Here is a 144,179-nt window from a genome sequence, read left to right as displayed (position 1 = left end):
CCCAAGTGTTTGTAGGATTTGAACTGCTTTTAGTACGCACGTGTTTGTGACATGTTTGTTTTGATTTCCCTCTTATGAGCCAGTCGTCTACATAGGGGTAGACTTGGATTCCCTCTTTTCTCAGGTGTGCTGCTACTGCGGCCAGACACTTTGTGAACACACACAGAGCTGATTTTATTCCGAACGGAAGTACTTTGAATTGGTAGTGTGTTCCGTTGTGCAGGAATCTATTGTAGCCATGTAATCTCCTCCTTGAATCTGTGGGATTATTTCTTGGAGCATGTACATTTTGAAGCGTTGTGTCCGTATGAACTTGTATATGAACCTCAAGTCCATGATTCGTCTTAGAGTTAGATCTTGTTTGGGTATTAGGAAATATGGTGAATAGTTTGCTGTGAACCACTCGTTTCTTGGTACTTTTTCTATTGCCTGCTTTAGGCATAGTTCTTTGAATTCTTTGTTTAACAATTTTTGTTCAGGCTGCAATCATTTTCTTGGTCTTGGTGGGTTTGCTTGTGGGACATGAGTGAGTTCTATGCAATACCCATTCTCTATCAAATGTAATATCCAATTATCTGTTATCCTTTCCTCATCTCTTTGGAAGAAGGATATTCTCTCCCCCACAGGTCTTTTGTGTGGGTCCTTGTTTTAGAGTGAGTCAGTTTGTTCCATTTCCTCTTCCTCTAGAGGATTGGCTTCTCCCTCTTCTATTGCCTCTTTCTCAGGAGTGCTATTTTTGCCAAACTTGGTATCTAGTTTGCTGACCCATTTGTTGACTTGGGTTTTGCACATGAGTTTGCTGAGACATTTGTTGTCCTTGTGCAAATGTGCTTCTACCTTTGGGCTTTCTGGTATTAAATCCCCCGCTTTTAAAGGAACCTCACTGTTGCAGGGCACCCATTGCCCTTGCTGTTTCATTATCTTTATTTATTTGTTGAAGGGATTCATCCACTGCTTTTCCAAATAGTGCTTCTCCATTGAATGGCCTATTAATGATAGAGGTTTGCACTTCCTGCTTGAACCCTGATATCCTGAGCCAGGCATGTCTTCAGTATGGTTCCTGAGCGCAGCTGCCTACAAGCAGTGTCTGCTGCATCCAAAGCTGATTTTAGACAGGTGTTAGCCACGTTTTTCCCTCCAGTACAATAGCTTTTGCTCTCTTTTTGTCTTCAGGAAGTTTTCAATATTTCTTCTAGCTCATCCCACTGTTGGTGGCCATATCTGTTTAGCAGCCCATTTGTGTTAGCAATACACCATTGTGTTGCTGCCTCTTTCTCCTTTCTTCTCCCCACCATGTCCATCCCTTTACTTTCTTTTTCAGGTGGTGGTCCTGTGTTGGACTGCATTGGCTCTCCTCCTGGGTGTGGTGACAATAATATAGTCAGGTACTGTACTTCCCTGAATATATTTTGGGTCCTTTGAGGAGGATTTGTATTTTTTCTCTTCTCTGTGGGTTACCCCCTTGTTTGAAGCTGGTTCTTTGAATGCTTCATTACCTTGGTCCAGGATACTGGGTAGCATAGGCAGGTATTGTGTTCCCCTTGTAGCTGGTGCCAGTGTTTCGAGCAAGAAATATGCATCCCCTTTTTCTTCCTCTAAGGGTAAATTGATTTGCTGCCCGTTTGACAATGTCATTGTAGAAAGCTATGTCATCTGGTGGTGAAGCTTTCGAAGGGTATCTGCAAATCTCTTCTTCCGGGCTCTCGGTGTCGAGGTCAGTCCATGTGTCTTCGAAAATTTGCTTCCAGACCCAATGGCGGAAAAAATAATCTGAAAATAGCTACTGTAGGAGAGTAGGATCTGCTTCACATGGGTACCCCCACTTTTTGCTGGTGTTTCACTGTTTTTCGACCTTAGTCTGGCTGTCGCCCTGCTAATAAGGACCACAGCCTAGCTGCTTCCTCTCTAAAATGGTTTCCATGTACAGTAGGTACATATGTAATTGGATTCTGGAGTGCCTTATAAGCCCCTAGTATATGGTATACTATGTACCTAGGGCATAGGTACCTCAGAGGCCTACCAGGGGCTGAAGCATGTATTATGCCACCCCTGGGAAGCACTCCAAAATGGCACCACAGGTCTGCTACTGCAGCCTGGGTAAGGGTGTGCTTGAACCCCTTACCGTGGTATAGGCTACCTATATCCACATATATATATATATACAGACACATCTAAACCTATAAGTCACTCCTATGGCATGCCTTAACAATTCTGAAGGCAGAGTGCTTAGTTTTGTGTGAGAGGGTGCCCACACATGAGCTGAGCCCCTCTGCAGCTTTCGGAAATCCTTCCTTATTGCTGTTCTGTGATACAGCTATACCATATACTCTTAAGTGCATTATAACCTCGCGGTTAAGGGCTAGCTTTGGAATTACTGCATCAAAACATGTTGTGTTTGGTGTCAAACGCTTTGGAATACTAGCCCCCCGCCAATTCTGATGGTGGGGGTAGCATTCCACCCTTCTAGAGGGAGAGATGTTCACACTGGTCAAACAAGGTAGGACTTTCCTGAGCCCTGGCATCACAAAATGGATGCCTCTGCCACAGACACGGGTGTGGCCTCCTGCTGCTGACCAAAACTCCGGCAGGGGAGACCTGGACAATAGGTTTCCTGTTGAAGGGAGGTGTAACCACCTCCCCAGACAGGCTGATGTGTATTGGGGCTGGGCGGGCGCACTCTCTGGTGCTTTGAAGTCCTGCACTGGGGGCACACCTGGTGTCCCTGTGCATAGTCCAGTTCAAACCGCTTGCAGGGGCTACCTTCCCCTGCTCTGGCGCGAAACTGGACAAAGGAAATGGGTGTAACCACCCCTCTTTCCAAGCCCACCCATAGGTGGGGCCTTAGAGTTAGTCCATCCCCTAAACTTACTAGAAGTATAGGAATCCAGTCCCTAGGACTTTAGATTACCCTGGACGAAACTCTGCAACATATATTCTGGAACTTCGACTTTCTATCACGACTAGAAGACAGAAGAAATCTCCATTGGGGTCAAGGAGTAACTCCCCTGCTTGGCAGGCACCAAAGAAGCAACTGACCGGTCTGCATCACTGAAGCTCCCGCCGGACGCCGAAGTCTTTGCATCACCAGAGGTGGATTTCCAGACTTCCGAGGCTACCCTGAGTCCACAGCAAAGCTGAGGCCCGTGGCTATCGTGGGTAACGTGGAACCGTGACCCCTGGACACCGTGATCTTTTGCAGCAACAGCATCTTCCTGGTCCTCCTCGAAGTTGTGCTTTGGGCTCTGAGTAGCCCCAGCCTTGAGCACCTCCTGCACTGAAGATTGCTGGCCTCCACTTCACGAGTGACCCGTGGGCCAGTTTCAAGTGCGACCGCTCGAGGCTCCTTCGCGATCACTAGCCTGTTGGCTAGCAGGTCCCCAAGAAGGCAACTCCTTTTCTGCTTGGGCTTTCCTAGTTGCTCCAGATGTGCCCTGACTTACCCTTGCTGGGTGAGTCCCTCACATTGCTGGTCTGCACCGCAGTCCTTTCTCTGAATTCCTGTGACTTGCCGTTGCCAAGGCTTGTTGGGACCATTCTGGTCGCCGGCACCGCAGCATTCGACAGACTTCGTGGGACAGCTCGAATCCGGCTCGTGGACTTAGTCGACGCCTCCTGGACCTCGTGGCTGAAGAGTCAAGACACCCATCAACTGTCCCCTCTGCTTTCAGGTTCCTTCCATCCCAGATCCAGGCTTGGATCTCTTCGGACACTTCTCTTCATGGCAGCAGCAGTTCTTTGCAGGCTTCCATTGAAATCTAGGATGCGACCCGAAACCAAAAGACATCTATGCACCCGGCTTCCCTGGGTGAGTTAACTCGAGTACTCTGGTGCTCCCGTGGGTGCTAGCCTTAGAACTTCTTATGTCCAAAAGGGTTTAGTCCTAACTCGATTAGAAGTGTCCCTAATCTTTAAATTTCCAACCGCGACATTGCCCATAGAAGATCACGGGAACCCGCGGTTGTGTTTACACACTGCATACAGTCCCAGTGGTTCCCCTGTGTCACTACCGTGGGAGGTTCCTTGGGGTCCCAGCGATTCTACAGGCTATAGGCCTAGTGTCTATCCCAGTCGTGGTTCTTAGACCACATTTTTTGGTATATGGTTTGGTACGCCCCTAGGGCCCAAACGTGTATTTGTGCTATTACTGATGATTGCTATCTTGTAACTTAAGTACTTCGAACTCCAGTCTCATAAAGAGACTAGAGGGGTGCGTGTTAACCTAAATACATAGATTTTAAATATATACCTGGTGTGGTTGTCTTTTCATTTGATCATTCACGAGATTATAGGCTGGTAAAACAAGCTGCTTTACATTCCTTGAAGACTTAGCCTGAAGGCTGCTCTCCATAGCAACCACTAGGATAGCTTTCAATAACGGTTGTCTTTAACCTATCACCATAAGGGGTTGTTTGGACTGATACAAGGTGCCCACTAGAACTAGTGGACAGCATATATCAGGCCACCTTCTCACAGCTACCACCCATGTTGACCTCTTTCTTTCCTGCTAGCCAGCAGATAAGTCATATATTTTTCTCTCTTCATTGAGTTGACTGTGGTGTTAAAATGCTTTGTTGGCCCTGACTGTCGATTTCTGATGTTGTGCGCTTTGTTCAGTAGCTGCGCTCTGTGTCAGACAGTTGTAATTGAGCCTAATTGCTCCCTTCACGCTCCAGCGAGCTTTCCCTTCACGCTCCAGTGACCCTTCTATTGCAGCGCTCGGCATTTACCTAACTCCTGGGAGTTGTTTTTTTTTTCCTCACGTCTGTTTACTGTACTGTCACACTTTAGTGGTTCTTTGTCAGGGCTGCGGGAGCATTAGGGAAAGCTCTGCTCGCAGCCCTCAGTGACAGGCATCGGCGCAGTGCATTCCTGACTGGCAGGGGGGCGCGCTTTGAACTCGCTGGTACAGAGACGCTCCTTGCGTTAGGAGCGGCGATTTCAAAGCGCGCACTACTGCAGTTCTGGTCTCTGCACGATTATTCATTGCCTGTCAGGTCTGGGAACCCTGACACCTGCCTACGTGGGTTGAACTTTTTTTTTTTCTGCATTTGCAGCCACAGCTTGACACGTTCACTTGGAAGGTCAGATTTATGCCTTGAGGCAGTTGTTTTAAGCAGCAATCGCTTTTAGCTGTGGTGGGGGCGGGCCCAGACCTTTTTGACACCCACAGATTATTAGGGTGAGTCACCCCCGGGCAGTTCTTTCGTCTGCCTGTCGCTTGCGGCACAAATGTAAAGTGCTTCGCACTATATATATTTATTTCCTCTGCCATTACTACACAGGCTCGCCTGTCCACGTGTGAGCGTGCAATCTGCCATCCATATAGCTGCCGTCCCTGGTCATCACCTTTAGTAAGGGACATGGATTATTCCGAGGAGGAATCCCTCCAAGTTCTCCCTTTGGACGACGAGTTTTGCGACGCTGTGGACGCGTCCAGCCACCAGGCAGTGGAGGCAGCAATGGGTCCTTTTGAACGCCGAATTATGAAGTATGCCTATGCCATCCAGGCAGAGAGACCCCAACGCGCCGAAAAGCATAAGAGCACCTCGGCTCCAGATCTGGGAGCTTTCGAACGCCTTAAAAGAGCTTTCCTAGCCAGACCCCCCCCACCTCCGGCTGAAGACATCACACCGGATTCCCTGGAAATCCCAGAGTTTGGTCATGAGGAGGACAACGACTCGTCTGGAGACTCATGATGATGCAGGCCCATCCACTTCCTGGGGCTCTGGCGCACCCCCTTCTGAGCCATCCCAATATGATGAAGAACCCTCTGAAATGCTGGTCCATGAGGACCTCGTGCATTCACGATCAGCCTGGGCACCTTCCCCGAAGGTCTCAGCGTTTGTAGCTGGGCGTCTGCGCAAACCCCTGGAGAAGGAGGTTAGAGCCTGCCTTAGGGCAGAGTGTCCCCGTCCAGCCCTTCCGGGTAAGGTTGCGATCACACCTGAGGTTGACCCCAAGATGGCAACCTTCTTGCAGAAGTATGTACGGGACCCTAAGAAGGGCATTGATCGATCATGGAAGAATTGTCAGGATAAGCTCCTGGACCTCACCGGGCCGCTCACTATGATTCTGGAGCTGGCGGAGAAGGCGAAGACGTCAGTTTCTCCCCTATCCCCTGAGCGCATTTCTAACTGCGCACAGAGGGCCATAGTTTTCCTGGGAAATGCGAATTGCGCACTTTCTACTGAAAGGCGGCGCTCCTTCCTATTAAAGGTTGATCCCAAATTAGGGGACCTGGCCTCTTCTGAGGCAGGCGCAGTGGCCCAAGGTGGTCTCTTCGGAGAACCCTTCATAAAGGAGCTCACCAAATTCGTTTCAAACTTTACTTCATTGGACAAGGTGCAGACTTCCATTAAGCGAGTATTCCATCCTCGTGTTTTTGTCAGTGCCGGCCGTGGCAGGGGGCGATCGGCCGGCAAGTTTTACGCCCAAGGCTCCCAATGAGGAGGCAAGAAAACCACGAACCCTGGCAGGCAGGAATTTTTCCAGTCCCGCCGCGGATACAGAGGCCGAGGAGGCAAAGGTCGAGGCCAACCTCTGCCTGCGACAGGTGAGCCTTTTACCTTTACGTCATCTCAAGGTGGGGGGCAGATTGTCTCTTTTCTAACACAATTGGAGGGATATTACATCAGACGCCTGGGTGTTACAAACAGTCAAAGGTTTCCAAATAGAGTTCTACGGTACTCCCGTCCAGGATACTCGACCCAGGTCGCTGTTTTTCGCACAGGAAAAGGCCACACTCGTAGACAAAGAGGTGGCCGATCTTTTGCGGAAAGGAGCCATAGTCCCTTCCACCCTGCACCCGAGAGGGTTTCTCAGCAACATCTTTGTCATAGACAAGACGGACGGCGGTCAGCGTCCAGTCATAAACCTCAAAGAATTCAATCAGTGGTTGGTTTACCGCCACTTCAAGATGGAGGGCATCCATCTCCTGCGCGATCTCCTCCAACCCAACGATTGGATGGCGCGTCTAGATTTAAAGGATGCGTACCTCACGGTACCAGTCTTCCCTCCTCACAGGAGATTCCTTCAGGTTCTTTGGAAGGGAGTGGTCTACGAGTTCGCGACCCTCCCGTTCGGCCTTTCATCGGCCCGTGGTGTTTTACGAAGGTTCTAAAGCCAGTTGTAGAGACGCTTCGAGCGAAGGGGCTGCGGCTCATCGTCTATCTGGACGATATTCTGCTTTTGGAACAATGTCCCTTGCGTTTGGTCTCCCGGCTCAAGGAGACAGTGGATCTTTTGCACAACCTAGGGTTCGTCATCAACAAAAAGAAGTCTCTTCTGACCCCTTCCAGACAGGTGACCTTCCTGGGTTTCACCATCAACTCGATAGCCCGAACCTTAAGTCTTCCTCCGAGAAAGATTGTCAAGATTCGCAGAGACCTCAGACGCACTCTAGCCCAGGACTTTACTTCAATCCAGCAGGTAGCACGCCTGGTGGGTCTCCTGTCCTCGTCGATACAGGCGATCTTCCCTGGTCCGCTCCATTACAGAGCGCTTCAGCGTCTCAAGGCCTCCCATCTCCACAGGGGACTTCAATATGCAGATCAGGTTCCTCTTACGGAGGAAGTTCGCATGGAGATGAGGTGGTGGCTCGACCATATGGAAGCCTGGAACGGCCGAGCCATTTTTGGATGCGATCCGGATCTGGTGATCGAGTCGGACGCCAGCAAATCAGGCTGGGGGGCCTGTTGCAGGGACTCCTCTACAGGAGGAAAGTGGTCTACCGCAGAAGGTCAACTACACATCAATTGTCTGGAGTTGATGGCAGGTTCCTTTGCAATCCGGTGCTGGACCAAGGACAGGGTTTCTTGCAACGTCCTTCTGAAGATGGACAACATCTCGGCGGTGCATTATATCTGTCACGATTCCCTGGCCGGTTATAACGCTAGCTGTAAGAGCGTATTTCCGGCCAGGAACCACATTCTGCAGAATCCTTAGCGGGGCGTGGTGTGCGTAACGTAGGGGCGGAGCTGAAAACAGGAACAAAGCGGCTGGAGCCCCGGGCGGCGTTGCCGATTATTCCTACCCGTAACCTGTTCCCGCGCAGATAGAATCCTCCGGCTTCTCCTCTAACGCGGTAAGAGGGTTCTGGAGTGCAGACTCCCAGAACCACCAGATCTTTGCTTCAGTCCGGTGACGGACCTCACCGGTCACGCTATCTCCTCTGTTGGCGGTAACGCGCTCCCTTAAGCCGTTACATGCAAAGGAGAGTTGACGCCCGTAGCGGGCAACATTCTCCCTGTTGGAAAACGGCCAGACGTGGTCAGTAATGCAGGCAGGGTATAGTGCCCGCGATTAACGCATATTCCGGATATACGCCCTTGACCAGTGAGCGCGTGTGTGTGTGCTGTGCTATTCGTACTTTTGGGAAAGATATGCATTCACATTTGCGCAAGTAGTCAGTATGCTTGGAAGTGTGCGGTGCCTAACGAACCGAGGAAAAGGCGTGCATTGAGAGCGACGTCTTTATCAGTGAGAGGGGGAGTGTGATTTGACTTTTGAGCAATGGAAAAGACACACAGCCAGATCTATGGATTGAACCAAGAGTAAAGGGGCGATTGTTTCTATACTTTCTCCTGTGTTCAGTTGAAAAGAAGGTGTGTGTGCTGGATAAACACGTATCGATTTTGACTTGGGGCTTGGAACTCAGAGCTCCCTTAGAGATAAAGCGCCCGGTGTGGCCTTATAAACAAAATGAGAGTTCCCAGATATAAGTTGTACAGTAGTGCGCTTTGTTGTGCAGTAGTTTTGTTTTCGTTCTCTTTGCATTTACTCAGGAACCAACACCTAAGCAGCCCGGAGGAAGAAGTGTAGTGGTGACACCCGATTCCCGATCCGAATCACTCCTGGCTTGCCTCCTTCAATACCCCATTGGTTTCTCACGGAATATGCTCAGAGCCAACCTTCTTTTTCTTTTCAGGTAGGATAGGAGAAATAGAGGGGTTAGGTGTAGGGGGAAAAAAGAGTGGGAAGTAGAAGACAGATACCGCAGTCAAGTATTTATATTGTGGCTCATTTTTTCCACCCTCAATTTTATGTTGGACTTAGGTCTCTGGGCGCCTTTTCATTGCCAATCAGTGTTAAGGTGCAGGTGCTCCCTTCTCCCAAGATGGCTGCCACAGGCCCCTGCTCCTGCAGAGTGGTCTTACTAGTAGCACCCTAGCTGGCTGGAACCCCACAACAATGTTGCAACACCAGCCTGCCTTTTTTGTCCCATAGGTAGAATGGGGAAGCTCCTGGAATGTGCTGGAACCTCTAGAAGGGAGGTGTGGTTTTTACTTTTGCCGCCTTGGATAGAGGTCACCTGACCTAGGGCTACTTAACAGAGGGAGGGAACATTTTCTAGTCAGTTGGCCAGTTGGGGTAAAGCAGACCTGGAGAATCCACGCATGAGTTTTAGGCGGTAGGGCCTAGCCAGGGACTTATGCCTCTGAAAGTGACAGGACTTAGGTACTTTAAGTGAGTGAGGGATTCTGTACAGCCCACTGATCTAGCCCAGCGGTAGGAGAACCCAGGGGCCATCTGCCAAACTTGACTAAGAGGGAACTAGTCACCAACTCAATCCCTACCCCCAAGAAACAGAACCCCTAAGGGTGCCAGAGACATCTGAGCCATTAAGATTGCTGGAACTTCATGCTGAAGCTGAGTGCTGAAACTAAACGCTGGAACTTCATGCTGAAACTGAATGCTGAAACTAAACGCGGGAACTTCATGCTGAAACTGAAGGCTGAAACCTAATGCTGAAGCTCCCTATTGAAACCTAAGCTGAAAGTGACTGCTGGGGGATCAACCAGGTACTAGCGCTGTGACCCCTGCGCTCCCCGACCTTGCCTGGGATCCCCCCCCCCCCGAGTCAGTCCCACATCGGGCGCTGAGCGCTGAGCCCGCCGTCGCCCCTGCTTAATTTGTCACCCCCCCCCCTGGTGCGGGGACCAGAAGCCTGCCCCCATCGATCCGGTGCCAGCAGAGAAGCCCGGGGCCCCGTCGCTGCCGTCGCAGCATCTGCAGGAGTCGTGAGAGGCCGTGAAGCTGCCCCCCTGCACCCACGTGACGAGGGCGGACTGCGCGTCGCCGTCCCCGCCGCTGAGCGCCCTGACTGCGGGACCCGAGGAGGTGAAGAACCCCCGAGCGACTGCCCGACCCCACGGACGCCGAGATCAAGGTAACCCCTGGGGGCTGGGAGGTAGCGTGGCCGTGCGGAGGCCTGGGACTCACCCCCCTGCTCCCCTGAAGGCTGGTGGAGGACCCGGTGCGCCCCCTGTCGATCGGGAGCGGCACCGCACTCTGAGACTCTGGTTCCCCTCCGTGGGATTCCCCCCTTTGCATCGGAGACTCTGTTTCCCCTCCGTGGGATTGCCCCCTTGCTATGAGACTGCCGCGCATAAGGGGACCGCTGGCTTAATGCCTGTTGATTACGAGTAGCGCTGTATTCTCAAGTTCTGCTCTGAAGTGCTTAATGCTTGATTATTACGAGTAGCGCTGTGTTCTTAAGTTCTGCTCTGAAGTGCTTAATGCTTGATTATTACGAGTAGCGCTGTGTTCTCAAGTTCTGCTCTGAAGTGCTTAATGCTTGATTATTACGAGTAGCGCTGTGTTCTTAAGTTCTGCTCTGAAGTGCTTAATGCTTGATTATTACGAGTAGCACTGTGTTCTCAAGTTCTGCTCCGAGGTGCTTAATACCTGTTTATTCCGTGTAGAGCTGTGATCTCCAGTTTTGCTCTGAAGCGCCAGCGGTGTCATGAGTAGCGGTGAGCCTGCAAGTTGTGCCCTGAAACGCTATTAGTGTCCCAGGTGTGGCGCTACGTTTCCCAGTCCTATGTCGAAGCGCTGATACTTACTAGATACCGCACGAGGTGCCCAAGGCGGATTGAAATGCTAGTGGTGGGAGGGGCGCAGCGCGCTGGTTAACCGCTGTGTTTACCGCTCCCCCCAGGCTCGCCAGGGATTGCCAATGGAACTATGATGAAATGCTGGTGAATCTGACGCTAATGTATTCAGGTACTGCCTATGGCACCATAATGAAATGCTGGTGAATCTGACGCTAATGTATCCAGGTACTGCCTATGGCACCATAATGAAATGCAAGTGAATCTGACGCTAAGGTATTCAGGTAATGCCCATTGCCATCTAATGAACTGCATTTGCATCTAACTGCTTAGATAAACGTGATTGATTTTCATTGAACCTACTGTGTGGTGTCCATTATTGTGTGCGTTTCCTGCTTCAGGGGATGTGTGTGTTGTATGTTCGCTTTACACTTAAGCCTTCGGGTGCCCACCCGCTCGAGTCACGTTACCCCCTTAGGGCCTGGTGACCCCAGGTCTTACACTTTCCTTCCCCCGCTCAATTGCCCCAAGAGTCTGTGTATTTCTACATGCGCCAGACTTGGGTCGATTCAGAGGTGGGCCCCCATATAGCATCGACACAGCCCTGAGGACTCGGATTTGGAAGGCGCAACAGAATAATCGGCCCATGAATTAGTCTCCTCCTGGTTGTGTTGACAGTCAGGATGGCCACTCTAGAAGACGTAGTGGCCGCCTTAGCTCTGGTCCAAGCGGAATTGGTCACCTCGCGGCAAGAAACCGCGACGCTGCATGCCCGAATAGACAGGTTACAAAGAAACCTCTTTGATATAGGTAGTACTCCACACCCACCATCAATGGTAGTAGAAATGCCGGCACAAATCCCATTAGCTCCCCCTGAGAGGTTCTACGGGGATATAAAAAAGGTCCAAGTATTTCTCACACAGGTGCTCCTGCATTTCTCCTGCAAACCTAAAATGTTTATCACCAATCAAGCTCGGGTGGCGTTTCTAATTTCGTATGTGGGTGGCGAGGCAGCTCAGTGGGCGGTCCCCATAGTAAGAAGAGACGACCCGAAGCTGTATGATTGGGACGAATTCCGCGAGTGTTTTCAAAAAACTTTTGACAGAAGAGCAGAAACGTTTTCGGCGGATAGAGATTTGTTGGAACTACGACAGGGGTCCTCCGAGCTGATTAGTTATTTGAAAAACTTTCGACGACTGGTCGCGGAAACTGACTGGCCAGAAGCTAAGCAGTCTGCGGTATTTTATCAAGGTCTCTCTGACGATCTAAAAGATGTGTTAGCCCAAATAGACCCCCAACCTTAGACATGTTCTGCACTCATAGACCTCACCCTCAGGTTGGATCATTGGTTACGAGAACGACGAGGAGACCATAAGAAAAAAGACCGCCACAATCCCAACGGCGATCGTGTCTTCCCCTTGGAGAAGACGGTTACAACGTCAGAACCAATGGAAATAGGGACCGTAAGGGCTTCATTGACCATCAGTGAGAGAGACTATCGCAGGAAGCAAGGTCTATGTCTCTACTGCGGGAAGAAGGGCCATTTCCTGAGAGAGTGTCCCGTTAAACCCAAGACCAGTAGAGCCCGACAAGGACAGGTGGTAGCCCTTTCCACTGACAAGGAGGAGGGAAACTTCAAAGCTTGAGTGCGCACAAAGGGAGGGTCTCAAGCGGTCGGTCCATCCCTTCTGTGGACACCCTAGTCTTTACCAAAACGGACCATTTCTTCATCCTGATGACTTTGGAAATAAACCACACAAGCACTCCTGCAATGGCCATGATCGACTCAGGAGCCACGGGCTGCTTCATGGACAAAGGAGAGGCTCAATGATTAGGAATTCACTTGGTACACAAAGCAAAACCAGAAACGGTGTATGCCGTAGATGGCAAAGAACTAGACTCTGGCCCCATCACCCATAACACACCAGATTGCGAATTAGTATACGAAGGACAACACAGAGAAACCGTGTCGTTCGGAGTAATACAAGCACCACACTATGGGATCATTTTAGGTCTACCATGGCTACAACAACATGATCCGAATATCCAATGGACCACCAAGACGTTGAAATTCGACTCAGAATATTGTCAAGCCCATTGTATCCCGAAAAGTCCTCAGCCTGCTCAAATCCTATCTACTATCCATCACGTCGCAACATCTGCAGAACAGGAGGTAGAGCTGCCAACCTGCTACGCAGATTATGTAGACGTGTTCAGCGATACCAAGGCAGAGGAGTTACCTCCCCACAGAGAGTACGATTGCCAGATAGACCTGATACACGGTCGTTCCCTGCGGAAGGGTTTATGCTCTTATGGTACCCGAAACTACATATCTTCGAACCTATTTAGACAAACACCTAGCGCTGGGCTTCATCAGACCATACCGTTCACCTGCAGCATCCCCTTTGTTTTTTATTCCAAAGGCTAACGGAGATTTACGCTGTTGCATCGATTACAGGGCATTAAATGAGATTACGGTGAAAAATCAGTATCCGCTCCCCCTGATACCGGTGCTCCTAGAACAAGTACGGACGGCTGGCATATACACCAAATTGGATCTCCGTAGGGCGTACCATTTGGTTCGGATAAAGAAAGGGGATGAATGGAAAACATCGTTTAAGACCCGGTATGGGCTTTACGAATACCTAGTAATGCCCTTCTGATTATCCAACCCCCCCCCCCCGCTGCGTTCCAGTTCTTTCTCAACGAAGTCTTGCGGGAGTATCTGGACCGTTTTGTCGTGTTTTATATCGACGACATCCTGATATATTCCAACACTAAAGAAGAACACGCGGGTCACATTTGCATGGTGTTACAAGCCCTTCGAGCACATTCCTTGTATTGCAAAATCACAAAATGTGAGTTCCATGTAACCACTGTGGAGTTCCTAGGGGTCATACTCAGCCCCTTGGGCCAACTCATGGCGGAAAGAAAGGTGAAAGCCATTACGGATTGGCCCCGTCCTCGCACAGTGAAAGAAATCCAGAGCCTCTTAGGGTTTGCCAATTTCTACCGCCGATTTATTCATCGGTTTTCTGACTTGGTAACCCCCCTGACCCGGCTGACCAGAAAACAGGGGCCCTTTGTGTGGACCGAGGACACCCAGGAGGCGTTTGACAGACTCGAAACCGCATTCACTACAGCTCCGGTCCTCAGGTATGCCAACCCATCTTTGCCGTGTATAGTGGAAGCCGACGCCTCGGAAGTGGCTGTGGGCGCGGTACTCTCGCAAAGACACGAAGAGATAGGTTATCTACATCCTATCGCCTTCATGTCACAGAAATTCAATTCCGCGAAGTGAAATTGCACCATAGCAGAAAAAGAACTGTTGGCTATCAAGGATGCGTTTCTCGAATGGAGACATTGGCTGATGGGGGCGATTCATCAAGTTACGGTGCACACGGATCACCGAAACCTACAATTTATGCGGGCGGCTCGACATCTAACCGCCCGTCAACTCCGGTGGATGCTCTTCTTTGCTGAGTATCAGTTTGTGGTAACTTTTCGACCGGGGATCCAGAACAAAAAAGCGGATGCCTTGACAAGGCAAAACAGCACATTTCCAGATACATGTCCTAGCGAGAAATCCATAATCGAACCCAGGCGGGTGGTGTGTACTGTACACACTGATGAATTTTTGCAAGAGGTACGGCGAGGCGTAAGTTCCATTAAGTGGAAAACCTGGCTCAAGGGCCATCCGGAAGGGCGAATGAGGCAAGGGCTTCCCATAAAAACCCGACAAGTACTGCTTCCTACTCAAGGGTTACGCAAAACCGCATTCACATGGTGTCATGATCTTCCCTGGGTAGGACATCAAGGAGGCACAAAAACCCTGGAGAAGATTCTGCGTCAGTTCTGGTGGCCGTCGGTGCGCCCCAACGTGCTAGCTTGGGTACGAGAATGTCCCAAATGTGCACAGATGAAGGCAGACCATCGGAGAACGCAAGGACAGCTGCAAATCATGCCCACACCCACAATCCCGTGGGAAAGAATTTCGGTGGATTTTGTGGTGGGATTGCCAGTAGATCATGGCCACACGGCCATAATAGTAGTGATTGATTTCCTGACCAAGATGGGTCACTTCATCGCCTGCAGACAAGCGCCTACCGCCAGCCAATTGGCCAAACTGTTGTTGATTAACATAGTAAGGCTACACGGCCTGCCCAAGGACATCGTGTTGGACCGAGGAGCCAAATTTACCGCAGGTTTCTGGAAGACATGGTGTGCGGAATTAAGAGTATCCTCTTCCCTGTCCACCAGCTTTCATCCACAGACGGACGGCCAAACGGAACGTCTGAACCAAACACTTAAACAATACCTCAGATGTTATGTTGCGGAAAACACCGACGAATGGGTCAATTGGCTATGGATTGCAGAAATAGCATACAATAGCACCATACATTCCTCCACGAAACACTCTCCATTCTACAGCACCTACGGGTTTCACCCCCGGTTCTCTCCCTTGATCCTTCCTAGCAGCCAGGTCTGCTTTCCCGACATGCATGCTAAACTGTTACACATGCGTAAGACGCTCATAGCACACGAGAAAACCTGATTAAAGCAAAAGAGAGGTATAAGACACAAGCGGATAAACACAGAAGGGCTAATCAAATGTACAGGAGTGGGGAGTGGGTGTGGCCAGCCACAAAACACATAAGGTTTAAAAAACACAGCATATTTCATCCCAAGTACATAGGCCTGTATCAGGTCATAAAACACATAAACCCTGTGGCAGTAAAACTCAAGCTCCCATCGCATATGCGCTTGCATCCCGTGTTTCACTTATCCCTCCTGAAACCTGTGCAGGGCAAGATACAGAAGAGACCAGGTCCAGTGCTAGTGAAGGGGGAACCAGAATATGTAGTGCAAGGTATACGGGACGCTAAGAGGGTGCGAGGCAAGCTATGGTACTTAATCGCATGTAAAGGGTATTGCCCGGAAGAGAACTCCTGGGAACCCAAGGACGCAGTTCATGTACCCAAGTTGATAACCCGGTTTCATAGGCTCCATCCGAGGGCCCCACGTGGCAGCTAGCGTCCTTGGAAAGGGGAATGTCCTGTCACGATTCCCTGGCCGATTATAACGCTAGCTGTAAGAGCGTATTTCCGGCCAGGAACCACATTCCCCAGAATCCTTAGCGGGGCGTGGCGTGCGTAACGCAGGGGCGGAGCCGAAAACAGGAACAAAGCGGCTGGAGCCCCGGGCGGCGTTGCCGATTATTCCTACCCGTAACCTGTTCCCGCGCAGATAGAATCCTCCGGCTTCTCCTCTAACGCGGTGAGAGGGTTCTGGAGTGCAGACTCCCAGAACTACCAGATCTTTGCTTCAGTCCGGTGACGGACCTCTCCGGTCACGCTATCTCCTCTGTTGGCGGTAACGCGCTCCCTTAAGCCATTACATGCAGAGGAGAGTTGACGCCCGTAGCGGCGCTTGGGCAACATTCTCCCTGTTGGAAAACGGCCAGATGTGGTCAGTAATGCAGGGAGGGTATAGTGCCCGTGATTAACGCACATTCCGGATATACGCCCTTAACCAGTGAGCGCGTGTGTGTGTGCAGTGCTATTCGTACTTTTGGGAAAGATATGCATTCACATTTGCGCAAGTAGTCAATATGCTTGGAAGTGTGCGGTGCCTAACGAACCAAGGAAAAGGCGTGCATTGAGAGCGACGTCTTTATCAGTGAGAGGGGGAGTGTGATTTGACTTTTGAGCAATGGAAAAGACACACAGCCAGATCTATGGATGGAACCAAGAGTAAAGGGGCGATTGTTTCTATACTTTCTCCTGTGTTCAGTTGAAAAGAAGGTGTGTGCGCTGGATAAACACGCATCGATTTTGACTTGGGGCTTGGAACTCAGAGCTCCCTTAGAGACAAAGCGCCCAGTGTGGCCTTATAAACAAAACAAGAGTTCCCAGATATAAGTTGTACAGTAGTGCGCTTTGTTGTGCAGTAGTTTTGTTTTCGTTCTCTTTGCATTTACTCACGAACCAACACCTAAGCAGCCCGGAGGAAGAAGTGTAGTGGTGACACCCGATTCCCGATCCGAATCACTCCTGGCTTGCCTCCTTCAATACCCCATTGGTTTCTCACGGAATATGCTCAGAGCCAACCTTCTTTTTCTTTTCAGGTAGGATAGGAGAAATAGAGGGGTTAGGTGTAGGGGGAAAAAAGAGTGGGAAGTAGAAGACAGATACCGCAGTCAAGTATTTATATTGTGTCTTTGTTTCTCCACACAGGTCTCCCTCCCCGCAGTCCCCATCTTTTCCTTCCCCCGCTCAATTGCCCCAAGAGTCTGTGTATTTCTACATGCGCCAGACTTGGGTCGATTCAGAGGTGGGCCCCCATAGAGCATCGACACAGCCCTGAGGACTCAGATTTGGAAGGCGCGACAATATCAACCACATCGGGGGTACGAAGTCCAAAGCCTTGGCGGATCTAGCCAAGGACTTATGGACCTTTTGTCTTTCCCACAACATCTCGCTGACGGCGGAATACCTCCCGGGAAGTCCAACGTAGTGGCGGACAGGTGCTCCAGGAGTTGGACGGACATGAGCATGTGGCAGCTTCAACCGCGGATCTTCCAGCGGCTGAACGACACGTGGGGCCCGTACTCACCGGACCTTTTCGCGTCCAGGTTGGACCATCAGCTTCCGAAGTTTTACAGTTGGAAGCCGGATCCGTTAGCGGCAGCAACGGATGCGTTCCTTCAGGACTGGTCCGGGGACACCGGTTATGCCTTTACCCCCTTCGCGATGATCATGAGGCTTACGACTCATTTGCGCAGACAGCAGGCGAGGGTGGTCCTGATTACTCCTTACTGGAGGTCACAAGTATGGTTTCCAGTTCTTCTGGAACTTTCTTGGGATTCTCCAATCCTACCCCGAGATCCCTTTCTCCTGAGGGATCCTCAGGGCCTCCCTCATCCTCTCCTCCAACTAGGGAGAATGCCTCTAGTGGCATGGCGGATTTCCAGCATCGCTGGAGAGTCGGAGGACTATCGCAAGAGGCTCAGCGATTGCTGGGAGCAGCGTGGGCGGACAACACCAACAAGAGATATAAGTCGGCCTGGTCTCGATGGGGCGGTTGGTGTGTTCGGAATGATCACAATCCCATGGAGTGTGAAGTGGTAGCGATCCTGAATTTTTGGGCGTCTCTAGCAGCGCAGGGTTTAGCCTACCGGAAGATCAATACTTACCGCTCAGCGATTTCAGTGGGCCACCTGCCAGTACAGGGCCACCCTGTTAGGGAGCACCCACTGGTTTGCAAACTTTTGCAGGGCATTCGATTAACGCTTCCCCCGGAACCTAGATATTCATCTCTTTGGGATGTTAACAGGGTTCTCCATTTGTTTAAATCTTGGCTGGCTAACAGGTATTTGTCCCGTAAGGAACTTTCGGCGAAGCTGGCGATGCTATTGTGCCTTGTTTCATGCCGCAGGGTGTCTGACGCCCGGGCCTTGGATATCTCAGGTCGAGTTTACACCCCACAGGGAGTCACTTTCCATATTGCACACAGGACTAAGTCAGACTCTAGGGTAATCTCATACCCGGCTTTTGACGGCTCTCCCAAGCTGTGTGTGGTCAGATGCCGCAAGGAATATGAGAATTGTTGATCTCTTTAAGAAAGCCCTTCAAGGCGGTTTCACCACCAACGATTGCACGCTGGGTCAGATGGGTGATGCAAGAAGCGGGCATAAATGTCTCGCAGTTCGGCGCCCATTCTGTGAGAGGTGCATGGCGTCAAAAGCTTTCTCCCTTTGAGCCAGGCTGGAAGACATTTTGAACGCGGCAGAGTGGTCATCGGACTCGATGTTCAAGAGGTTCTATTTCAAGCCAGTTGTTGATATGGCCTCGCTGGTGGTGGATAAGCTTTGACCGAGCATAATCCTCGCCTCCGGTCCTGACATAGAATGAAAAATTTCCTAGTAATCATGACGGAAAGTTTCAATTCTATTAAGGACGCGGAGGCGAGGATTGTTCCCTCCCAGGGCTCAAGCGATCTCCTGATCCCACCCTTTTTGACGGAGTTTGTTTCGTCGGGTTGGCGAGGCCTCGTTTGGTCTAAGTATATATATATTTTATCATGCATCAATTGATTTCGTTATGAAAATGCATGTTTTTCTCTGGCCATTCTCTGATCATATCTCAGTGATTGTGTTATGACCTTGACTGTTTCTGTTATGAAGAATAGAGTCATGGGCCTTCTGGTTCGTTTCTTTCAGGTCCTGAAGGTGCCAAAAACGACTGATGGAATGCGAATTGGTTCTGGCTGCAGTCTCGAAAGAGGAGTTGCAACAGGATATACACGCCCTCGAGGTTGATGGAGGATGCGGATTAGGCCGTGATGGACTGTCTGGACTGCCTAAATCACCATGTGAGTGCTAGTTTTTTGCTGAAGTATTAAAAGTTGAATACTGCTGGCTGTAGGAATAAATTAAAGTTACAGCTACCGTTTGACGTCACACAGGGGACATACCTGGCACCAAATGGTGGTCGACAGCGACCAAAACAAGAAACAAAAAAAAAATAATAAATAAAACGACAATTCCGGACTCAACCACTAGATGGCGGAATAACGCACAGCATGTGAATCCAGAAAACGATTCACGCTGCAAAACAACTGCTCATCGTATAAAAATGTACATGAAGAATAAGACCTCAGAACCACTCAACAGCAAAGTAAATTTCAATGCCAATGTGGTGGTAAACATAACAAAAATCAGGTGAAGGAAAATATAAAAGCAAATCATGATAACATGCTGAACATGGAGAACATACCTGATCCTACTACTACAATGACACATCGCTGCTACAAGAGGCCCTCAGGAGGCGAGAGATGTAGCAAGTCCAGGAAAATTACATCAAGATATTCGTTGTCACTCCTCAGTCAAACAAACACATCGGACGAGTGCCCTGGTGTTCGCGCAGGATCTTCCCATTCACAATAACAGCCCAAGTGCCCGCGTCCACTTTAGGTTTACTACAAAAATGAAACACTCCGGTCGAGATGGACACCTCAAGGGCTGTTCACAAAGGTATCTTACACCTGCGAGTACTCTACACATGCTAGGACGCTCTTAGAGTAACTGTGCTACTTTTAGCTATTCATCAATACGAGTGTAAAGTTACTCAAAAGTGTAGACCTGCGTGTCTCCATGCCATTAAACTGAGGTGGGGCAACATTTACAATTGTAACTTCCTACAGCCAAAGTGGAGCAATAGAAAGTGAAACACGACACATAGCCAAAACCCTCCCTTACAAAAGAATTGTAGCAGAGACTTAAAAATAGAACCCCATAGGAAATAGATGTAAATTACAATAATTTTAACCTATTAATTAAAAAAATACTGTAACAATTTAAAAAATAATTTTCAAATAAGTCTATACAGAACTTTTTGTAAGGCAGTGTCCTCTCTGGACAGATATGTGTAAGGCAATTCAGTGATATAACAAATAAATTCAACAATTTCATTTCTAAGTGGGATTTGTTTAAACAGATCTTAAAAAACATTTTGAACACATTAAAATTCATTAAATATTTTATTAAAATACAAGTTACAAGTGTTGTAACATTTTTTTTTACATTTAAAGCATATAAAACTAATTTACATTAATATTTAACATTGAAAGGTTTCATTTTTTAATAAACTTTTCAAATGTATTCTGCTATGTTGAGATACCTGATTCCTGGGAATTTTTTTATATAATTAAGAGATTCAACATTTTTTAAGCAAGTAAGGCTGAAAAGTCCCTTTGGCAGCACTTAAGGAAGACAAAAGGGATCCACTGCTATACAGACTCAGCTCACATTTGGGACTCCTGTGTGGTTGAGGGATAAACTCAGTTTCCCAATACAAACTGTAAACTTTAGCACATGGGGGGGATCCGAGGTCGAGTGACACCCTTATTGCAAGGTAGGCCCTCCAGTTGTTAACAGGAAGGGAAATCTCCAAGTTGAAATATCTGCAGCTTTGTTCATGGTGGTCAGTTCAGGGAGTAGCAAAAATAGAGCAGTGGGAACACAAAACCCTCTTAAAATGAGGATAAATGGATTAAAAAGGAAGCATCTTTGTCATACTGGGACATGGTGGTGGCAGGGGGCAAGAAGAATATAGACCCACACCGGATATGGGAGAAAGACCTGTGGCGGCTGGCTATGGAAGACCTCTGGAAGTATCTCAAAGTTTTCTTGATAAAACAGTAAAGTCTGCACTGCTGAAGCAAAACCATCTCTTCACTCTCCACAGGGCCTATTGGATGCCCCAGAGACTGGCTAAGTGCTCCCAAGTGGCCCCAGGTTGGAAGAGGTGCGGTATGACGGGAGCAGACAACAAGCAAATCTTCCTGAATTGTCCTTTGCTGGAATAAAGTAGGTGTCTATGTAGAGGAACTCACGGGCTGTGAAGTCAAGGTAAGACACTCTGATATCCTTTGGGGTACACTTGACATTGAATAACCTGAAAGAGCACCACAAGAACCTGTTGTAATTTACTTGCCATAAAATACATTTCTAAACCCTGAATTTCTCTGGTTCTGCCATCTGAACTAGACTGGATTAAGACAGTAAGGCGTGTGAGTCAACTAGACCTAGCGTGTAACAATAAAGAAGTTGGAAGGCATAGGTCCCCTTTTGTAACCTGACAAACTAATCCTATTAGTCCAATGATTACACCATAACTTTGCTGAGTTGAGGCCGGACCGTCTAGTGTATAATACCATTCAGCAAGACATGCAGTCGCACCTAGAGTAAGGAGTATCTGAGGCCATCGACTAGGGTAACTAGAGTTGGACAGTGACTAACTGTGGAATGAGGACAAAAAAGATAAATTATACTTTACTAAAATTGAATGTTATATTAGTGCTTAAATTAAAAACATCTTAAAATAATAAAATGTGTTCTTTTTAGATATTTTATGCCATTAAATAACATTTATTTATATTTTTAACTAGTTTACAGTATTACATTTAATATTATTTCCTAGGGGATTATATTTGAGGGCCTTAACTCTATTAATATTTAGGGAGGGTATTGCAGTTCCAGCAGATGGCTTTGTGTGATTTGGAGTACATTTAAGACTGTTTTAGGTACATTATGGCTGTAGTTACTGTAGAACTGTGTCTTGTCAATAGAAATGGGCTTATTCCTTTGTGGGTGAGTGCTTGTCCTTCCCTAAACTCCTCCCTTAGCCTTGCACCTTCATTCATAAGTATTTTCCATTTTACAGCCACTCCCCACTGTCCCTCTAACACTTACTACTAAAAGGTATACTAAAGTGTGGAAACTGGGCAGTCAAGGCAGACAACTCCAACCAGAAAAAGATGAGAGAGGCGGTACGTCCGCACGTAGGTTTGTGAATCGCATTTTGTAGTGCTTTAGTCCTATTGTTGATGAATAGGCCTGATTACCTGTGAGACTCTCTTGGATGTATCTCATATGATTGTAAAGCTCGTGACACTGTTCCCAGCAGATGGGAAGCAGGTTCCATTTGTAGCAAAAAAGAAATGATAAGAGGTTACTCGCGTGGATCTTTGCAATACGAGGCTGTGTCTCCTCAGAACAGAGGTGTTTAGGACTATTTATGGTGGGGTCAAGAAAGGTTTGCATAGGGTTGGCCCTGTCTGTAGTTGCACAAAGACTAGAGAAAGATGTGATGGGATGTTGCTGAGATAAACGACCAGTCCTTCCATCATCTTCAGATTCTCATTGTTCACCGCTATGTGGTACAGACATGAACTGATGTTGGTCCCATGGAGACCTACGACAAAGGGACTCCTGCTGCAGTTCCCTGGTGAGGCTCATTGAGGCTGCAAACAGTTCGAGGTTACCTGCATTCCCAATTATAGGGGCGTGGCCTCAAAGTTCAGGATCTACTTGACCTTGCAGGTTGATGCCATGGCTTGTTAACACAGAGGGAGCAAAATATTCTGAATGGAATGAGGCCACAAATAGTCAATAAGGTTAATTAAAGCATTTCCATCCCTAACTGTGTCCTTTTCTCAGTAGACAGTTCGGACAATCAATGGATCGATGTCTTTGTGGCCTCTTCACGTGAATGTTCTGCGATACTGAAACCTCCTCTCCAGGGTTGACACGGAGCACCTTATACTCTCCCACACTGACTCTCATGTACATGGGTTGCATTTATAACTGAAGTTTTTGTCACATTTAGGGCACTGATCATTTTCTTTCTCATTGTGGTTTCTCATATGTTCAATCGTATTGAATCTCCAGCTGACACTTCCCAGGCATTTACAGCAATAACAAGGTTTTGTCTAGTGTGAGTTCTCTTGTGTCGAGTAAGACTAGAACTAAAGCTGAAGCTTTTCTGGCATTCAGAGCACTGATAATGTTTTTGTCCAGTGTGAGTTCTCTCATGTTGAATGAGAGTACCTTTCTGACTGAAACTTTTCTGGCATTCAGAGCACTGATAAGGTTTTTCACCAGTGTGAGTTCTCTCATGTTGAGCAAGATAAGATTTCCAGACAAAGCTTTTCTGGCATTCAGAGCACTGATAAGGTTTTTGACCAGTGTGGATTTCCTTGTGTTTAATGAGATAGAGCTTCGAATTGAAGCTTTTTTGGCACTCTGAGCACTGATAAGGTTTGTACCCAGTGTGAGTTCTCTCATGTTGAGTGAGATAACTATTACTACTGAAGCTTTTCTGGCATTCAGAGCACTGATAAGGTCTTTCACCAGTGTGAGTTCTCTCATGTTGAGCAAGACTAGATTTCAAGATGAAGCTTTTCTGGCATTCTGAGCACTGATAAGGTTTTTGACCGGTGTGGATTTCCTCATGTTTAATGAGATAGAATTTAGAACTGAAGCTTTTTTGGCACTCTGAGCACTGATAAGGTTTGTACCCAGTGTGTGTCATTTTATGTTGAGTGAGATTACTATTACTACTGAAACTTTTCTGGCATTCAGTGCACTGATATGGTTTTAGCCCAGTGTGGATTCTCTCATGTATAATGAGACTGTCCTTACGACTGAAGCTTTTTTTGCACTGTGAGCACTGATAAAGTTTGTACCCAGTGTGTGCTATCTTATGCGCAGCAAGAGCACCTTTCTGACTGAAGGTTTTCTGGCATTCAGTGCACTGATAAGGTTTTAGCCTTGTGTGTGTTCTCTCATGTTGAATGAGATGGCCTTTCTGGCTGAAGGTTTTCTGGCATTCAGTGCACTGATAAGGTTTTTGCCCAGTATGTGTTCTCTGGTGTTGAATGAGATAGACCTTACAACCAAAGCTTTTTTGGCACTTTGAGCACTGATAAGGTTTGTACCCAGTGTGTGTTAGCTTATGTTTAGTGAGATTACCTTTCAGATTGAAGCTTTTCTGGCATTCAGTACACTGATAAGGTTTTAGCCCAGTGTGTGTTCTCTCATGTTGAATGAGATGGCCTTTCTGACTGAAGCTTTTCTGGCATTCAGTGCACTGATAAGGTTTTAGTCCAGTGTGGATTCCCTCATGCCGAACGAGCTTGTACTTACAAACAAAGCTTTTTTGGCACTCTGAGCACTGATAAGGCTTTTGCCCTGTGTGGTTTCTCTCATGCACTGTTAGAAGCCAGTTATGCTTGAAGGTTTCTTGACATCCAGAGCACTTATACGACCTTTGTCCAGTGTGAGTTCTCTTATGATTAGTGAGACTAAATTTTGATTGGAAGCTTTTCTGGCATTCAGAGCACTGAAGCCGTTTGTGTCCAGTATGGATTCTCTCATGTTGAATTAAACATGCTCTCTGAATGAAGCTTTTCTGGCATTCATTGCATTGATAAGGTCTTTCCCCAGTATGGCGTCTCACATGTAAAATGAGAGAAGTTTGGTAATGAAAACCTTTCTGGCATTCTGAGCACTGATAAGGTTTGTACCCAGTGTGGATTGGCACATGTTGCATGAGAGAGGATTTGGGAGTGAAGCCTTTCTGGGATTCAGGACACTGATGATGTTTTTGTCCAATGTCAGTTCTCTCGTGTTTAGCAGGGTTGGATTGAGAACTAAAGCTGTTATCACATCCATTACTCCTTTTCGAGTTATGTGAATCTTCATGTTGCATTAGCTCCTGGATACCAGCCATGGTAAGACTGAATCTGATTCCAGAGTCAGTATTCGTTTAGGTTATACTCCGCATTAACTTCTAAAATAAACTGCAGATGCTCTTCTTAATATTTGTATTTAACTAATTTTGCTTTTATCTGGAGATTATTTTCCGCCTGTAAAAGGCAGCCTGTCTAACCTGATTTATAAACTTTCACTGAGGAGCCCCTTGTATTTATTAAGATGGTTTCATTTTCTCCAAGTTGTGCCCAGGTGAGTTCTCTCCAGTTGAATTAACTCATTTTGTGACTCCAGTTTATTTGATTCAGGAGTCTTAAAAGCCCTGATAAGGTATTTTGGGTTAAGTTTAAGTATATTTGTTTGTACAAGTAATGACAGGTGATTAGGGCATGCCAGAGTGGCTTTATGAATTAGCAATACATAGCACCGCCCCCTTTTAAACTTTCTGCCAGGACATGCTTTGTTGCTCTAAGGCTAAGGCAGGTACATGATCGACTTTGGCAGTCTGAGCCACTTTAAAACTACTCTGATCAACCCAAGAGACAGAGTTGGTGGGGATAATGTTTTGATATTGGAAATAATAAACCTTTGCTGTAATGAGAAAGAGCATTTACAATTAGTTTTTTTTACGTCTTCTCTAGACAAACGTTTGCTCTTTTAAACCGTAGTTATTAGTCTTTCTGACAATTCTGTCACATCACGTGCACGAATACTGATTTTTTTAGAGAGGTTTGGGTCTCCAGGGCATTTCTCATAATCCATCAGACAGAATTTACAACACAGATTATTCTCAATGCACTGTGTGGTATCATTTGTTGCCAATGTCCTTTGTTCAACCAATCTTGAGATGTTTCTTTTACGCGAAAATATTTTTACAATTAGTAGATGCAGAGTTTCAATTCACCTCTGAGTTCCATTCATAGTTCAGAGACTCCTCAATCTCAGTAACTGGGTTTTCGTAAACATTTATCGTCATTTTTCTTTAAATATTTGAAAACTTCCACATTCAGCAGTTTCTTCCATTCCAAATTCATCACCATTCCTGGCACATAGAATATGTTTCTCCTCTAGAGCTCGAGAAGGTTTTAACTTTCCTTAAAATAATCCTTTTCATTGTGTTTCACTAAATTAAAACCTTCTTTTTTCTATTGATGCTTCAGTCACCTGTAAAAATGGAGATAGAGATTGTAAATGAACACAAATAAAAAATAATTGCGACTTTATACTTTGCAGAAAAAAGTATTAACAGAAACAAGAGAGGAAATCAGTTAAGAGTTGCATTTCTGATAGCGGTGAATCAGCTCTGGGACACTGTGTAGAAAGGGAGCTTGGAACCACTGGAACTCAAGGATGTGAGAGCAAAGAAGTGAATATTTAAAATAAGAAACACAAGTTACACACACATGGTGACAGATTCTCAGAAGCAGCCAGCACCATCAATTTACACTTTATGGGGCAACGGCTGGCATCATATTTGTAATACTTGATAATGAATTATCAGATGCCATTTACTCCCCTGCACACTTGGAGTGTTGATCGATTCCTTTTTCCAGTGATCTAGAGAAGGACATTTTATTGAACAAAGGTATTGGCCTGTTGTAATCACTGCTGCTTCAAATGCCACCATAGACTGAGACAGTGTCCAGTTAGCTCAGTGTAATTCACCATTTCAAATTTTGGGAATCATACGGACCTACTTTGTGGCCTGGAACTCACACTCCTCTGACAGGACCCGGGCACTGCAACACCTGACAAAGGAAAAACATCACAACGGTAAAGGAAACCAAAAAAGGACAAGCAAAAACAAACACAAAACAAGCAGAGGAAAGAGAAAAAAAAATGAATATCTTCCACTCTCAACACGACCCCTGAAGGGGCAGAGTAGACAGAAAAGGGCTGGATGGGAGGACGTAAAGAAGTGGAAGTCAGATCCAGAGAGAAAAGACGCAGAAAGAATATACAGAGTGAGGATAGTATCACGTGGTGTAGAGGAGGAGACAAATGCACCTACTGTAAAGGAACATCTGGGCAAAACAGGAGGCAAGTGCTCACGTCCCAGTGGATCCTGAGCTGATAAGGAACATGACCTGCACTAGGCGCCAAACATGTTCCAGGAGGAATGCAGCTCCATCGGGTACTTATCAGAAGTCTGACAGCAACAAGAACAGTGTACAGAGGAAGTCAAATATTGAGGTTGGTGAGAGATAAATAAACTGAGATATATATATATATATATATACACACACACACACACACGTTTATTGTTAGATTATTTAAAATCTTTACACAAAACAATTCTAAAAAGCGATCATATAAGAAATAAAGGAAGATGAGGTGCAATTTCAAAGAATAAGTGGCAGGGAACAAGATTAAAAATCGTTCAAGACAAAGTGTTGTTTTAAAAGTATTTTGTGTGTGAGTTTCTTAAGGAGGATGGCCACATCTAGTAAAAACATAACAAGAGCAGTCCGATGTCTAAAGGATTTTTGTCCATCAATCAAGGGATGAAGCAGTAGCCAGACTGAGGGGTTGGGGCAGAGCAGAGGAAAGGTAAGTATAAGGTATTGCAACAGGTCAATTCCATTATTGTTTTTTTCTCTCCTTTATTTTGCTGCCATTTTGAGGGCTTTTTCGACCCTTTGTAAATACTGGACAGTTCTGGTGATTGTGCCCTAGTCAGAGGCATTGAAGCAGGACAAGATAGCTGCCCTGCAAGTGCGCACCCTTGCTAGTTCCATTGCGGCCGTAGAAGTTTCTGCTGAATGCCTAGGGAGTCCTCACAAAAGCAGATGGTATGGACCAAATTTTCAGTGGCCTTTCTGCATAGCCTGCAGTTCGCTTCCTCAGTGGTCTTCAGACAAGGCGTGCTGTGTGGTAATGTTGGTAAATCGCCCATTCGATAGAGCAAATACTTCCTTTTTAGGCTGAGATTTAGTGCTTCCCCCTGGTACTGCTGAGGTTTCATGATTGTAAAGCTGTTTAAAACTAGCCATCCGTGTGACCTTTTAGCTTAAATAGCCCTGTCTTCTAGGATTTTGGAGGATTTTATAGCTGTTTTCCTAAATTGATCTTGGCCCACGGATGTTGACCATGTTCCCTCCATGCTTAGTTGTTCGACAGTGTCTTTGAGATGTTTACATGCCGGTGAGCATGGCTTCTTTGCTATTTCTTCCCATATGATGCATTGATGGAATTTGCCTCAGTTTTTTAATTTGTGGCAAAGCACGCCATTCTTAGGTACAACTGCTTTGTTGGCCCAAATTCAGGCCTGATTTGAGCTGGAGGGGTGCTGCGAGGAAGTTGAAATGCTCTTTTCTCTCCTTTATTTTGCTGCCATTTTGAGGGATTTCTCAACGCCTTGTAAATACTTGACAGTTCTGGCGAGTGTGCCCTGGTCTGAGGCATTGAAGCAGAACAGGATAGTCACCCTGCAAGTGGGCACCCTTTGCTGGTTCTATTGCGGCCGCAGTAGTTTCTGCCGAATGCCCAGGGAGTCATCATAAAAGCAGTATTGTATGGACCACATTTTCTGTGGCCTTGCAGCATAGCCTGTGTGATAAGTTGGCCTGGTATATGCTGCTCCTTGCACCAGTCCAAACAACCCTTATGATGTAGAGGTCAAAGATAACCTTAATTGAAAGCTATCCTAGTGGTAGCTATGGGTTTTATGTGTGGCGATATAGCTGTAGATGTAGCATCAGAAAACTTTGCCTACATTTGCCTGCAAGCTGTTGAAGATGGTACAATCTTAATTTGATCCGAGAGGAATAAGCAGGTTTTAGATCAACGTATGTAACTTTAATGATAATTTTTTTTATTGAATTACACACAAGCTGATCTGTACCCACTCTTCTCCAGGAGGGCCAAAGGCAGGGGCTTTCTTACTACTTATATCTCGATCTTGAAGCATTCGGATCCTCCTATCAGACTGATGAATTTCTTGGGCCAGAATAAGAGCTGCCGAGTAAAACGCAAGGCCTAGCTGAGGGCATCACACCTGCTATGCGGCTACTAGAAGCTGTACCACTGACCAGGTGCAAGAGTCTAGCCTTGCCAGAGTCAGAAGATGGACCTAGGATCATTAACACAGTGGACTAATCATAACCCAGGGACGGCCAACTTAAGCATAAAAGTGAGTTTGGTCTTTTTTCATTTACAAAGCCCATTTTAACATGCCTAAAGGCTCAAATGTGACAAAACAAACAGTGAGAATACTTTCTGGCCTTGGGCCTTCTTTACAATTTTGCCACTGCACCATCATTAAAAAAATAATACAGCACTCAATACAAGATATGATTCTATACACACACATGAGTAAGATGGGTAAGGAGGGTGGGTTTAAGAGGGGCTTGCAAATAATTCACTCAGAAAACTCCAGGGCTCAGTCAGCCGTCCCATCAGACATTGTGTGTGCAGGACTGCAATACAAACTAACACCTCAATAACATCAACGGAATGCTAGCGGGCCTCACGAAAACTGCTACTGTTCTTCTCAAAGCCAATTTAAAAGCAGCAGGAAGATGTCTTACTGGCGCAGAGAAGCCAGACATCTCAGCGCCATTCTAAACAACCTTCAGTGCAGTCGGGGCTCGCAATACTTGTGGGAGGGGGGGGGAGGGGTCGAGCGGGGTTATGCACTGGGGTTACCGCGGGGAGGAAGTTAAATTTAAAATAAATAAAACCAACCTGACCAGTCCTGCGCCGCCTCTGCTCCTGGGCCGAGGTGCAGGCATGATCCCAAACCCTAATGGAGCAGCCGCCACTGCGAGAAAACCGGAGGCACCTTGTGGAAATGTGGATTTTCCTGATCAGTTATGTCCCCTATCTTGGACCCCAACGGTTCTATGTGCATGTCACAAGTACATGTATGTTCCCTCCAGTTCCAGTTTCCAAAACGCAAACATATGTGCGTCCACCGTCAACATGTTCTCTGTCAGATCCGCCATCAATGGGCTGGATATTCGATTCCTAAGTATGAAAGGCCACCGACTTTATATGGCTAAGTTACTCCATTTTTACAGTTCAGGCAAGTAGGCCCGATTCTGTCCTCAAAGCCTTCCCTGCTCTCTGTCTCTGACAGCTTCAGCTTGAGCTCGCATCTGTATCCATGAACTTTGTCCTACTCCCTGTGCAGCTAACGGTGCCTGCCTCGGCCAGTTTTGCCTGCCTGCCAAGAAGCTGTATTTCACCTTCGAATTATCTACTTTGCTCTTCAGCCGATGCATTCCTGTCTAGTGATTTAGGTAAACATTTCCTTTAGCTCACAAGCAAAGGACTCGGCCTTTCCGTCCTCCTGCAAGTAATTCATAGCCCTGTTGCCATGGAAAGTTTTCTGCCCCTCGCATCTCATATAGACACTTAGACGCTTGTACACGCACACACAGTCAGTATAGAATAGATTCTGTCCGAGAGTCTTTTCTTGTGGATAACATAGTTCTCTAAACATAGGATGTTAGATATGATTTGGGATTAGGTTGACTTGACCCCCCAGACTTCTCGTCTCCACATGTAGAGCTAAATGTCAAGTCCCCTTCACCCCCTAGTTGCACGTCAATCACACGTCATGCTGCTGCGCGCGCATCTATGTTAAGTATTATCTTATAGATCCACCTATGCATGATAATCAGAGCCAATCATGTTTCTTTCTGCTCCTTATTACGCCTAGTTTCGATTACGTACCACTATGTCATTTCTCTTATCAATTGTTACGCCTTTTGCATTCGTTTCATTGTAATGTATGACCTATAAAAGTTACTTCTTGTCAATAAAGTATTGTACTTCACTTCCTGAACCCTCGTGGTGACGGAACCTGAAGGCCGCCACTCGAGTCGGCCATTTTGGAATAAAGCCCATTCAGAAAATCTCTTATACCACGGATTCTGCCTCTTGTTATTCTGAGCTATTCTACTTTATTTTAGATTCCGTATGAAATTCAGTCAAGGTAAAAAGAATATTTACCACATAATGGCGCCCGAACAGGGACACTTTCTCATCTCACGCGCCGGCGGTGCGTTGCAGGCCCGGTCTCCTGCCACAGCTGGACGGACCATAAACGTGTACCAGCAGGATTTCCTGTAAGCTCCCTCCGGTCAAGCGGGGGCGACTGAGGCTGCGATCAACCCAGACGAGGCGGTGAGAAGTGCGAAGTATCCCGACCAGAGCCTAGCTGAGAGAGCAAGATCCGAGGTATACAGAGGCCCACCAGGTTTTCGAAATCCCGATGTCCAGAGGGTCCGCTATCCGCAGTCATCGAGTCCCGTCCATTCTCTGAGGCCTTCCGTTTCAAGGAGCTACTCGGTGAGTACCATCGCCGGGGAGGCGTGTTGACGCGCACATAGGTTGTGCCGGTCAAGACGGATTTGGGTACACAAATCCGGTCTGCACTGTTTAGCAGTGTATATGTACTGTTTAGCAGTATATCAAGTATTCCGAAGTATTCAGTTATTGTCAAGAATTCAGCTTGGTGATTAGTTATGCAGACTGTCATCATTGTCGGTCATTTTTAAAAAAAAATGTTTAATGTTTAATGTTTAAAGTGTTCAAATGTCTTGCATATTGTGGTATGAATGATTGTTCATTGTTCACCGTTCATTATTGTGTTTTTCGTATTAAGTAAATTCAAGAGTAAGTATCAGATCAGTTGTCAAGATGCCGCTCTTCTCGAAGTTAAGACAGATTACTACCAGAAAAGGGGTGCTTGAAGAAGCAGTTCCTATTCCTCCTAGGGACACTCCAGGGCATTTTATGTATCACAAGCATGGCTTAGATGCCATATTGTTTCTTGATCTATGGGTAGATTATACCAAGGGATTGCCGGAAAGTCAAAGGTGGCCCGCAGCGGGAACCTGGGATGCAGAGTGCATCATGAAAGTGGAGGAAGAGTTATGGAAAAGAAAAGTCAGACAGTCACAGAAAGACGCTGTTGAGTTATGGCGTAAAGAATCTCATAGACGTACAGAAAAAGCACGTAGACAAGAAGAGAGGAGTAAAGAGAGTTCAAAGGAAGTTCAAGAAAATATATTAATTGAGGAAGGTATCCGAGTGAAATCAGAACAAGTAGATGGACAAAGAAACGCTCTTATGAGTGGTATGTATCCCCTCCTAGCCGAAGGACTACCTAAGGCTGTTCCAGAGATGCCAAAAGACTTGCCACCCCCATTATTTCCAATTAAGGTACATCCAAAAGGGCATCCCAGAACCGCAGAAGATGTTTTTCTTTCCTCATATCTAGATGACGCAGCTCCCGAGTATGCTAACCCCACACCACATAGACCGTCTGACGGAGGGGTTCAACGTCAGGATCAGGTATCTGTCCCCGTGCAACAGCAAGTCCCGACACGAGCTCCGGCAAGCACATCTGTTTCCGCATCTATCCCCGTAATCGATTCTACAGTGGTATCGACACCTATAGTTGCTGTATCACGTTCGACGAATCCATTCACACCCGACGCCCCTGAAGGGGCCACGGGAGGTGCAAGCAATACTTTTACGCCACCTAGAATAAATAAACTTGTTTTTCAAGAATCAGCGCATTCACGTACACCCAAATTCGTAAGTGAACGTACGCTTAAGGAACTCCTTATAGATTGTAGATATGACCCGGTGGTCGGTAAAGAGGACGAAATGGTCCTGGCATCATTACGTATCAGACGAGCCGCAGAGTATTTAGCGAGGTTACCAGGAATGACTACGCATCTAGATAACATATATCATTTTGTCCAAACAGGGCGAGACCCAGAATGTATTAACAGAGCTATGGAATTCCAGAAAGTAGAGATACAGGGGGAACTGTTACGTTTCCTCATAAACTGCGTGATCAGAAATCAAGACCGTCCGGGGGTAGACCCGAATACAATGCTTATTCTTACAAGATGGAGCCAGAATATATCAGAAGGGAGACACGATAAGAAAAACTGTATAATAGCCATGTGCCGAAAAATCCGTAGAGAAATAGAACGTATTCACGAAGAAAGATTGGAAACAGACGAGTTCGAGCAAGATGAAGTATCCGAATCAGGGAATTCCGCAAGACAGTCAGAAACCATAGCATACGTAGGCAGAGGAAGATCCTGTGATAATACTAGATGCTTTTCTGATCCCATACACTCAGAATGTCCAAATAATAGCAGAACGTATCCGACGCCTGTAATAAATTTAAAGTCTCCTGAACATTTGTTCCAAGCCGCAGATAAACTACTACGAGAACGAAGGGGTTACCACCTCCTCGATTCCATGGATGAGCAAGAATTGGCCAGATCAGCCGTTCACTGGATTGACAGTCCTGAAAAATACGGTGATGAGACCGTAGCACACACGTTTTTTAACCTTAGTGCAGATGAACAACGTTTAGCTGGAATCTATATGATTCAGCAACTCCTTATACTATATAAGAGCCAACATGCTGACCCTGGTCCTTTACCTGATATATTAACGGAACTACTCACGAACAGATGGAGAGGTTCTAGTAACAAGTTAATTAAAGAAATATTAGTGTCACGTAAACAGTATGTCCTTTTTGTAAGTCCGGATTCTTTCTCGCTGCCCCGCAGAGAAAGAACGCCGTATTATATGGATAGACAAAATCCCTTACGAGAAGTGCACCCAATAAAAGGCGAAGACAATGAGTTTCACCGTGTATTTGTATACACACCCATATCAAAAATTGAATTGTTAGAAATGAAGAAAGTAGTACCAAGTCATGACAAAGACCCAGCGGGTTTCCACCGAGAAATTAAGGACATGTTGCTGATGGGAGAGTATACCTATCCTGATATTATGACGATATTAAAGGTGCTCTTACCTGCTGGCATTTATGAAAAACTGAAAGAAAAAGAGTGGGAAGTGGGAGACCAAAAGATAGATTGGACAGCATTAGAAACGGAAGAAAAGGCCCGAGCTGCAGGTTCAGGGCTCGGGGATAAAGTCAAAGCATTACCAGGTTTACTAGTACAAGTACTGCCACGTTTATTAACTACGAAAAAGGAAGATTGGGGTGCAATCACGGCCTGTAAACAAAAGCATGATGAAGACACAAGTGACTATTATGCCCGATTTGAAAAATGTTTTGGAATAAATAGTGGTATAAAAACAAGTAGTGAGTCGTATCCACATTTATTTGTGACAAAATTAGTAGAAAATGCTTTACCTCCAGTAAAGAATAGAATATTGAAATTCGAGAGTACCTGGCAAAGTAACACTCCGTCACAAATGCTACAAATGTTACAGTATCATCACAATAGAATTAGAGATGAACAAGAACACGAACAAAGACGTATGAAAGATACAAAAATGAAAATGCTGGTGTCTCAGACAGTACCGGCTGAAGGACATAAAAAGGGTATGACACAGTCCGATTCAGCAGGACCGGTAAAAGGGACATGCAATTATTGCAAAAAGCCAGGTCATTACGTACACGATTGTCCAGTTTTAAAACATAATATCGCCATAGGTAAAACACAAGAAAGATCACGGCCACTCAGACAAGATCAGAATGAACAAGGAGCTATGCCGCATTCCCAGGCCATGCCAGCCGCACAACAGCCAATACAGTTTGTGCCAGCTGCACCACCGTTGCCTGTTACTGCCACACAAACCACAACACGACAAATGTATCAGACTGCACAGTATGAATATCCTGAGTATCAGCGTTACGCATGAACCAGCCTAGAGAGGGAAGTTGACTTACCGCTTATCGAGATTCCTGTAGATCAAGAAGGACCTTATGTACATAGTGAATTATTAGGTCAAGATAGAAAATTCTTACTCGATACAGGGGCAAGTCGAACAACTGTAAAACGTAGTGAAGTTCCAGGGGCACCCCTCTCAGGCTCTCAAAATGTTTCCCTTGGTTTTTCAGGAAAACCTATTGTTAATGAAGTATCACAGCCTCTTCCACTTACGATAGGACCTTTGACACGAACTACAGATTTATTGCTTACTAAATCATGCCCAGAAAATCTGTTAGGAATTAAAACTCTGAAAGCCCTAGGAGCCATAATATGTTGTTCTCCGGGAGGAATAAGGTTGTTTTTACGTGATTTTAAAGGTCACTATGTGTCTAGAGACATGGATCCCCGACTACAGACTTTACCAGCACATCTATGGGCACAAGGCCCTACTGATGTTGGTTGCATGAACATTACACCATACCGAGTTACACTCAAGGCAGGAGTGGTATTACCACGATTGCGACAATACAAGTTACCGCAAGATGCTGTAGTGGCTTTGCTGAAAATCATTGATGAGTTAATTGCCCAAGGAGTAGTTGTAGAAACAGACTCCAATGTATGTAATTCGCCGATAATTCCGATTCTTAAACGAACTGACCCTACTGCTCCGCCAGTATACCGATTGGTTATTGATTTGCGTGAACTAAACAAGTGCATTGTGCCACAATTTCCTGTGGTCCCCGATATATCATCATTATTGACAGCAATTGATTCCGAAGCAACATTCTTTACTGTAATTGATCTCAAGAATGCCTTTTTCAGCGTCCCAATAGATCCGGAAAGCCAATATTTGTTCGGATTCAGTTTAAATGGGCGCAGCTTTAAATTCTCACGCGCTCCCCAAGGATTCACAGAAAGCCCCAGCATCTACAGCCAAGCACTGAAACGAGAACTTGACAGTATCCACATGCCAGTCAACACTGCACTGCTTCAATATGTCGATGATCTGCTGATCACCGCGAGAAGCGAACCTGAATGTGAAAAGGCTTCTCTGACAGTTTTACATTTTCTAGCCGACAAGGGGCACAAGGTGTCTCCTTCTAAGCTGCAATTCTGTGTCCAGCGAGTTATTTATCTTGGTCACTCGCTGTCCAAGGAGGGAAGGCAGCTTACACCAGATCGCATCCAGTTAATTGCTAACATGTCAATACCCCAGACACAAAAGGAGGTGCGGGCTTTCATAGGCCTCACTTCATATTGTAGGCAGTGGATCCCTCAGTACGCATTTCTAGCAAAACCACTCATTCAGTTAACCACACAGGAGGCAGCCACATCGACTGTTCTCCCTTGGACTCAGGAACATACACAAGCTTTTGAAAGCCTAAAGGAAGCTTTATGCCAAGCACCTGTTTTAGCAACACCATGTTATAGCAAACATTTTACACTCTTTGTTACAGAACGCGAAGGTACTGCTTTGTCAGTACTCACTCAGGATCAAGCAGGATCACGCAAGCCATGTGCTTATTTTTCCAGTACATTAGATCCCGTAGCTCAGGCTTTGCCCGCGTGCCTGAAATCAGTGGCAGCAACAGCTTTAGCAATCAGACAAAGCGATGCCATAGTGTTAGGACATCCATTGACAGTACAAGTACCACATGCAGTAGAAGTTCTTGTGAACCGAACACAAACACAACACTTGACCATAGCAAGACTTACCGGTTATGAACTGACATTGTTTCAGCCACACATAGAGATCCGACGGTGTAATACATTGAATCCTGCTACACTATTACCTGTAATTGGAACAGACCCACTAGCTCATGATTGTGTTGAAATTATTGAAATAAAGACGAAACCTAGACAAGACTTGACAGACGTTCCATTGTTAGATCCAGACCTGACGTTGTATGTAGACGGATCGTGCATGAGAGCAAGTACAGGAGACTTAGTGGCCGCGTATGCAGTCACAACAGACACTGAAGTTATTGAGACAAATTGTATAGATACTTTGTCAGCCCAAGCAGCAGAACTTATTGCTCTAACACAAGCCTGTATTCAAGCCACAAATAAGAAAGTTAATGTATACACTGACTCACGTTATGCATTCGGAGTTGTACACGACTTCGGCGTGCTGTGGCGAGAGAGAGGTTATTTAACCTCCCATGGTGCCCACATTCAGCACGGAACCCTCATTCATGCCTTGTTAGACGCAATACATCTACCAACTGCCATATCGATTATGAAATGTAAAGCACACACGAAGGTTACTGATATCATTTCTCAAGGCAATGATTTAGCTGACAGAACAGCTAAACAGACTGCTCAGAATCGCACATTAGACATGACAAAGCCAATAGTTCAGACACCAACACAGTGTATGACAATTAAGGATCCCGCACTTGACGTAATTGACATACAGACACATGCTACTGCAGAAGAATTAAAGAAATGGACTGAACCAGGAGGGATCCAGACAGATCAGGGATGGATGACGAAGGAGAAATCTGTATGGTTTCTTCCTGACTCTATGGTCCAAGCCATTATAGCTACAATTCACAGCCCAGCGCATTTAGGAGAGAAAGCTATGCTAGATAGCATTCAACACATTTGGTTCAACAAACATTTACGAGCAGCAGCTAAACAAAAAGTCCGTACCTGTATGATATGTTGTCAGTTCAACCCAGGAAAAAGTGTTCCCGTAGAACAGGGTGGATTCCAGACTCCTGATCATCCTTTTGAAGTGCTCCAAATGGATTATATCCAGATGGAACGATGTCGAGGATTCAAATATGTTCTGGTAGTTGTCTGCGCTCTCTCCCGATGGACTGAGGCGTACCCAGTATCAGATTACACGGCCCCGACTACTGCCAAACAGTTAGTTCGAGAATTCTTCCCGCGGTACGGTTTACCACGTGTTGTATATTCAGATAACGGCCAGCCTTTCTCATCCGAATTAATGAAACATGTCTCACTTTTGTTGGGATATCAGTGGAAATTCCACTGTGTCCGACACCCCGAGGCAGCAGGTCTCGTGGAACGACATAATCAAATTTTGAAAATCAGATTGTCTAAAATATGTAAGGAGAAAGGTGTTGACTGGATAGTAGCATTACCAGTTGCACTATTTTACATAAGAATGGTAGCACACTCTCGAACAGGGCTATCCCCGTATGAGGTGATCTTCGGAAGGCCACCAAATATGTGGGGGACGCCTATACCACGTAAAATAACTGATGTTAATTGTAATATGCTGACAGATTACTTGGCTTCCTTGATGTCTGCACTACAATCTTGTCGTTCACAGGTAGCTGCAGCTTTTCCTGACAACACTGAGGTGAAACCCCATGACGTTGCTCCGGGGGATCTGGTGTTTGTAAGAAATTTTGATCGGAAGACCCAGTTGGAGCCCAGGTGGAAAGCACCGAAGCTAGTCCTGCTGACCACAAGAACAGCCGTGAAAGTTGAGGGCCGCAAGGGCTGGATACATTCCAGCCACATTAAGAAATTTCATGGACTATCCTCGGATATAGACACTGTGCCCTGCACTCCCTCACAGACTGATTCAAAACTTCCTTTTGTTGAACAGAATGACTCTCAGTGCTATAAATTAAAGCTTAGGCCCAAACAGTCGAGCAATTTGATTGTTTAAGTCCTCTCCAAGGTGAAGCGGTTGAATTGTCTCCGACATGTATCCCTTGGACCTGAGTAGAGAAAATACCCGAGAAATGTTGAAACGACAGGCGTATTGTAAATCACTGCGTAGCTACTGTATGAGGACATTATTAATTTTGTTTTTATTGAGTGTTTTAATAATTATTACGAGTGTGATTTTGCACATATATCATCCTATTTCTAGACATGTTTATAATGTTGCTGCTGAACATTCTTTTAGTGACCTACCGCCACATGAATTATCTTATAGACTTGCGCTGCGCAATAACACCTTCATTAGTATGTTACATCATTCCCATCAGACTAGTAATGCCACCAATTGTTGGGTGTGTGGCCGACTCCCTCCCTATCAGAATAACAAAGGAGTTCTGCCTTTCTTTCCACATCCGTTCACACACAATGGCTCCTGTGGAGCATGGTTTAGTTTACTCAATTCCATAGACCCAGACACAGCAGTTTATCAACAACATTGGATATGGGGAAATCTGAATCTAGTTTTATTCAAAGTCTGTCATCCTAATAAGGAGGGTCGCCCCAGTAGAACAGGAACTGATCTAGAAAATGAAGTGTATAAATTAGGTAATTTTACACCTAATCTTATGATTCTGAATGTCAAATCCGAAGTTGAACTAATTCTGCCCACTATGTCAGTATTTCCAGTTAAGGGTGAATTATGTGTAAGAAAAGTTGGTTCCATACATATGGGCCATAGCCAATGCGTTACTACAGTAGAATATAGTGATCAAGGTAAATCTTCATTTAGAGCTTCTCGCCATTCTTACTTTATATGTGGTCAGACGGCATATATGCGTCTGCCTCTAGATTGGGATGGTACCTGTTACATAGCATTCCTTCTGCCACCTGTTTTCCTAGCTCCCCCTGATTATTATCGGAATGTTCATTTAGTACACAATAGAGAGCGAAGAGATCTCCCAGTTGTCGATTATACTGAGACGGCATGGGACAAGTATGTAGATTTCAATAAAGGCATCTTTCCCTATATAGGTACAATATCAAATAGTAAGCTGATACGCAGACTAACCAAGACTCTTGAAGCTGTAGTAAACGAGACTATAGCCGCCCTAGGCAATCTGACAGAGGAACAATCAGTGATGAGAATTGTTGTTCTCCAGAATCGTCTTGTCCTTGACGTCATCCTGGCCGATAGGGGCGGAGCTTGCAGGGTCATCGGATCCAGCTGCTGCATATTCATACCAGAAAATTCGCCATCTGTATATAAAGCTATAACACGCCTTCATAAGATTGTGAGCCAGATACACGAGAATCCAGGCACTTGGACGTGGTCCGGGTGGTTTTGGAGTGTAATATCAGCCTGGGGATGGAGAGTTCTATCGTTCCTAGGTATTGGCCTTCTTATGCTCTTCAGTTGTTGTTTATGCCTGCAATGTGGACCAGCGATTTGTGGTCTGTGTGCCACATCATGCATTCCATATCAAAGTTCTCGTTCAGAATGCCGGAAGAAGAAGGAAGAAGAAATGATGCTCCATGAGCAAATCGATGGAATGATGAAGATTGATATCTCTTGAAGGGCAAGTAGGGGACAAGGAGGGAATGTGGAAATGTGGATTTTCCTGATCAGTTATGTCCCCTATCTTGGACCCCAACGGTTCTATGTGCATGTCACAAGTACATGTATGTTCCCTCCAGTTCCAGTTTCCAAAACGCAAACATATGTGCGTCCACCGTCAACATGTTCTCTGTCAGATCCGCCATCAATGGGCTGGATATTCGATTCCTAAGTATGAAAGGCCACCGACTTTATATGGCTAAGTTACTCCATTTTTACAGTTCAGGCAAGTAGGCCCGATTCTGTCCTCAAAGCCTTCCCTGCTCTCTGTCTCTGACAGCTTCAGCTTGAGCTCGCATCTGTATCCATGAACTTTGTCCTACTCCCTGTGCAGCTAACGGTGCCTGCCTCGGCCAGTTTTGCCTGCCTGCCAAGAAGCTGTATTTCACCTTCGAATTATCTACTTTGCTCTTCAGCCGATGCATTCCTGTCTAGTGATTTAGGTAAACATTTCCTTTAGCTCACAAGCAAAGGACTCGGCCTTTCCGTCCTCCTGCAAGTAATTCATAGCCCTGTTGCCATGGAAAGTTTTCTGCCCCTCGCATCTCATATAGACACTTAGACGCTTGTACACGCACACACAGTCAGTATAGAATAGATTCTGTCCGAGAGTCTTTTCTTGTGGATAACATAGTTCTCTAAACATAGGATGTTAGATATGATTTGGGATTAGGTTGACTTGACCCCCCAGACTTCTCGTCTCCACATGTAGAGCTAAATGTCAAGTCCCCTTCACCCCCTAGTTGCACGTCAATCACACGTCATGCTGCTGCGCGCGCATCTATGTTAAGTATTATCTTATAGATCCACCTATGCATGATAATCAGAGCCAATCATGTTTCTTTCTGCTCCTTATTACGCCTAGTTTCGATTACGTACCACTATGTCATTTCTCTTATCAATTGTTACGCCTTTTGCATTCGTTTCATTGTAATGTATGACCTATAAAAGTTACTTCTTGTCAATAAAGTATTGTACTTCACTTCCTGAACCCTCGTGGTGACGGAACCTGAAGGCCGCCACTCGAGTCGGCCATTTTGGAATAAAGCCCATTCAGAAAATCTCTTATACCACGGATTCTGCCTCTTGTTATTCTGAGCTATTCTACTTTATTTTAGATTCCGTATGAAATTCAGTCAAGGTAAAAAGAATATTTACCACAACCTAAGCACACCCACGGTCTATGTGCTGTGCAATGTGCAAGTCGAGTTATGCAAAAGCAGTCACTTCCCTCCCCTCAGGTGCCACGTGCTGAGAGAAGAGCGAGAGAAAGCCCCGGGGAGGTGGCGGTCCCCAGGGCAGCGGGGGCTCCTGCATAGCAATAATAAATTGCCCCCAGGACCTGGTCCACCCGGGGGCTTAAGGAAAACGAAGCGCTGTAGACCGCACTTCTGTTTTTTTTATTATTTCGACCGGATTTGCGCAAAGAGCGCAAATTCGGTCGAAACTTTTTAAACAATGTTTTTTTTGGGCCTGGGGGTCCCAGTGGGACCTCCTGAGCAGGCCTAGGGGGTCAGGGTGTTTCTACCCTGCCCCCTTTTTCTTGTTTTTTATCCTTTCTTTTTAACTATTTTCTTGTGACTCGGTTCAACCGAGTCACAAGATGGCTGCCAACACTTATAGTCAGATATAGTCAGATATTGATATTTTAATTTTTTTTAATTTCGCAGGAATTACTGAACGGATTAAACCTTTTTAAAAAAAAAGGTTGCTTTCTGAACCAAGAACTAACTTTTTACCAAATTTGGTGTAATTCCGTTCAGCAGTTCGGGCTATAGCCTGTTCCAAAATTCCTATGGAAATTAACATGGTGAAAACGTGTTTTGAGACCCCCCCCCTTTTTTTGCTTGGCCCCCGCTTGAAGAATCATGCAGAAACTTTCAAGACAGGAACTGACCGGACCGCCCCATTAGTTTTACAATTTTTGCGAGGTTTCGTCAACCGGAGTCAAAGATATTGGCAAAAGAAACAAGCATTTGCAATGCAATAGGTCTCGCATTTACGCGAGTTTGACCTATTGGCATTAGAAATGACAATGCCTTTTATTTATGTTTTGGTTTTTAAAACATAAATAAAAGGCATCGTAATTTTCTGCCAGTGAACGAGACAGCTGATGTGAGCTAAGGACGCGAGTCAGTGATCTCCAGCGAGGAACTGAAAGAGGCGGAGGCAGGAAGGGCAGGAGCAAAGTCAGTGATCACCATCGATGAACTAACTGATAATAAAAATTCCAGACTTAGAACCAGCATTTGAAACAATTGGTGCAAACACGGTGCAAAGTTAAAAGAGATAAAATTATAGGCCAACTGTCCAAACCTTGTGTTGGAAAACGGCGAGGATCGGGGTGTGAGTGGATGTGTTATGGAGCGGAGTGCGAATGTGGAGTGGTATTATGTGAGTTTGATTGAATTTGTTAATTTTGGAATTGTGTGACGCGTAAATGTGTGGTGTTGCGCAGATGTGTTTACTGGAATTATGTGCCATGGTGTGCAGTGGAACTATGTGCATAGTAATTATGTGGTTTTTTGTGTACTGGAATTAATTGTAGTGGGATTGTGCATTGGAAAGACTGGATGGTCTGGGGCAGGTTTATTGAAATGGCAAACCCTGCTTTGATGTGCAACTCACTGCCAGTGTACAAGGTGAAAACTATGGTGCCTGTTGGTTAAAGTAAATAAATCTCTGTTACCGCGTTGGGTACACTGGAAGAGCTGGGGCCGTGTCAGTGGCACAGGAAGTCCAGCTTAAACTGCAGCTCACTGCCATTGTAAAATACGAAAAATAAGGTGGCTTTTAAAACTAGATATGCTAGACATTTGTGTCTCCACATAGACCGCACATATGGAGGGCTGCAAAATCTTTAATCAGTCGTTGCACATAATATATCTTGTAAGGGAAATACTATATGTCTTAACACAGCTGTTTGATGCATTCATAAAACACAAACTCTTCCCAAGGCCAAGTGACACTCATGACGTGCATTGCTGACGGCAAACCAGCGGACTTTCATGTGCTAACTCTTTGAAGCTGCCTTTGCGCCTGACTAGATGTGTGTGCGTACTATCTCCAAGCCACAAATTATGAATTTTATACATTCATATCATTAGCAAATCGTGGTTCGGACAAAGTTTCTGAAAGCACAGCTGTGTGTCCTCAAGGCCTCCCTGGTTGACACAGGCACTCTTACATGCTTTCATCCTTAATGAAAGACTCAAAATTGCATTTATTCCATTTATTTATGCCCTGTTTTTAGGAACACATCCATTTCGTTTGTGTGCACAAATACATAATTTATTGTATGCGAGCACGATTTCACATCCAGAATTAAAGTGAATAGAACAGCACTGGGCAAAGCAGCTTGAAACGAAAATGTTTCTCTTCCGGGCAGACCTAGGAGAATTGAAAATAGAAAATACCCATTAAAGTGAAGCATCACTTTAACATATGGCCACTTTTTTTTCTTTTTTTTTTGCTTCTTTTATATAGCGCGAACTCGACCCGAAGGTATTGGAGCGCTGTACATGAGCACCGTATTTACAAACATATTCAGGCACGGGGAGATTAAGTGATTTGCCCAGAATCACAGGATGTGGACGCGACCTCGAGGCTCGAACCCTGTTTTCCTGCACCAAAGTCGGCAGCACAGCCGACGGACCACATCCCCCCATCCCCCCTTAGGGCGATCGACGGTGTTTAGGGCCCATTGATGGTGGAGACCTTATAGCGCCGATAAGATCTCTGCAGACCAAAGAGCCGCCAGGCTGCTTTGTTTCCGGATTGTCACTTTCATGTGCACAACACATGCTGTGGGCTTTTATCCTACGTGTCACTTCCTTTTACAACCAGGGACACCGGCTTAATTTAAGCCCCCTACAGGCATCGAGTACGGGCCTGCTTTTTTTGCAGCATGCAACAGCTTTGCGTGATACATTGTTAAACATAGTGGAAGCAGTTGGAACGAAATAGAGAGGCTGGGGGAAATAGGGGTTACAGGAGGGAGGCAGAGGGGAGAGGAGGATGGTACATTCTCAAACACAGCGCAAAATAAAAGGTGGCCAAACAAACGTTACATCCTGGATGCTCAGTATTATCTTAAACAAGTGCTTGTATTGATGTTTCACAAAGTAATAACTTTTATTTAAGTAACCTGATCCTGGAATGCAGCCCCAAGATATCCCCATAGTTGTTTATGGAAGTCAAAGCCAGCGCAGTCGCGTAGGGGTGAAGGGAGAGAGGCAGAGGGGAGAGGAGGATAGAAGGGGTGGCGGGAAAGAGAAGAGGCAGAGGGGAAAGGAGGACCAGAGATAACCTGATTTAAAAAAAGAGAGAGGCTGAGGGGAAATAGGGGTCACTGGAGAGAGGAGAGGCAGAGGGGAGAGAGGAGGATGGCAGAGAAAGTTATATTTGTAAATTTGTTGAATGTATTTGAATGTGCTGTAGAGCGTCCCGGCAGACACCGGCTTAATCTAAGCCCCCTGCAGGCTTTGTACTCCCATGTTTTCGCAACATCCAACAGATTTGCGCGATACATTGTTAAACATAGTGGAAGCAGTTGGAAAGAAAGGGAGAGGCTGGGGGAAATAGGGGTTACGGGAGAGAGGAGAGGCAGAGGGGAGAGGAGGATAGAAGGGGTGGTGTACCGGCAGACACTATTAATTTAATGGCCCTGCAGGCAATGACATTACGGCCCTGTTGGATGTTCATTGTTGTTTCAAAGTATTTTTTTTAAGATGTTGCTCAAAATTTTTTGTTGTGGAGGATGGGAGAGCAACTTTTTCACGGTGTGTGTGGAAATACAGACATATTGGAAGGTAGCGTGTTAGGAGACAATGAATGAAGATTAATCCAGGATGAAAACCAAGAAGGAGGCTAAAAAGAAAGGGAGAGGCTATGGGAAAATGGGGGTTACAGGAGAGAGGAGAGCGCAGGGTGAAGAGGAGGATAGAAGGGGTGGCGTACCGGCAGACACTATTAATTTAATGGCCCTGCAGGCAATGACATTACGGCCCTGTTGGATGTTCATTGTTGTTTCAAAGTATTTTTTTTAAGATGTTGCTCAAAATTTTTTGTTGTGGAGGATGGGAGAGGAATCTTTTCACATTGTGTGTGAAAATACAGGCATATTGGAAGGTGGCGTGTTAGGAGACAATGAATGAAGATTAATCCAGGATGAAAACCAAGAAGGAGGCTAAACAAACGTGCCTACAATGTTTATGGGAGAGAAGTTTAAACACAGTGCTAAGCGTCCCAGTAGACACCGCCCTAATTTAAGCTCCTTGCAGGTGCTAATATTACTGCCCTGATGCAAGTAAAACCCAACAGTTTCCCCCGTACGCCGCAAAAGTGCTAGAAAGCAGTTGAAAAATAAGGGGTTACGGGGAAGTGGGCAGTGTTTTATGGCGTGCACTTTTTTTTTTAGTTTGCAGACATCGGGTTAATGTAAGGCCCCTGCACTCGATGACATTATGGCCCTAGTGGATGCTTTGTGTTGTATTGAAAGCAGTAGGACACGGGTGAGGATCAAACGAAAGTAGAGAAGTGCACTGTTTTTGCAAGTGGGTGAGATGTGCTGTGTCTGCCTGCTGCAAGTAACCTGATCCTGGAATGCAGCCCCAAGATATCCCCACAGTTGTTTATGGAAGTCAAAGCCAGCGCAGTCACGTAGGGGTGAAGGGAGAGAGGCAGAGGGGAGAGGAGGATAGAAGGGGTGGCGTACCGGCAGACACTATTAATTTAATGGCCCTGCAGGCAATAACATTACGGCCCTGTTGGAGGCTCATTGTTGTTGTAAAGCATTTTTTTTTTGTTAAGATGTTGCTCAAACTTTTTTGTTGTGGAGGATGGGAGAGCAAGTTTTTCACGGTGTGTGTGGAAATACAGGCATATTGGAAGGTGGCGTGTTAGGAGACAATGAATGAAGATTAATCCAGGATGAAAACTAAGAAGGAGGCTAAAAAGAAAGGGAGAGGCTAAGGGAAAATGGGGGTTACAGGAGAGAGGATGCATGTTCTGGCATTCAGTACTGTTGCAACAGAATAAATAGTCATATGTTATATTTTAATGATACATCGCGCTTGATCGCCTCCCGGGCTGTGGGTTTTGTGAACTATGCGTTCTGATGCCAAACAGCACAGTGACAACGTGTCTTCGCTCGGACGTTCCCAGAGCAGTGTCGATAAATCCTACAAAGCGGAGCGTGGCGCGCGCGCTTGGCGGGGGCGGGGGAGCGCATTCCAGGCGGGGGAGCGGACCCTTTGAAGTAGGACGACAAACAGATTGCATGGCGGCACGATGCGCGTGATTGCCATGCAATCCGCTTTTCGGAGCACTTTTGGGAGTCCCTTACTATAGTCTCGCTTTGCGATCGCTTATGCGATAGCAAGGCGAGACCTAAAAACGCTTTCTGAACAGAAACAAGGTCCTAACTATATCTACCTATTGGTGACCGCCAGTAAGAGATATATATATATATATATAGCTTTGAACAAAAATGCCGTAACCGCTGTACTCCAAAGCAATGCCCGGGGGAGTATCAGCAAAATGGAGACGCTTCTCCGTATTTAAAGATTCCAGCAATCCCCTTCCAAAGAATGGGTGTCGACACTTGTGTTCGCATCTGTTCTTTGGAAGGGATTGTTTGAAAATGAGAAAAAAAATATATATACACATTTACTAAAAAAAAAAAAAACAGGTTTCAGGCACGTTATAGTTAGGAATTAGCATTTAAAAAACTTTAGAAATTCACTGAAAAAAACCATAGGTTTCAGGGCTGTTATAGTTAACTGGACGTTTCACTCCTACAAAACCGATGAAATTCCTCTGTTATAGTTAGTTCTGCTAACTATAACTCATGCACCCGCAATCCACTGCTGATGATGTCACATATTATGTCATTGATGACATGGTCAGTGACATCACTGATTACATCATCCAGTGAATGTGGTTTGGTTCGTTATTTAAATATGTATTATATATATAGCAATCTGCATTGAAGAATGAGTGGATATATATATAAATATCTGGATGGAGGATTTAGTAGCAGTGTGATTGCCCGTTTACTTGACTAATTTATAGTGTCTCACTAAATATATTGGATAGTGACTAAACTGTGTGAATATCTGTATCACTTTGTCAGTTGTTGTGTAAACTGCTGCACCAGTTGGTTACTAGCTACGTGAAAGTCTATATTATTTATTGATTAGTTAACTGAGTATTTGTATGGGAGAGTGAATGTGTGTGTGGTTTGGTGGGGGGGTGTGACTGCCCAAAGATGTGTGAATAGTTGATTCAGTAGGTATATGAGGTTAAGACTGCATGTTATAACAGTTGTTTGGGTGAGTGAATATCTTTATGGGTGTGGAGATGAGCAAATATATCTCGCAATGGTACAGGTACAACAAACCAGAAAAATAAAAGGCAGTGTATGCGACAGTTGTTGTATATAAATAAGTATACATAAAACTCAGTGATTGTATGAGTGACTGTATGGATAACTGTATACTTGTAATAGTGATTTTATAACACACTAAGTATGAGTTACTATCTATATCATGGGTACTCACAAACTTTCTCTTGGGGGCCAAATTTACAGTGTGGTTTGTGGCCAAGGGCCGCCCCTTGGGGGCGGGGTCATTGGGGGAGGGGCGGGGCTAGAGCACCAAAAAACCCAGTGACCATGAGGTGGAACACAGGTCCCTGCAGCGGACGCCTTCGTCCACTGAGCCACCGGACCCGGCATACACATATCTCTCTCTCTCCCCTCTCTATCTCCCTCCCTCCCTCCTCCGTCTCACTCCCTCCTCCGTCTCCCTCCCTCTCCCTCCATCTCCCTCCCTCTCCCTCACTCTCCCTCCCTCCTCCGTCTCCCTTCCTCCTCCGTCTCCCTCCCTCCTCCATCTCCCTCCCTCTCTCCTTCTATCTGTCTCTCTCCCTCTCCCTCTCTCTCCGTCTCCCCCTCTGTCTCCCTCCCTCTCTGTCTCCCTCCCTCTCCCTCTCCCACTCCCTCCCTCTCCTTCCCTCTCCGTCTCCCTCCGTCCTCCATCTCCCTCCGTCCTCTGTCTCCCTCCCTCTCTCCCTCTCTCTCCCCCTGTCATGGTTCCGCGAGCCGCCCGCCACTCGAGGAGGAAGGTTAGCGGTCTAGTTCTTGCGGGACGACAACGGAAGGCCGAAAGACTCACTTCCGGTTGGTCGCGCATAATAGCCGGGAACTCTGGCTACTGACCGCTTTGAATTCAGGTCATCGCCACGGATGGAGAGACGCCACTCCGGAGAAGACGAGTAACCGCCGACGGAAGGACGCGGCTGCGGACAACAAACGGTACAGGTACTGTCTTCAACCAAAGGCGCTTCAAGGATAGGAGAACGGCGGTCCTTGCCGTCTCAGCCCGTAACGCATTGCTTTCCACCGGCACACCAGAAAGAGTGCAGTGGAACGGGGGTTCTTACCCTCTTTATTATTTGCGCAGGAGCGCTGGTTTTTGTTCACCTAATTTTGGTTCCTACTCTGACCTAGCTGGATCGGGCATGTTATAATTTGCGCAGGAGCGCTGGTTTTTGTTCACATAATTTTGGTTCCTACTCTGACCTAGCTGGATTGGGCATGTTATAATTTGCGCAGGAGTGCTGGTTTTTGTTTCTCTTGATTTTGAACAGACAGCGGAGGCCAGTTACTCGCACGCCCTCACACCAGGTAAACCAGGGTCTCATAAGCACGACACGGAAAGGAGGAAGGAGAAGGAACGGGCAGAACGCTAATAGTGTTCCCTTCTTTCCCTCACAGCGTGTGTCCAGCGCCATCTAGACCTTGCGCCTATCTGGCTTCTACCCCGGGTACCCCCTTCTCCTAGACGGAGTTACACCTTGACTAGGGCAAGGTGGGGAACGGGGTGGTGGTTCTTGTCGCCTCTGCAGGAACATCCCACCCAGCAGACGGTAAGTCGTGGGGGGAACTCTGACAGAATTCGAAGCCCACGCAATACCTCCTGCCCGGGCGACATGGGTGACCCTGAGATCACGCTTCAAGACATCGCAGCCATCCTGACGACTATGCAAGCGGAAAACCGCAGTCTACGGCAGGACATCACCGCCTTGCAGGCGCAAGTGGCTGATCCCGGCACCGGACCTTGGGGACAGTACCCCACGTCTAGAGTGCTGCGAGAAGGCCTGTTAAGACCCGCCACGTTTCAACCCGGTGGGTCTCCCTCTGCTCCATCGCACGACACCTCCATCCAGGTGATAGCCCCGCATACCGTACAACTGGCCCTTCCTGAGCGCTTTTCTGGTGATAGCACGAAGTACAGCGTTTTCATGCACCAGTGCCAGTTGCATTTCATGGCCCGTGCTACCGCCTTCCCTGACGATGCTTCTAAGGTTGCCTTTATCCTCTCCTATATGGGAGGCGATGCATCGCTGTGGTCCATACCTTTGGTAGAGAATGATGACCCGGTGTTGTACAACTTACCTGCCTTCAGAGACACCATACGACGGATGTTCGGCCACCACACCTTTGTACAAGCTGCGGATAACGAACTCCTCGGACTAAAACAGGGGACCGCGGACTTGCTACACTATGTTACCACCTTCAACAGACTGGTAATAGACGCCCAATGGCCAGAGTCCAAGAAGGTATCGGTGTTCTATAGGGGTTTGCGGGACGACATGAAGGATCTCCTGTCCCAGATCCCGGACCCGCCAGACGACATCGGCTCGTTTATCGATTTGGTAGTGAAATTGAACTTCAGGCTACAGGAACGAAAGACAGATCGACACAGAGGCGGGGACCCCCGAGTACTGCCACAAAGGGAGAAGAACACCAACGAGGCGGTATACAACCCTGATACACCAGAACCGATGCAGATCGGAGGGATTCGGGGAGCCCTGACCAAGGAGGAACGTGAGAAGAGACGGCGACAGAACCAATGCCTGTATTGCGGCAAAAGCGGTCACTTCGTACGGGAGTGCCCTGTGAAACCCTCAAAACCAAGGCCAAAGAGACCCTTTGCACTTCCGATTTCCAGAGGAGACTGGTCGGGAAACGAAGAAACCCAGTAAACGGAGGGGGTCCGGTTACTGGGTGCGTCATCCATCAGGATACCAACCCCAGGTAACGGCGTCGGTTGCCGTCATTTCGGAATAGAAGTCACCCTACAAACACGATCAGGCCACGGATGGCAGGTGACAGCCCTTATCGATTCTGGAGCTACAGGCAATTTTATCGATAACCAGTACATGGCTAGCCTAGGGATGACAGGGGTACCAAAGAAGACGCCGGAGGCTGTGAAAGCTGTGGACGGGACGGATCTCACCTCAGGGCTCATCCGTTTCCAAACCGAACTTCGAGATGTCGTTCCAGAACAGCCACACAGAATCCATTACCTTTGATGCCATCGACGCACCGCAATTCCGCCTGATACTGGGTCTTCCATGGTTGGCGGCCCATAACCCACGGATCGACTGGGTGTCCAGGTTGGTGCACTTGGATTCGGAGGGTTGTCTGTCTCACTGTTACCTCCGGTCGTGTACTCCCGGCTCATCAGGTATACAAGCTCACGTGTTGCCCCTTACCAATACGGTCTTATCCGTACATGGAACGATACCTGAGGCGTACTTGGACCTAGCCGCGTTGTTCGACAAGAAAGGGGCAAACACCTTACCCCCGCATCGCAGCTTCGATTGCAGAATAGACTTGATTCCTGGCTCGAAGCTGCCCTGTAGTCGCATCTACTCGCTCACGGAAAAGGAAAACGAACACCTTCGTATGTATCTGGACGAGTACTTACGCAATGGGTTCATCCGCCACTCAAAATCGCCGGTGTCGCCTCCCCCCTTTTTCGTGGCAAAGAAGGAAGGAGACTTGAGAACGTGCATCGACTTTAGAGCGATGAATGCCATCACGGTAAAAAACAGGTACCCGTTGCCTCTGATCACGAACCTGCTGGAGCAAGTGAAAAACGCCAGCATTTACACCAAGCTGGACCTCCGGGGGGCGTACCATCTCGTCAGAGTCCGAAAGGGAGATGAATGGAAGACCGCATTTCGGACCAAATACGGCTTATACGAATACCAGGTCATGCCTTTCGGACTCTGCAACGCCCCGGCGGCTTTCCAGTACTTTATCGACGAGGTACTGAGGGACTTCATCGACCGGTTCTGCGTCGTCTATATCGACAACATTTTGATATTTTCCACTACCCGAGAGGAACACATCCAACACGTACGCTCCGTTTTACAACAACTACTACACCATGGGTTGTACGTCAAGTTAGAAAAGAGCGTCTTCCACACCACAGCCGTTGAGTTCCTAGGACACGTCATCACCCCAGAGGGGGTTACCATGGATACAAAGAAAACGGCAGCGATTCAACAATGGCCATCCCCTACGTCGGTGAAACAGGTACAACGGTTCCTAGGGTTAGCGAATTATTATCGGCGCTTTATCGAGGGGTTTTCGAGGATTGTCACTCCCATCACTCGTCTTCTGCGCAAAGGAGTCCGCTTTGAATGGAATCACGACGCAGAACAAGCCTTCCGAGCCTTGAAGACTCGGTTCTCTACGGCCCCCATCCTGCTACATCCGAACCCAGAACGGCCGTTCGTAGTGGAATCCGACGCCTCCCAAGACGCCCTGGGTGGGGTGCTGTCCCAAAGAGATACCAAGACGGGCTTGCTGCACCCTGTGGCGTTCTACTCAAGGAAACTCCAGCCGGCAGAGCGGAACTACACGGTTTCCGACCGTGAATTACTAGCCATAAAGGCCGCCTTCGAGGAATGGCGCCACCACCTCAAGGACGCGAGACATCCCATAACCATATTCACGGACCACAGGAACCTCCAGTTCCTCCATTCAGCGAGGGCCCTGACCGCTCGGCAGCTACGGTGGACCTTGTTCTTTAACGAGTATGAGTTTCACATCACCTACCGACCTGGTAAAAACAACGCCAAAGCGGATGCCCTGTCACGACTCACAGAATCCGAAGAAACCATGCCTGCTGACGTTCCTACCCCGATCATCCCGAACCGTTGTTTTCTGGGACTAGTCCTGTCTTCGGGTTTCTTATCCCAGCTGCGCGACGACCTACAACAGAAGGCCGCCTCGTCATGGATAGGGGAGCATAAAGGGCTCACCGCTACAGATGGGTTTCTCTACCAGGGGGACCGGTACTTCCTGCCTCTACCGAACCTCCAACAACGAGCCTTGTACATGTGCCATGACCACCCTCTGGCCATTCACCCTGGCCGTCAGAAGACGAAGGACTTGCTGTCACGACATTTCTGGTGGCCCACCCTAGACACTGATGTACACGCCTATATCGCACGGTGTGCCGTCTGCGCTCAGGGAAAAGGTTCATCTCAAACCTCGGTGGGGTTGTTGCAACCTACTCCTGTGCCTCCGTACCCTTGGCATACCATATCCATGGACTTTGTGGTGGAACTACCCAGAACAAAGACAGGATTCACCACCATCCTCACCATCGTGGACCATCTCTCCAAGATGGCCCATTTCGTCCCGTTGGAGAAACTACCCTCGGCGGCTGCCTTGGCTGGGATTGTCCTACGCAACGTGATACGTTTACATGGCATTCCGTCGGTGGTGATCACGGATAGGGGCTCCCAGTTTGTGTCCAAGTTTTGGAATGAGGTGCGTCGCATCCTGCACATGGAAGTGCGCTTATCCACGGCGTACCACCCGCAAATTGATGGCCAGGCCGAGAGGACCAACCAGACCATGGAGCAGTACCTCCAATGTTTACTCCTGTCCGTGGAGGACGATTGGTCTGAAGTCCTTTGGCTGGTGGAATTCGCCTATAATAACAGCAGACATTCCGCAATCGGCATGTCCCCGTTCTTTTGTCTCCAGGGACGGCACCCCCGAACGGCCCCTTGGGAGGACCCTTTCACCAGTCCTTTGCCCACTGTTCAGGCGTATCATGGGTTCCTTCGCGACCTGTGGCAACAAGCCAGGTTTGAGCTGGCAAAAGCTAAAGAATCATACAAACTGTTCGCGGACCGGCACAGACGAGCCGAGCCCCAGTTCAAGGAGGGTGACAGGGTATGGGTGTCCCTACAGCACGTTAATGCTCATGGTTCCAAGAAACTGTTGCCCCGGTTTGTGGGGCCCTACGTCATTGCTAAAGTAATCAACCGTGTTGCCATGAAGGTATCACTGCCACCTCACATGAAATGCCATCCGGTTTTTCACGTTTCCCTCCTGCGGGCTACTCACCCGGAGTGTGTTACCTCCGCTCCTCCTCCTCCGGTTCTTCATGGTGACCACATCGAGTACGAGGTCCGGGCCATTCTTATGTCCCGTAGAACCCGGGGCCGGCTCTTCTACCTGGTGGACTGGAGGGGTTATGGTCCGGAGGGAAGGTCGTGGGAGCCACTGTTGCATGTCCGCCACGCCTCCCGGCTGGTTCGAGCCTTCCACTTGGGTCATCCTGGCTGTCCTCGGCCTGCCACCCCGGTGTGATCCGCCGGCTGCCGGGTGGGGGTCCTGTTTGGTGGTGGGTGCTGTCATGGTTCCGCGAGCCGCCCGCCACTCGAGGAGGAAGGTTAGCGGTCTAGTTCTTGCGGGACGACAACGGAAGGCCGAAAGACTCACTTCCGGTTGGTCGCGCATAATAGCCGGGAACTCTGGCTACTGACCGCTTTGAATTCAGGTCATCGCCACGGATGGAGAGACGCCACTCTGGAGAAGACGAGTAACCGCCGACGGAAGGACGCGGCTGCGGACAACAAACGGTACAGGTACTGTCTTCAACCAAAGGCGCTTCAAGGATAGGAGAACGGCGGTCCTTGCCATCTCAGCCCGTAACGCATTGCTTTCCACCGGCACACCAGAAAGAGTGCAGTGGAACGGGGGTTCTTACCCTCTTTATTATTTGCGCAGGAGCGCTGGTTTTTGTTCACCTAATTTTGGTTCCTACTCTGACCTAGCTGGATTGGGCATGTTATAATTTGCGCAGGAGCGCTGGTTTTTGTTCACATAATTTTGGTTCCTACTCTGACCTAGCTGGATTGGGCATGTTATAATTTGCGCAGGAGTGCTGGTTTTTGTTTCTCTTGATTTTGAACAGACAGCGGAGGCCAGTTACTCGCACGCCCTCACACCAGGTAAACCAGGGTCTCATAAGCACGACACGGAAAGGAGGAAGGAGAAGGAACGGGCAGAACGCTAATAGTGTTCCCTTCTTTCCCTCACAGCGTGTGTCCAGCGCCATCTAGACCTTGCGCCTATCTGGCTTCTACCCCGGGTACCCCCTTCTCCTAGACGGAGTTACACCTTGACTAGGGCAAGGTGGGGAACGGGGTGGTGGTTCTTGTCGCCTCTGCAGGAACATCCCACCCAGCAGACGGTAAGTCGTGGGGGGAACTCTGACACCCCCTCTCTCTCTTCTCTCTCTCCCTCCCTCTCTCCCCCTCCGTGTCTCCCTCCCTCCCTGTCTCCCTCCCTCCCTGTCTCCCTCCCTCTCTATCTCCCTCTCTCTCTCCCTCCCTCTCCGTCTCCCTCCCTCTCCGTCTCCCTCCCTCTCCGTCTCCCTCCCTCTCCGTCTCCCTCCCTCTCCGTCTCCCTCCCTCTCCGTCTCCCTTCCTCTCCCTCCCTCTCCCTCCCTCTCCGTGTGCCCCTCTCTCCGTCTCCCTCCCTCTCCCCGTCTCCCTCCCTCTCCCCGTCTCCCTCCCCCTCCCTCTCCCCGTCTCCCTCCCTCTCCCCGTCTCCCTCCCTCTCCCCGTCTCCCTCCCTCTCCCCGTCTCCCTCCCTCTCCCCGTCTCCCTCCCTCTCAGTCTCCCTCCCTCTCTCCTTCTATCTGTCTCTCTCCCTCTCCCTCCCTCTCTCCTTCTATCTGTCTCTCTCCCTCTCCGTCTCTCTCTCTCTCCGTCACCCCCTCTCTGTCTCCATCTCCCTCCGTCTCCCTCCCTCTCCCTCCGTCTCCCTCCAGCTCCCTCCATTTCCCTCCATCCTCCGTCTCCCTCCCTCATCCATCTCCCTCTGTCTCCCTCCCTCTCCCTCCCTCTCCCTCCCTCCGTCTCCCTCCCTCCTCCGTCTCCCTGTCTCTCTCCCTCTCCGTCTCCCTCTCTCTCCGTCTCCCCCTCTCTGTCTCCCTCCCTCTCTGTCTCCCTCCCTCTCTGTCTCCCTCCCTCTCTGTCTCCCTCCCTCTCTGTCTCCCTCCCTCTCTGTCTCCCTCCCTCTCTGTCTCCCTCCCTCTCCGTCTCCCTCCCTCTCCCTCCCTTTCCGTCTCCCTCCCTCTCCCTCCCTCTCCGTCTCCCTCCCTCTCCGTCTCCCCCTCTCTCCGTCTCCCCCTCTCTCCGTCTCCCTCCGTCCTCCGTCTCCCTCTGTCCTCCATCTCCCTCCCTCTCCCTCCGTCCTCCGTCTCCCTCCCTCTCTCCCTCTCTCTCCCCCTCTCTCTCTTCTCTCTCTCCCTCTCTGTCTCCCTCCCTCTCTATCTCCCTCTCTATCTCCCTCTCTATCTCCCTCTCTCTCTCCCTCCCTCTCTGTCTCCCTCCCTCTCCGTCTCCCTCCCTCTCCCTCCCTTTCCGTCTCCCTCCCTCTCCCTCCCTCTCCGTCTCCCTCCCTCTCCGTCTCCCCCTCTCTCCGTCTCCCCCTCTCTCCGTCTTCCTCTCCATCTGCCTCTCTGTCTGTCTCTGCCTCTATCTGTCTGTCCCTGTCTCTGCCTATCTGTCTCTATCTGTTCCTGTCTCTGTTTGTCTCTATCTCTATCTCTATCTGTCTCTGTCTGTTTCTGTCTCTCCCTACTGCCCTCTGTCACCCTCTGTCCCCTTACCCGACTCTCACACCCAGCTGTCCTCTTGTCATTCTTTGTCACCTCTCCCCCCCCCATCCCCCAACCCCCCTCCGCTTGTGTGGCAGCTGAGGCAGCTTCCCTTCCAGGGCACACACACAGCCCCACCCGAGTACTTCACAGGTCTTTAAGAGACCATTTGCATGATAACGAGGCTTTGCTGTATTTCACCTCTTATCGCCCCAGCAGCTCCACTCGGACTATCGCTTGAATCCCCAGGCCCCCACAGAGCAGAGTCTGTGTTTGCTAACACTGTTAAAAAAAAAAAAACACCGGTACGATGTCTGCAAGGTCCGCGGGCCGCCAAGAAAGGCTTGTCGGGCCGCTGGCAGCCCGCGGGCCGTACTATGAGTACCCGTGATCTATATGAATAAATGAAGTGGTGTTTGTTAGAAGGCGATCTCAGAGGGGCCCGGAGGGGGCCCTGACAGGCCTGAGACCAACCCTCGAGGTATCGTAGCCGGGCACTGGCGGGAGACTCCTCAGGGGAGGAATCTCGTATCTAGGATCGTACACTCGGCACCACACGACAAAGAGACACAACACCGAGAGTTCTTAAGAGCAAATCTTTATCAGATCGGAGTGGTAAGATCTTTATGATCCGCAAGGCAATATATATACAAGTGGAGCACGGGCTCACAAAGTCTTGGAGGGGGGTTAGGAGGTAGCGGGACAGTCTTTGGGGGGAATGGATCAAATGCAGGAGCGTATCCGGCGCACAGCTCACAATCCTCGAGCTGGGGGATACGCTTGTCGTCGTGGGGTCCGGCGGGACCAAGGGAGTCTGTGGGCACTGCGAGATACTCAGCAGGCTCAAGCACGAGTTCGGAGGTCTTACGATCTTCAGGGAGCCGCGAGTCACTCAGCAGGGCTCAATCACAAGTTCGGAGGTCTTACGATCTTTCAGGGAGCTGCGAGTCACTCAGCAGGGCTCAGGTAGTTCCAAGGCGAATCTGCCGGACAGTCCCAGGGCACCCCTTGTTATAGGGCGACTCCTCTTTGATGTCCGGAGTCTGTGTAGGCAGGGGTCTTGTCACCTGGGGGTCACTTGTTGGGGGTTTCCTGCCATTGTCCTTTGATCCTTTCAGGGCCGGGTCGGGTGGAGCCCCAGACACCCAGCAGGCGTGGAGCCAGCCCTCAGGGAGGCCGGCAGGTCGATCGAAACCCACCGTCCCCGGGAAGCGCAGAGGTGTGATGGAAACTGCTCCTCCCTCTCTCATCCCAAGGGGGGCGCAATGTCCTCCAGCCGGAGTGGCGCCTGTAGGCTAGGGTCGCACTGGGGCCGGGCGGCCATCTTGGTGCATGCAGTGGGCACGCGGGCCCGGGGTGGCCGAAGGAGGAAGGCCTATTGACGGGGGGAGTCCGGGTCGGGTGCGTGTGTTCTGGTGGGAAGGATCGGCTAGGCCAGGGGCTCGGGCTGGTGTGAGGTGCAGGGGTCAGGTCTGACTATGTTACGAGGGCCGGGTCCAACACGCGTCCCCCCCCAGCTGAAAGCCGGAGAGAACTACCCATCTTCTTGGGGGTTCTCTTCGCTGAGGCGGAAGAACCGGGAGAGGCCATCGGCGTTGGCGTGGTCCGTACCAGGGCGATGTTCCACGGTGAAATCCATCCCCTGGAGGGAGATTGACCACCGCAGAAGCTTGGGGTTTTCTCCTCGCATCTGCATGAGCCATCGCAAGGGGCGATGGTCGGTCTGGACCCTGAAATGGGTGCCGAACAGGTAAGGGCGTAGTTTCTTGAGGGCCCAGACTACTGCGAACGCCACGCGCTCGATGGTACTCCATCTCTGTTCCAGGGGCAACAGCCTTCGGCTGAGGAAGGCCACGGGCTGGTCCAGACCCTGGTCATTTACTTGGGAGAGGACGGCCCCGATGCCATGCTCGGAGGCATCAGTTTGTACCACAAACTCTTTGGAGTAGTCGGGGGCCTGGAGGACGGGGGCCGTACACATGGCCGTTTTCAGGGCATTGAACGCCTCTTGGCAGGCAGGGGACCACTGTATCTTCTTGGGCTGCTTCTTGGACGTGAGTCCCGTGAGGGGACCGACCAGGCTGCCGTAATTCCGGATGAATCTCCGATAGTAGCCCGTGAGGCCCAGAAAGGCTCGGACCTCTGTTTGGGTGGTGGGGGGTTCCCAGGCTAGGATGGCGTCGTTTTTGGGCTGTAGAGGGGCGACCTGCCCGCTTCCGACCTGGTGCCCCAGGTAGGTTACCGAACCTTGCCCAATCTGGCATTTGCTGGCTTTCACGGTGAGGCCCGCCTGGCGTAGGGCGGTTAGCACCCTCCGGAGGTGTTGGAGGTGCTCACTCCATTCGGAACTAAAAACTGCGATATCGTCGAGATATGCAGCGCTGAATTTTTCCAGCCCGGCCAGGACTCTATTTACCAGTCGCTGGAAGGTGGCCGGGGCATTTTTCATCCCGAAGGGCATTACGCGAAAGCGATAGTGCCCATCCGGGGTGGAGAAGGCGGACCGCTCTTTGGCTCCTTCTGTGAGCGCAATTTGCCAGTAGCCGCAGGTGAGATCGAAGGTGCTGAGGAACCGTGCAGCTCCGAGCCGGTCAATGAGCTCGTCGGCTCGGGGGATGGGGTGGGCATCGGCTCGGGTGACCTCATTAAGTCCCCGGTAGTCCACGCAAAAGCAGAGTTCCGGGGCGACCCCGGCGGCGGCTGCTTTTGGGACCAGGACCACGGGGCTGGCCCAGGGGCTGTCTGAGGGTTCGATCACGCCTAGGGTCAACATTTTCGAGACTTCGGCTTGGATACAGGACCGGACCCGATCGGGGACTCGGTAGGCTCGGTGTCTCACTGGTGGGCTGTCTCCGGTATCCACGTCATGGACACACCAGTCGGTGACCTTGGGGACCAGGGAGAAAAGGTCCGGAAACTGCCCTAGGAGCTGGCGGCAATCCTCACGTTGCTGGGGAGTGAGAGACGGGGAGAGGTTCACCCCTTCTACGGAGCCGTCCCTCACCTTGGTGCATAGAAGATCCGGGAGAGGATCCGACTCTTCTTCGGACCCGTCGTCAGTGGCCAGTAGGAGGCTCAGCTCTGTCCGCACAAAGTGGGGCTTGAGGCGGTTCACGTGGAGGACCCGGAGGGGGTCCCGGGGTGACTGGACGTCTACCAAGTACGTGACCGGGCTCTTTCGCTCAACTACTTTGAAGGGCCCGGTCCATTTATCCTGGAGAGCGCAGGGTTTCACGGGGGCCATGACCCACACCAGCTGGCCCGGCTGAAACTCTACTAGTGCGGCGTTCTGGCCGTACCAGCGCTTCATCTCCTCCTGACTCGCCTCCAGATTGGCCTCTGCCAATTCCCGGAACCTCCTAGTCTGATTGCGGAGGGTCAGGACGTAACGGAACACGTCTCGGGGGGTGCCTCGGGGCGCCGCCTCCCACTCTTCTTTGACTAGGCTGAGGGGCCCCCTGACGGGGTGCCCGTAGAGTAACTCGAAGGGACTGAAACCCAAGGATTTCTGGGGAACTTCTCGGTATGTAAATCGGAGGCAGGGGAGCAGGAGGTCCCACTTACGCCGGAGGGGCTCTTCCAGGCCCGCGATCATCCCCTTCAGAGTCCGGTTAAACCTCTCTACCAGGCCGTTTCCTTGGGGGTGGTACGGGGTGGTGAACTTGTAGGAAACCCCGCACTGTTGCCATAAGGACCTCATGTATCGGGAGATAAAGTTGGTCCCGCGATCGCTCACGACCTCGCGGGGAAAACCCATGCGGGAGAAGATCCCCATCAGCGCCCGGCCCACCACGGGGGCCGTGACGGTGCGCAGGGGAATGGCCTCAGGGTAACGAGTGGCATGGTCCACCAGGACGAGGATGAACCGGTGCCCCTGGGAAGTTGGGGGGTCCAGAGGTCCCACAATGTCGATCCCGACCCGCTCAAAAGGGGTACTGACGACAGGGAAGGGCTGGAGGGGAGCCTTGCGCTTCCCTCCACTCTTCCCACTGGCCTGGCACGTGGGACAGGACTTGCAGTGGGCTTCTACATCTGCTTTCATTCTAGGCCAGTAGAAGTGAGTCACGAGGCGACTGTATGTTTTGTCCTGACCCAAGTGGCCTGCGAGGGGGACGTCGTGGGCCAAGCCCAGGAGGAGGTTTCGGAAGCGTAGTGGTACCACCAGCACCCGGCCGGACCCTAGCTCCACCGACTTCTGTTCGCTGTACAGAAGGTCATTCTCCCGATAGACCCGGTGCGTCCCCGTCTGGTCGCCTGTGGCCTGGGCCTCTGCCTGTTGCCAGGGCCCGACCAGGGAGGGACAGGTAGCCTGCTCTCGGCAGAACTCCTCTCGGGAGGGGCCCCCTTTGTGGCGCCACTGTGCTAATTCGGGCAGATCGCCTAACTCGGGGTCTGAGGTGGAGTCGGAAGGCGGCGGGTCGTTACTGGCGAGCGACTCTTCCGGTGGGGGGATGTGGGGGCCCTCGGCTGGGACCATCCCATCTTCAGGGGTCGGGGCGTCGTCGACGTCCCTCAGGGGGGTCAGTCGAGCCGCCATGGATCGAGTGGTGGCGCACACCCACTCAGGGAGGCCCATCATCCCTAGGTGGGTCTTGCGCTCAACTTGCCCCCAGGGGGAACTTTCCAGGTCGTTCCCCAGGAGACAGTCGACGGGCTGGGATGTTCTCACTGCGACCTTCAGTTTACCGACCACCCCTCCCCACTCGAAGGGCACCAGGGCTACCTTACATAGGCTTTCTGTGTTGTCGGCTGAAATGACAGGGCAAAATACGTTGGGGGGGACCTGGTCCTCGTGGACTAAATGGCTGAGGACACCAGTGATGCTGGCCCCGGTGTCGCGGAGGGCTTCTACTTGGTGGCCATTGATCGTGACGAGCTGGCCATATTTCTTTGTGTTAGAGGGCAGGAGGCTCCCAGGGACCATCTCCCTATCCCCTAAGGACACTATGGCCATAGCAGCTGGTTCCCACTCCTCGGCCTCCTCAACCTCCTCCCCCAGGGCTACATTGGCTATCTGTCTAGCGGGGGGTGCTGCCTGGTTGGTGCGTGGGGCCATGGGGCATTCAGGGTCGTTGGCGTAATGCCCGGGCTTCTGGCAACGGAAACAAGTGATGGTTACCCGGTGCCCCCGTCTCAGGGGGGGGCCGGATACAGCTGGTGGGGGTGCCAGGAAAGGCGGAGGTTGGGACCTCGGGGGACTAGTCTGGGGCTCTCTCTGCCCTCCCTGGTTTCCCCCCCCTCTCTGGCGGGGTGGTCCCTGACTGGCTCGGGGGTACTCTCCTACAGGGCCCCGGGAGACCCGGGTGTTGGTCCAGCGATCCGCCTCGACAGCCAGCTTTCTCGGGTCCGTGAGCTTGCTGTCGAGCAGATGCTGGCGTAGTTCCACAAAGCAGTTGGCAGCCAGGTGTTCCCATAACATAAGGTCAGTTAGTGTGGTGGTTACCTTGCTGCCCTTGATCCACCCATCGAAGGCACGGCTGAAGAAATTCACATATTCCACCCAGGTGGTACCCGGGATCTTCCTGCAGTCCCGGAACCGCTGGCGGTACATCTCCGGGGTGAGGCCGTACCTTGTGAGGAGGGCCGCTTTCATGTGTTCATAGGAGGTCTGCATGGAGGTGGGTAGGTCGAGCAGGGTGTCTCTCCCTTCGCTCAGGAACCGTCCCCATAGCCCAGCCCCCCAATCCTTCTGCGGGACCCGATGGGAGGTCATGGCGACCTCGTAGGCCCGAAACCACTGCTGAATGTCATCATTCTTGTAATATTCCTTGACCACATCCTTGGGGATGTGGACCTTCTGTTCCGTCGGGGCGGCCGCCTCCCGGTTCCCCGGGGGCCGCGCTTCTTTGCTTCTTGCTTTCAGTTCTATCTCCTTCAAGATGCGTTCATGTTCTAGTTGAAGTCTCCTTCCCTCGTGTTCTCGTTGGAGTTTCTTCTCCTCCAGTTCTCCTTGCACTGCAACTGTTCTACTGCTAGCTTTTTCTCGGCTAATTTCAATTCGCCCTCAATTTTGAGTTTGGCTAATTCGAGCTCGTGATGGCGACTTTTTTCTCTGTCTGCGAGTTCCTCCGGGGATAGGCCCCCGTCTGGTACGAAGCCTCGCACCTGGTTGCTGCTGCGTTCTCCTTGGGAGGGTCCTGCTTCGTCGTGGGGCTCCACCGCCCCTTCTGGGCGGGAGGCTCCAGAATCCACCCAAGCTTTCAGTCCCTTTTGCATATCTTCTTTGGTGTTGAGACCAGTGGTAGCGATTCTGAGTTCCTTACAGAATTGCTTTAGTTCTCTGTGAGTGTACTCTTCCAGCTGTTCCGCCTGGAACACGGTGCTGGCGTCGTCTTCTACGAGAACCACGGCGCTTCCTTCTGCCATCTTTGTCGGTAGTGCGTCAGCCGTTCACGGTACGATCTCTAGATTATGGGCCTGAATCCCACCGCTGCCACCAATGTTAGAAGGCGACCTCAGAGGGGCCCGGAGGGGGCCCTGACTGGCCTGAGACCAACCCTCGAGGTATCGTAGCCGGGCACTGGCGGGAGACTCCTCAGGGGAGGAATCTCGTATCTAGGATCGTACACTCGGCACCACACGACAAAGAGACACAACACCGAGAGTTCTTAAGAGCAAATCTTTATCAGATCGGAGTGGTAAGATCTTTATGATCCGCAAGGCAATATATATACAAGTGGAGCACGGGCTCACAAAGTCGTGGAGGGGGGTTAGGAGGTAGCGGGACAGTCTTTGGGGGGAATGGATCAAATGCAGGAGCGTATCCGGCGCACAGCTCACAATCCTGGAGCTGGGGGATACGCTTGTCGTCGTGGGGTCCGGCGGGACCAAGGGAGTCTGTGGGCACTGCGAGATACTCAGCAGGCTCGAGTACAAGTTCGGAGGTCTTACGTTCTTCAGGGAGCCGCGAGTCACTCAGCAGGGCTCAAGCACAAGTTCGGAGGTCTTACGATCTTCAGGGAGCCGCGAGTCGCTCAGCAGGGCTCAAGCACGAGTTCGGAGGTCTTACGATCTTCAGGGAGCCGCGAGTCACTCAGCAGGGCTCAAGCACAAGTTCGGAGGTCTTACGATCTTCAGGGAGCCGCGAGTCACTCAGCAGGGCTCAAGCACAAGTTCGGAGGTCTTACGATCTTTCAGGGAGCCGCGAGTCACTCAGCAGGGCTCAGGTAGTTCCAAGGCGAATCTGCCGGACAGTCCCAGAGCACCCCTTGTTATAGGGCGACTCCTCTTTGATGTCCGGAGTCTGTGCAGGCAGGGGTCTTGTCACCTGGGGGTCGCTTGTTGGGGGTTTCCTGCCATTGTCCTTTGATCCTTTCAGGGCCGGGTCGGGAGGAGCCCCAGACACCCAGCAGGCGTGGAGCCAGCCCTCAGGGAGGCCGGCAGGTCGATCGAAACCCACCGTCCCCGGGAAGCGCAGAGGTGTGATGGAAACTGCTCCTCCCTCTCTCATCCCAAGGGGGGCGCGATGTCCTCCAGCCGGAGTGGCGCCTGTAGGCTAGGGTCGCGCTGGGGCCGGGCGGCCATCTTTGTGCATGCAGTGGGCACGCGGGCCCGGGGTGGCCGAAGGAGGAAGGCCTATGAACGGGGGGAGTCCGGGTCGGGTGCGTGTGTTCTGGTGGGAAGGATCGGCTAGGCCAGGGGCTCGGGGCTGGTGTGAGGTGCAGGGGTCAGGTCTGACTATGTTACGAGGGCCGGGTCCAACAGTGTTTATATAAGTGTGTCGCTGACTAAATGTAAGTATGATCCATTGTTTGCATAAGTGAGTAGGATGACTGCATAAGTGAATAGGATGTGTGCTGGTGTTCAATGTCGATATAGGTGTATAAGTATATTTGATAGTGTTCTATTGATCATTGACAGCATGTATGAGTGAATCTATAGGTAAGTGATTAGATGTGTGTGTGGATCTAGGAATCACTGAGTGGGTTTTTAAAACTTGTATTGGTGTGTCAATGGATTCAAATATGGTACTCTGTATTTTACAGTGAGTGATGAAAGGTTATATTAGTGTATGAAGAGGTGTATCTGATTGTCACGTGGATGATGTTATCAGTGATGTCATTTGAGATATAATCAGTGATGTCACTGACCATGTCATGAATGATGTAATATGTGACATCATCAGCAGTGGATTGCGGGCGCGCAAGTTATAGTTTGCAGAACTAACTATAACGGAGGTATTTCAATGGTTTTGTATGAGTGAAATGTCCAGCTAACTATAACAGCCCTGAAACCTATGGTTTTTTCAGCCAATTTCTAAGTTTTTTTAAATGCTAATTCCTAACTATAACGTGCCTGAAACCTATGTTTTTTTCAGGGAATTTCAATGGTTTTTAAAATGCTAATTTGTAACTATAACGTGCCTGAAACCTATGTATTTTTCAGTTAATTTCTAAGGTGTTTTAAATGCTATTTCTAACTATTCCTACAGAGGTAGGACATGTGAAGAAAGAAGAAAAAATCCATAGAAAGAAGAAAAAGAAATGCAGAAAGAAGCAACAGAAGTCCACAAAGACGAAGAAAAATGCAGGAAGACATTCAGAACAAACAGAGAAGCAGAAAGAGGCCTTGTTGCAAAACCATCCAGTACCCTCAACTTTTTCAGATGGGTACTGGTGGTAACTGACTGACTAACCAGTCCTAGAGCCAGTGCTATGTTAAAAGACACTTAGAATACAGTTAAAACACCTACATACACTAGGGAAAACAATGCGTTGGGGTACTGACTGAATGATTAGAGTACTGCAAGGAGAGTGCCTGGGTGAATTTATAAGTGGTTGGGTTTTGTCGCAGTGAATGGATTAGTACATGGTGCTGAATGGATCAGTAGAGGAGTGCAAGGGGAGTGACAGGGTGTTTGCTGGAAGTGTATGGATACTGACTGGGGAATTGAAGGTGTGAAAGACAAGTGTGTAGGTGGTTAGAGGACTGCATGCGTAGTGGACAGGCGTTTGTAGCAGTGCATGTGTTAAATTCTGGGTCACTGCATGAGTCCTTGGGTACTGACTGAATGCTTAGAGTACTGCAAGGAAAGTACCTAGGTGAATTTATAAGTGTTTGGGTGCAGTTTGTACAATTTTTTCAGGAGGGGTCTGGTGGTAACTGACTGACTAACCAGTCCTAGAGCCAGTGCTATGCTAAAAGACACTTAGAATACAGTTAAAACACCTACATACACTAGGGAACACTATGCGTTGTGGTACCCCTGTGATTACAATGACCTCCTCTGTAAGCCCCTAGTATATAATAGGGCAGGGGGATTAAAACTACCTCTTAAAATGCACCCCAGGGCGCGTTTGCACACTGGTGAAGGGAGGGAGGGGGGCCTAATCTGACATGTGCAAACACACCCTGTGGCCGTTTTAATTTGGGGGAATAAAGTCCCCTTCAATCCTGAGGGTCCCTAGGGTCCAAGTAGCCCACTAGGTACATCCAGTAAGCGCCACAGAGCTGCGTTGCAGAGAGGTGTAAAAAGGGGCGTGGCCTCTTAATACCTGTCTGCAACGCAGCTTCCTGTTGCATACTGGAGATACCTTTTGGGCTAGTTGGCCCTCAGGGACCCTCAGTAGTAAAAGAGAATTAATTCCCCAACTTACAACTCGCCATGGGGTGTGTTTGCACAATGATGAAGGAAGCGGGCATGGCCTAAGGAGACAAGTCTGAAACACGCCCTGTGGCACGTTTAAAGTTGGAGAATTAATTCCTCATCAATCCTGAGGGTCCCTGGGGGCCAACTAGCCCACCAGGTGCATCCAGTATGCACCAGACAGCTGCGTTGCAGAGAAGTGTTCAGAGGACACGCCCCTTTTAACAACACTCAACTGTCACCATATTTTAAGGAATCACAACCTACAAAACCATTGTTGATTGAAGGCAAGGAAGAATATGAGGTTAAAAAGATTCTAGATTCAAAAATGGTTAGAGGAAAGACATTATTTGATCGATTGGAAAAGCTATGGACCAGAGGAAAGATCTTGGGGTGGGGGGGGGGAGATCTGACGTTCATGCGACTAGACTAATACGAGCCTTTCATCACCAGTATCCTCACAACCCCAAGCCAGGAGGTGTGGTCATGAATGTCAAGGCTCCGCGTCCGACTGCCTGTGCGGCAAACTGTGTGACCGTAATCTATTGTAGTCGGATTGGGGGACGCATATTGGGCTATGCGTTGTCCCGATTTGAATGCGCCCCCTGCAGTGATCGGACAGATCACTGCGGACACGCGTTAAAGACTCGGAAGTTGCCGGTCACAGCCTTTGAAGGTGCGAGGACAACCGCTCAGCAGTGAAGTGCGTTGGCAGCATTCGAAGTCGTTCTTCACTTCACCAACGGTTTGAGAGAGAAGGAGAGCTCATGAATTTTCTTAGTCAGGGTTTAATGTAGCTCCATTTCATTTGCAGAATCAGTTTTAGGCTAGCTAGCGTCTCGTGTGCGACAACGAGTTAGATAGGATATTAATATATTTATTAAATAGGAGTAGACTGTAAATATTGGAGAAACTTGTTCATAGCGAATCAGTTCCACTCACCTGTTCACCTCACGGAGGTCCGCATCAAGGAGTAGAATCCAGTCTTTATAACCGCAAGTACCTGAAAGAAAAAAGAAAGATAAAGTTTTAGTTATAAGAAATATTTGGAGACTGTCTGATAATTTCAATTTGGAGCATGGTCTCGGATACCTCTGTAGTTATAAGTTAAAGGTACAAAAAGACTCATAGAAGAGAGGCTAAGCCTCAACAAAGGTGGTATAAGTGAATGCATTCAATAAGAGTAAAATAGTGTAAAAGAATAAGCTAGAGAAGCTTATTAATTTGATGTTATTTAATTGCAGTTCGCAAAGTGTTACTCCAGAAGAAGCAACAGTGGGTGCCTAGCGTTGCAGAAGTGAACCCCAAAGTAAGGCAGTCTCTTCTCTGTCCCCTTCGGGGTTCATGCAAGAGCTTGTAACTAGAGGACTTGTGTGGAGGTCTGCAGGGGGAAAAGAGAACTCACATAATTCTGCTCCTGTGAGTGAACTGAGGACAGTGAGTGTACAAGGCCTTGACAGATGTGGACCTCAAATACTTCTCAACCCTGTTGTCACAAGGCCTGTCTGAGTGGGCATTAGAAGCTGGAAGACTGACCTTGAATCAGACGGGCCTCAGAGAGAACCATGGGATCCTATCCAATCTGATGGCTGTGTGTCTGATCACAAAGAGTAACACGCCGCTGCACATGTGCTTTGTGGATTTCAAGGCGGCATTTGACCTCGTACCACGTGACAAATGTTGGAAAAGTCATGGAGCATCCCGCAAAAGCTTTTGAGAGCAAAACTGTTATTACATATGAAGACGTGGGATAGAAACAAGGTCTGGATCGGAGTTATCTGTCCAGGGAAGTGGGTATATCACTAAATCTGAAACAGGGGTGCGTGCTTGCACCGCTGCGGTTTAACCTGTACATTTTAGATCATTCACCTTCCATTGCTGAACTGTTGTCTCATGCCTCAAGCCCATCATTTATTCAAATGACTTGCTTCTACTAAGTAACACGAGTAGAGTTAGAAAGACTGATCACCCGGCTCGCCATATATTACGACAACATGCTGGAAACTAACCTTAACAAGCATTTGCAATGTAATAGGTCTCGCATTTGTGAGAGTTAGAGCTATTGGTGCTGGTAATGACAATGACTTATACCCATGTGTTTTGGTGTGGAGTGGAGTGGATGTTTGTGGTATAGAACAGAATCATGTGGGTTGAATTATAATTGTTAGTTGTAGAATTGTGTGGTGTGGAATGGATTTGTATATTGGAAGTATGTGGCATTGTGTGCATTGAAAGTATGTGGTTAGTAATTATGGGATAACAATTGTACTGAAATTATGTGGAGTGGGATTGTGTTACATGGAGTGTAATTATGTAGAATGATATTTTGTATTGTGTAGTGGAGTTTAATTATGTGGTGTGCTCTCTAATATTGTGGCATGATGTGCAATTCTGTGGGGTGGATTGGATGCATGTGATGTGTTGTGTAATTGTGTTGTTGAGTTGATTTTTGTGGTTTGTTGTCCATTTTGGTGGTGTGGAATGGAAATGTGCAGGGTTGAATTGTGTGGAGTGGAAGTGTGTGGCGTTGACAGAAATTATGCTGATTGGAAATTATGTGACATTGTGTGGAGTGTATTAGCATGGATTGTGTTACCAAGTTTAAAAATGATGAAGCATAATTATAAAGAAAGGTGGCCGTTCATTGCACACCGATTCACAAAATTAAAACAAGTTGCTTCCACCAAAAAAGTTCAGAAATGCACAAATGCCTCTTCAATTTCAGACCTAAGCAAGGGGGAGCTGAAAACAACACATACATGTTCAACATGAGCAGGAGAAAAAGAAAAAAGTTCCAAGACCAAACACTTCAACACACCAGTGTAAACTTACTAGTAGATAATAACTGCTCTCTGGGCATTAACAAACAAGAACACGCATTGCCAAAGCTTATAGGTTTCACCTATGCAAGAACTATTGGTTTTGCCAATGTCTTTTAGCCATAATATGCAGTATGTGGCTATGCAGCATGCCTAAAAGTCAAGTTAGATGAAAAGCGATAAGACACAGCCAGCACTGGATGGAATGGACAAGCAAGGGTGGGAGTAGAGAGTGGCGGAGACACAAAGTTCTTGGAGGCATTTAGGTTTTCTGGCGATTGAACAGATGTGACAAACAAAACAGAAGGCTTAATAGGGGGAAGGAGGTCAAACAGGAGTGAAGAAACCAATTACAGAGAGATCAACCAGGTCTTCACTCCTTTGCGGAACTTAAGATAACACATTTCAGACCGCAAGGGGATGGGAAGCGAATTCCAGAGCGAGGGCGCCAAGTAGGAAAAAGAGCGCCCACCAACTCTAGCACGCTTAAAACGGGGAACAGAAAATCTGCATTGAGTGGAGGATCTGAGAGTGCGAGAGGGACAATATTGATGGACTAAGGTGGAAAGATAGTGAGGGGCTTTTCCAGCTTTAATACGATGCATAAAGCATAAAGCTTTAAATTTGGACCTAGATTCTATGCGCAGCCAGTGCAGGCTGCGCAGGGAGGAGGAAACAGAAGAGGTTCTAGGCAAATTGCAGAGTAAGCGGGCAGCCATGTTCTGGACCACTTGAAGCTTACGGGAGACCTCCTTGCAGGCACCCAGAAGTAGAACATTACCGTAGTCCAGACGCGATGTCACCAAGGCCTGGACCACTGACTTCTGGGTGTCGGGGGGAAGCATCCATGTGATCTTCCTCAGCCACCTGATGATGGTGGTACAGGTGGCTGCTACTTTAACCACATGTTGCCTCATGGATAACTGATTATCAAAGAGGACCCCGAGATTGCGTGCTGCTGTTGTTGGAGCCGGCAGTGGTCCCATTTGCTGAGGCCAATGTTGCGGGCCCCAGAGAGCGGAATCCGGACCGAACAGAAGTAGCTCCGTTTTGTCGCCGTTCAATTTCAGTTTGTTAGTAAGCATCCAATTGGCGATCTCAGCAAGCCCAGAGCAGAGAGAGGAGGAAGAAGAGTGCTGATTAGAAGAGAGAGAGAAAATAATCTGGGTGTCGTCTGCATATGAAAAAATAGAAAGTCCCGACTGTTCAGCAAGAAAAGCAAGGGGTCTAACATAAAGGTTAAAAAACAAAGGACTGAGAATAGAACCTTGGGGAACACCATAAGGGGAGTTATGAACCGTGGACACCGCAGAGGAGGAGAAGACTGAAAAAGTGCGGTCAGAAAGAAAGTTGGAAATCCAAGCAAGTACGGGGCCACCGATCCCAACAGACCTCAAGGCAGACAGAAGGATGGTATGGGAGACGGTGTCAAACGCGGCACTCAAATCCAAAAGGATGAGTGCCACCGTCTCCCCTCTGTCTACATGACGTCTGACTGTCTCGGAGACTCCTAGGAGGGTAGACTCCGTAGAAAAGCCAGCCCAAAAACCAGATTGGGAGGGATGAAGAACATTCGCTGATGCAATGTGAGTGGTTAAGAGACGGTTAACGTGCTTCTCCAATACCTTCGAGAGGCAGGGGAGCAAGGAGATGGGGCGAAAATTTGCTGGGTTGCTGGGATCCGCGTTAGCTTTCTTTAGGAGCGGGACCACCATCGCATGCTTCCAGGCATTAGTAACAGTTGCCTCCATAAGAGAAGCAATCAAAAGAGCCAAGATACAGTCAAGTGAAACATCGGCGAGGGTACAGAGGATCTGCGGGGGCATAGGATCCAAGGGAGAGCCAGACTTAATCTCTGACAGCAGTTTCTGGAAAGCGGGCATAGAAATGAGTTCCCACTTATCTAATAGAGGAAATGAAGACCGTGCAGGGTCGTCCTGAATGGGCGGTAGGTCAAGGTTCAATGTAGATGAACTGGATGAAGCAGATGGTAAAACTTCAAAACCCGCGTAGATGCTGTCAATTTTCTTCGTAAAGAAGTCCGCCAAAGAATTGCATTGACTGCTATCCAGACAGGGGGCTTTGGGAGCACAAGACATACCAGATAATTCCTGAACTGCCTTAAAAAGGGCTTTAGGACGATTCTGAGCTTTCAGTATAATGTTGTTGACGTGATTAGCCCTGGCGGTATTACATAAAGCGTGGTAGTTATGTAATGCGAGTTTGTAATTATCTTTATCAACCGAAGAATAGTTTGACCTCCAAATACGCTCCAGTCTTTTACAGCGGGACTTCTCCATTTTTAATTGTTCATTGAACCAGGGAGCAGGAGGGTGCCGAAAATGATGCTTACATTTACGTGCCGGTAAGCAGAGATCAATAGAAACTAGAAACCTGATCTCGAATTGCTTCTCCAGCTGTTAAATTTGAGCTCTCCACTTCGGTACAACACGCATCATGCTTGTCAAATGCCCCATCCCGGCACATATACACACTCCCGCCACTTCCCTTCCTGAAATACTGAGCCAAGTCATGCATCTTCTGACCAGTGACTGAAGGGGTTATGTGAGGATAAACTCTACGATCTAAGAGTGAGAAAGTTTCCATATAGTTAACATTATCCTAATCCTCCCCTAGTCTGAATTTGTGGGTGGATTTCAAGGCAAATGAAAATAAGGAACAAAGATAGCAATGGGCAGCCAAGATGCATCTTGCATCACGCCAGGAAGAAGCATCAAGAGTGTATGTAGTGCCGGCTGGAAGCTTGTGTTTTTATTTATTTTTTATTTTACGGAGTTTTATATAGCGCGAACTTGACCCTAAGGTATCGGGTATCAGAGTGCTTTACATAGCACCAGTTGCGTTACATGAGGACACATTATTTTGTTAGGCACGGCGAGATTAAGTGATTTGCCCAGAATAACAGGATGTTCAGCGTCATTGCCGAGACTCGAACCCGGTTCCCCAGATTCAAGGTTGACCGCCCTAGCCGTTGGGCGAACTCCTCTCCCCTTGTGTGGGCAGTCCATGTTGGTGCCGTCATGTGTCTCCGACAGGTACATACCTAGTCTTGACTTGGAATTCCCTATGCAGAAAAACATTAACCTCCTAAATGAGTAGCCTGCTACCATAAATGGCGAAGAATGGAATATACTGATGAGAACAACAAAGCAGCGTGGAAGCAGAGGGTATAAACAAGCAGGCCCGTGTAGGAAATAAGAAAGGACCATGGCATGGAAATACGCCACCAGGCTTAACAAGGGAGAAATGGAGTGGCTGCAATGAATCATGGGCTCCACGGAAACTAGGCCATACAGACTAGCAAACAAGATGTAAAACAAGCCCAACCCCCCTTAAAAGGAAGCCCAAAATCAAACTAACATCTAACCAAAAGAAGCCCAACTGACAATCAACATGAAAAATTGCAAAAAAGATTTTTAAAAAATACAAACAACGCAGCGGGCACGTCGCGGCAGGCACCACTAATACAACTGTGACATTAAGAGGGGTGAGAGGGAGGAATTATACATTACAGTGTAAGCAGCTATAACTCTAAAGCTGAACACAGGTAAACAGTAGCAGAGTAGGAAACAAAGTAAAAAAATAGTCCCCTAAGGAACAGATACAGAGCAACAGTGTAATGATACAGTACTTTGTCCCTGCTGCTGGGAAGAACGGAAGAGAAAAAGGAGGGTCAAAGAGGCAGGACTGACCACTAGCAAGCAAGGATTTCTAAATTACAACAGGTCTCGAATGCTCTACCTAAAAAAACTAAAGTAATGTCTTTAAACCGGCAAATTGCTAAGCAGGGAAAATGGCTGCTCAAAGGGCCCCTGTCAGAAGAAAACAACCTCATACACATATCTGGGTGTTATGCTGGACTCGAGGGCCTCCTATGCGGCACAAAAGGAAGTATTAGAGGGAAAGCAACTGCGCTCAAATTTGCCTTTTTAACCTTATTGAATAGCCTCTGAGGTCATAATCTAATTGTTCATCACAGTGATAAAGTAAAAATTGATCCCGACTTTATCGTATGGCGGCGAAATAATGCTTGGTGAAGATGCACAGCTCTTGTATAAGCTCATAATATGGACCTATAATGAGTCCTTCAGTTGCATCGGTCGGCCTCGCCTGCGCACGTCAGACTTGAGTTTCACTGGCAAAGCAATCTTTAGCTAGAGAAGGGACCTTCTAGCGGGTGAGGTGGCCCAAAGATCCATTTAGGGGTCTTTATACCCTACATGCTCTTCGCTCCTGGGTTCAGGAGAGGAACTGGTTGCACTTTGCACCCTGTCACTTTGCACCTTATCAACTTTTTACTTTAATAAACACGCGGCTATGTTATGATGGGGGGGAGAGAATCTTTGAGTGTTTTAATATGATAAGGCTTAAGCCCTCTCGACAATATCTGCTGCCATGGTCGAACGAATGCACCGAAGCCTGTGTTTTGATTAGGTTTTTGCTTTTGTAAATGATTATTTACCCAATTGAGTTAAATACTATTATGGGTCCCTGCACGTTTCATGGGCAGATAAAAGAAGACCTGGGCAGGAGGGGAGCTGGGTGCACCCAGAGCTTTGCTATGCACTTTATTTACAGTATAATACCTATATGGCCATGTTCCAGGTTTATTACATCTGCTGCTGTGACGGGGGAGGTATCCATATGATCCCTTGAATATGTGGAGGCTTAAGCGCTGTGTCTACGATGTTATACGATACTCTGAATATAAGAGCGGTGTTTATCATCTGCTGATATAGTTAGACAGATTTTCTGTAGTTTTTAGGCCTGCACTCGTATCATGTTTTTATACTTCTTTAGTAATGGTTATGCTAATTTGGTTGAATGAATGCTTTTATGGTTTCGGTTTCTATTAACTAATAACCTAAAGTTAACACAAGTCATCAGTAATCACTGTTTCTGTAACCTCCTCCCGCCATGTTCTTTTCCATAAACTCAACTTATCCAATTCAATTCAAATATCTTTATTCGGTTATAATAAACAATAACCATAAAAGCACAATAAATACAGATTGAAGCAATAAACTCCTAAGCAGCACAATGCATGTTTACATATCACATTATCATGGATTTCCGACATCTAAAAACATTTTTAAGAAACGCAATAACAGATGCGATAACAAATTCATTTTCTAAAAGTTGCAATGCTAAAAAAGCTGGTCGGCAGCATTTCAGGCCAAATGCTTTAAAACAGGTACAATCCATCTCTTTCTTAATACATCATAGTATTTACAGAAAAACATGATATGAATGGTTGATTGTGGTGAGACATCATCGCACGGACACTTACACAGATCTCTAGACCAATCATTCACCACTGGAAAACTTAGGGATCTAAATAAAATATGCAGTCTAAAACGAGTCAATAAAAGACGATCAAAGTCTTGGTCTATTAAAAATAAATATGGCTGTGTAGTTGGAGTCAGCAGAGATAAATAATGGGCATGTGCCGTATGTTTTCTCATCTCATTAACGGCTCTAATTTGGCCCAGAAAGCCCATACATCGAGCCTTAAGATCTTTCCTGGATATACTACACATCGAAGAGGGCTTGGTGTAATATTCCAGATGTCCTATTTTTGTAAGGAACGTTTTCACATACTCCAACCACCTAATAAGTTTAACACCGTCGGACTTCAAAACGTCTGCCAGTATATAGTGATTAAAACCAGTTTCATCTGACAACCAGATTCTATGCCAGAGTAGGACAGGTTGGATCTTGATAATGTCTTCTAAGTATGGGACACCTAGTTCCATATGACAAATATAATTTGAACTGCTTTGTGGTAGGGCCAAGAGAAACTTAAGAAACGTATTTTCCGCAATCTGCAGTGCATTTGTGTCTGCATAGCCCCATATGCCCGCTCCATAAGTAGCAATAGACACATATTTGGCCTTGTAAATATGCAAAAGTTCAAACGGCGGACGCTTTCCTAGTTTACGGCTGAAGTTTGATACTGCTATTATTGCCTTAACAAACAACAGGCGCCTAATTTTGACCGTCTCTGACCATGTTCCTGTCCTGTCAAATAGGATCCCTAAGTATGCAAATGTTTTAGTACTCTCTATTGGTCTGCCCTCAATGTATAGGGTATCAACCCTCTTATTTGTCCCAGCCCCACAATTCATAGTATATGTTTTAGAGCAGTTTATTGTAAGTCCCAAATTGGACAAAAAAATGGTGAATGAGTTAACAACCCTTTGAAGTCTAAGAGGAGTACGGGCCAATAAAACTGCATCATCTGCATACAAGAGTGCAGGGATGTGTCGCTTGTCCGCCTTCGGTAAGTCCCTGCACTCTTTAATTAAAACAGATTCTAAATTATTTATATACAGTGTGAAGAGAAATGGGGCAAGGACGCAGCCTTGCCGCACTCCTCTCCCAATGCTAAAGTGACTCGTGCATTCTCCACCACTCCCATATCTGACCTCAGCCTTGGCCCCAAAATAAAGCTCCCTTAAAAATGTGATTATTAAAAAATCCACGCCTAGTCCCTCTAAAATTGACCACAGCTTATCATGAATAACGCAGTCAAAAGCTGCCGTTAGGTCCACAAAAGTCATAAATAATCTGCCCTTTTCGGCCCTTGTGTACTTTTCCATTAAAATATGCAAATTTAAACCCAGTTCAACTGTACCCAAACCCTTGCGAAACCCATATTGTAGGTCACTAATAACATCTTGTTCTTCAGCCCAGGTCTGCAGTCTATCCAGTAAAACCCGCCAAATAATCTTGGCTGTAGAGTCCAACAACGAAATCGGACGATAACAAGCCGGATTCATCCTGTCTCCCTTTTTTAAAATTGGTACGATCATGGATTCGTACCATGTTGGTAAAAAGCCGCTTTTATAACACGCATTAAAAACCTGAGTTAAAGTGGACCCCATAGTGCTACGTTTGATTTGAAAAGGTCCACAGGAATGCCGTCGGGCCCTGGGGCCTCGCCACCAGGGCTTGAATTAATTGCTGCAGTAATCTCATTCAATGTAAAGTTCATTCTTAGATCTTGTACTTTACCTACTGTGTTCAATACGCTACCTTGGACCTCTAAAGTCGGGTTTTTATATAAGTTTGAATAATGTTTTATCCATTCTGGTTCTGAGATGGCAATCGCCATAACGGCCATCTCCTTGTTAACTAAAAAAGGGGCGTTCACCGCTTTCCAGAAGGCAGAAAAATCACGACTATCTGCAGCATCGCGTAAGGCCCGCCATGTATTTTGTTTTAAAATAGACTTTCTGGCTTTAAGTACGGTTTTATAATTTCATCTTGCCTCCCTAATATGTTCAATATTTTTTACTGTGGCATGTATACAGTTTTTAAGATTGGAATATGCCTTTGTGCATTCAGCATTAAACCATCCTTGATTTTTTGTAGATTTCCTGTTAGCTTCAACAAAGAGTGATTTCTTTATGTAGTTTGAGATAGCCATAAAGTTTTCCCTGATCTCTTTACAATTAAAAACAATTTTTAAAATGAATTGATTAGTGTCTACGGTGGCCCATTTAAGTGCAAAACCGTTTTGCCTAATCATGACAATATCATCAACATTATCAAAGGATGTTATTCTAGCATTTGTGCTCTGCTTAAGCACGGTCACATCTACACTTAAAGGGAAATGGTCACTTAGGGATATCTCATGTGTCTTAAAATTTTTAGTACAGGAAGAATATCTGCATGAGGACAAAATGAAATCTATGGTAGAAAAAGTACCACGAGCATTGAAGGTAGGGCTAAAATGAACCATGGGTAAGCACAAACTATTAGCAAATCCTAAATCAAACCTAAACATTATATCATTCAAAGAATCACCATATAGTGTATGCGGGAAATGAAAAAAACTCTCCCCATTTTCATACGTTAGACCACAAACGTCTTTATCAATATATTTACAAATGGGGGAATTAAAATCCCCACCCCATATCACAAAGACCTCCTTTTTTAAACAAGTAATTAGGGTATGTAAAGAACAGCTCAGTGATTTCAATGATTCTTTAATCAGAGCAGGGGTCAGATTGTTATAGAAATTCAGTATTGCCAAGCAAAAAGTTCTATCCGCATGTAATATGACTATATGGTAGTAGGGTTCAGTGGCTATAAATTCGATTTTCCCTACAATGAGTTAATTTGAGACATACGTGCACAAGCCCCCCTTAGCTCTGCCAGATGTTGTTGGAATAGCTGGGGTATGGAATGTTTTATAGCCACTTATGTGTAATGGGCCTATCGCCCAGGTTTCTTGTACGTTAGCGATATTAAAATTGTTGACAAACTCGATCCACATAATGTTAGATACCTTAGATTTTAACCTGGCGACATTCCAGAACAAGAGTTGACCCTTATCCTCTGATTCTTTTCCAATTTCATTTACATTTACCCCAACACTATCAACATGAGGTTGAGTAAAGCAGGTATATTGCGGTGGGGGGAAATTAATGCTAACGTATTAAAACCAAGCGTGTCACAGTCAAACCCATTACTTTCCTTGTCATTGAGGGCGGGCTGAGCCGCTAATATGTTAGTAGATGATGAAGCTAAATGTCCCGTGCAAAGCTCAAAGCCCATGTTACTTGGTATAACTATACTCTGAAATTCCCCCATTTGTAGTCAATCAACTAAATCGAGGTTGGAGAATGTTTCAAACCGGTTATAAACAGGGACGTTGAACTGACTCATAGGACCCGGGATAAATGATTCCCTGGGGTAAATAGAATTATTATTATTGTTTGGATAACAGAAATAACCTAGTGGTACTAAGTTTATGCCCTGGGTAGTGATTGTATGAGACCCAGCTCTATTCAGAATTAATTGCACTAATTGTGGAGATTTGAATGTCAGTATCACACAGTCCCCATTCAAGTTCTTCCGTCCTTTGCCAACCCACAATACCCTTCTAGCCATCTTAAATTCTTCATATTACCTCTCTGTAAGTCCTATCCTAGAACCTAACCAGTGTAGTGATCTATTTCTTAAGGTCTCCCATGATTCCATGCTCCCCCTCTGTAGACTCGGGACATTGGTTAGCACGACTACATAGGGGGTGGCTGCAGGGGGTAAATCCAGACAGATATTATGCCGATCACCTTCGTTCCCATTCCCAGTAATGGTGGAATTAAAATTGGGTCCTGGGGGATTAGAAGGTATATGCGGAACTAGAGAGGGAGTGTTGGAATAAGGCTCTTGATTAAGAATAGGTATTTTCTCAACTCTACGTTGTAATACTCTGCCCTTTTCTTTATTACTGGGAGATACAGGATTGATAGTTTGGCAGCTCTCGCTGTTAACAAGTTGGATTTTGTTACACTTATGCACGTCTAATAGTTCCTGTATTGGTTGCTGTATTTTGCATAGACTATTAAGTAGTGCATCTTCCGGCTTTCCAATTCTACCTGATAAATTATCTAATGTTGCTCTAATATAAATGTCCAAAGAATCCAGTTTATCATTTATCACGATCACCTCATTTTCTATACGGGTGTTCGGGGTATCTATAAATTTTCCCCTGACCTGTGGTTTTTGCAACACTTGCGATGTACACTTATTAGAAGCCTTTTTTCGTGTTTTTATAATGGGTTTCGCCGGTGGTGAGCCTATATTCCCACTTGTCTTAGAAAGGGTAACAGGATTTCTTGCTCGCTTAGGGGGTGGTTGGGACTCCTGATCATGGTCACTTCCTGTTATGTGTCCCGATATATCCACAATACAACCATTACTGTTTGACTGAGGTCTTTCAATAGGTAAATCGGGACACCCCTGTGAAGTGTTATCAGCTACCATATTTGCTCCAGAGTCTGAGTTACCCGAGCTCAGCGACTCCTCTACGGATAGGATCTGCTGTTCAATAACTCCCACAGCCCCCGTTAAATAGGTGAGTAGTGATTGACGCGAGCGCGTTTCCGTGCTAGGCTGCTTGCTACTATTATTATGAGTAGCAGTTAGTGCCTTCCTTTTACCCATTTTAACACGATTAAGCCCAATTAATACAAAACTGCGTCCATGAATATTAAGAACAACTGCAGCCCTATTAGTACATACGGGTCGCAGGAATTGTAAGTCTTAATGTCAATAACCTATAACATCTATTACCCCCTACCACAATACCTTAAAAAAATCAAATACCGTGGCCCAGTCCAGTCTATTCCAGGCTATGACGGGCCCGTCTTGGCCCGGTCTTCGCCCGGGCACGCCTGCGCACGTCCCGCGATTCAGGACCGCCGCCGTTGATTTAACGTCCCTCCAGGGACCGACCACAAAGTGCAGGGTGCTCCCAAGGCAGGGCAGGGGCTCTGGATAAAGTGCTGTGTGCAAAGGCCTCCGTTTGCGGTCTACCGCGATTCTGGACCACCGCCGTTCATTTAACGTCCCTCCAGGGACCGACCACAAAGTGCAGGGTGCTTCCAAGGCAGGGCAGGGGCTCTGGATAAAGTGCTGTGTACAAAAGCCTCCGTTTGCGGTCTCCCGCTATTCGGGACCGCCGCCGTTGATTTAACGTCCCTCCAGGGACCGACCACAAAGTGCAGGGTGCTTCCAAGGCAGGGCAGGGGCTCTGGATAAAGTGCTGTGTGCAAAGGCCTCCGTTTGCGGTCTCAACTTATCATCCAGACCATGGTTAATGGTCTTTTTAACTCGACCTTTCAATATTCTCTTATGTTCCTTCTCAATCGCTACATAATCCCACTCATTCTAAGCCCCAAACTTTGAATCTTTCTCTCAGTAAACGTACCATGCACTGGAAGTTGCATCTGCTTATCAGCAGTGGTCTTATTCCATTTTTTAGGCCACAAACATGTATGTAACCCTGAATTCAATAACATTATGTGGGCTGGTGCACTAGCTGAGGGCGCAGCCTCTCCCTCGTATTCACAGGTTTATTCAATGCGCACCCATTGCAGCTTCAACCTGACTCTAGCTAACACATGATTCTCAAACAACCAATCACAATGTGAATCAAGACAAAATAAACAAACACAAAAGGCGAGACGTATTATCAATGACCAAATCAAGTACACCTTTGGCTGCCTTACCAGGACCCAGGAAGGAAACCAAAGTTACAAATGAAAGGAATGTTGGTGTCTCCTGCTCCAATACCAGCAGAGAGCACATATTATCGACATGGTTCATGTTGAGGCACCACTACAACAGCCAATAATTGTTTAGCCTCTGTCATACCTCTGGAGATCCCCTGGATTCTGTGCATACGATAACTCACTTCGGTATAGTATGTACAGAGCCAGCCTACTCTGGTGGAGACCATCAAGTTCACACATTCAACTCTCCCTAAAGTGAAAATTTGCTCTTTCTTAGAAAAGGTTCATTTTGAGAATTTTTTGGGGTACAAGTTTTTCTTTTTTAAGAGTTTTATATAGCGCAAAATTGACCTGAGACATCGGGTATCAAAGCGCTTTACATGAGCACCAGTTTCGTTATAGATGAACACATTCTTTTTTTGATAGGCATGAGGAGAATAAATGATTTGCCCAGAATCACAGGATGTTGAGCGTCGTTGCCGAGATTCGAAACCAAAATCACCAGGTTCAAAGTCGACTGCTCTAGCCGTTAGTCCACATAGTCTGCCCTAAGTTCCCCTAGTTCTTGAGATTATATCAAAGGAGAATTACTGAAAGAAACCAGAGTGCACTGGGGGGGTTGGTCCTTTGAACAACGACCACCACAATAAATCCTAAACACAATTTGTCATTTTATTATTTTCTTTGGCTAAAACTTCATCATTTAAATTCAACTGTAATGGTGTCCTCAACGAAAGCAAAAATAGGAGGCGCTCGGCTTGTGCGCTAACCAGAGGTCAGTGTAAAGGGTTGAAGCAGCGTGAGCTCGGAGCACCGGTGATATGAAATGAACTGAAGACAGACAGGGCTTTAAAAGCGACCTCAGACCAGGAATGAAGCGGAGACTGCACCGACCTGGAGTGTGCGGAGGATTCACCCGGAGACGGCGCCAGCCGTCAAGGTTTTAGAGTGGCATGCGTGACATTTTCTTAATTCCAGGGTAATTATGAGTGACATTTCAACGACTATGAGTGACACTTTTCTCGGAAGCAAAATCAAGCAATCAATACAAAGGAAACACATAAATATCAGAATTACACCTATTTGAGCAACGAGAAACTCTAATTTAACTGCTGCAATGGCTAGCATAAAAATTGTTAAACAGCTTTCATTTATCAGACTCATGCCAACATTTCAGAAAATAGATAAAGCGGTGTGGAAGATGATCATAATTTAATTATAATCATCTGAGTGACTACCAGACTCACTCGGGCTGCGTGGGAAAGCTGCGAGCGGGAGGCACTCGTTTAGGTCACAGATAGGCAGCCTGTGGTGGGAGGTCTGTCCTACCTCGACTGTGCGCCAATAGAGCAGCCCGAGGCAGGTCCGGAGTCGGTCCCAGCCATGGGCTGCTGCGACAATAGAACCACCGGGACCTCCTCTAGGGGTATGTAGAGCGCGTCTAGAGCGAGGGCTCGGGTGTCAGGGCGCTTTATATGGCAGCAGAGCCGGCATGGGGGAGCGGCCATCTTTTAAAGGTCTCCAACGCAGACATGGAAGACGGACTCCCGTCCGGAAGCTGCGGGTGGGGCGGCCAGCTTTAAAGGGCTCCAACGCAGACATCGAAGACGGACTACCGCCCGGAGGCCTCGGGTGGAGCTTCCATCTTTAAAGGTCTCCTACGCAAACATGAACGACGGACTACCGCCGGAGGCCGCGGATGGAGCGGCCATCTTTAAAAGTGTCCTTAATGGTGGCAGCTGCTAGTTATCACAGGAAGGCTTAACTCAGCTCTCTTTATTTGCGGACAGCTATCTAATTAGAAGGACGCGAGCAGCGAATTTCACCAGATAGTGTGTTAGCTTAAAGAGACAAGTGAGAAGTAAACGGCCCGGTACGGTAAAGTCAAGTATAGCGAAAACAATAGTGGTGAAGGAGAATGAGAAATTTCCTAGTTAGCACAAAGGAAAGTTTCAATTTGATTAAGGACGCGGAGGCGGGGATTATGCATTACTTTCTTCACTTTCATTTAACAGCAAGTTCAAAGGTTATAGGAAAAAACACATATGTCCTTGAACTACAACTCCCATGAACCTCGGGAGTAACCATGGTCACCAACAGTCCAATCCCAGTCCGCAACATTAGGCCATATAACACTGTTGTTGCCGTAATCCTTCCGTTTTTCTCTGCTGCAGGAAGCTAAGCCTTCCGAAATTTAGTCGTCCTGGAGTCTGAACATAGGATATTAAGAAGATACTGAGCACTCTCTTGGGCACAATACTCAGGGCCGCAATTCAATCAAACAACCAAGGTAATCAAAATAAAATCTGTAACAAAGGAAAAACATGACAGTTGCAATGCATATATCACTTTCTCTATCCATGAAACCACAGTTAGCAATTTGAGCAACAGAAACAATCATGACAACCTAATTTTCATGGGACCAGGAGAACCTCGTAGAGAGTAAAGAATAGTACTTCCCTGATAAAACGGGACCTGGTGTATTGCACTCCCCCGTAAGCATTGTATCCCTTCCGAGAGGGTGTGAGGCGTAGGTATAACCTGCCCGGGGGGGATAATCCTTGCCACCACGTCCTTAATAGAATTTAAACTTTCCTTCGTGCTAACTAGGAAATTTCTCATTCTATGTCAGGAAGCGGAGGCGAGGATTATGCATTTTTAAAGCTTACTTACTACAACCGGCCTCTTCATGGAATGGTTTGAAGTAGAACATTTTAAAAGTTGACTCAGGCAATCAGGAGTTGCCGTTCCCCCGGAGGCCGTACCTCCAATGTCATGTCCTCATATGTCTTTAGGCATCTGACTACACACAATTTCGGAGAATCAGGGAAATCAGAATAAGTTACTGACCTTGTACTCGTCTTTGTTCTCCTGGAGATGGTAAAGGTAACCCCTTTGGGGGTAAAAATCCTAGCAGTAATGTCCAGGGCCCTTACATCCGACGCCCTCTTACAAGAGATAAGGCAGAGTAGCATTGCCAGTTTCTCTGAGATCTCCTTTCTGGACAGATACTGATTATCCTGCCAGGATAGCAACAAGCGGAGGACCAGGTTGACATCCCAAAGGCCTGCGTATCGGGGCTCGGGAGGTCGAGAAATCCTGATGCCTTTGAGGAGCTTTCACACCCAGGGGTGCTCCCCCACAGAAGCCCTGTCAACAGGAATATGGCCTGCAGAGATGGCAGATCGGAAGGAATTGATGGTACAATAGGCCAACCCTTCCTGAAACAGCTCAGCTAGGAAGTTCACTATATCGGGGACGCTGGCGCCCATGGGATCCAGGTCTTTCGCCATACACCAACGCACCCTTCGCCTCCAAGCCGATCTGTATCTCTTGGAGGTCCCTGGGGCCCATGCCTGCTGGATGAGGAATTGAGCATCCTGCGAAAGTGAGCTGTCCGTCCAACGTCGCCTAAAATCCTCCATGCCATGAGATGAAGATGGCTTTGGAGGACGAGATGATGTGGATGACCTAGGGGGTCCATCAGGATCCTGTCGTATAGAGGCAATCGGATCGGCGAGTCCCAGGACAATTCTAGGATGGAAGGGAACCACGCTTAAGATCGCCAGATCGGCGTGACCAAGAACAGGGAGGCTGTCTGTCGGCGGGCTTGCGCCGCCACCCTCTGAATAAACAGGAAGGGGGAATTGCATAGGCTTGAAACGCTGCCCAATCCTGAAGGAACGTGTCCACTGCCTCCGCCCCGGGATCCGGCCTCCAGCTGAAGTACCGGGGAACCTGGGCGTTCCATCTGGAGGCAAACAGGTCTACTTGGCAGGGAACTCACGTGTCCGTCAGAGCCTGGAAGACCACTGGGTCCAACCTCCAGTCGTTGGCATCCCGGAAGTGCCTGGAGCTCCAATCCGCCACCGAGTTCTGTGCGCCCGGTAGATACTCGGCTGTGACTGAAATCTGTCGCTGGAGGCAGTAATGCCAAAAGTCCTTGGCCAGCTCCGCCAAGGCTCTGAAGTGAGTGCCACCCAGGCGGTTGATGTATTGCACCGCCGTCATGTTGTCCATGCAGAGAAGAACACAGCAAGACGCTTTGTCCCTCGTGAAGGACCGAATAGCAAAGGAGCCCGCCAGGAGCTCCAGGCAGTTGATGTGCAGGGACAGCTCGTCCTCAGTCCATCTGCCTCCCATGGAGACCGGTCCACATCTGGCACCCCTGCCCAGCTGGCTGGCATCGGACTCTATCACTAGATCCGGTTGGGAGCCAAAGATCGCCCGACCGTTCCACGCCTCCATGTGATCGATCCACCACTGGAGTTCCGTTCTGGCTTCCTGGGTTAGAGAGACCAGCATGGAGTACGTGAGTCCCCTCTGCAGATGGGACGCCTTGAGCCTCTGGAGGGCTCTGTAGTGAAGTGGTCCTGGAAAGATGGCTTGTATCGAAGACGACAATAAACCAACAATCCTGGCCAACTGACGTAAGGATATCCTGTCCCGTCGGAGAACCTTTCATAACTCTTTCTTGATCTTGCAAATCTTCTGTTCCGGGAGGTTCAGGGTCACCGCCCTGGAGTCTATCCGGAAACCCAAAAACGTCATGCTCTGCTGTGGGGTGAGATCCAACTTCTGACTGTTGATGGTAAATCCCAGAGTTCGGAGGAGAGAGATGGTGGTCTCCAAATGAGCCACCAATTGCTCCCTTGACTGTTTCATCAAAAGAACATCGTCCAGATAAATGATCAGCCGGATGCCCAACGCACAGAGGTGTTCCACCACTGGTTTTAGGAGCTTCGTAAAGCACCAAGGTGCTGACGACAGACCAAAGGGCAGGGTCCGGAACTCGAAAACCTGATCTCTCCACTGGAATTGGAGAAACCTGCAGTGTGGGGGAAAAATGGGAACCGAGAGGTAGGCGTCTTTGAGGTCTAGCCGGGCCAGCCAGTCGCCCTGAAGAAGGAGATCCCTAAGTAGATGGATCCCTTCCATCTGGAAGTGGCGGTAAACCAGCCACTCGTTGAAAGCTCTGAGGTTGATGACTGGGCGGAAGCCTTTTTCCTTCTTTTCTACTAGGAAAATGTTGCTCGAGAAACCTCTGAGGTGGAGATTCGCCTGACAAATAGCCCCTTTGGATAAAAGATCGTACACCTCCTGATCTATAAGGGCTTCGTCCTGTGAGGAGAATACTAGTGTGCGAGGCCGGGAGGCCTGTACAGGCGTCCTGTAGAACTCTATATGGAACCCTCTTACGGTCTCCAGCACCCACGGATCTGAGGTGAGCCCCGCTCACTCGTGAAAGAACTGAGCAATTCTTCCCCCCAATCGGACAGGAGACAACAGAGTAGTGCTTACTGTTGTATCCACTGGAGTTGTTCTGTGCTCCTCCATGCCCTCGGTTGTTCTTCCCTCTACCGCCTCGAGAGGGATAGAAAGATCCTTGGCGGCCGTCATGCCACCCGTTGTTCCTTTTGGCTTGTTGTCTGTTAGGGCCTTGGGAGGATTGTCGGCCGGAGGAGCGACCCCTGCCTCGTCCGGCCCCGCCAAAAACCTTCCTGGGGAAGATCTTCTTCATCGAAGCTTGCGCTTTATCCAAAGACGAGAAGGTAGAGGCACATTTTCCTAGCTCCCTGACGAAAGGGTCTCCGAATAGGGAACCCTGAGCTATGGGGCCTGCTTCCAAATAAGAGAGCTCCCCGAGTTTGGGATCAATTTTAAGCAACAGGGATCAACGGCGTTCGGCCGAGAGGGCACAGTTGGCATTGCCAAGGAGGCACATAGCCCTCTGCACCCATCCCGCCACGTCATCCATGGGAAGGGGTTGACCAGATTCCCTGGCTCTCTCCGCCAATTCCATGATCTTGGTCAGCGGCCCAACCACGTCCAAGAGCTTGTCTTGGCAGGCTCTCCATGATCTATCTATCCCCTTTTTAGGATCCTTCATGTATTACGAGAAAAAGATACATAATTTGGGATCTATCTCCGGTGTTAATGTGACTCTATTGGGGAGGGAAGGCCTAGGGCACTCCGAGCGAAGCTTCGCCCTCACTTCTTTGTCAAGGGGTGTTCTAATCTTGTGGGCGACGTAGTCGGCCACCTTCTTGTCAGGGAACCATTCTGCGGACCTGGGCCTGAAAATACACGTCGGATCAAACATATCTGCGGGGGCCTCCCCTTCCCCCGCATCTGAGGCGGAAGATTGCAGACGCCAGAGCCTGCTGGAATCCTGAAGGTCATCCGATGAACCCTCTTTGTCATCGCCATCACCCTCCCCCATATCGGGGTCAAACTCCGTGGTGACATCGTCACCGGTAACTCCAGGAAAGTCTTCCTCCCGGTAGGGTGCGTTTCGTAGCGTTTGCGCACTCTTATGGAAAGCTTCAGTAAGGCGACTGAAGCCCTCCAGGTGCCCCGCGTCACGCTTAGGAGCCTTACGCGGGTAAGCAGAGAGCACACCGCTAGGCCCGGCTCCCCCATCCCCCAGGATCCCCGTGCCTTTGAAGACCTGGGCGGACAGTTTATTCACGCTGTCCTGGAGAGGGGCCAGTGCCTGGACAATGGCCGAAGAGAGGAACCTGTCCACCTCTGGAGGAATGCGTGATGGGGGAACCCGCTCCTCCACAGAGAATACAGAGGGTAAATAATCATGCTCCCGCTGGGATTGCATGTTCCAGGAGGGAATGGCACCAATTCTAATAAAGACGCCCCAATAAAGTTAAGGGGGGGCCGCCCCCTCGCCGGTGCCCTGAAGCGCAGCCACCCGAAGCGGTGACAGACAGGAGCCGCGATCGGCTGAATATGCAAATTAAGGGCTAAGCCCGTCAAGCTTACCGCTGCGGCAGTGTCAGGCGAGGAGGCGAGGGAATGCAAGCACGAGCAGAAGCGCTCCTATCCCTCAGCGCTGGATCATCCACAAGCAGCGCGAAGGGCGCTCTGGAGCGATGGATGCGGTGACGGCGCGAAACAGCGCCACCTATCGCACCCGCGCTGTAATCAAAGACGCGCTCGGGCCACAAGCCTACCGCGCAGACCAAAGGAGCGGGAGGACCCGCTAATAAAGCGCTCGCGAAGAGCGACAGAAAATGCAAGAAATGAACCTAGGCAATTCTCTGACAAGCAACCACAACCCGTACAGCTAACCCCAACCAATCACAATGAAGGAGAGAAGGGACTTAACTGACGGGCCAGCAGTGAAGAAAGAGGAAGGACTACGGCAATGACAGTGTTATATGGCCTAATGTTGTGGAGTAGGATTGGACTGTTGGTGACCATGGTTACTCCCGAGGTTCATGGGAGTTGTAGTTCAAGGACATATATGTTTTTTCCTATAACCTTTGAACTTGCTGTTAAATAAAAGGGAAGAAAGTAATGCATAATCCTCGCCTCCGCTTCCTGACATAGAATAGATTGCATATTGCAAGTCACTCAATAACAATGTTAACACGGTATCTCTTCATTAGTTCTGTGTTTGGCTAAATACCCATGTTTCTATTAAGCTATACAGCACATGTAAAAGACTTGGGGGCCTATTAACAAGGAACAGGGAAAATTAACGCTAAGGGCGCATAGCATTAATTTTTTTAACCCCCCGCTATCGCTGGATAATATCGCCTGGTTATCGCGTTACTAACAACGCTAACCGCCTAGGCGATAAAAAATCCAGCGATAGTGGCATCTTGGGAAGTTATCGCTGGTAATGCAGCAATAAAACTACAAGAATAGGGATATCCTTGTTGATAGCCCATGGTGGATTTAGCCATGTAATCCACCTCCCATTGGATTACATGGCTAAGTCTGAAAATTAGCAGACGTAAAAAAACAGCGTTAACCGTGGTTAGCGCTGCTTTTTTTGTCTCTAACAGGGTTAGTGTGAAGCTTGATAATAGGAGAAATGTCGCATAGCGACATTTCTCCTATTATTTTGCTCTGGAACGCCCACTTTGCATCTCATTAGAGATGCAAAGGGAAGTGTAGTGAAAAAGGGTGCTAACATGCGATTTTGCATGTTAGCACCTGTTGGACTTGGCCCTCTTTGACAGGTTCACCCCTGAACTTTTTGCCTTAAGCTCTGACATGGTGGTAGTGGTTTTAGGCCTCTGGGCACTTCAGCACTGTGGCCCAGTGCAAAGTGCGTGCACTCTCTGAGTGCGTGTGGTGAGATTGGCCTGCCCTCCCATAGGAATGCATGGAGGATATGTGTGTCCATAGTAATCCCTGATGTGAGAGGAGTGCAGGGTCAAATTTAGTATGTGCGAACTCGTGAGAATAAATGCTGCGCAATGGTGTGCGCAGATTTATGGTGACTAGTGGAGAAGTGCCACTTCTAGAAGTTGGCCTTTCTGTGTACTGTGTGTCTGCCAGCCTGATGTGGAGTGCATGTCTGGCTTGTGATTGACAGGAGCTGAGAGGGCTGGGGAATTCCAGGAGCCAGGGGGAGTCTGCCCGGTGGTGAATGGAGAGATCTGCATGTAGATGGGAGGGAGGAGTTGCACCTGTGACCTGAATAGGACTGTGCCTTCCCTCCACAATACTGGCTCCGCCCTCTTTGGTGCGTCTGAGCACCTAGCCCGTCCTGTGGAAGGGAGAGAGGAGCTGAGCAAAACAAAGTGCTCAGGAGCTCCCCTGAACCAGTTGTATCTGGTTCTCCCATTGACTGCACCTTGTAGACAAAGGGAAATAGTGTATAAAAGAAGGGGCTGTGACCCCATGAAATTGTTCACTCTTGGTGTGCTGTTCTTGCGGGGCATGCTACTGGTGGGGCCCAGGAGGGACCGCCATGGGGGCTGCCTCCCTGCTGGAGGGCCCTGTGTGCTGGCCCCTGGGCCCTGCCTTGCCCCTGGATACCTGAAGGACTTTTTGGGCCATTTGCTTTATTCTCCTTGCCCCAGGACTTTGGATTCATCTAGCGTCTGGAAGTGCTATCCTTTAATTGACCAGCTGAGGAGGAGAGTGGGCTGCTCAGCGTGATACTGTTTGACTCGTTGGGGGAAATCCCCACCGGAGGGATTCCACAGTGAGGCTACCGAGGGGTTTGCCTACTCCACTTAGTGATTTTAATTGCAGGTGCCCACCCTGCATTATGGCCACATGGCCGCGTATTTCTATTTTAATTGCGGGGTGCCCACTCCGCGACTTGAACTTTTATCTTAATTGCGCGGGTGCCCACCTCGCGACTTTGCCGTTATTAGATTGAGCGGGAGCCCACCCCGCTTGCTATTTTTTTGTGGAAAGAGGGAGCCTACCCCTCATGAAGCCCGGAGTGAAGTGGCTACCCCGTCGACCCAGCCGCGGCCGCCCGGAAGTCAGGCAAAGTCTGCCTGTGACCTGGGCGGGGCCGACGTCTGGGCCGGAAGGAGTTGCGAGCTTCCATGAACCGTGGGGAGCCCCGGAAGAGGAGTTAGCCCGGAGCCTCGTAGGCTCCATATCACAAGTCTTGGTCCCGAGACAGGGGACCGGGTGAAGTATGGCGCATGAAGAAGGCGGGGCTCCCGTGAGGAGAGAGAGCCCCGCAAGCGCCGCAGCCTGTTTCCTGCAGAGGTGGCACAAGGCACATTGCCGGTGCCTGCGCCTGCCGCATCCACAATGAGGAGCCTTCCCCCCGCCAAGAGCCGGAAAGTTGAGACGACTGGGGGGGAGGCCATACGTCTGCACCCGGTGCCAATTACGTGAGCGGGCCCACAGTTGCGGGCCGCTCCGACGGCAGGGCATCCTTTGTTTTTAGAGCCCGTGTGGCTCTAACGATGGGCAACAGTTTTCAATGGCCGAGTCCCCGAGCGGGACTCCAACGCACTCCTTGTTGGTGCTGACTGGTGCCCATTCCATGAGTGGCCCGCCTGATAGAGGGCCGCTCCAACACGTGCGCAAGCTTATTCTTAGAGAACAGATGGCTCCAACGGTGGAGACATGAATATTCACAGGGCTCGGGCGTGGCTCCAACAGGGGCAATATTGTGTTAAGAGCTCCAGCAAGGCCCAGAGGGCACAGTTGTGCCAGATCTTTCCCTCATTTACAGCTGCGCAGCAATTAGTGCCAGCTGCACCGTTTAGGCGCACAGTTCTTTTGGGGTCTTGCGAAGTCAGGAGTGAGATGCACTCCTTTGCCCCACACTTTCCCAGCTGCCCAGCAAGTAGTGGGCAGCTGCCACGTTTAGGTTTGCGCAGTGGCGCACCCTTGACTTTCGCTGCATTGGCAGCGTGCGCTGACATTCTGGACACAGGGCATTTGAGCCCCTTCGGGATGCTAGGAAATGTGATTCATGTAGAATGATTTACGCACCCTGTGTTGATACCTCTGAATGTGTTTTATGATTATGAGGTTGGTTCTATTATGGTTCATGCTAGTGATATTTATTACCTATTGTAGTTATACTTAGAAGGTCTGGGTCTAATGCGTTTAGACTTGTGAGATGATGGCCTCATGTGTTTATGATGGTGAAGCTGGCGCAGAATGTAATTTGCGCCGGATGTGACACTGTGCATAATGTAGTTTATGTTACAGGCTGATGCTAAGTACGGTGGCTACCAGTAGTTACTGGTTGTGTTCTATGATTATGATATGTTCTGCATTTACTAAGTTCACTTTGTGATGGTTCTGACAGTGGTCCAGGTGGCCCTGTCATGCGTAAATAATCCCTTGTAAATATGATCTAGTGCCTGGTGGCACCATGTATAATATGTGCTTACTATTCTAATGTGTTACGATAATACAAAGGCTATTTTTGATATAACCTGGTGTGGAGTTCCTTTTGTGGTGTGCCTGGGATGTTGTTGCTGTGTACGTGCGCAAATGCTTTACACATTGCCTCCGGGATAAGCCTGACTGCTCGTGCCAAGCTACCAAGGGGGTGAGCAGGGGTTATCTTTGGCGTGTAACTTCCTTGCCCTGACTAGAGTGGTGGTCTCTGCCTGGCTTTGGCGCACGCCATAGCCAACCAGAGATCCCATTTCTAACAGCACCCTGTTGTTGATAGGGCGATATTTTTATCTCCGCTTCTTTGGCTTTTAAAGCCAAAAAAGCGGAGATTAAGCCCTTGTTAATATGCCCCTGAAGTCTTTATCACAATACACTTTAAACAATGATTACTTCAAACCTGTGTCCATATTCTTTCCAAAGCTTACATATTTACACATAAAAGCCTTTGAGCAAGATTCATGTTTTTGGACCTATACATCCTATAGAGTTGTTGTCATCTTAGAGGTCAGTGACATGTAATCTTAACTATTAAAGGCAAGCACACTTCATCATATGTTGATTGTCAAATGAAAATTCACTGTAACATGGATTTTGTATTGTTCTAGTACAGATGTTTAAACAATGCGTGCTAGTGAATGCCATTCCGTCGCAGAATTCTATGTCAGTCCCCGGAGGCTCAGATTATGCTTCTCTTTGCTTTACTGCAAAACACAGCAGCCAATAAACAACTTTAAACTCAGCATACCCCGGATGTACAACCCCCTCCATAGTATGCACCAATCACTATCAGTCCATTAGAATATATAGTTCGAAATGAACACACCTCTTTCTTTGCTGCTGCAGCAGCGAGATAAGTACTTTTCCTTTCTCTCGATTATTGAAGTTGGATATACTTGTTTTATTCAGTGTGGTTGTCAAGGGTTAATTTACCGGAGTGTGGCGCTGTTACAGCGTTTCCGTAGACTAGCGGTGTCGCTGTGCCGATTTCCGCAACTTTTGTAAACTTGTGGTTTTTGTCACTGTTTAGTGTGGATATTTCGCAGCTTTGCGTTCCGGCGCTAATTTAGGTGTTTGAGCGCTCAGGCGCTCTGTGGGCAAGTGTTTGTGGAGCGGAAGCGGGACGCGCTTCGCGCGCTATACGGGGAACAGTCCTCTTTTCATTCCCACGCCTTGCGCATGCACGCAGAGCCGATTCCAGGGTTTGCGATCGGTTCTTCATGCATCGACGAGTAGTCTGGCTGTTCTATCCCTGGTCCGATTAGAACGCTGACCGGAGGAGTTACTGGAGCAGAGCATTGCCTTAGGGGAGAATAGGGGTGGCTCCCCACCACATGAATTGACTATTATATTTCAAATTCTGTCATTTTGTGATGGTATAGAGACAGTTGGTGTTAAGTATAGGGACAGTTTCAACAGTGCCTGTGCAGACAAGAACACCCCTGGGTTTCTCCCCCCCTAAAGCTCCTTCAGACCTCCTGTAGCAACGATGGTGTACTACGCTGAGGAGGAAGATCAGTGGGTTGAGTTCAATGAGCACGCAGAATATGATGAGCCTGAAGGGTGCCCATATGGAGGAGCAATTGGTTGAAGCCCTGGATACCCACATCCATGGCTCTGTAAATAGGGCGTTAATTAAGGCGTTACAACCTTTTACCAAGCCATTAAGGAATTATGGCAAACGTAAGTTCGGTGCTTCGCAAGGGGAGACCTCTGGTCATACCTCAGCTGAGGTCCTTGCGAGAATGGCCCGTAATGTGATGCACAACCATGGTGGTGTGAGTTCTTCCAAGGCGCGTATGGCACACGTGATGCAGACGGAGGAGTCTAATGAGTTGTCTCCTGCCGCGCCGGACACGTCTGGCTCAGATCAGGAGTCGCAGGCTTCACAGACGGCAAAGACGCGGAAACGCAAATCCCACAATGTCGAAGACAAGCCAGTCAATAAGAACCTCTTGTTTGACCATAGAAACATTATACATTCAAGATCCACTGAGTGGGTTCCCTGTGTCAAGGTGGCACACTATGTGCCGGACAACCTCCAGAGAGGTTTCGAAAAGGAAGTCAGGGCCACCCTGCGTTCCGAATGTCCCAGACCATCTCTGATGGGAAAAGTGGCATACACCCCAGAAAAAGATCCGAACATGGCCACTTTTATGAAGAAGTTTGCAAAGGATCCCAAGAAGGGACTCGACCGGGCTTGGAGGGGTTGACAGGATAAACTCCTTGATGTGACCGGACCCCTGACTAAGATATTGGATGCCGCGGTCACCGCTAAAGACTCCAACACTCCATTGGACCCCACGAAGGAGTGGACGCAACAAGCTATGTGTTTCCTAGGGAACGCGAACTGCGTCCTGTCGGCAGAACGGAGAAGTTCCTTCCTTATGCGCATTGATCCACAACTTGCAGAAATGGTGAATACGGAACCGGGCACGCTTGCTAATGGCATGCTGTTCAGGGAGAAATTCATGAAGGAGATGGGGAAATATGTGAACACATTTTACGCCCTAGATAAGGCTCAAGTGAACATCAAAAAAGGTTTTCATACTGGCCTTTTTAACAGGGCTGGGCACTTCAGGGGTCGAGCGACCGGCCGTGGATTTAATCAGACCTCTCAAGATTTCGAGCAACGTGGCAAAGGTGGTGTCCAATGTTCGAAGTTCTACCCCTCCTGTAATCGCGGTGACAGAGGGAGACAACATAGAGGTTACAGAGGACAGAATCATTCCTCCGTAGACACCTCTTACTCAGGTAAACTTATTGCAAACTTGGGACACCAAGGTGGGAGGTCGGATTGCTTTGTTCCACCATATGTGGGAGAATCTCACACAGGATCCTTGGATCCTTCTGACAGTGAGAGGGTTTCAGATAGAGTTCTATGCCTCACCCCATCAGGTTCAGATTCCTCCTCCCCTACATTTTTCCCATGCAGAGATGTCTTTCATAGACAACGAAGTTCAGTCATTGTTGGAAAAAGGGGCAATCGTGCACACGATTCCCCATCCGCTAGGGTTTGTCAGTACCATCTTTCTAGTGGCCAAAAAGGACAAAGGTTTCAGACTGGTGCTCAATCTGAGGGAATTCAATTCCTGGCTAGTGTATCGCCATTTCAAAATGGAAGGCATACATTTATTGAGGGACATCCTGTTGGAAAAGGATTGGATGGTGCTTCTGGATCTGAAAGACGCGTACCTGGCGGTGCCTATTTTTCCTCCTCACAGGAGGATCCTTCAATTCCAATGGAGAGACCAGTGGTTCGAATTTTCAGCCATGCCCTTTGGCCTTTTGCCCGCTCCTTGGTGTTTCACCAAGTTACTAAAGCCTGTGGCTCAGTACCTGAGAGAACAAGGGGTAAGTCTCATAATTTATTTGGACGATATTCTGATTATGGCTCAGAATATGGACACGGTTCTTCTTCATCTAAACTTGATGGGTTTGTCATCAACGCGCAGAAGTCCATTCTGACTCCAACGCAGTCAATGGAATTCTTGGGGTTTCAAGTAGACTCGATTGCGGCGCAGCTACTATTACCATTGAGGAAGAGAGTAGTTATCAAGAAGGAGTTGAGGAGAGCGCTTGCCTCTCCGACTATTTCCTTGAGGACGTTGGCCAGATTCGTGGGGGCTCCTGGCCGCATCAATCCAGGAGATATTCCCGGGACCCTTACATTACAGGGCGCTTCAGCGTTTGAAGATTCTACACTTACGCAAGGGTCTGAGTTATGCAGAGCAGATCTCGATCTCCAGCGAGGCACGGACCGAGATGACTTGGTGGCTGGAACACATGGATGAATGGAATGGCAAAGCCATTTTCGCAGCCAGTCCGTAGGTAGTCATAGAATCAGATACCAGCAGATGGGGCTGGGGAGCCCGCTGCGGCTCAGTGGAGACTGGGGGTCTGTGGTCCCGGGAGGAACTGGAACTCCATATCAATTGCCTGCAGCTTCTTGCGGGCTCGTTTGCGATTCGGACACTCTCCCCGCAACAAGCAAGTTGCTGTATTCTACTGCAGATGGACAATGTGCCAGCAGTACGATACATCAATCGTCTGGGGGGTACGAGGTCTCGTCTTCTGGTAGAGCTAGTCAAGGACTTTTGGCATTATTGCCTGACCCATCATATATCGGTAACGGCGGAATACATTCCGGGGTCTTGCAATGTGGTAGCGGATTGGAACTCCCGTTTTCTGAAGGATGCCAGCGATTGGAGGCTGCATCCCGGGGTATTCATGCAGTTGAACGACAAATGGGGTCCATGTTTAGTGGACCTATTGGCGTCCAGACTCAACACACAACTTCCTTGGTTCTACAGTTGGCGTCCAGACCCTCTGGCGATCAGCTCGGATGCATTTCTTCAGTCATGGACGATGGGCATTCTACATGCATTTCCACCTTTCGCGCAGCTCTGTCGACAGAAGGCAGAGGTGATACTAGTCACACCATGTTGGAAAGCGCAAACATGGTTTCCGGTGGCGCTAGCTTTGTCGTGCACACTTCCGGTTCAACTAAGGTAGTTTCCGGAGATTCTGGAGGACCCTCTGGGGTTCCCTCACCCACTGGTAATGCAGAGCTATTTATCTCTCATGGCGTGGAGACTTTCAGACGAGGATGGCAAGTGCCTGAAGTTTCACAGGAGTCTCTGTTTTTCTTATCACAATCATGGGCACCTGCTACGCACAAACGATATTAGTCAGCTTGGCGTAGATGGGTTAGTTGGTGTTCTGAACGGCAAACAGATCCCGTGGGATCAGGTGTCCATCTCATAGTTAATTTCCCTTTGGAACTCGCCAGTTCAGGAATGGCATATCGAACAGCGAACAACTTTCGTTCAGCGATTTCGGTGGGTCATCCACATGTGGATGGTAAACCGGTGGGGGAACACCCCCTGGTGTGTAAAGTGGTGAGGGGTATCTGGTTGGTTAACCCCCCGAAACCCAAGTACTCTGTTTCATGGGATGTTAACGTTGTTCTACGTTTCCTTAAAACTTGGCCGGCCAATGAAGGATTATCACGCAAACAATTATCGGCAAAACTTACGATGCTATTATGTCTGGTGTCTTGCAGACGAGTCTCGGATGTGCGAGCTTTGGATATAGCAGGTAGAGTATTTACTCCTTCAGGAGTCTCTTTCACGATTTCCAAGAGGACTAAAACACATTCTGGATGTATTTCATACCCTGCTTTTCCTCATCATACCAAGTTATGTGTGGTTCAATGTTTAAAATGTTATGAGGATTGTACTAGAGAGTTCAGGAATGAAGTTGCAGGGCAATTATTAATTTCACTTCAGAGACCTTTCCGCCCAATCACTGCAGCGACTTTAGCCAGGTGGGTTACTTGGTTATTGAGACTTGCAGGTGTTGATACTGCCATGTTTGGCGCACACTCGGTTAGAGGAGTGATGGCTTCCAAGGCCTTTTATGTGGGCTCTCGTTTACAAGATATTATGACTGCGGCAGACTGATCCTCTGACTCAACGTTTAAGACATTTTATCATAAACCGATTGTTGATGTGGCTTCGACGGTGATGGAGCAACTTTAAACTAGCATAATCTGAGCCTCCGTGGACTGACATAGAATAAACAAAATTCTAGCTGACGCAACAAGAATTTTCAATTCTATTAGGGACACGGAGGCGAGGATTATCCCACCCAGGTAACATAATGATGTTATTCTTTGTGATAGATTGTTCATTGCAGGATTTATGAAATGTTTCATGTATAATTCATGGTGATGATTTGATGTTTTCTCCCACCCGTTTGATATTGGACATATGAGGATGTTAACTAGTGAATGTCATGATGGTTATGAAACGCATATGGTTCATGAATGGCAAATTACGACTACTATTCTCTTTATAGGAGATCAAGGCAAGCAAACCTGAATGAGCAGGATGAAGTGGTTCAGAAGGAGACCAGAACAAGCAAGCATAAGGCATGGTGCCATCTACTCTGTTTTTAGAGATGGAATTCTGAGCTCAAGTTTGGATTCACGGCGATGAAGAAATCGGTGGTCCAGGTGTTCAACGGTCAAGTTTGTGGACTGTGTTAAAAGTTTGATGCAAAGAAAGAGGAAGTGATGTGTTCATTTCGAACTATATACTTTAATGGACTGATAGTGATTGGTGCATACTATGGAGGGGGTTGTACATCCGGGGTATGCTGAGTTTAAAGTTGTTTATTGGCTGCTGTGTTTTGCAGTAAAGCAAAGAGAAGCATAATCCTCACCTCCGTGTCCTTAATAGAATTGAAAATTCTTGTTGCGTCAGCTAGAATTCTTTTATTGATACCTTTCCTTATGTTATCTCTTCAACAAATCCATTGATTCTCCTTAAAGGTGAGTGTTTGGTCTACATTTATCTGGCTGATTGTTGATTTTATAACCTCCATAACCCACCAGAGCATGTCCTTCTCTGAGTGTTTAGTCTGAATATAGTGCTCCACTAAGGGGGCGTTATACACTTTACATCTGATCCATGATTGATGCTGTAGAATATGCCTTTTGACTTCGTGGTTTTGCCTGTGTAATTTAGGCCACACGGACATTGGATGCAATAAACCACATTTCTTGTGTTACAATTGGAGAAGTGTTTTGCCGTTGATCTCAAATGACTTGATAGTTTTAGTGCTGGCACACACTGAGCACATAGGAGTCAGTCATGTCATATTGTCGATGGTGTGAGTATCAGGTGCACTATATGCATGTACAAGATTGGAGCCTCTTTTGAATGAAAACAGTGGTTTATTGACCAGTTCAGCTATCCCAGTCAATAATGTCTTATTTTGTTCACATTCATTTTGTTTATGTTCTGAGAAAATTGATACCCGTGGGTTAAATAATCATTGATTAATTTCATTATAACTATTCAATTGACGTTCAGATTAATCTTATGTAAGATACCAGTCGGAGCTTTACTGCCAAATTATTATTCCAAGTGTGTTAATTTTATGAAACAAAATCCCTTGTAGGCATATTTACCTATTGGTTGCTTCCCCTGCAGTGCCAGATATCTTGACTCTGCCCTTTCTCTGGAAACTACTTTTAAGGCTAGCTTTGGGCTCATTTTGCTGTTTTATTTAGCACTTCCCTAGATCTAAAGGGATTGGAAAGATGTTCACAGCCCCGTGCACCACTGATCATGCCGATTTGTGGTGTCAGAGGTCAGGTCTTACTGCCTTCACCGGATGGTGTATGTTAGGCCTGGAGCATTGGATAATTTCTAGGCCTGATACCAGGTTTCCACAGTAGGTACATGTCTATCCCTCTAGAAGGGTGGGATCATACTCCCACACCACTTACTGGTGTGGGGCTATGATTCCAAAGCGTTTGACACCAAACACGACATGGTTTGATGCAGCCATTCCAAAGTTAGCATTAACCGCAAGGTTATAATGCACTTAAGAGTTTATGGTTTGACCGCATTCACAAACAGCCCCAGAGAATAGACTCTGAGCTGCAGAGGGGCCCTGCTCAGGCAGAGGCACCCCCTCACATGGAAACCAAGCACCCTGCCCTCAGGATTGATAGGGCCTGCCTTAGGGGTGACTGATAGGTTTAAATGTGCGTGCAGGGTGAGATATAGTGAACCTATATCTTAGTGAGGAGTGCTAACACTACCTCACCCAGGCTGCAGTAGCAGGCCTGTGGTGTCAGATTTAGTCTGCTTCCCAAGGGTGGCATAATACATGCTTCAGCCCCTGGTAGGCCTGTGAAGTACCTATGCCCTTGGTTCCTAAGGTACCATATACTAGGGGCTCATGAGGTACCACAGTATCCAATCACTAGTGCACCTAATATGCACTCCAAGTTGTTTAGAGAGAACAGAGAGGCTGGGGCCCTGATTAGCAGGGTCCCGGCCAGACTATAGCCAGAAACCAGTGTAAACATCAGAAAAAAAACGGGGGCAACATAAGGTGCAGATCCTACTCTCCTACAATTGCCAAGCAAGCATTCAACAGGGAGGTCTGCACTTACCACAACCTTTTTGAGGCCAGTTACCGCTCCCCAGGAGAAATTCATAACTGCCAAGGAATGGTCTGTCCTGACATTGCTAGCATTGGTCACTTGGTGCATTTCACCAAGTATAATCTGCCCAGGATCCACACGATCTTTTGTCACCATTGTGACACTTGCTCCTGTGTCCCTGAATGCCAAAGCTTCTACTCCATTAATTAAAGGCTCTTTTCCATTAATTAAAGGCTGCTGTCTGTATTTGCCCAAGTTACTGAGACTCACAAAGGGGAACATGTCCATGCCCCCATCACTGACAAGCACAGCCTGAGTTGGAACTCTGATTAGGCCAGAGTCCACCTCAGAACCCAGGGATAACCCTACTACACCCTTACTCTGAACATTACCACCACCAATTGTAGCTGCACTAGGGGGAACAGTTGCCTTGGGGGCAATGGTGGCTGGAGTTGAGTCTTTGGATTTGGTGCAATCACTAGTTCAGTGAGTTTTCTGCTTACAGATCTTGCACCAGGGTTTCCTTTGGCCTTTTCCTTTATTAGATTGGCACTCCTCCCCTGAAGAAGATTTTTGGGGACCTTGTGAAGACTTCTGGTCTTTACCCTTCTCCCCACCCTTGTCAGGGTTCTTTGAATCTTGCTTCTTCTGGTCACTACCTTGGTTCTGAACCTTCTGCTTCACCCTGGTTCTGGCCCATTTGTCTGCCTTCTTTCCCAATTTTTGGAGAGAGGTCAGATCAGAGTCCACCAGGTACTGATGCAACAGCTGCTTTTTACAATTATTAAGGATCCGCTCCTTCATAATTAAATTGTACAATCTTTGAAAGTCATGCACCTTGCTGCCAAGCAACCAGCCCTCCAGAGCCCTAGTAGCACAATCTAGAAAGTCCACCCAGTCTTGATTTTGTGCCTTTTGGTTATCTCTGAACTTTAACCTATATTGTTCAGTGGTTAGGCCAAACCCTTCAATCAATGCACTTTTCAGACTGGAATAATCATCAGCATCCTCCTCTCTAACAGTGAGGAGCTTATCTCTACTTTTGTCTGCAAAGGAGAGCCATACGATTGTTGCCCACTGCTCCTGGGGGACCCTTTGAACTTTACAGGCCCTTTCCAGTGCAGTTATCCATTTGTGGATGTCATCCCCACTCTGGTAGGGAGGGACAATCTTGTTTAGGTTTCTATGATCATGAGACCTCTCCCTAATAATAAGGATGTTTCTGCCACCATGGGACTCTAGTCCCATCTTTTGTCTAGCTCTATGGAGCTCTAGGGACTCCCTTTCTAGGGCTATCTGCTCTCTCTTAATTTTCAGCTGAGCTTGCTCATACTGGAGCAGTCTCTCCCTCCTCTCCTGAGAGGTTTCCCTCCTATGAGAGGAGACAGAGGTCCCTATGGAGGTGTCAGAATGGTTAGGCTCCTGAGAAGGAGATCTGAACCTTCTAGGCACACTCCCAACTCTTCCTGGTGGAGTAAGGAGAGGACCATCATGGCCATCTTCATCATCCTTAGAAGGAGTTGCATTTTCTAGGTTAGGATCATTGTCATCCTCCTGGCCAGCTCCAGAGGTCAGGTCAGGGGTGTCTGAACCTCTCGGCCCTTCCTCTTCAGCTTCCCCACCCACTCTGCCTACCCCTTCAGACCCTGTAGGTCTTCTAAGATCATCCAACAGAAGTACCTCGATGAGGCGTTGGGTGTTTGCACTTTTGCCTGTCTTCAGTATCCTAGTACTGCATAATGCTCTCAATTCCAAGAATGAGAGGTTATCATACTTGGAGGGAAGAAGCCCACTGGCTTCTGGCAGGGACCCACCGGTTCCAGGCCTTGAAGACCTTACTAGTGAGGTGTGGTGTATGCACTACCTACTCTAGTTGTTTACCTACTTAACTCTCTTGAGTTGTAGAAAGGGGGTGCTAAGCCCTTGACACACAACTCTAAGTTCAGTAGAACGTACTGTATATAAGCTTGTATTATATGTACCTCTGGTACACACACTTTACTGCCCAGTAACCAGCCCTCCAGAGCCTTAGTAGCACAATCAACTAAGTCAACCCAGTCCTGAGTCTGAGTCTTTTGGGTATCTCTGAACTTTATCCTGTATTGCTCAGTGGTTAGGCCAAACCCATCAATCAGAGCACTCTTCAAGACTTTGTAGGCAACAGCATCCTCTTCTCGTACAGTGAGGAGCTTGTCTCTACCTTTGTCCTCAAAGGAGAGCCACAAGATAGCTGCCCACTGCTCCTGAGGGACCTTCTGAACTTTACAGGCCCTTTCCAGTGCAGTTATCGATTTGTGCATGTCACCCCCACTCTGGTAGGTAGGGACAATCTTGTTTAAGTTTCTATGGTCATAAGACCTTTCCCTACCACTAGGGAATTTGCTGCCACCGTGGGACTCTACAGTAGAGAAAAATGTGGTCGAGGTAGAGAAAAAACTTATTTGCAAAACATTATATAGTAGCAAACACTGGTTTGTTCATTGTGACATAAATCCAATGTAATTACTTTTGAGACAAAACATCTAATGCGATTGTATTCAAAGCACTAGTAATTTATGGCACTGACGCTCATCACATTTACAATATAAATTCTTTACAGTGCTCTTGGCACAGGAGAAAGGAGGGTGGGAAATGGGTGTGTTTAAGTGATAGTGTGTGGGTGGACGACAAGGAAAAGGTATTAGTGACATATATACATCATTCTTGCATGATAAAGAAGTTTTCCAGCCTGTGGTAGGTCAAATGTTCCTGGAAACATACATAACTCAAATGGACTAGAATTATTTAATAATGTCGCCAGAGTTTGTTTTGTATCTGTGTGTTGTCGACGTTTCGACCCCTGGGTGTAGGAATGGAATGATTTCCTTACTGTGGGGTCTTCATCAGGACTGGACTGTGAAGAGCACCTATGAATATTTAGAAAGACCGTGTGAGGAAAAGGTACAGTAACCATGTGTTGCTACTATCTTGTCAGGTGATTAGTACCTACTTTATTAAGGTGACGGGAGACCTCTGTCACAGAAATGTTAAAGGTGGGCCTGGTGAAGCTCCTAAGGGAAGAGGGAAATAGTCAAATGACTGCTGATTTAATCAGCTGTTCAAACTGGTTAAGAGCAAAGGGTGGGTACTCACTCCACCATGAATGGAAGCACGCAGCGAAGAGTCAGCGGCTTGTTTCAAAAAGGAATAAATCACGTGATATCTGTTAAAGAAGAAACGTCTCAGTTGCAAATTGAGCAATAACCAAAGTCCCAAAAAGATGGTATAAAACATAACCTGGGCAGTGGCTGTCTGTGGATAAATAGTGCCGAACATCGTCTATCTAAACACATACATGCAAAATAACGCGCACAGTGCGGTACAGCCCAATATTCAAATGAAATGACCCGATTTGGCAGTGGGGATTAAAAAAGACCGGGCAAGGAGGTCAGAGGTGTTTCTAAACACGGGCATGGTGTGTACCCGGAATGCTGGTTTGGAAAGTTAATTCGAAGCCCAAAATGAACGTGCCTGGATAAATGAAATAACTTAGAAATATGTTGGGAATTTATCTCAAGACTGAAAAGCGTTTGCTCAATTAGAAATATAACGTGCCTGGATAATAACAATTGCCATTACGCCTATCGATCAAAAGCAGGTACGAAGTTTGCCGTGATTCTAAAACCCAAAATAAGCATGCCTAGATGGTTCAAGTAGTTGGGAACATGTTGGTAGTACGCTGGTGCATAACGTGCGCCAGATTTGACAAAACCAAATAAACGTATCTGAATACTCGGATTCACTGGGATGTCTTGAGATTATCTGGTAAAACAATGGCAAACTGGAATCCCACACGCTGCACACCAATGTGAGAAGTTGGCCTGGCATATGCTGTCCACTATTCTAGTGGGCACCTTGCACCAGTCCAAACGACCCTTATTGATGGTAGGTTTAAAGACAACCTTTGTAGAAAGCTATCCTAGTGGTAGCTGTGGAGAGCAGCCTTTAGGCTAAGTCTTGAAGGAATGTAAAGCAGCTTGTTTTACCAGTCTATAATCCTGTGAATGACCAAATGAAAGGAGAACCACACCAGGTATATATATAACATATATGTATTTATTCTAAACACATCCCTCTAGTTTCTTTATGAGGCTAGAGGCCAAAGTACATTCAGTAAACTTAATTAGCACACAGTAAATTAGCACAATATATGTTGAGCCCTAGGGGCGTACCAATCCATATACTAAGAAAGTGGTATAAGAACCACGATTGACATAGAGACAAGGCCTAGAGCCTTTAGAACCGCTGGGGCCACCAGGAACCACCCAAGGTAGTGGCACAGGGGACCCACGGGGGACACGTGCAGTGTCTGAACACAGCCTTGAATCGCCATTCACTTCTACGGGGAAAGTCGTGGTTGGAATTTTGAAGATAAAGGACACTTTGAAGAGGACTTGGAGCAAACCTCTTTAGAACTAGGAAGTTCTAGAGTCAATACCCACGGGAGCACCGGAGTACTCGAGTTACCTCACCCAGGAAAGTTGGTGCATAGGTGTCTTTTGGTGTCGGGGTTCGTCGTCGTTTTCAATGTCTATCTGCTGCAAAGTGCTGCTGGCGTCCAAGTGGAAAGTGTCCGGAGGAATCTAAGCCTGGATCAAGGATGAGAAGAACCTGAAAGCAGAGGGGACAGAGTCCGGGTCACTTGCCAGTGACCAGGAAGGCGATGAGCGGATGCCCACCTATGTCGGGTGCTTGCAGGTGAAGAAGGTGAAGCTTGACTCTTCAGCCATGAGGACCAGGTGTTGACGACAACCAGGTTCTGGATTTGAGCTGTCCCACACAGGATTTCGAGTGCTGCAGTGTCGGTTTCTGGATTGGACCCAACAAACCTTGGCAACAGCAACCCACGCAGAAAACAGAAATTGGCTTTGGTGCAGACCAGCAAGGTTTGAGGGACTCACCACTCGGTGGGGAGTCAGGGCACGTCTGGAGCAACCAGGGAAGCCCAAGGAAAAGAAGAGTTACCTTCGCCGAATGTCTTCAGGAAATGCTGAAAGGGTCGGCTGTTGAAAACTAAAACAGCGATATGATTAAGCATTCACTGAAGACATGAATTCTCTACAGTCAAAACGTGTTTCTTGTCTTATGTTGACTAATGTCCGGACTCCATTTTGTATTGCCATGTCTCCACGTGCTTTGCACGAGAAGAGTCCTACCTCTTCGCTAGTTGCTCTTGTAATCTGCCTAGTAACAGTCTATAAATAGCTCCTTTGTCCGTCTGGCGCATGCCCAGACTTGACCACATCTGTTATCAGTTAGTCCTTGTTTGACCATGTTTTCGCGGGCTCAGGAAATTGTTAACTCCGCCCATATATTGATCCTGTATCGAAAATGTCCATAAATGGTAATGAATTTTGCTCTATGTTGTATCCACCCACTTATGAGCCCCTCTGTTGTGTATAAAAGGGGACCGTGTACGCAAGTTCTTTGTCCTACTCTATGCAATACTGAAGAGTGTTGTGTAGGTTGTAGGACCACCCTTAAGGGTTAATAAACTCTGTCTTTGTATTTGCAGTTTCCGTGCCAACTTCCTTCTAGTTTTCGTACATAGGAGGGCGAGCCCTTGTATTTTGCGGGCCTAGCTGAGGCCTGTACTCATCAAAAGCCTGTCTGGGAAGTGGTTCCACCTCCCTGTGACAGGAAACCTATTGTCCAGGCCTCCCCTTCCGGAGTTTCGTCCAGCAGCAGGAGGTCAGACCCGTGTGTGTGGCATCTATTTTGTGATGCCAGGGCTCTTTTAAACTATTCCTGGGCACACCAGTGTGTACATGTCTTCTCCCTCTAGAAGGGTGGACTGGTGGGGGGGGGCAGGATTCCAAAGTGTTTAACACCAAACACAACATGTTTCCATGCAGCAATTCCAAAGTTAGCATTTACCGCGAAGTTATAAGGCACTTAAGAGTGTATGGTCTGGCTGCATCACACAGCTTCAGAGAATAGATTCCGAAAGCTGCAGAGGGGTCCTGCTCATGCATGGGCACCCTCTCACACAAAACCAAGCACTCTGACTTCAGGATTGATAAGGCCTGCCATAGGAGTGACTGATAGGTTTATATGTGTCAGTGATTAAAGGTGGATATAGGTAACCTATATCTTAGTAAGGGGTGCATGCACCACCTTACCCAGGCTGCAGTAGCAGACCTGTGGTGCCATTTTGGAAGGCTTTGCAGGGGTGGCATAATACATGCTGCAGCCCCTGGTAGGCCTCTGGGGTACCTATGCCCTTAGTACCTAAGGTACCATAGACTAGGGACTCACAAGGGTACCCCAGTAACCAATCTGGAGTGTACCTAAAGTACATGCAATCAATTTAGAGAGGAAGCAGCTAGGCTGGGATCTGGATAGCAGGGCCACAGCCAGACTAAAGTCGAGAAACAGTGAAACACCAGCAAAAAGTGGGGGTAACCATAGTAAGCAGATCCTACTCTTCTACATCTCCCACCAGGTCACCATGTCCAATCTGTTTTCTATCTCAGTGGTCATCCCCTTTTTCAGAATATTGTAAAAGAATGTGACTTGTAGTACCGTATCAGTCCATAGCTGTCCTGTCTCTTGTCCCCATTGTTCCATCATTTTATCAGGAAGACTGTTATACTCTCCCCTTGCTTCATAGTCTCTGCCATTAACCCTCCTATGCCAGGGCTGTCTTGGTACATCTCTCTCAGGGCCGTCCATATTCGGTGCCTGCATGAATTGAATGCGGCTGCATGATGCTCGGTGTTTGTCAGCGTAATTGCTGGGATGCGAGCTCAGGCGAACACCAAGTTCATCTGCTCTCCGATAAGACTGCTTAGCAGACAGGGTGTGGCTGATCTGGCCAAAATGATGGACATGGCTCCCTCCGACCATCGGCGTCCCTCCTCGCCGGTGGCACTTCGCATATAGTTACGACACTGAAGGGAGCATTACATGCCATCCTGCTTCCCTTTATCCAGTTCCTGAGCGCTGTGGGAGCTGAGAGTCCTGGCACCAGACGATGGACTGCAACATGGTAGCTCCCTAGTCCTGCTGCCTTGCGTCAACGTGGAGTGCTCCGCCCGGAGGAAGAAATGGTCCTGACCCTCCAGCGGGTGCCCTGTATTGAGCTGTGAGGAGGCCCTCAACCATCGGGGCAGGTCACCCGGAAGGCCGCATCTGTAGTGAGGGGAGGACTCTGTGCCGGAATAGGGGCCAGACCTGGTTGCTGTGTGGGGCTCTGTGGTGCCAGCCCCTCTGTTTCAGAGTGGGGAGGAGATGACCTTGGTGGTGGCACACTGTCGGGCCCCTGGAGATGTGGAGGCATATGCTGACATTGTTGGCCGAGTTGCCGGCCCTTGTCTCAGCACCACAATTGATGTGCGGCGAAGGGTTGTACTTGGCTACTGGAGTGAGGGCCTTGGGCTCCCGGTCTCTCCCTTCCGCCCCTCTGATTGCTGCCTACCGGATTGCTGGGCGGACATCCTTCGGGCCCTGGAGAGGTCCTATGATGTGAGGGGCTATCCCTGGGGCAGTTCCGGGAGGTGCTGTGCGATCTGAGGCTTATTTATCCTGCCTCCAGCGTTGCCAGCTGGGCCCGCAGTAGCAGGAACTACTGGTCCACCAGCCTTTGGGAACACAAAAATGAGACATTGCCCACTATTGTACACAAAGGGGTCCCCCTTAGCTTAGATAGTGCACACTAACTAAACCACACCGTTAGACACGCCAAGTATTTTCACTTAACATTTATCCACATCGTGTTATTTATCCCACTTGTCACATATAGTTCTTATCATCACAGTACAGCACCCGAGCCTACACCCCTTTATTAACAAACTTCACAATAGCTGGGTGAGAATAATTCCCCGTGTATCATATACATTACGTTCATTGTAAATTTTAGCATTTTCAGAACTTCCCCTGACGAAGGCAATACTGCCGAAATGCACTGGGATTGTATGACATCATGATGACTTAGGATTGTATGTCACCCACAATGAATTCTGGGAAATGAAGTTTTCAAATTTTGTGAAACGACAAGCATCAATAAAGCTTTCATTGAAACAAACCCAAGAACTTTTTCATGCAACATTGAAATACAACAGTGAAACCTCTTAGAGGACTTAATACTCAGTGCCCGGGGGACATACCCCACGTGCATGGGGATGCACCAACATTGCCCACTATGCCACAACAGGCGAGGAGTGCTGTGGTGCAACTGGGAGTGTGGTACTGTAAAAATCGGAACCGTGTAGGTGGCATGGTCCCACCATGCCAAGTTTGGTATCAGCGAACCGCAAATGTGCAACGCGGTATGTATGAGTGTTTTCGTCATGTTCCACTGATGAATTCACCGTGTATACGATATTACATATTGTATCCATGGGTTCCATTTTACAGTAGTAGCCATTTTGTGGTTGCCCTCACATAGGCTGCGCACTAAGGCCATGCCCAGGCTTAAAGGACACGTACACCTTCTGTGACTTCTCTCTGACCTGAGCAAGCCGACTCCGCTGCCCGAGGTCAATCCTGTCCGGCCGGTTCCTTTCTCGCGGCCTAATGTGATTAGCATCAGGGCTCGACCCATCATAAAACCCCTGTTCGCACACGATCCCTGACTAAGCTGTTTTCACACCTGACTCTGTTTCCTACTTTATGGCTTGTTTTACGACCAGGAGGTGCCCGTTTTATTGGGGTCTGCAGTAATCTGATGAGGGTTCTGAGCCTTGCTGGGTACAATCACTGCATGCTTAATGAACTGAAATGCGGGATTGTCAATATGGCTCTGCTATTCCTTTGAAACTAAAATATGTGAATGACCACTTGTAAAACAGGGGCGGTGTTGCCCCCAAAGCGTAATTTTGTGTATATAAGTAAAGACTGGTTTTTGGTTCGGGAGCAGTCTCCTGAGAACATACATCGTGTTGTACTTCTCGGATATCTGTGATTGGTCTGCAGCCAATAAAGACGTTCTTTGAATTCACCTAGAAGACTCTGTGTTTCTGTGGGTCTGAAACAGGAAGAATCCGAAGTCTTAGGGTGTGTTCCCCTGCACCGCTGGGTTCTAAAAACCCGGTACTTCAGTTGGCGCCCAACTCGGGGCGATTTCAGTGGTACCGGTCCAAGCCAGAGGTTCGTGAGGAGCTTCGTGTGGAAATTCTGGAGGAAGGCCGCCACTTCATCGACCACTGCATGTCGACGTGGTCCGAAAGTCTTTTCTGCGAGGTTCTCCGCGTCCCGACGGCTACTAAGGACTGCTGCCCTGATTAATCACCCTGTTTTGGACCATTGACGATTTGGTAGAGCGAAACAATTGAGAGAGTCTTCTGGTGAAGTCATCGATATCTCAGTTAAGTATAAGTGGAGCGTCTCCCAGTTTGTTTGGTATCCTTCGGGATTTTGGTATCCTTCGGGATCGCTTTGATTTGGGTCTTGCAAGTGCCAAAGCCAGAGGACTTGTGTATTCACGAGACTATCGTATTCGATAATCCTTTGAAGTTTGAAACTAGACTAGTGAGCAAAGATGCCTGGTTCTAGTATATTTGGAAATGTGTTTTGTTTTGGTTGTAAAAGGGACTCCCGATTGGAGGATTCGTGTCCGGTTCCTCCAATTGGAACTCCAACTTATGAGCTTTATGTGAAACATGGCGTGGGCCCCATTACGTATAATGAAGTATGGGTCCGATACACCAGAAAGGTTGGTGTTTTAAAATGGCCCCAAAATGGTAGTTTCGACACAGAGATCCTAGATAATTTAGAAGTTAAATTGTTCAAGAAGAAAGCCCGGCCGGCGATGTTTGATTCCTTCCGCCTATGGCGAAAGGAAACCAAACAAAAATAAATTAAATTAGCAAAGAAACATAAAAGAGAGAGAGGTATGTCGATCATGCAATCAGCTTTGCAGTTTAAGGATAATGAAGAGGACCAAATGAATGAGCAGTTGCAAAGGCAACGCAAACTAGTCATTGATAAATGTTACCCAGTTTTGCCACCCCTTCAACAAGATGAGTTAAAAGAGAAAGAGAAAGATTCCCTAATGTCCCATTTGCTAAGTTCGCCACCCCCTTACGCGCAAAATGCTACAGCGCCTCCACAGCCCGTAAATATGCAGCCTCCAGCTAATGCAGCGCAAGCTTTCCCGCAGCCGCCAGCTCCTCCTCAGCCGGCTCTTACCCTGGTAGCAGAGCCTTCCCAAGGGCCGCCGATTCTGTTACCTACCGCTTCTGCGTCCCCTGCGACTTTACTCAGCACATCAGCTGCCTCCCTTGGTGCCCTACCTGCTGCTACCCCTGTATCTGTATCTGCACCCGTTTTCCTTCCCTCTGCTCTTCCCCCGGTTCTTGCCTCGACTTCTCCTTCTGCACGACAGTGAATAGCTAGTGCAGTCACTAGTCTTATATCACCCCTCTTTGGGTCGTCTACTACGACCCCTGGTCCACAGCGTAAGCAGTTACATAGTCAAATACCTGGTTCTAGAGAGAAAGAAGAACTGGACCGCATGGCACGTAGATGGATTGTTTATCCTTCTAGATATGATGTAGAATCTGTTGTTAATGTTTTTCATCAGTGGTAAGCGCCACAACAGCGGTACGTTTTTGAGAAAATGTGTGAAATTCTATGTGAGGAATTGGAAGATAATGATTTAGACTCCAGTCCGCAAGAGTTGTGTCAAGTGCGATTTGAATTTGGAAAAGGTACGATTGTGGGTTCTGATGTTGAGAAAGCAGTTGCGACACTGCTGTCTTTCAGGATTGGGGATTGTCAGCAATCGTTGTTTAGACAGGAATTCCCTGAAGGGAAACAAGTAAAAGCGCGACAATATCCGATGCGTGAGGTTCCTCCAGTTTGGAGACCTGGTGATGCGAATGCTAATCCGCCTGTTCTGCCACATTTTCAGCGTGTTTGGGTACATGTTCCCTGGAAACGATCTGAAGTATTAGCCCTTAAACAGACATTGCCTGACCCCCGTAAGAACCCTGCAGTATATTATAAGGAGTTATCGCAGACTGCAGAATTGTGTGTCATGAACCTGGCTGACATAGATATGTTGTTCGGAAATGTTGTTCCACAGCCTTTGTGGGGATTGATTCGTAATGCAGATCATGCTGCAGAACTAGGTGACACATGGGCTAATATCATTAATGTGGACAATGGACAGGTCGGTGGTGCCAAGCCTGAGCCCGTGGTAGCAGAACTCCCTGGTAGAATAATTAATTATATGAAAACTTTAATGCCCGCAATACGTGTAAATTGGGATAAATTATCCGCGTGCAAACAGAAGAAAGATGAAACAGTGTCTGATTTCTTCACTAGGTTTGAAGAAACATTTATCGACCACAGTGGTCAGGACATGAGTACAGAAGGTGGCCAACGGTTATTTGTTGATAAATTTGTGCATAATTTGCTTCCAGAGTTGTGTAAGAAATTAAATGATTCGGAGAGTTCTTGGGCCGTTTCCTCTTCAGCACAAATACTGGCTACTGCACAGTATTACGAAAATAGGGATAAAGACGAGAAGGATAGAGCAGACAAGAAAACGAAAGAGTTGAAAACGAAGGTTCTTTTACAGCAGGCTTATCCGCCACGTGCAGGGCAGAATAATTATAGGCAAACACAGGGTATCTATCAGCAACCCCAACAGTGGAATAATCAGCAAATGTATGGGTATTATCAACCACGTGTCCCTATAGGTCCCAATCAGTGTTCATATTGCAAGGAGGAGGGTCACTTTAAAAATAATTGTCTCAGATTGTTGCAACGCACAAATAATGCTTATGGCGCAAGAGGTAGAGGTGGCCAGCAAGCCCCAAGAGGTAGAGGGTGTGGAAATGTTCCCCAGAACGCGCGACCTCTTCCACCTCAAAATACGATGAATAGTTTTGATCAGCAAGCCAATGCGACTGGCAAGACAGCGCAGTACTATAATAATGAGTACTATGCAGAAGATGATAATACGGAAGGGAATGATTACTAGGACAGCTGTAGACAGAGAGAGGGAGTTGTTTCAGTGCCAGTGGACCAGAGCGGACAGTATGTTAAGGTGACTACAGCGGGTATAACAGAGCCCTTCCTGCTGGACACTGGTGCTGCAAAGAGTTCTATTATGCGCTCCAAACTCCCTGGCGCGCCTTTGTCTGGCGAAATGAATGTTTCCGTAGGTTTTTCTGGCGCCTGGGTTAGGAACCCGATCTCAAGTCCTATGGCCCTTTCTGTTGGACCTTGTGAGCTGAAAGCACCCCTCATCCTAACGATAGGATGTAATGAAAACTTGTTAGGATTGGACCTGTTGAAGAGATTACATGCGACATTATATTGTTCCCCCTCAGGAGTACAACTTACGCTGGGTAAGGAAGTGATTTCTCCCATGTATTTGTCAAAGTATGAACTACCAGCTGAATTGTCGTCTCTTCCTGATGCCCTTTGGGCCACTGGCCCTAATGATGTGGGCCTTTTGGAAATACCGCCTTATGTTGTCACTTTAAAAGCCAATGTTAAATTGCCACGCATTCCCCAGTACACGATCTCTAAGGAAGGTGAAAAAGCGGTGTTAGCAATTATCTATGATTTAATTGAGAAGGATGTCATTGAAGAGACAAGAGGCAACGTTTGCAATAGTCCGGTTCTGCCTGTGTTGAAACGTACTGACCCTTCGCAGCCACCTGTTTACAAATTTGTGATCGATCTTAGAGAGGTCAATAAGGTAGTTGTGCCACAGTTTCCAGTCGTCCCTGATATAACCGCCTTGTTGACTATGATCCCAGCTTCCGCTGCTTGGTTCTCAGTAATTGATTTAAAGAATGCTTTCTTTAGTATCCCGATTGCAGAGGAGAGCAGGGATATTTTTGGCTTTTGTTTAGGAGGTCGAAGCTTCCGTTTTTAACGTGCTCCACAAGGATACTGTGAAAGCCCATCAATATACAGGCAGGCTTTAAAAGCACAGCTTGATGCCCTTGTTTTACCTAAAGGTGCTACCCTTATCCAGTATGTTGACGATTTACTAATCGCTGCAGATACTGAGGAGATTTGTAAAGGAGCTATATCATCATTGTTGCGTCATTTGTCTACCTTCCATCACAAAGTGTCTCTCTCAAAGCTACAATATTGTCGACAAGAGGTGACCTATTTAGGTCATCTCTTCTCGAAGGAGGGAAGGAAGCTGACCCCAGAAAGAATCCAAGCCATTGCACAATTAAGCGTGCCAAAGACAAAGAGAGAAGTGCGTGCTTTCCTGGGCATCACTTCATATTGTAGGCACTGGATCCCGAGTTTTTCTTTATTGGCAAAACCATTGCTAGCATTAACATATAAAGATATACCAAATCCTGTCCCATGGTCTGAAGAGTGTCAGAAAAGTTTTGTGGAATTACGAAAGGCATTACGTTCAGCTCCTGTGTTGGGTACCCCCGACTATAGTAAGCCTTTTACCCTGTATGTTTATGAAAGGGACGGTTGTGCATTGTCAGTACTGACACAGCCTTTTGGAGACAGACCGCGCCCATGCGCGTATTGTTCATCGACTTTGGACCCTGTAGCGAGGGCATTGCCAAGTTGTTTAAGAGCTACAGCGGCAGCAGCTGCGTCTATTCGACAGTCTGCTGGACTAGTGATGAATAACACATTGATTGTAATGGTTCCTCATGCAGTGGACACATTGTTAAATAGGACCAAGACACAGCATTTAACTAATGCTCGATTGTCAAGTTACGAGTTGACACTGCTAGCGAGTCATGTACACATAAAGAGGTGCAATACGTTGAATCCAGCCACATTACTGCCAATTTCAGCAGACACAGATGAGGTTGAACAGCATGATTGTCTGTTCAGAACAGAAGAAGAAACAAAAGGGAGAGTGGATCTTAAAGATACTCCCCTGGTTGAGTGTGATGGTACCTTGTGGGTGGATGGTTCATGCTTCAAGCTTCCGAATGGTGATACGACTGCTGCGTATGCTGTCACGACTCTGCACACGATTGTTGAAACTGCACACATACCACATAATTCAGCCCAAGCAGCAGAATTAATTGCACTCACAAGAGCATGCGTGTTGTCAAAAGGAATGAAAGTGAACATATATACTGACAGTCAGTACGCTTTTGGTGTGGCCCATATTTTTGGGCGTTTGTGGAAAGAACGTGGGTTCCTGACTTCGCATGGAGCTAAGATTCAGAATGGTCAGTTAGTGAATGAGCTCCTTGAGTCGCTGACCTTGCCATTACGAGTTGCGATTGTGAAATGCAGCGCACACAAGAAGGTTACCGATGATGTTGGGCGTGGTAATGCATTTGCTGATGAAACCGCGAAAGAAACAGCAAAAGATGTGACAACCCGAATGTATGTTGCAGGCCCTGCAAGATGGGTTGGTGATGTTGGAATGTGTGAAGACACGATAGAGAGTGTGAAGTCCCTTCAAGCTGAAGCCACAGAGAAAGAATTGAGTATGTGGAAAGAGAGTAAGGGTAAATTAGATGAAAACGGTTGTTGGATTGATTTGTCAGAACACCGGCGATGGTTGTTACCTGATGCATATGTGCTTCCAGTGGTTACGATGGCACATGGAATGGCACATATCAGTGTGAAAGGAATTTGTAAGTTGTTGGCTCCAGTATGGCAGAATGCAGGAATCCCTAAATGTGCAGAGAATGTAGTCAAAAATTGCATGGTATGTCTGAAATACAATCCTGGTAGGGGAACCCCAACTCCACCTGGTCATTTTGCGCCTCCATCATATCCTTTTGAAGTTCTGCAACTAGACTTCATCCACATGGAAAGATGCAACAATTTGAAATATGTACTGGTTGTTGTTTGTGCCTTTTCAAAATGGATAGAAGCATATCCCCTAAAAGACAATACTGCCTTATCCACAGCTAAAGCCCTAGTTAAAGAATTTTTCCCTAGGTTCGGAATGCCAAGGATGGTATGGAGTGATAACGGGAGTGAATTTGTAGGCCAAGTGATGAAGAATGTGTGTGAGGGACTAGGCATTAAGCAAAAGTTTCACGCTGCAAATCACCCCCAATCAGCTGGACTAGTAGAGTGCTACAATGGCACCTTGAAGCTTAAGTTGGCCAAAATGCAGGCGAGCTCCGGTCTTAAATGGCCTGACGCTCTGCCCTTAGCACTCCTATCAACAAGAATGACTGTACATTCACAAGTGGGACTTAGTCCATATGAGATAGTGTTTGGCCGTCCGGCCAATGTATGGGGAGTGCCAAGGCCGACAAAGTTCAGTGAAATCGAATATCCAGTACTGCTTGATTACCTGTATGAATTGACGGCTAAATTGCGTGTCTTAACCCAACAGGTCCACGATACTCTGCCCCAGGCCTCTGAAGCTCCAGGACACCCTATTAATCCTGGAACGTGGGTGCTAGTTTCAACGTGCAAAGAATGATGAGCCCCGTTGGATCGGCCCCTACCAAGTACTGCTATCGACAAGATCAGCAGTTCGAGTGAAAGGGAAAAAGAATTGGATTCACGGCATACACTGTAAAAGGATCCCTTTGCCCCTACCGTATGACCAGTGGGCCCAGGAGGGGATCGCTGACTCCGAGGCTGAGACTGTGCCTCGTTTTGTGCCTTTTAGCGATGCACGTGTAAAGGGGACAAATACAGAGCGAGAAAGTGACGACATTCTGCAGGAAGCTATATCGCCATCAATTCGATTGGATACCACAGAGCCTGAACTCTTGTTTCAAGACCAGACAGTGCCTGGCAGAAATAGGTATAATTTGAGACCAAGAACTATGGACAAATAAAAATTCTTTTTCTTTGATATCTTCAAAAGTGCAGCTCTATCACCTGAAGAACCTTTTTGACTTTTTGTTTTTCGAACCACCATCCGGGTTCAGCTGCAGGGTCGCGGTGCCAAGACTTTGGGGTACAAGCCAAAGACGTTAGGTCAACGGTTCTGGTTGGTCTAGGGCATTCCCTGAACTGACAGGTGTACTCCTTAGCAGAAGATACTCATCCGCCGCGAGCAGCACGATTAGAGGATGGAGTTTTTCAGGATGAAGAGGCCCACCGAGGAAATTAATTTCAAGAGCAGAATATGTAAAATAATGAATAGCAAATGTGTTGTAGTATTATGTCTGTTTGTGCTCTCTAGTATAATGATGTTTTCTGTAGGTTGTGTATTATTGTCTTTCCAAGTGTCATTTGCACCCACTGTACCAGCACCAACTAGTTATGAATACAACAAACTGCTGGGTGTGTGGTTTGATGCCACACACCATTAATAAGGGCATCCCATATCTAGTACTGCCGTTTAGCTATAATGGTTCGTCATGGGCATTCCAGACCATGTTTCTTTTTGCGCTTGAAACCTACTCCCAGCGACCACCGCGTTCCATTAGACCTAACTCGAATAATAAAGCCTTGATGAAAGGAGTTGCAGATATGAGTAGAGCTATCGATGCATATACATCTATTCCCAAGGATGAGTTGCGAGCTTATGTAGGTTGGAACGCGACTGGGTATAGCATCAGTTTGGGTGAAAAACAGCGCAGAAGTTCATCTCCGATTTGGGTCGTACCCCACATAGGTCGGTTCTGTCTGCAAGGTAATGGTCAGAATCCAAGAGCTCAGCTAGGGAAGAGTAACTGTACTGAGACATACACTTTTCCATCACAGTTTTCCCCTGCGTTTTTGGCTGCCAAGGGTATATACTTTGTCTGCAATGATCGAGCATATTCATGGTTGCCCCCTGATTTCTTGGGCACATGCTATGTTGCGAATTTGCTACCGCCAACATTTACTGCCGCCTCTGATTACCACAAGACAAGATTTGTGAGAGGCGTTGTTAGTAAGGAAGATACTGCCGGTCAGGAAGCGGGAGACTTTTTCCTGGGTTTTCTGCCGTTTTGGGGACCAATGGTCAATAGTCGGAACCTGAGACAACTGACCCGTGTAGTTGAATCCACTGTTAATGTAACGGCCGGTGCCCTTGGTAACTTGACAGCTGAGCTTCAAGCGGATCGCCTGATGACGTTGCAGAACCGTATGGTTCTAGACGTCATACTTGCGGACCGTGGTGGGGTATGCAAGGTCATCCAATCAAGCTGTTGTATTTTCATACCGGATAACGCTCCGACAGTCTACCAGGCCATTTCCAAACTGCATAAGATTTCTGAATCCATTCACGTAGATAAAGGAGATTGGTCGCTGATGGGGTGGTTCTGGGGACTGATATCAGCTTGGGGATGGAAGATTTTAATAGTCATTGGAATGATCTTAGCCATTCTTTTCCTGTTCTGTTTATGTATACAGTGTGGCCCTGTAATGTGTAGCCTCTGTGTTACATCATGTGTAAGGAAACCTATATCGAAGGACGAGCTAAGCAATAGGATGATGCTACAGCAACATCTCCATGACTTCATGAATGTAGATTTGGACTCAGATTAGTATAGTTCTTGCCTATGTAAGGGCAAAAGGAGGGTCTGTGGTACTGTAAAAATCGGAACCGTGTAGGTGGCATGGTCCCACTATGCCAAGTTTGGTATCAGCGAACCGCAAATGAGCAACGCGGTATGTATGAGTGTTTTCGTCATGTTCCACTGATGAATTCACCGTGTATACGATATTACATATTGTATCCATGGGTTCCATTTTACAGTAGTAGCCATTTTGTGGTTGCCCTCACATAGGCTGCGCACTAAGGCCATGCCTAGGCTTAAAGGACACGTACACCTTCTGTGACTTCTCGCTGACCTGTGCAAGCCGACTCCGCTGCCCGAGGTCAATCCTGTCCGGCTGGTTCCTTTATCGCGGCCTAATGTGATTAGCATCAGGGCTCGACCCATCATAAAACCCCTGTTCGCACACGATCCCTGACTAAGCTGTTTTCACACCTGACTCTGTTTCCTACTTTATGGCTTATTTTACGACCAGGAGGTGCCCGTTTTATTGGGGTCTGCTGTTATCTGAAGAGGGTTCTGAGCCTTGCTGGGTACAATAACTGCATGCTTAATGAACTGAAATGTGGGATTGTCATTATGGCTCTGCTATTCCTTTGAAACTAAAATATGTGAATGACCACTTGTAAAACAGGGGCGGTGTTGCCCCCAAAGCGTAATTTTGTGTATATAAGTAAAGACGGGTTTTTGGTTCGGGAGCAGTCTCCTGAGAACATACATCGTGTTGTACTTCTCGGATATCTGTGATTGGTCTGCAGCCAATAAAGACGTTCTTTGAATTCACCTAGAAGACTCTGTGTTTCTGTGGGTCTGAAACAGGAAGAATCCGAAGTCTTAGGGTGTGTTCCCCTGCACCGCTGGGTTCTAAAAACCCGGTACTTCAGGAGGGGGGCTGGAGGTTTGGGCCCTCCGCCTGGCCCCTGATGCAGCACTATAATTGAGGCACTGTGGAGGGGTCCCACCGGAGGACTGTGGCCCTGCATTTCCCTAACTGTTCCAAGTGTGTTCTGATGCCGTACCAGTTGAGCCTGGGCTCTCCTTGATATTTGACCCCTGATTCGGCCCCCTAGTCGAGGCACGGGTGGAGACTTCAGCCTGAGAGGTGGAGGCTCTGCACTCCCTGCCTTTCTCAATGCTCCACCAGGTCCTGTCTGCTCAGGGCTCCATGGAGTAGAAGCGCCTGCTAGAGCACTGGTGGTGGCCCATGGTGACACCTGATCCCCAGGTCGGCATGATAATCTAGACGTGGGGTTGCCACCGGGGGACTGGGGCTCCATTTCTCCCTACCGTCACCCGCTGTTCTTGCCTTAGCTGTACCAGAGCTGGGCTACGTGGGTTGGGGGTTCTCTTGACCTGCTGGCAGAGGCTCTTCACGGCATGAGTGGTCAATCTGAGGAGATGGGAGACTTTGAGCGGTTGTACTTTCCCACCCTCATAGCGGTGTGAATTTGTATCAAGATCGAGGCGCACATAATATGTGGGCGTGGGTAGTGGTGTTGGGTCGGATCCTTCATCTGTTAGGCCCCCTGGATGCTGCTCTCCTGCGGCTTGGTTAGCTTCAGCACCGAACTGCGGCCCGTGATGTCAGGTGCCAACCGCGCCGACAATGCCCGAACTTCCTGGACCAGGCGGCAACGCAGGGGGAGGACTCAATTATACACAAAGCCTTCACCTTAAGTGTCTTTGAACAGTTCCCCCAACCTGGAACAAATTATTGCGGATCGCAGGCTCCTCAGCCACAGACGATGAGAAAGGTCCACACATCTTTACATATGAGGAGGACCCCAGCACTCGGGCAGCTCCCAGGCTGATTTGCCTACACCTGCCGTAGTGACTCCAGAGATGGCAGATACCCTCATGTAGCTGATTCGTGATTACTCATCTGTGCTGAAGATGGCACAGTGATGCAATACTGCAGTAATGCATCCCCTGCACCTGCGGCAACCTCCCTTTTTAGACATTTTTGGGCAATGCACCTTCTCTTTATTAGGCACACTTTTAGCTCACCCCCCACGATCCACTAGAGCATGCCCCACATGTTTTGTTTTGGCGTATCGCCGGTTGCGGTAGGCCCACAGTATTGGGAATATCCAATCCCCGGTTATTGCAGGTTTACCTTACTCTTCCCATCCCTTCACCATTAGCACTATGGTGGGTGGGTGTCACCAGACTACAGGGACGGGCACACTGACACTGAGGAAGGGTACCGTTACGTGTCTTCCATACACTACTGTCACCTCATCATAACTTCACCGGCTGACACCCGTCTTCTCACCCTCAACATCTGAGGTAAGCATGCTGCTTGAAAAGGCTATACTGTCTACTCCTATATGAATCACCTGCAGGCGCAAATAGTCCTTCTGCAGGAGACACACTTTACTGCTGAGTAGCTGCACTGCCTACGTGAGAGATGGAGAGGGATTCTTTGTGCCACTACCTATTTGCCATTTGCACGAAGGGCTATGTTGTGTATGTGCCCTAGGGTCGCATTCAAGGAGACTCGCAGGGTAGTCAACAAAGACGGTCTGTGCGCCTTCCTTGATGGGCATCTGGACAGCCAGCCGGTATTCCTGGGTAGCCTCTATGCAGCAAACACTGATCGGGCACATTCTGGGAATCCCTCTCCGGCACGCTGGCCCACTATACAGCATTCCCATGGATATTAGCAGGGAATACAATTGCGTGCTTGAAATATCCTTGGATAGATCCCACCCTCCCCTTCCGCACTCCCCGCCCTACGCACAGATGGAGCGCTTCCTCCCCTGGGTCCACCACTGGACACTTACGGATGCTTTGTGGTTGTCAGCTCGGAATGTCCTCAGGATCGGGTTGATGCTCAGGAGGGTCCACCTCTTGATATCCCCTAGCCTTGATGGCCGTAATGGCCAAGCTCAAAGGGAGGATCAAGTGAGGGAAGGAAAGGATGGGTACAGCAGTGAGGGAGACCTGTAATGACAACAACAATAGTAAATATCGTATGGTGCTTTCTAACTAACTTTACCAGTATAAAGCACCCTCAACCCCTCCCCAGACCATGTACCTGTAACAAAAATAAAAAGGACCCTTCTGAGTTCAGAACCTTTTATCTAGTTTGCGTTGAGCGGTATTAGCATCAATCGCTCCGTTAGGTCTGCAATGAGGGAAACATAGACAATACCAATCATTGTACACATGACACAGATTCACAAGACAAGGACCTATACTCGCATATCATGAAAACATATATGAGTAGCTCCTAAACCTACCCTCTATAAGACTCCACTACACTTCACAGGGATAGAGCGTAGTCCCATAGCGCTCCGTGTACCCCTGTTAAATAGAGCCAGAAAAGATAAGTAGAAGCTGAAGGCTTATTGCTGCATACACACTGCGAGTCATGTACATAAGTAATGTTTATCATTAGGTTCTGCGATTCAGCCAAGAATAGGTTATGTCACCAACATTCCTGATGTAGACAATAAGACGAAAGTATACATGTTCTGGAGGGCTGTGATCAACCCCAAGATACATAAAGCACCTCAGTGAACGTCTAGGATCCAAACAAGCAAGAATCCAATAATCTTAGAAGGCAAGTACGCAGGACTCTGCCTGCAGTAAAGCCAGTTCCCGTCAGTTAGCACCACTGACAAGCCCACACTCTGTATGAGCCGGGAGACGCTCTCCCACGAGTACTGCCCCAACAATATCCAGACACGGAGCCCCAGTCCCATTTCCAGCGTTTGGTGGTGCACAGCACCCTTACCCTACTGATACGACGGCTGGACGCTCTTGCCTGCAGGACGAAGAATTTCCGACGCTCTCGCGGGGGCCGCCATTTCCTATATGGGCGGTTCCGCGCTGCGTCATGCGTACGTTTCAGGTTTCATGGGAATTGTAGTCCGCGGCAGCGCTTCCGTTTTCACGCGCCGTGGACCGAACTACGAAATGGCCTTCGTGTTGCCGGCAATAGCGCGCTCGAGGCTGCGTTCATGACAGTACATCCCTCCTTCAACGAGAGCGCGCTAAGGGGGCCGGTTTCTGTGGGTATTTTCGGTGAAAGGAAAACACTAGTCGGGGTGCGTGTACTCCTATTGCGGGCTCCCAGAAATTCTCTTCTGGACCGTAATCCTTCCAGGCTACCAGATACCATAGTTTATAGCCGCGCCATCGTGAATCCAATATGCCCTTTACTTCGTACTCTATCTCTTCATTGACCAACAGAGGAGGCGGCAACTTTCTCACTCGTGTATAGGATGGTTTTAGTAGAGAGACATGAAACACTGGGTGTATTCGTAGATGTGAAGGTAGGTTCAGTTTCATGGTCACCGGATTAATACATCTACTGATTTTGTAAGGTCCGATGTAACGAGGGTTAAACACACTGTGTTTCTTGAAACGTATGTTCATGGTGGATAACCATACTTGGTCCCCTTCTCTGTATAAGGGGCCTGGTCTTCTATGTTTGTCTGCAGTGCTTTTGTACTTGAGCTTTGCCGCCTTCAAATATTCCTGTGTAGTTCTTAAGGCGTCTTGCATATGAGACACCCTCTTGGATACCTCTGGGAGCTTGGTATTCTCTGCCAGATGAATAAATGGAAGAAACCTTGGGTGAAACCCATAGGTACAGTAGAACGGAGAGGTATTCGTGGAACTGTGGGTAGCACTGTTATACGCGATTTCAGCAAGCCAAAGATAGTTTACCCATTCCGCCGTGCTGTTATCCACGTAACAGCGCAAATATTGTTTGAGTGTCTGATTGAGGCGCTCGGTCTGTCCATCGGTTTGCGGGTGGAAACTCGTGGACAAGGCTGGTGTTATGTGCAGTGAGGAACACAACGCCTTCCAGAACCGAGCTGTGAACTGGGGACCCCTATCCGAGACAATGTTCCTTGGCAATCCGTGGAGAGGGATCACTTGTTTCATCAGTATTAGCGCAAGTTGGCCTGCCGATGGTACCTGAGGACAGGCTACAAAATGTCCCAACTTTGTTAAATAATCTACAATTACCAGAATAACCATGTTTCCTTTATCAGATGGTAATCCGACAATGAAATCTAAGGAAATGTTCTCCCATGGCCTGCTAGGTGTAGGAAGAGGCTGCAATAGTCCCTGGGGTCGTAGGTGATATGACTTCATCTTGGCACAGATTTCGCAGGCCATAATCCACTCCTTGATATCCTGTCGAAGAGAATGCCACCAGAATTGCCTATTTATGCGATCCACTGTCTTTTCCACCCCATTATGTCCTGCACAAGGTAGTTTGTGGCACCAGTGGAACACTTGTTTTCTCAATTTCACGGTAGGTATCAGAAGGCGATTTCGATTCATCGGGTAACCATTCTTGACTGGCCATTAAGTGTGGCTTCTCAACCATGTTCTCCACGAGAAGGTGTTAAGTCCCCTGAGGACGTCTCTAAGGAAGGTGTCAGGTTGCATTGCACAAAGCACCTTCAGGGGGTGTATGATGGGATGTTCAATGGGATTACCTGGTTCCTTTGTTGTCGTTTGTCGGGTGAGAGCATCGGCCTTTCTGTTCTCTGCTCCTGGTCTATATGTAATTATGAACTGATATTCCGAAAAGAATAACATCCATCTAAGTTGACGAGGGGTAAGTTGCCTAGCGGCTGACATGAACTGCAGGTTTCTGTGGTCAGTATATACAGTGACAACATGCTTGGCACCCATTAACAAGTGTCTCCACTCCATGAATGCGTTCTTGATGGCTAAGAGCTCTTTTTCAGCAATACTGTAGTTTCTTTCAGCTTCGTTTAATTTTTTCAACATATATGCCACCGGATGGAGCTGTCCCGTCGTAGAGTGTCTCTGTGATAATACGGCTCCCAAAGCCACATCGGAGGCATCGGCTTCCACAATGTATGGTTTGTCTGGGTCTGGATGAGTCAGGATAGGGGCAGATACGAAGGCTGTTTTCAGGGCGATAAATGCCTCTTGGGCTTCGTTGTTCCACTCAAACTTCTGTGCCTTTCTTAACAACTTGGTAATGGGGGCGACCAGTCTTGAGAACTGGTGAATGAACCTCCGGTAGAAATTCGCGAATCCGATGAAACACTGCACATCTCGCACATTCCGGGGAGGAGGCCAATCTTTTACTGCAGTGATCTTCCTTTCCGCCATTTCCTGTCCTGATGGCGTGAGCATTACTCCCAAGAATTCCACGGTGGTGACGTGAAACTCACATTTGCTCAGTTTGCAGAACAGGTGGTGTTTCTGGAGGATCTGTAGCACTGACTGAACATGTTGTATGTGTATATGCTCATTCTCTGAGTAGATGAGGATATCATCGATGTAGACCACGACGTAATGGTCTAGGATCTCTCGCAAAACGTCATTTAGAAAATATTGGAATGCCGCAGGGGCGTTACACAGCCCGAAAGGCATGACCAAATATTCATATAACCCGTACCTGGTCTTGAACGCTGTCTTCCACTCGTCGCCCCTTCTCATACGAACCAAGTGGTAGGCTCCCTTGAGGTCCAATTTCGTGTAAATCTGTGCCTTTTTTACTTGTTCAAGTAATACTGGTATTAGTCGTAAGGGGTAACGGTTCTTCACTGTAGTTGCATTCAATGCTCTAAAGTCTATACAGGCGCGGAGCTCGCCGTTAGCTTTTGGTATGAAGAACAGTGGGGACGCCGCAGGTGACTTTGATGGTCGAATGAACCCCAATCCCAGATATTTATCCAAGTAGGCTCTGAGGTGGTGATTTTCGGGCTCCGTTAATGCATATATTCTCCCACTCGGCATCACTGCCCCTGGGACAAGGTCGATTTGACAGTCGTACTGCCTATGGGGCGTTCACACTTCTGCTTGAACATCGTTGAAGACCTCAACATAGTCCCTGTACACATACGGTAGCTGTATGTCCTTCTCAGCTGCTGTGGCTATGCTCGCCCCAAGGCCAAGGCGGTGGCAGGTCCTTCTGCTACTGATTGACAATATTCTGAACAGTACGGTGAGTTCATCTGCACTGTCTTAGTCATCCAATCGATGTCAGGGTTGTGTTTGCACAACCATGGTAAACCCAGAATGATTCCGTACTGAGGGGCATGGTTTATATTGAAGGTTATGCGTTCTCTGTGGTTGTCTCCGTATTGATCCCCCAAGTCTTCTGAAGTATACCCTATGGGGCCAGTAACAAGTTTCCTTCCATCTACAGTATATACTTCTTCCGGCGTGTCCCTTGGTACCAGACGTATACCTCTGCGTTTGGCTTCTCCTATATCCATAAAGATACCTGTGGCACCTGAATCAATCATGGCAAAAGCAGGTACCCACTGGGTTTGAAGAAACAGTTGTATATCGATAAATAAATGCCCCTGAGTATTAGGGTCACTATCCCATAGGGAAGGGAGGTGTGTTAGACTCCAAGAAACCCCTTCTTCTTTCTTTGAGTCTACTAGTTTTCCGAAACTGAATCCACTGTTGCTGTAACCTTTCTGTTGCCGCGAAAGCGGCTGGCCTTGGGTTTCACTGGGCACTCTTGGACGAAATGGCCTTTTTTGCCCCAGTCTAAACATAAGCCTTGTTTCTGCCAGACTTCCTTTTCCGCTGGTGTTAATGCTGCTCTTATGGTGCTTACGTCCATAGGCTCTACCCCCGACGCGCTATGTGCCTCTGCGGTTCTTTGCCTCTCGACTGGCGGCAGGCCTCTTTCCTTCCGTTTGTGTTCACCTTTTCTCTCGCTTAACCTGTGGTCAAGTCGTAGTACCAGATTAATCAAGTCTTCACAGGTAGTGGGCTGTGGATCTATTTGGGCTATTACATCCTTAAGCTCATCCCTTAACCCCTGGTGGAAGAGTGAAGCTTGTTTGGCCTCTGGCCACTTAGTTTCTGCAACTAGGCGTCTGAAGGTATTCAAATATACTAACAGGTCTTTGTTGCCCTGTCTCAGTTCTAATAATTCCCTGTCTGCTGTGAATGATTCAGCTCGCCTATCAAAGACCTTCAAAAATTCTGCTCTAAAGGCCTCCCAATCATAGAGAAGCGGATCATCCCTGTTTACTAAGGGCACTGCCCATTGTAACGCATCCCCAGCCAAATAAGAAATAAGAAAGGCTAATCTCGCCTGATTGGTGGGGAAAGATTTCTGTTTACACGAAAAATGGAGTATAACTTGAGTCAGGAAAACCTGGACCTTACTTGATTCACCATAAAATCGTTCTGGGGTGGCTAGCGGGATAGAAACAGGCATTTCCACTACTATGGCATTGGTAGGTGCTGCTGCCTGTACCCCCACGTTAAATGGGTTTCTCTACATCCCTTCTACCCTAGCTCTTAAGTCAGCTGTTTCCTGGCGGGATGCAGCCAGCACAGCTCGTACTGTAGTAAGTACAGCCAGTACATCTTCTAGAGTGGCCATACCCGCACAACCCGACCAGGAGGACAATAATTCTTGGGTCGGAAATTCTGTCAGCTTGGAATGTCCTCAGGATCGGGTTGATGCTCAGGAGGGTCCACCTCTTGATATCCCCTAGCCTTGATGGCCGTAATGGCCAAGGTCAAAGGGAGGATCAAGTGAGGGAAGGAAAGGATGGGTACAGCAGGGAGGGAGACCTGTAATGACAACAACAATAGTAAATATCGTATGGTGCTTTCTAACTAACTTTACCAGTATAAAGCACCCTCAACCCCTCCCCAGACCATGTACCTGTAACAAAAATAAAAAGGACCCTTCTGAGTTCAGAACCTTTTATCTAGTTTGCGTTTAGCGGTATTAGCATTAATCGCTCCGTTAGGTCTGCAATGAGGGAAACATAGAAAATACCAATCATTGTACACATGACACCGATTCACAAGACAAAGACCTATACTCGCATATCATGAAAACATATATGAGTAGCTCCTAAACCTACCCTCTATAAGACTCCACTACACTTCACAGGGATAAAGCGTAGTCCCATACCGCTCCGTGTACCCTTGTTAAATCGAGCCAGAAAAAACAAGTAGAATCTGAAGGGTTATTGCTGCATACACACTGCGAGTCATGTACATAAGTAATGTTTATCATTAGGTTCTGCGATTCAGCCAAGAATAGGTTATGTCACCAACAATTCCTGATGTAGACAATAAGACGAAAGACACGGAGCCCCAGTCCAATTTCCAGCGTTTGGTGTTGAACAGCACCCTTACCCTACTGATACGACGGCTGGACTCTCTTGCCTGCAGGACGAAGAATTTCCGACGCTCTCGCGGGGGCCACCATTTCCTATATGGGCGGTTCCGCGCTGCGTCATGCGTACGTTTCAGGTTTCATGGGAATTGTAGTCCGCGGCAGCGCTTCCGTTTTCACGCGCCGCGGACCAAACTACGAAATGGCCTTCGTGTTGCCGGCAATAGCGCGCTCGAGGCTGCGTTCATGACAGTGGTCCTGACACCCCAAATCCAGACTATACTCTTTATTCCATTCTGCACAGTCTCTGAGTGCCTTAAGTGCTTTCTCTACTCACCCCCAATTGTACCTATGATCCAGCACACAGATTATTTAGGTGGGGTAATATCATAACCATGACGAGCACATTATGACCCTTAAGTGGATGCCCCCTGCATGGGACTCTGCCTGTATCGTAATCCTCGCGACCTTTATGAGGGCAACCACCGCAGGGCCCTGATGGGTGTACGAAACCAAGTAGGCTTCTGGAGGACAATTCCAATAGGCCCCATAGGCAAGTTCGCCCTGGAAAAATGTTTCATTTATACCCACCTCCTATATTACTTTACAAATCTTCTATTTGTATCACCTCGTTCTTACTTTAAAGAGCTGGATGCACTCCGTGTTCACTCATTTGGGGGACTGGACATCAGCGAGTTACCTTGGACAAGATGCAGCTACCGAAGGATCGGGGAGGCACTAGGCGCCATCCTTCGAGGAATAGTTCCTGGTGGCACAGCTCCAATGGCTGTCTCACTCGATGCTACCTCGGGGAGGCCTGCACGGATACCGGGCCCCAGTAGCTGCCGGCAATCCGCCGCCTGTTTCTACTGGGAGCCCAGCCCGTCTCTACCTATTCCATACAGGTGGCGATGGCAAAGGGTAGTATAGCTAACATAGATCGTCTCTCCCTGAACCCTCCGCTCTATACTCCTTTGCTGTCCCTGGTCAGCTTGCCTTGGAGTCAGGGCTATTATACAGCAAGGGCCCAGCACGCCTTGACCAATGGCTCGCTACTAGAGGTGGAGGCTCTATTCTCCGAGATCCAGCTTCTCCCCGTCACTCACCTGGCTGAAGAGAGCAGGCTTCCTCTGGGGCAGTTCCTCCTTCACAGGCAACTTATATTCTCCTGCCAGTATCTCTGGGAACTATTCGGGTGTGAACCAATGACACACGCAGTGCTTCAGGCCATGCTGACCATGGGATCAGGTCACCATCTTATCACGTGGCTGTACAAAGCCATACGGGAATTGGCGGCCGCATCGCACAACACACTTCGCCAAAAATGGGAGTCAGAGTTCAACATTACTGGGGTGCAATCCACGCTGCGCTGCAGGGAGTCACAGGTCTCACAGACATATACACTTGGGAAGCCTGCTTGCTAGGAGTTATCAAGCCCCAGCTGTTAGCCAAGCAGGCAATCACACTACACTGGCGAACACCAGTTGGTCCTCCAGTGAACGCATGGATTGGAGCAGCATGCAAATGGGGTGCTGCAGAGGCAGAAGCCCTTCGGTACAAGGAGGTGCGTCAGATGCGTTGATGCCTCATCTCCCCACATTCGGCTATCTTGCTCACGCACTTCCGCAGGCTACTGACAAAGATTCTGAGCCCGCAGTAATAGCGCCCGCTGGAGGTACCAAGGTGGGCACCTTTCCCAGCAGAATTGACTAACCCCAGCCCTCCATGAGTGCGGCCCTGCCCAGGCCCCTATTATTCTCACTAGTGTCCAACATCCAGAGATCCCATTGCCTCGCTACCTGTGCCTAGACCCGCGCTCCCTACTACCATCACACCACTAGAACCCCACCCATCCCCCCCTTACCATCCCTCCCAGAATTCGCTTCCAGTTAACAGTTTATTTTCATTCGTTGGTGGGATAACTCAGTGCAGCACTTATCACAACATTTAACTTAAAGCTCCTAGACTTGCTTCTTGTCACTGCCTGTTGTTTAATGCATTTACACCTTTAGCCTAAAACTGCATATTCCATGTAATGGCACTTTGGTGCATATGCTATCATTTGTATTGCTATTGTATTATTGAAAAACCCAATAAAAACTATTTAAAAAAAGACTGCTTAGCAGACTTTTGATGTCGCCTATTGCTAGGTTTACTCATGCGGTGTTCTCATGAGATCCATTTCCCTGCTCCATCCATCAATAGTCATTTTTATATCCATTTGAGCTACGACATATGAATGGTCCCGGACGTGCCCATCTGTAGTAGCGGGTACATTCTTACTTTGGGTAGCTCAACTGGTTTATCCCTAACATGGCGCTCCCATCTTCTTAGGCTCCGGCATGTAAGGGAGGTTTCACTTGGCACCTCCTCCTCCATTTCTGATGCAAACTTCAGCTATAGCCATGTCCTCTGGTTCCAAGGATCCCTCCTCCGGGCAAGGTCTATCTTACCAGATTTTTCCCTCAGTCCAGTGGGCTAGCAGGTGACTGAATGGCAGCGCAAAGATCTCCCCTTACACTATCTCCCTTGGGTTTAGTTTATCTATCCCTTGAGTTTGGGTGGAGCAGGGTACGTCTTCGCAGCTGCTCTCCCTTGTGCATGTGCAAAGGTGTCATCTTCCTATGTCTTGGTTGGGTCAGCACCAGCCTACCTTGGTCTCCTATTTCCCAGTCAGCCTATCTTTTATGTTGAATATTTTGTAAGTCTCGGATACCAGCCACAAGCCTCTATTTAAATGTTTTCCTCTGATTCTTCTTCGATGAGTACCCTCTTCCTACGGATGCTATCTTCATGTGGTGGGCACACTGCTCTGTTTTCTTGCTGTGCTTCCTGGATGCAAGCTTTTTCTCTCTCTACCTTGATGCACAAATGTGAATCCATTCGGGCAGGGTTCCCTTCCTTTGGCTGTAGTAAGGTTCAAGGTACCAACTAGCTCCTATCTGGTTCACCAGAATGTTTCTTGAACATAAAATATCTTGGAAAAATAAGAGACAAGAGGTGTTTGGCAAGCAAGAAACAGTTTGTTTAATGAAAAGGTACAGCCAGGAGAACTGTTACAAAGGGTCTGAGGACTGTCTCAACTTATAGTCGATCTGACATGGGTTTTTATACAATTCATTGAGTGCCATAAAATAGTTCCAGCGATCCTTATTTGGTAAGGAATGTGAATCTCTGTCTTTGGAGCCATAAATTAATGTATTCGATGAGGAATCCAGGTGAGCTTCGACCTTGCGTGGACACAATGCGGCCAGTGGGAAACATGTCCTGATGTCCTGCATGAGTATCGTGTGATCACTGCCTGTACAGTGTCCTCTTTGGCTATGTATTTCAAACTTCATTAGGCATCTGACTTTATGGTGATTTGGGAATACGCATACCCCTCCGGCTATGTGTGCTTTATTGGGGCCAATCTCCCCGGACCATTGTGGTGTTGCTGTGCATATCTATGGGACTGATCTGTGGTTTCCTGTTCACATGTTTGTCTGCCAGCTACATGCCACCCTATGAGTCACCTCTGGCATGGGTCTCAGCTGCTGCCTAACTATATATTTCTGAGTCAGGGTTGATGTGGATTTCACATCAGTTGAATTTGTCAATAAAGATGCAATTTCATTTTTGTACATTGTCACAAGGTCACCGATCTCCCACAGGACACCGACCCGGATAAACCAGATGAAAACCCGTTACCAACACATGCTATGCCCTTTCTTCTTTTACAGATGTTTCATCTATTCACAGCTTCCTCCGTGCAGAACGAATATATCAGAGGGTTCTTTAGGAGGAGGATGATGTCCTAGAATCCATACGTGTCCCCAACCAACTGCATCCAATGACTAGCTGATGCGGAAGTCAAAGGCCGGAACCTCCCAGGGACTGTGCATTGCGAGAGGGCTCGAGAGGTCGCCACCGGTTTCACTGAAGGAGACTCGCAGTACAGAAGGGCTCTACGGCCAAGACCGGGAGCTTGGTTCCTGCATATAGGACCCGACTTCCAGAAAGACAACAGCGTTACACATTGCCGCAGTGAGAGGAGACAAGACAAACCAAAGACCCCATGCAGAAGCCAGCCACGTTCCAGGAGGAGCATGGCTCACACAGGTACGAGACCATTTAAGGGGTTTAGGCGGGAGGCGGGTGTCTAACGCTACTTGAGTTACCTTGGGGTAAAATACCTGAGTCAAAGACTGTGATACTGGTGAAGGTTATTTTAAGGTGTAGACATCCGGTCACTACTCTCCCTGTGTTCCACTCCAGGCGTTGAAAGGTCACTGACTCTGGTCTCCCTATTTCTGCATTTGTTTTCTGAGGCACTTAACAACGAGCACTCCAAGGAGAGACCACGCGTTGCCTGTCAAGAGACAGAATCAAGACTGGCAGATTTCTTTTCTGTATTCTCTACATGTGTCTTGCTCTGCCTTTCAGATAATACAGAATCTCCTACACGGTGGCTCAAACACAGTGAAGCAAAACGTAAAACACAACACCTAGAAAAGAGTTTTATTTTACCAAATGCAAAGACTCTCTTTTTAGAATAAGGCTTGGGGTTTATTCATGCAATTCTCTCTAACAGAAAGACTTTCCCAAATGCAAATGCATATAGAGATATATATTTATATGCAAGCAACAATAAAACACTTGGTAAATGCAACAGTTAATTGCATGAATAATACTAATGAATAAACAAGCAGCAAATAATATGATATAAGACTCAAGCAAATATACTGGATGTCCTGCAAAAGATCGGAAATATATATATACACTAGATACATCAAATAATTACTTTGGATGTGCAATCTGACTCATTTACACATCACAAAGAAAACACCTCAAATGATCAAAGCCATTGGCCACACATCACAATGGCAATAATCAAAACTCAACACCTCAAATGACCACAGCCACTGGAACCATGCATCACAATGGCACTAGTCATAAACAAGCCACCTCACCCAAATCGTTCACTCGACATCCTTGCCAATTCTAGCTGGGGGGCCCGTTCAAAGCTGGGCTTGGACTCTCGACCGGGACTCAGTTTCCGTTTGTCTTACAGCAGTACGTCTACTCTGTAAGTGAGCTCCCAACTCAGCCATCAACAAACCTCAGCTTTATAGTCTCAAAACACACACTAGAAGGTTCGAGAGTCTTCCTCTCTGCACAAGGAAACTTACTGGAACTGGCCAGCTTCCAGGCAAGCATTCATGGCAGGAAGGAATTCCCACGTCCCCTCTACATTCTCGCATGTTCCAGCCTTTATCTTGACGAAGCTCACAAAAACCTTCCAGGGTACATTAAACAATCTTTCACAAAACAATCCTTGAACGTGATTAACCCAATCAACTGGCAAGCGTGTCTGTGCTTAATAGTTCTTCCCAGTGTACAACACAGTGCACATTTGTGCACCACTGCTTATAGCTTCACATACTTCATCTCTCAATGTACATTTGTGCACCACTGCTCATAACACTGCACTTCGAGACCAAAAAGTACATACCACACCTCTCTCTCTCTCTCTCTCTCGTGCTTTTAAATGCACATCCCACACGTTCTGTTCTTGGCAAGGCTGACCTACTCCGTCACAGCTCCCACTGAAGGACTGCAAGATTACAAGAAAGAAGCCTTTACGAGAAACAAGGCATATGCAGGAGGTAGTACATTCAGGCTAGGATAAAATAACACACCAATGTCAATTTTAATAATGGTAGTCAAAGGTCATCACGTGGTGTCAGACCACAAAAGTGCCTCTAGCACTACAACATGGTGCAATCAACTAGCAAGAAGGGAAAGAATCTTTTTGAACTATCTCCTTATTTTGAGCCAACTTCCTACATACATGAATGTATTGTAAGTCATATATATTCACATTGAATTTCCCAAAATTAACAAGTGATGGAGGACTGTTATTGCATCATGATGTGATATTCTATAAAGAGGAAACAGATCCACTGAAACACTCTCTTACATACATAGAAAAAGGTACTTGACCTCACAAGCTATGCTCGAGGGGGCCTGTTAAGCCTATTCTCAGGTGATGATTAACACTGGATTTTGACGCAAGGTTTTGGGCAGAACCAGTCAGAGAAGGTGACGAGATGCACTGAACTGGCATGAAGTGCAACATAGCCACAAAGAAAAGTTGATTAATCAAGTCAAACCTAAATCTTGGCCATAAAAATGCGTCAAACATCAGGCAATTAAAACAGCTGCACAGTCTTTGGGGTTTCCAGGTTATGGAGATGGTTCAAGGTTAATGATCCGAACCAACGCACAGAACGTGGGGTGAGAACAAGCAGTGTATGGGAGTTCATACGGGCAGTACAAACATGAAACTTGTGACAACCAAGCTATACCACAGCAGGTTCAAAGGTTGATCAGCAATTCAACCCATATCTCAATTATCCAGGTGGAGAGATGGAATACCAATTAAGGCAGATCAAGGTGCAGGAATCTCAGGTTTTGGTCTCTCTGTGCCTACACTGTAGCCGTACAGCGAGGAAAAACAACTGTTCATAGTATAAAAATGTACATGAAGAATAAGACCTCTGAACCATTTAACAGCAAAGTACATTTCAGTGCAATGTGGTGGTAAACACAACAATATCAGGTGAAAGGAAGAGAAGGGAAAATATAAAAGCAAGTCATGATAACATGTTTAACAACAAGGGGAAATTACCTGATCCTACTACTTCAGTATCAAATCACTGCTACAAGAGGCCCTCAGGAGGCGAGAGATGCAGCAAGTCCAGGAAAATAACTTCAAGATATTCGTTGCCGCTCCTCCGTCAAACGAACACATTGGATGAGTGCTCTGGTGTTTGCGCAGGAATCCCCCCATTCACTCTAATAACAGCCCAAGTGCCCGCGTCCACTTTAGCTTTACTACAAAAATGAAACACTCCGGTCGAGATGGCTGCCTCGAGGGCTATTCACAAAGGTATCTTACACCTGCGAGTACTCTACACATGCAAGGATGCTCTCTGAGACTTACTGTGCTACTTCTAGCTATTCAACATTACGAGCGTCAACATACTAAAACATGCAGACCTGCGCGGCTCTACGCCATTAAACTGAGGTGGGGCAAACATTTTCAAATGCAACTTACTACAGCTAAAGTTGAGCAATAGAAAGTGCAGCCCCACACATAGCCAACCAATGATAATGCAAAACCCTCCCTTAGAAAATACTGGAGACAGAGACTTAAAAATAGAACCCAATAGGAAATTAAGATAAATTTAAAATATTTATTTAGCCTGCATATAAATTCAATTTTGTTTTACAAAATAACAAAAATAATTTCTTCATGATAAAAATGTTAAACTTTTAATTTAAAAAATATTATAACTATTAAGAAAATCATTTCAAATAATTATATACATAACTTTTTGTAAGGCAGTGTCCTCTCTAAACAGATATGTGTAAGGCAGTTTAGATATTCCGAGTACATAACAAAAAAAACACAATTTCATTTTCCATGTGATTTTTTATAACAAATCTTTAAAGACATTTTTATTTAACGCATTAAAAATTTATTAAATATTTAATTCAAATACAACTTACAAGTATTTTAGCATTTTGCATTTTGTTCTAAATTTGAAGTACATAAAATTAATTTACATTGATATTAAACATTAAAATATTTCATTTTTTTCAAGTTTAATACACTTTTTACATTTTTCCTATGTTTTTACAGAGAGAGCTCCACCCAAGTTGAATATATTAAAATTTTTATCTTTTCTTCAGCTTGAATTATAAGTTTCACACCTAAAGTAACATTTGCATTATGTATTAAGAACTATTAAATGAGTTGTAGAGAGAGTAATTATACTTTACGAAGAACAGAAGGCAAGGGGAACATGGCGGCAGGTTGATGCTGGTCGCAGGGAGCTCCGGGGATTCATCCTGCTTGTCTCAGACATTCCACTATCTACTACTGCTGGAGACCTACCTACATTACCCTCCTCTAGACCGTTCTCCCACCAGATCCTCACCTCTTTCTGGCCCAAAAACTCTTAAAGGCTGTTGTTAACTTAATTTTTCTGATTAATTCATCTGAATCCTCTCCCCTCTTTAAGATTGTGCATCTCATTATTCCATATAACCTTCAACTTGGCGAGGAACTTAAACTTAACAGAGGCTCCCAGAGCTCTTAGCACCTCCATTTTCAGGCCCACATTAGGCCTTACTCGATTTCCAGATCCCCTGGTTTGCTTTTCAGTTTAAAAAGGTTAGATCTTCAGCTAGGAAGCTCAATGAGAGGCGGCTGGACCATATGTATTCTGCTATGTTGACATCCCTGAGTGCTGGGAATCTTTTTATATAATTTGGAGAGCCTACATTTTCTAAGTATGTAAGGGAGTAAAGTCCCTTTGGCAGCACTCAATGGTAGGGTGCAGTAAATGAAGGCTCCTGGGATCCACTGCTCTACAGTCTCAGCTCCCATTTAGGACTCTCCTTGGACTCCTACGTGGTTGAGGGATGAACTCAGTCTCCAACTACAAAAGGTAAACCCTAGTACCTGGGAGGATCTGAAGTCGAGACACACCTTTATTGCAGGGTAGAACCTCCAGTTGTTAACGGCAAGGGAAATCTCGAAGTTGAAATATCTGCAGCTTTGTTCACGGTGGTCAGCTCAGATACTAACAAAAATTGAGCCATGGGAACACAAAACACTCTTAAATGCGGATAAATGGATTAAAAAGGAAGTATCTTTGTGGTACTGGGGCATGATAGCTGCAGAGGACAAGAAGAATATAGACCCACACCGGATATGGGAGAAAGACCTGTTGCAGCTGGCTGTGGCAGACCTCTGGAAGTATCTAGAAATTTTCTTGATAAAACAGTTAAGTCTGCACCGCTGAAGCAAAACCATCTCTTCACTCTCCACAGAGCCTATTGGACACCCCAGAGAATGGCTAAGTTCTCCCAAGTGGCCCAAGGTTGGAAGAGATGCAGTATGACGGGAGCAGACAACAAGCATAAGTTCATGGATTGTCCTATGCTGGAACGTTACTGGATAAAAGTAGGTGATTATGTAGAGGAACTCACGGGCTGTGAAGTAAAGATAAGACACTCTCTGATATCCCTTGGTGTAGACATGGTATTGATTAACCTCAATGAGCACCAAAACATTTCTCTGGTTCTGCCGTCTGAACTAGACTGTTTCAAGTCAGTGAGGCGCATGAGTCAACTAGACCCAGCGTATAACAATAAAGAGGCAGGAAAGCTTAGGTCTCCTTTTGTAACCTGGCAAGCGAACCCTATTAGTCCAACGATTACACCATAACTTTGCTGAGTTGATGCCGGACTGTATAGTGCATAATACTATTCAGCAAGACACGCAGTCGCATCTACGGTAAGGAGTATCTTAGTCCATCGACTAGGTAAACTAGTGACTGACGGTAGAATGAGGACAAAAAAGATAATTTATACTTTTCTAAAAATGAAAGTAATATGAGTGTATATTTTTTTAAAATCTCGAAATAATAAAATGCTTTCTTTTTTAGCTATTTTTGCCATTAAATTACATTTATTTAGATTTTTCTCTACTTTACAATACTTAATGTACGATTATTTCCTATGGGATTTTATTTGACGTCCCTACCTCCATTATTATTTAGGGAGGGTGTTTCAGTTCCAACAGATGGCCATGTTTGATTTTGGAGTTACTCCGGCTAGAAGCTGGATTACATTTAAGACTGTTTTAGGTACATTGTGGCTGTAGCACCTTTAGAAGTGTGTCTTGTAAATTGAAATGGGCTTCCTCCTTTGTGGGCGAGTACTTGTCCTCCCATAAACGCCTCCCTTAGCCTCTCACCTTCATTCATAAGTATTTTCCATTTTACAACCACATTCCTCTGTCCCTCCTACATTTACTACTAAAAGGTATTCTAAAGTGTGGAAACTGGGCAGTCAAGGCAGACAACTCCAACCAGAAAAAGATGGGAGAGGCGGAACACGTCCGCACGTAGGTTTGTGCATCGCATTTTGATGTATTTTAGTCGTAATATTGTAATTCATGAATAGGCCTGATTACCTGTGAGACGCTCTTGGATGTATCTGATGTGATTCTAAAGCTCGTGAGACTGTCCCCAGCAGATGGGAAGCAGGTTCCATTTGTAGAAAAAAGGAAATGATAAGAGGTCACTCGCGTGGATCTTTGTAATACGAGGCTGTGTCTCCTCAGAACAGGGGTGTTTAGGACTATTTATTGTGGGGTCAAGAAAGGTTTGCATAGGGTTGGCCCTGTCTGTAGTTGCACAAAGACTAGAGAATGATGTGGCGGGATGTTGCTGAGATTAACGACCAGTTGTTTTATCACCTTTAGTTTTCTCAATGATTAGCACTTGGTGGCACAGGCAGTAACAGATGTTGGGCCTATACAGACCTACAACAAAGGAAGCCTCTTCTGCAGCTCCCTGGTGAGGCTCATTAAGGCTCTAAACAGTTTGAGGTTACTTGCATTCCCGATCATAGGGGCGTGGCCTCAAAGTTCAGAATCAATTCGACCTTGTGGGTTGGAGCCAAAGCTTATTAACACACAGGGAGCAAAAGACACAGGATGGAATGAGGCCACAAATAGTCACAAAGAAATAAGGCTAATTCAAGCATTTCCATCCCTCGCTGTATTGATATCTTTGTGGCTGCTTCATGTGAATGTTCTGCGATATTGAAACATCCTCCCCGGGGTTGACACTGAGCACCTTTTACTCTCCCACATTGTATCTCTCATGTAGAGAGGTTGCATTTATAACTGAAGTTTTGGTCACATTTAGAGCACTGATAATTTTCTTTCTCGCTGTGGGTTCTCTCATGTGGTATCAAACTGAATCTCCAGCAGACACCTCTCTGGCATTTACAACAATAACAAGGTTTTGTCTAGTGTGAGTTCTCTCATGTTGAGCAAGACTAGATTTGTGGCTGAAGCTTTTCTGGCATTCAGAGCACTGATAAGGTTTTTCCCCAGTGTAGATTCTCTGGTGTTGAATGAGATGGACCTTACAAACAAAGCTTTTTTTAGCACTCTGAGCACTGATAAGGTTTGTCCCCAGTGTGTGTTTTCTTATGTTGAGTGAGATGACATTTCTGACTGAACATTTTCTGGCATTCAGTGCACTGATAAGGTCTTTCACCATTGTGAGTTCTCTTATGTTGAGCAAAACTAGATTTCCAGATGAAGCTTTTTTGGCATTCAGAGCACTGATAAGGTTTGTCCCCTGTGTGTGTTTTCTTATGTTGAGTGAGATTTCTTTTCTGACTGAAGCTTTTCTGGCATTCTCTGCACTGATAAGGCCTTTCACCAGTGTGAGCTCTCTCATGTTTAATGAAACTGGCCTTACAACTAAACCGTTTTAGGCACTTTGAGCACTGATAAGGTTTGTACCCAGTGTGTGTTATCTCATGCTTAGTGAGATAACTTTTCCGACTGAAGCTTTTCTGGCATTCAGTGCACCGATACGTTTTTTGCCCAGTGTGGATTCCCTCATGTTTAATAAGACTGGCATTACAACTGAAACTTTTTGGGCACTTTGAGCACTGGTAAGGTTTGTACCCAGTGTGTGTTTTCTTATGCTCAGTGAGATTACCTTTCTGACTGTAGCTTTTCTGGCATTCGGTGCACTTATAAGGTCTTTCACCAGTGTGAGTTCTCTCATGTTGAGCAAGACTAGACTCCCGGTTGAAGCTTTTCAGGCATTCAGTGCACTGATAAGGTTTTTGCCCAGTGTGGATTATCTCATGTCGATTGAGATTTCCTTTACAACTGAAACGTTTTTGGCACTCTGAGCACTGATAAGTTTTGTAGCCAGTGTGTGTTATCTTATGTCGAGTGAGATGACTTCTCTGACTGAACCTTTTCTGGCACTCTGAGCACTGATAGGGTTTTAGCCCAGTGTGTGTTCTCTCATGTTGAATGAGACAGTCTTGCCGACTAAAGCTTTTCTGGCACTCTGAGCACTGATAAGGACTTAGCCCAGTGTGGATTTTCTCATGAGAAATTAGACTGACCTTATGACTAAAGCTTATTTGGCACTCTGAGCACTGATAAGGTTTGTACCCACTGTGAATCCATTCATGTCGTGTGAGATTACCTTTCTGACTGAAGCTTTTCTGGCATTCAGTGCACTGATACGGTTTTAGCCCAGTGTGGATTGTCACATGTTGAATGAGAGAGGATTTGTGAGTGAAGCATTTCTGGCATTCAGGACACTGATAGGTTTTTTGTCCAGTGTGAGTTCTCTCGTGTTTAGTGGGGTGGGATTGATAACTAAAGCTGTTCTCACATCCATTACTCTTATTCGAGTTATGTGAGTCTCCATGTTGGGTTTGCTCCTGGACACCAGCCATGTTAAGACTGAATCTGATTCCAGAGTCTGTATTCGTATATGTTACACTCAGCATTAACTTCTAAAATACACTGCAGATGCTCTTCTTAACATTTGTATTTAACTAATTATAGCTTTTATCTGGAGATTATTTTCCTACTTTTAAAGGCAGCCTGTCTAGCCTGTTTTATAAGCTTTCACCAAGATGCCCCTTGTATTTAGTGAGATGGATTCAACTTCTCCAAGTGATGCCTGGGTGAGTTCTCTCAAGTTGAATTAAACTCATTTTGTGACTCCAGTTTATCAGATTCGATTTAGAAGTTTTAAAAGCCCTGATAAGGTCTTTGGGGTTTAGTGTTTGCCGTTTAAGTATATTTGTTCATACAAGTAGTGACAGGTGATTAGGGCATGTCAGGATGGTTTTATGAATTAGCAATACATAGCACTGTCCCCTTCTAAACTTTGTGCCAGGACATGCTTTGCCACTCTAGTAGCTAAGGCAGGTACATGATCGACTTTGGCGGTCCGGGACACTTTGAAACTACTCTGATCAACCCAAGAGACAGAGTTGGTGGTGGATAATGTTTCGATATTGGAAATGATAATCCAGCGTCTTTGCTGTAATAAGAAAGAGCATTTATAATTTTTTTTTTTTTAACAAATTCTTCTCTCTCACAATCACTTGAGACGTAGACAAAAGCTCGCTCTTTTAAACTGCGGTAATTTGACTTTCTGACAATTCTGTCACATTACATGCACGGATACTGTTGTTTGGGAGGGGTTTGGGTCTCCAAGGCATTTCTGATAAACCATCAGACAGAATTTACAACATTGATTATTCTCAAATGCACTGTGTGGGCATCAATTGTAGCCAATGTTCTTTGTTCAACCAATCTTGAAATGTTTCTTTTAAGTGAAAATATTTTTACAATTAGTAGATGCAGATTTTTAATTCACCTCTTAATTCCATTCATATTTCAGAGGCTCTTCAATATCAGTAACTGACTCTTCGTAAACATTAATCGTCATTTTTCTTTAAATATTAGACAACTTTCACATTCAGCAGTTTCTTCCGCTCCAAATTCATCACCATTCCTGGCACTTAGAATATGTTTCTCCTCTAGAACTCGACAATGTGTTAACTTTCCTTGAAATAAACCTTTTTCTTGTGTTTCACTAAATTAAAACCTTCTTTTATCTGTTCATGCTTCAGTCACCTGGAGAAATAGAGTTAGATATTGTAAATCAACACAAAGAACAAATATTTATGACTTTGTACTTTGCAGAAAGAAAGCATTTATAGAAGCAAGAAAGGAAATCAGTTTGAGTTGCATTTCTCATAGTGATGAAACAGATCTGGGACACAATGTAGAAAGGGAGCTTGGACCCACTGGAACTCAAGGATGTGAAAGCAAAACAAGTGAATATTTAAGAAAGAATCACAAGTTAGACATATATTCCGACACGGATTATCAGACGCAGCCAACATATTTGTAATACTTGTAAGAATTATCAAATGCTATTTATTCCACTGCACACTGGGAGTGTTCATTTATTCTTTTTTTCCAGTGATCTATGAAAGGGCATTTAATTGAACAAGGGAATTGGCCTGTTGTAATCACTGCTTCAAATGCCACCATAGACTGAGGCCGTGTCCAGTTAGCTCAGTGGAATTCACCATTTCAAATTGGGGGATGATAAGGACTTACCTGGTGGCCCAGAACTCATCACACTCCTCCGACAGGGCCCGGGCACTGCAACACCTGACAAAGGAAACACATCACACCATTAAAGGAAACCAAAAAGGGCGAGAAAAGAAAAAACACAAAACAAACAGAGGAACGAAAGAAAAAATAGACTATCTTCCACTCCCACCACAAGTACCCAACACAATCCCTGAAGTGGCAGAGAAGACAGAAAAGGGCAGGATGGGAGGACGTAAAGAGGTGGAAGTCAGATCCAGAGAGAAAAGATGCAGAAAGACCAGACAGAGAGGGGATAGTATCACATGGTGTAGAGAAGGAGACAAATGCACCAATAGTAAATGAACTGCTGGGCAAACAGGAGGCAAGTGCTCACAGCCCAGTGCATCCTGCCCTGATAAGGAACCTGACCTAGACTAGGTGCCCAACATGTTTCATCAGGTTATTATCGGAAGTCTGTGAGAAAGTGGCTCTGTATATACTGTTCCCAAATAGGTACAGGGTGTACAGAGTCCACAGTCCCCAGAGGCTTGGCAGAGGCTAAAGTTAGATATAACCTTACTCTCTAAAGTGGTAGCCTGGTCGAGCAGTAAGGCAGTATCAGAGGACAGTGTAAAGCATTTGTTGTACACACTCAGTCAGCAAATAGTCTCACACACTCAATAACTGAACTCTAGGCCAATGGTTTATATATAAAAAATATATGCTTGTTTTATTTTAGAACCAACAATAGGTATTAAAATATACTTTCTCAGAATAAGATGCTTTATATAAATACTTTTGCAATATGCAATTGACTTTTGTAAACAGTTACAAGTGGTTGCAATAGGCAACACTATTTTAAACACAATAATGCATTGAATTCAATGGAAGTTTCAAGTTATTTGCAACAGATTACTTCAGCACTTAGAATCAAGTGATAAAAGTCGACTTAATTACTGTGATGATTTTTAAATAATATTTAGCTATTTTAAAAGTTGACAATTAGAAAATATTTCATAGAAAACAGTCAATGATTCCCTATGGAAGAAAATTCAAGTTGCAGGTACAGTATGTTCTCGTTACTTTTGTAATCCAGTACTGGGTACCTAGACTCAGTACTGAGACCTTTATCCAAAACAGGTAAGTAGTTACGCTTTCAGATATAATACGATTTTTAAAGAATATTTAAAGATTGCAGAAATTGACAGAAGAAATTTCACAGAAAAACAGTCAATGATTTCCTATGGGAGAAAAGAGTCAGTGCTGGGCACCAAGATCCTAAGAGCAGGTGAGTATTTTCGTTTTCGTTACTCGGCTGATTTTTGGTGAATATTTTAAGATTTGAAAAGTCCACACTTAGAAGAAATTTCAGGAAAAAGCCAGTCAATGTTACCCTATGAAGGAAATAAAGTTATCGGTTTAAAGGTAAGTACTTGACTGGCAGAGTTGAAGTTCTGGGCATAGACTCAGGGGTCCCCCAGGGTCAGGTCGGTACAGTTGGTTCACCCTCAGCGGCACTAGGGCGGCCGGGTGCAGAGAGAGTTAGGCCCAATGTTATCCTATGAGGGATAGGGGGGCCTTGGTTGGTGGCTGCTGACTAGCAAGCCACGCAGCTGTGGGAACTGGGCTCCTGGTCACTTACTCAGGGCAAGTGGGGAAGTAGATAGGTGTAGAGGTTACACTGCCAGGGCCACTCGGGCGGCTGGATGCAGGGTGCTTTTGAGCCTTTGGGCGCTCAATTGATTTCAATGGGAAATCTCCGGTTTAGAAAAAGACTGCAAGCTCGGGGACGAGGATTCTTCAGGTGCCACCACCACTTCAAGAGGTAAGTTGGGTAGTTGGAGGATAGGTAGGTACCCCGGGATTGGGTACAGGGGGCCGCGGGGTGCCGTGTGCAGGGGTGCCTTTTGGTGTCGGGAAATCTTACCCTCTGTTGATCGCGGTAGGGGGGGCACCTTGTTCGGAGGCTGCAGGCTTCTTCATAAGGGTCGAGGGAGGTCCTTGGGTGCCAGACTCGGGGTCACAGTCGCCGTGGGGTCGTCCTCGTGGTCTTTGTTCACTCCGGCACCGGCCAGGCTTGGCTGGTGCAGAGTGTGCTGGGTTCGCGGTTCCGGGCTGATGCCAGGGATTAGAAGTAGGTTTTGAGTAGAGCCTCTACTCATGGGAGTCCCAGGGGCTTAGAGTTTGAAGGGTAGCCAGGTCCTCCGGGGTTTGTGAGGTTGCTGGCCACAAGAGATGCCGGGTTGGAGCAGGAGCAGGTTCGAGGGTCGACAGGCCGGTAGGGCTGGGGCCAAAGCAGTTGGTGTCTTCCTCTCCTTAGCAGCTGCAGGGCAGGTCTTCTTTCTTCTAGCTCTTCTTTGTATTTCGGAATCTGGAATCTGGGGAAGGAAGGTTCAGGGTGCCCCTAAATACTAGACTTAGGGGCGTTACAGGTAGGTGCAGGGCAAGGACCAATGGGTCCCTGTCCTGGGGTGGGTACACCCCCTATCCTGCCTCTCTCCTGTGGGAGGGGGGCAGTGGCCTAGTCCTGATTGGGTAGGGCTTCCCATCTTCAAGATGGCGAGAGCCCGGGGATGTGCTTCACCTCACCTCGCCCACCTGAGGGGTGGGGTTGGCAGGCTGGCACATCCCCTGTCCTTATTTGGGGTTTCCGGCCAAGCTTCCTGCCAGAGTGGGGGGTTGCAGTGGCCTGGGGAAGCTCACAGAGGCGGCATGCCTTTGAAGCTTCCTCCTGCCCATCCTGGGGGAGGAGATTTAGCACCTCGCCCAGGATGTGCATTGTTGCAGGCCCAGGAGAGCAGGGGCTCTCCTACCCAGGGGTCCAGCAACATGTCTGCTGTGTGGCAGCCTAGACAGCCTCGGAACAGACGTGGATTGTAGGTTAGGTTTTAGGGGGCATCTCTAAGATGCCCTCTGGGGTGCTTGGTACATTAAATCCCACACTGGCATCAGTGTGGGTTTAATGTGCTGAGAAGTTTGATACCAAACTTCTCAGTGTTCAGTGCTGCCTTTATGGTGCTGTGGAGTTCGTGTTTGACGAGCTCTCAGCACCATGTACTCTTAAATGGCAGCACTGCCCAGGAATGGACCTGGGTACTGTAGGGGCACAGGGCTCCTGCTCCTGTGCCCACACCATGGGCATAGGGCACCCAGCTAGAGGGGTGGCTGAAGTATGCCATGGCAGTGTAGGTGATGGGCATGGCACACAGGGATGTGTGCCATGTCGATTCTTTGTTTTGTCTTGCACCCAGACACCCAGCCTGCAAGGGCAGTGTGTTTGTGTTAGGGTACAGGGCCTCTAAGTGTGGCACAATGAGTGCTGCAGCCCTTAGAGGCCTTTCCTGGTCAAAAGGACCTGGGTACCTAGGGTACCATTTACCAGGGGCTGACATGTGGCCAGGGTTTGCCAATTTGGGTTTTGTGTTTTTAGGGAAGGAACATAGGCCCTGGGCACCTGATTGGCAGGAGTCCAGGGTACACCCAGTCAAAGTACATTCAGCAATTCAGCATAAAAGTGGGGGCATACCATGCAAGAAAGATGGCACTTTCTCACAAAGTCTGATAGCAACAAGAATAGTGTACGGAGGGAGTCAAATACTGAAGTTGGAGAGACATAAACTGAGATCGAGAGAGTGAAAAGAGAAAGAATAAACAGGAAACTAGGAAACTTAGGGTGCTAGGAAACACTACCTGACAGTTATTTGTTTCTTCCTCCAAGGGTGTCAGCCTCACCTCGCAGCATTGCCTGATCATTCCAGAATACCTTGAAAGGAAGTAAAGAGAAGGTTTTACATCAGACGACAATCACACTTTATCCCATCTTATAAATTACTGTCCTGAAATAGCAAAACAAAATGAACTGTTGTTCTCTGAAAACCATTGTGAAGCAACTATGGTTATGAATATCCAGACCATGATCTATGATCCCACTGCTGGGAAAAGTCCCGGTGCATGTGGAGCGCACCCACAGTCTCAGAGAACAGACCCCAACAACTCAGACCCTACTTCATAACTCCCATCTGTCCATTTACAGTTCATGAAACTTGCGAAGCAGAACAATCTGGTTCACAAACGGCATGCTAAAGTCCTTCTACATAATTCTGCCCACAGTCCATAAGTCAGTCAACCACACTCTTAGATTTATACAAACATGCTCTCTGAGAAACAGCAACTCAAGGTCAAGCTGATGCAGCGTGGGAACACTGAGAAACGGAAAGCAACAAGGCATCAATGTGTTGCCGCTTTTTATTTATAAATTATCTAAAGGGATGATGTGGAGTCTTGTGAGCCCCAAAGGATGGCGACTCAAGAGCTGGAATTTGGACTCAAACCTTCGTAGGACAAAGCTTAGAACATTGGAATGTTGAGATCTCCATTGAACACAAGGAGCAGCAGCCTCCAAAACCAGATACAGGCCCGCTGCTCTCAACATTAAAGTGTCTTCATACACGGCCTCTCTCTTTCCCCTGCCTCTCCGAAATATATGGATTGGGCAGAGAAAAGCAAAAGATAGTGCCTGTGCAGTCGGGCCCCAGGAGCCTTCCACCCTTCTTCCCGTAGCTCGCAGTGTCAATGGCGTCTCGGAAGGTGGGGGGGGGGGGGATTACTGCTCAGCCCCTGCATCTCCCTGGCTCACCTGAACAACAAAAAGAAGTTTAGTCGAGCCCAGGGAGAACAAGGTGTGGACTTCAGCCCCTTTCATAGCTACTGCTGTTAATGTTCAATAATTAACCACCGCGGCAGTGCATGCAGCTCCTAACTGTTGAACATTCACATCAACAGCTGTCAAACAAAGGTTTCTCAACCCCCTCGGTCTCGGTCCCCTTTGTTTTATTAATTAACACATTCTGCCCTCCTTAGTCAAATGATGTAATGGACCTATAGTCCTCCGCAGCAGGCTATACCAGCCATTAAAGGACCGCTCCCTAGTGAAAGGCCTTTGCCTTTGGAGCGGTAAGGCCATATTAAAGATTTAAAATATTTACAGTAGTCAGAAACATGGTTTCAAAGAAATAATCATTATAGTATTTGCAAGAGGATCACATAGGGTATATCAATAGACAGACCAACACAACAACTGTCTGCTAAGAAATGGAAAAAGGTTCTTCTATAACATCAAATAGCAAATTAACAGAGTCTGCTTAGTTAAAATGAAAGGAATGTTCTTAAGTAGAAAAATTAGGGGTGGGGTGTAAACTCCACTCCGCCTGCAGATTTCACAGAGTTTTGCCTCTCCACGTGGCCGAGTATACTGGCACCCATCTTTACTTTTCAGGTGATTTCAAGACAAGGAGGCCCACTGATGTGTCCAAAGCAAGGCGGCCCAGGTCGCTGATACTTGCACCATATCTATTTTTGTGAATAGGACTTTTTTTGCATTTGTTGCAGTGCACAGCCCCTCGGCCCCCAGCTCAGGTACATGTGCCTCAAATGTTATGGTTCCGCACAATACCAATCAGGTTCATTTTTAGGGTGGGAGTTTTCAGTGACAGATGGGCAGAGGGGATGGCCAGTGTGTGGGAGCCCCGTACCTCTTGCTGCGCATCCCAGCCAACCAGAAAGTCCATTTAGGATCACATGCCTCAGAGATCCCAGACAAAGAAGGTTTCACCTCCTCCCTTTTCCCTTGAGTCTACCCTATCTCACCTTGCAATATCCCAACAAAACTAGAGAAGGGGGGCAGCTGGCACTTGAGTGGACTGTGCAGCACCAGGGTTTATGGGCAGGACCCTTTAACTCACTCGGTGTGTAGCTGGTGCTGTGCAGGCAGAACGCCGCTTCTCGATGTGATTTTTGCTGTCAGATCTGTGCTGCTGCTTGGGTCATCTCCCTGCTGCGAGAAGGGGGAGTCCTAATCATCCCCCATCAATCTCTGGAGAGCTGGGCTTCCTCTGAGAAGGTGAGTAGGGAGAGACACATCCTGCACAGCCACACAGAAGTGATGGGGTGCTGGCACTGGAGTGCTGTGGTAGTTATGGGCTTAGAGCTGGATTTTGTTTCCATGTCACACATTGCGCTTT

The 144,179-nt window shown here is 47.3% G+C and overlaps 1 long non-coding RNA gene and 1 pseudogene across 1 annotated transcript; both read right to left on the bottom strand.

Moving 5' to 3' along the window:
* Nucleotides 1-23,015: 23,015 nt before the first annotated feature.
* On the bottom strand, nucleotides 23,016-136,685 carry LOC146839245 (uncharacterized; annotated as a pseudogene).
* Nucleotides 25,024-80,523, bottom strand: LOC146839246 (uncharacterized). Its single transcript, XR_014981048.1, has 5 exons — nucleotides 80,284-80,523; nucleotides 66,112-66,172; nucleotides 26,900-27,037; nucleotides 26,582-26,636; nucleotides 25,024-26,052 (listed from the first exon to the last, which is right to left on the bottom strand). It is a non-coding gene; the product is annotated as an uncharacterized LOC146839246 (long non-coding RNA).
* Nucleotides 136,686-144,179: the final 7,494 nt, after the last annotated feature.

This window comes from Triturus cristatus, chromosome 4_1 (assembly GCF_964204655.1).
Source record: "Triturus cristatus chromosome 4_1, aTriCri1.1, whole genome shotgun sequence".
NCBI classification, from domain to species: domain Eukaryota; kingdom Metazoa; phylum Chordata; class Amphibia; order Caudata; family Salamandridae; genus Triturus; species Triturus cristatus.
The sequence above is the reverse complement of the archived record's forward strand: the minus strand, read 5'-3'. Positions and strand labels throughout refer to the sequence as shown.